General features: G+C 31.9%; 10 protein-coding genes across 14 annotated transcripts; 5 read left to right on the plus strand and 5 right to left on the minus strand.

Moving 5' to 3' along the window:
• Nucleotides 1-13472: 13472 nt before the first annotated feature.
• LOC120082623 lies at nt 13473-14470 on the minus strand. The gene is made up of 2 exons (XM_039037876.1): nt 14214-14470; nt 13473-14142 (listed from the first exon to the last, which is right to left on the minus strand). Exons 1-2 carry the CDS (start codon nt 14367-14369, stop codon nt 13711-13713), a joined length of 588 nt encoding a protein of 195 aa, XP_038893804.1. The 5' UTR covers nt 14370-14470; the 3' UTR covers nt 13473-13710.
• Nucleotides 14471-34487: 20017 nt separating this feature from the next.
• Nucleotides 34488-36927, plus strand: LOC120082802 (mitochondrial import receptor subunit TOM5 homolog). Its single transcript, XM_039038123.1, has 2 exons — nt 34488-34713; nt 36608-36927. The coding sequence occupies exons 1-2, from the start codon at nt 34582-34584 to the stop codon at nt 36683-36685; spliced, it is 210 nt and encodes a 69-aa protein (XP_038894051.1). The 5' UTR covers nt 34488-34581; the 3' UTR covers nt 36686-36927.
• Nucleotides 36928-53795: 16868 nt separating this feature from the next.
• On the plus strand, nt 53796-56443 carry LOC120083277 (ninja-family protein AFP3-like). The gene is made up of 3 exons (XM_039038951.1): nt 53796-54933; nt 55658-56057; nt 56195-56443. Exons 1-3 carry the CDS (start codon nt 54399-54401, stop codon nt 56202-56204), a joined length of 945 nt encoding a protein of 314 aa, XP_038894879.1. The 5' UTR covers nt 53796-54398; the 3' UTR covers nt 56205-56443.
• Nucleotides 56444-59146: 2703 nt separating this feature from the next.
• LOC120083809 (glycerophosphodiester phosphodiesterase GDPD6) lies at nt 59147-64296 on the plus strand. The gene is made up of 8 exons (XM_039039690.1): nt 59147-59340; nt 60382-60563; nt 60927-61110; nt 61247-61321; nt 61891-62000; nt 62315-62533; nt 63192-63347; nt 63827-64296. Exons 1-8 carry the CDS (start codon nt 59313-59315, stop codon nt 64073-64075), a joined length of 1203 nt encoding a protein of 400 aa, XP_038895618.1. The 5' UTR covers nt 59147-59312; the 3' UTR covers nt 64076-64296.
• Nucleotides 64297-68398: 4102 nt separating this feature from the next.
• LOC120082753 (presenilin-like protein At2g29900) lies at nt 68399-70152 on the plus strand. Its single transcript, XM_039038040.1, has one exon. It carries the CDS (start codon nt 68753-68755, stop codon nt 70076-70078), a length of 1326 nt encoding a protein of 441 aa, XP_038893968.1. The 5' UTR covers nt 68399-68752; the 3' UTR covers nt 70079-70152.
• A 3136-nt stretch (nt 70153-73288) lies between these two features.
• On the minus strand, nt 73289-76221 carry LOC120082752 (exocyst complex component EXO70E2). Its single transcript, XM_039038038.1, has 2 exons — nt 75838-76221; nt 73289-75423 (listed from the first exon to the last, which is right to left on the minus strand). The coding sequence occupies exon 2, from the start codon at nt 75421-75423 to the stop codon at nt 73507-73509; it is 1917 nt and encodes a 638-aa protein (XP_038893966.1). The 5' UTR covers nt 75838-76221; the 3' UTR covers nt 73289-73506.
• Nucleotides 76222-98050: 21829 nt separating this feature from the next.
• Nucleotides 98051-100709, plus strand: LOC120083577 (glycine-rich RNA-binding protein 3, mitochondrial-like). 2 transcript variants are annotated; one of them, XR_005483460.1, is made up of 6 exons: nt 98051-98204; nt 98959-99103; nt 99191-99259; nt 99475-99581; nt 99725-100029; nt 100516-100709. XR_005483460.1 is itself a non-coding variant. In XM_039039397.1 (5 exons), exons 2-5 carry the CDS (start codon nt 98968-98970, stop codon nt 99929-99931), a joined length of 519 nt encoding a protein of 172 aa, XP_038895325.1. In that variant the 5' UTR covers nt 98051-98204; nt 98959-98967; the 3' UTR covers nt 99932-100187. The 2 variants fall into 2 exon arrangements, 1 of the variants encoding a protein (XP_038895325.1); XM_039039397.1 differs by lacking the exon at nt 100516-100709 and having other exon boundaries at nt 99725-100187.
• A 63-nt stretch (nt 100710-100772) lies between these two features.
• Nucleotides 100773-103926, minus strand: LOC120083576. The gene is made up of 3 exons (XM_039039396.1): nt 102938-103926; nt 101613-102037; nt 100773-101297 (listed from the first exon to the last, which is right to left on the minus strand). Exons 1-3 carry the CDS (start codon nt 103635-103637, stop codon nt 100908-100910), a joined length of 1515 nt encoding a protein of 504 aa, XP_038895324.1. The 5' UTR covers nt 103638-103926; the 3' UTR covers nt 100773-100907.
• Nucleotides 103927-104563: 637 nt separating this feature from the next.
• On the minus strand, nt 104564-108091 carry LOC120082535 (ATP synthase subunit gamma, mitochondrial). Its single transcript, XM_039037743.1, has 9 exons — nt 107862-108091; nt 107310-107353; nt 106981-107133; nt 106582-106695; nt 106360-106487; nt 106008-106130; nt 105786-105905; nt 105032-105153; nt 104564-104912 (listed from the first exon to the last, which is right to left on the minus strand). The coding sequence occupies exons 1-9, from the start codon at nt 107954-107956 to the stop codon at nt 104843-104845; spliced, it is 969 nt and encodes a 322-aa protein (XP_038893671.1). The 5' UTR covers nt 107957-108091; the 3' UTR covers nt 104564-104842.
• A 2226-nt stretch (nt 108092-110317) lies between these two features.
• LOC120083490 lies at nt 110318-123237 on the minus strand. 4 transcript variants are annotated; one of them, XM_039039265.1, is made up of 10 exons: nt 123110-123237; nt 122828-122963; nt 121754-121839; nt 120967-121271; nt 119256-119432; nt 118926-119088; nt 112381-112611; nt 112176-112300; nt 111041-111390; nt 110318-110843 (listed from the first exon to the last, which is right to left on the minus strand). In XM_039039265.1, exons 2-10 carry the CDS (start codon nt 122831-122833, stop codon nt 110586-110588), a joined length of 1701 nt encoding a protein of 566 aa, XP_038895193.1. In that variant the 5' UTR covers nt 122834-122963; nt 123110-123237; the 3' UTR covers nt 110318-110585. The 4 variants fall into 4 exon arrangements, with proteins under 4 accessions (XP_038895193.1, XP_038895189.1, XP_038895192.1 ...); XM_039039261.1 differs by having other exon boundaries at nt 118926-119109; XM_039039264.1 differs by having other exon boundaries at nt 118926-119109; nt 122828-122887; nt 123110-123230.
• Nucleotides 123238-144179: the final 20942 nt, after the last annotated feature.

The raw sequence follows: 144179 nt of genomic DNA on the forward strand, positions 1-144179 counted from the left end.
GTTGTATTAGGGTTTTTATTGGAAGGCCATTTAAGCCTTGTTATTAAGTTGTTTTAAGAAGATCATGATGAATTAAGTTTTTAGCCTTTATGCTTGTTTTTCAAGGTTAGCCAGGGAACTTCTTGAATTTTCAATTTATTTGAGTTGCATGCCAAGGACATTCAAGTAGAATTGATCATTCTTCTTATGGAGTGTTCAAATCTTGGACAAGGAAACTTGTTCTTTGTATAAGATATTTGATCTTAAGGCATCCATGTCTAACCCAATCCTTAGGGTTGAAATCATATTGATTTAAGGGTTTTGATGATTGAGAATTAGGGGTTTTCATCCAAAAGGGTTTCTAATTCCAATTCGCTAGGGATTTCATATCATTTGGTATCAGAGCCTAGGCACTCTAAATCAGATATATCCTATGAGTATTCTCTTATTGGACTGAGTTTCAAAATCGTATTTTAGATTTGGCTTTGTCTTTTTATTTATATTGTGCTAAGAAAAAAAATAGATTGAAATCTTGGTTTAAGTGATTTCTATTAAACTTTGATTTTTTTTTATTGAGAAAAAAAAATTGAAAGATTGTATGTCGGAAGTGAATTTGGGTTGTAAAAAAAAATGAATCAGTGATTAAACCAAAGAAAAGAGAATTGAATTGTGTTGAGGGTTTGTGCTGCGGTGGAAGAAAACTATTCAAGAGAAAAAAAAAAAAAAAAAAGGAGAAATTTTGTTTGCAGCAGAAAGATTGAACTTGAAATTGAAAGAAAAAAAAAAAGAATTGAAGAATTGCAGCTGTTGCAAGATCGTGAAAGAAACCAAAAATTGAATCTTCAAATTGGGGATGTCTATTTGAAGATGTATGCGGCTGATTGATCGAAATTTAACAAGAAAAAAAAAAGATATATTGGAAAAGTGTGTTGTCGTAGGAGTGAAATGGGGGGGGAAGAAAAGATAAACAAAATTCAGGGCGACCAGCAGAACGGGAAGGAAAAAGAATTTGGAAACAGGTAGGTAAAGAAAGCACGTCAAGCAATGTTGGGTTGATGCCTTAAATCTCGTAGGGTTCTGTAGTTTGTAATTGTATTGTACAAATATTTTATTTATGTATTAAAATATAATATGCTTTATTTGACATTTAGTAGCATTAAACCCACAAACCAATAAGCTAACATCCAAAGTTATCATTTGTAGCTTAAACATGCATGCAGAGACATACAGGTAGATCATGTTTATGTGATAACTTAAATGGTTTTTAGTAGATGGATAAGGCTAGATACCTTATCTTGGTGACACTACGAATACGACCCGCTTTGTAGATGCTACAATTGTCATAAAGTGCTACAAATGATCTGATTCTAATCATTCACGTAGAGACATGTGCGCGGAGGTATTCTATACAAAGAAGTTTGTATAAGACCGCACCGCGAAATGACTAGTCTCATTATATAACGTTGTTCATAATAGAGACTTACATTTTACTAGAATAAACATAGGTGACATGACCTGAATCTGAGTGAGTTATGAACTCCTACCTATGAAGGAATTCCTTTGATTTGTATGGCTGAGAGTGGCCAGATCGTCGACTCAATAAGCCTACCATTTTGGGGATTCGTCTGATTAGGGAGCTAGGAACATAGTTACACAAACGGAATTCACTCCTTCCCCATTGTCGGGGTAGGTAGATAAATTCCTCCCTTAAGGACTGACTTTAGGGCTTGAACAATGTGGCGCCACACCCTCTCCTGGTCTGAGAGGATTTTTTGTTATAGTTGGACTATGACTTATTATTCATCAGAGAGATCAATGGAACTTAAAGAGTTAGATGTCACTATAGGGCAAAATAGTAATTTTGGCCTAGCTGTACTTACAAGCAATTTGTGAAAGGTCATCGCACAGTCGACTGGTTATATCCAATGGATAGAGAAATAAATATGTAGTGCGAAGAATGCAGCTATCGATCATAGTGAAATGCCCAACAGGTAATGGATGTTGAATAATTTAATTAAAGGAGTTTAATTAATTGTTCAAGTACCATTAGATCTTTAATCTACAGGTTCATGAGGTCCCTCTATAGCTCAACAAGGATTTAATGAAAATCAATTTTGGATTAATTTGAATTGTTCAAATTAATTGAGGGAATTAATTTTATATGATATAATTAATCTTATTTAATTATATATGGTATAATTATTATAATGTATTTGATACATTATAATATAAAATTTTTTGAGATGAAATAAATGTTTGAATATGATTCAAATATTAATTATGTGAATTAGTTTCATATAAATGAAATTTATGTGAAATACCATATAGTAATGAGAGAAATAAAACTATAGGTTATATTGTATTTGATATAATATAAATTATAGGTTATATGTTATATTAGATGTAACATATAGTAATTATATATTATATATTAAGTTAGTTAATGTAAGTTATATATATTAAATAAATTGAAATTAGTTTTAATTTATTTTATTTTAGATTTGAATTTAAAATGGAGGAAGCTATTTCTAACACCCCCATATCTCTTAACCTTCTACGTGGGTGAGTTTTATGTGTGATTGGTTGGTTTTTTCTTCTTCACATAAGAGAATACAGAAGATTCAATGAGACTCTAGAAATCCTCCCAAGAAGTCTCTTTTCTCCTCTTAATAACTCCCTCTCCAAAAATCTAAGAGTCCACAAAACTCCTTAGTGATTCTCATTCCAATAGAGGAGGTTCTATTGTGGTGGTGTCCTCATTGTTGGAGATCTTTTTGTTTGTGGTAGATCGTGATCAGAGAAAATGATTCGTTGGAGATCTTTTACTCAAAACCCTAATTTCTTTTATGTTTACTTTTGATAGCATGTTGTAAATTTACTGCTATTGCATAATTCATGATTTGTAATTTTCATTCTGTGTAAAATTGAAATTGGGACCGATCCACGTTTTCGCTCGGGACCTTCACAGGTTCCTTTAGCAAGCACATTAATTAAGTAGCTGAATTTTCATGAATCATAAGCAGCTGAAATTTGTATGTCATTATACACAAAGAAGAGCTTTGAGGAATCATTGCTTTGTTGATCGAAACAGACTTTTATTGTTTTATGGAAGTAATTTTAATCTAGATGAGTATCTTCTTTGGGTGAAGGAAATTGATGTCATATTTGATAACTACCACTATAGTGAAAAGGAAAAAGTAAAATTGATTGTTTCTACATTTGAGAATTATGCATTAACATGGTGGAATTATTGATAGTTGAAAAGGCGAAGAAGTGGAAATAATGCAATACCCTCATGGAAAGAAATCAAGCTTCTCATGAGGAAGCGTTTTGTTCCTAAGTTTTTTCACAAATTGAAAACTTTGAAGTAAGGGAGCAAAAGTGTGAACACTTACTATGAGGGGACGTTGTTATTAATTGAGGAGGTTAACATATTTGTGGATGATGAAACTACCATGGATTGGTTCTACCAAGGACTTAATAAGAAAATTGTCGATATGCTTGCCGATCGAGAAGAAATTCGACCTTGTGAGAATTTGGAAGATATGGAGCACGTTGCCATCAGGATAGAAAAAAAACTCCAAAGGAGATCTTCAAGGTACACTAACTCAAAATCTACTACTAATACCAACAAGTTAGTGGGAAAAGTTAGTTTATCTACTATATCTGAGCATTTTGATAAGGTAGGAAGTAGAAAAAAGAAACTTGATAATGTTGTGTCTGTCTGGTCTAGTAGGTCATTAGATTGCAAGGACTCACATAACTGTAAACTTGAAACTATTGTTGAACCACTTATTTCTAGAGAGGCATGTGACAGTGGTAGTGGAGTAGAGAAAGTAGATGGTAGTGAACTTGAAACTAGCATACTTTGTGCTAACATTGCTAGTTCATTAGAGTCCAAAGTAACTTTTGATCCTATTGTTGTATCATTGCTTCCAAGAGAAGTAAAACTTGATGTGTAAGTTGGAAAATGAAATGCATGAGACTAAGACAAAAACAATAGAAATGTATGTTGAAGAAAAGCATGTGAGTAATACTCAATCTATAGACAAAAATGAGAGAAGGGCCAAAAATGAGAGTTTAGAAATTTGTGAGGTTAACAAAAGTGTTTGTTTTCTGATAGGCGAACTTTCACCAAGTTTGCCTAGTTTATTCTTTGAGGTTTTGTAGGATGTTAAAGCTTTGACTATGAAGCAAAGTTCAATTATTGTGCATGATTCTTTTGATGATCACAATTGGAATGAGGGTTGGAAGGATCGATGTTCTTTCCAAAATAGACAAAATCCAAGATGGGATCAATCTTTGACATCTCATGACTACAAGGTTGCTTTACAAGGGAGACCATCCAAGAGGTGTGCTAGGAAATTGACATCATCTTCTTCCCATGACTTCAAGACTGCTTTACAAGGCTTTGACTTGCATCTGAGGACGAATCCTTCAGAAGAAGGAGAGGAAGATATGACCACTCAAACATCAAATTATTATTTATAGAGAGGAAGATATGACCACTCAAACATCAAATTATTATTTATATTTTATTTAATAATTTTGATGTAATTTTAGCATGTTTCAATTTTATCTTTTTTATGACATTTAAGTAGGGGTAATTTAGTCTTTTTATGTTGAATTAGGGTTTTTATTGGGAGGCTATTTAAGCCTTGCTATTAGGTTGTTTTAAGGAGATCATGATGAATTAAATTTTAGTCTTTGTGCTTGTTTTCAAGGTTAGCCAGAGAGCTTCTTGAATTTGCAATTCATTTGAGTTGCATGCCAAAAACATTCAAGTGGGATTAATCATCCTTCTTGAGGAGTGTTCGAATCTTGGGCTAGGCAAATTGTTCTTTGTCTAAGATATTTGATCTTAAGGCAATCCATGTCTATCCCAATCCTTCGATTTGAAATCATATTAATTTGAGGGTTTTAATGATTGAGAATTAAGAGTTCTCATCCAAAAGGGTTTCTAATTCCAATTTGCTAGGGATTCCGTATCACTTATGCTAGACGTAGGAGCCTCCATAAATGTGATGCCTTATCATGTCTACGAGGACCTTAAGCTAAATGATTTGCAAAGAATGAATGTATGCATACAGTTAGTAGATAGATTATATATCCAACCTCTAGGCATTATTGAAGATGTTTTTCTTAGAGTAAAAAACTTGATTTTTCCTGCTGACTTTTACATTCTTAAAATGGATGAAATAAATACGGCATCGTCTTCTACTATTTTGCTAGGTAGACCCTTATGAAAATTGCAAAGACTAAAATAAATGTTGATAAATGTTCTCTATCTGTAGAATTCGATGGTAAAATTTTTTCATTCAACGTTTATGATACCATGAAATTTCCAGAGGAACATTTGTCTTTGTGTTGGATTGGTACATATGATGTTGTTGATGAGCTTGTGATTTCTATGCATGATGAATTTGGTTTGGTTACTCCTTCTATTGACTATGACTTTGAAATTGCTTCAAACAACTTTTCTCATGCTTCTCTAAGTTTTTACGACAAAAATGATTCTTGTAAAAAGTTTGGTTCAAATTCTTCTCTTGATGTTTGCAATAAATAAAAATCTTCTAAATATTTGGTTTTGAAATCTTCAAATAATTTTTGCCATAATGATAATTCTTGTCAATTGGTTGATTCAAATTCTTTGAACAACTTTTGCATAAAAGAAAATTCTCCAAAGCATGTTTTTAAGAATTCAAAATATGTTTCTAATAAAAACAAACAACTTTTCTCATGCTTCTCTAAGTTTTTGCAACAAAAATGATTCTCGTAAAAATTCGGTTCAAATTCTTCTCTTGATGTTTACAATAAATAAACATCTTCTAAATATTTGGTTTTGAAATCTTCAAATAATTTTTGCCACAATGATAATTTTTTTCAGTTGGTTGATTCAAATTCTTTGAACAACTTTTGCATAAAAGAAAATTCTTCAAAGCATGATTCTAAGAATTCAAAACATGTTTCTAATAAAAACAAACTAAAATCTTCTAATTTTTGCTCTTTTGTTAATCCACATGTTAAAGGGATTGAGTTCAAGGCTCTCCCTACTCCTCTAAAGAGCAACTTCTTGGGCAAGTATTTTAAAAGACCAAAGAAGAAAGGCCCAATGAAGATTGAGAACTTTTATGTTCCTTAAGGAGAAAAAGAAATGAAGATAGGGCGAAAAGCTTCAAGATCAAAAAGATTCAAAGAAGAGAGTGTTAGTTTAGCTCACTTGAGCTTTGTTTTACTGAACCCTCTTACACTTAGTCTATGATCACCCAACGTCATAACGAACGATAAATATTTACTTCTGAAGGGAGCCAGACGTCAAATTTTTCTCTTTCTTTCTTTTGATTTTTCTTATTTCTTATTTTTCATTTTTTTAGCATTCTCAATGTTGGATTGTATGTCCTAAAACTCACAAATTGTAGAGTTAAACATTTTCTATTATCAATAAAGATGTTATTTCTCTTCAATAAAGTTGTTATTGAATTTGTAAATTGCACTTGTAAAGATTAAATCCAATAAACTAAGATCCATAGCTATTATATGAATACTTGAACTTTATATGGAGACATAAAAGTGGATCAGGTTCGAGTAAATAGTCAAAATGATCTATAGTATACGAATAAGCTTGAGTGTCTTATTCTGGTAACACTATCGGATGCGACCCACTATGTAGTTGTTACAATTTGTTGTAAGATGCTACAAACGAAGTGATCCTGATTCATTCATGTATTGACATGAGGAGTGGGAGCGTCTATGAAATGAGTTTGTGTAAGATTGAACTAAAAAATAAATCACTCTTACTTTATAATGTTGTTTACTATTTAAGACTGACTATAGATGACTTAGGTAACTCGATCTTAATCCTGAGATAACTATGAACTCCTGTTTATTCAGGATTATCCTTTGATATGCATAGGTGAGAGTAGTTCAACATCATTACTCAATAAGCCTCCCATTTTGGGGATAAGATCGAATAGATAGCTGGGGACATGGTTTTACAAGATGAAATTCACGTCTACTCGATTTAAGGGATAGGAGGAAGGTTGTTCTCTTAAATGCTTAATCCAGGTATTGAACAAGGGACTCCACTCTCTCATTGGCCTGAGAGGGATCTAGTTTAGTGATTGGATCACAAACCAATTCTTCATTAGAGGATCAATGGAACTTAAGTAGCAAGACGTAATTGCGAGGGTAAAATAGCATTTGGTCCAGTCGTTATTATGAATAACCTGTGAAGGGTCGACTTAATGATTATGGTTAAATCAAGTGGACATAAATATATTTATAGTGAGGAGAGTGCAACTTTTGAGCTATAGTGGTGTGACTCGATAACTAACGAATATTGATTAATTCGGTTCAAAGAGTTTTAGCCAATTAATCTCAATTCGTTAGAGCTCATTATCTGTAGGTCCATAAGGTCCCTCTACTAGCTCGTAAAACATGAACACCTTGAATTAGTAAATTGAATGAATTTAGAATGATATCAATTTGAAGTGTTCAAATTGAATTTCAATTTGAAATATTCAAATTGAATTTAGGGTTTGAGTTTGAATAGTCCAAATTCAAATTAAGATTTGTATAATTATATTTGATATTATTAATTAACGTTTAATTTATCAAAATTAAAAGAAATTAAAGAGTTTATAATATTTAAATATTGATTTAAATATTTATTACATGAATAGGATTCATGTTTAAATATTAGGTGTGTGATTAATTTAATATTTGGTATCAAATTTTTATTTAATTAATTAAAATCAAATTAATTTTTGTTTTTTTATTTATTTTGATAAATTGAATTTTTGAATTTTTGAATTTAATTAATTTTGAATTAATTAAATAAGTTTTAGTTATTTTGGAATTAATTAAAATAAGAATTTAAAATGAAAATTATATTGTTAGTGGAAACATCCAAAATTCATCAAAAGGGAGGTGTTTCTTCACTTTTAAACCACTTATCCCACTTCATGTTGTCCAATTGAAGTGGCATTCAAGTGCTTGCATGAAGATGATACATAAAACTGTCAAAATTTGCTAATGAAAGGAGAGAGAATTGGAAAAAGTTTTCTATGAGTTCTTCTCCTTCACCTGAAACCTATTCTATTCCCTTCACAAATTCACTCCATTTTTTAGTTACATCACTCAAATTTAAGGTTGAGAATAATAGAGAAGATCTCTTGTGGTTCACTGAAGATTTGAAGCTGAGAATTCATGAGGAGCAACTTGGATTAGAGGAATTCTTCAAAGGTATGTGTTTCTTGAAACCATCTTAATACCCTATGAATATGCTTATCTTGATGTCAAAATTAAGGAATTAGAATGTTTTATGATATTGTTTTCTTCCACTACCTATTTTTGTATTCCAACACTCAAATAATAAAAAATTGAAAGAATTTTGAAATCTCTTATTCTTTGCAGGAAATAATCACTCGAGAAAGCTCAGCATTTTGCTTAAAAGCTCAAGCACCCTTCAGAAAATCAAGGGTGCTTTCTCTTCCCCTCTTTCTATTTTGTTCTTATGCTTTCCTTTATTTTACAACATTGAGGACAATGTTATCTTTTAAAATTGGGGGTGGATGCGATGAATGTATGCTTTGAGTTGGGCTTAATATCTAGATGATAGACCATACTGAAATTTTTTTTATGCATATCTAGATAGCCCTTGAGCATCTGAGCTTAGGTTTGTGGTTTTAATACTTTGATGTTTGTAGTTTATGATTTTGCAGCTTTGAAGCTTTGATACAAATTTTAAGAAATCTGAAAAATTTTATGATTCTTTATGCTATGAATATTTGATTGTATGAACATACTAAAACAAATCAATTTATTTCATTTTATTCAATTCTTTTTTTTTACCCGATCATTTCTTTCTAATCAATGAAAAGTTAATGATGCACTCTTTCAAGTTTTTGCTTTCAAACCTTAGATTAAAAAAAAATCAAACAAAATTTTGACCTCATTTTTTTAGAAAAAAAAATCTTGTTAATCTCATAAAAAAATAAATAAATGTCTTATTTCAAGTTCATTTTAGAATCCTGGACTTTAGAAAAGTTTTGTCTTTCTTGATTTTCTTTGTCATCTTGAAAGGTCCACCTTTAGTTTTTAGAGTAACCAACTTATTTTAAAAGCAAGACTAGACAAAGTGGATAAAAAATGGCCAGGTATGGTGTGTGTGTATATATATATATATATATATAATATAAACAAATAAGCAAAATAGTTGTTAAAGAAAAGAGTTATTTAGTGCATTAAAAAAAAAAAATACTAGCTTGCTCATAAAGAAAAAGTTTGTGTGTGCATTGATAGAGGTGAAAAGAGCTAACTCCATCATGTCTAGTTAGGCCCCGCGAGAAAAGAGTTAATAGGTTTTCGGCGGTTGAGTGTGAAAGCTGACCCTCTAGGTAAAAAAGATGCATTCTATATTTCGTATGTGTGAGTTTTTAGGTACTTTTGCTTTAGTATTGCCTCTTTTTTTTTTGCAAGATGGTATGTCTTAGGTCGATAACCAAGCCAGAGTAAAGGGAAGAGGAAATGAGAGTTAAATAAAATCCTTTCCAGTGTCTTAGACTCTAAAATAACGAGAGCATTCAATTACTTCTTCCATGATTTTACTTGAAAAAAAAAGTCTTTTAAAAAATAAGTTTCAATTGATTGTTTGCAATTTTTTTACTATTTAAGTGATTGATTGAATTACTTTCTAGACTATTGAGACTCGAGATTAGGGTAAATGATTTGAATAAAATGAATAAAACTTTTTTGCTTGAATGTATACTTTTGTTTTTCCTTGCTTGGGATGATTTAGGGGTGTTTGATAGTTCTAAAAAATAGCTAGTTTTCTATCCCTAATTCTATCTATTTTGTACAAATCTTATGCATAAAATGTTTATTTTATAGGTAAAATATATCCCGAGGGCCAAAGGAGTCACTTAAAAGAAAAATACCCCAAATTGGTGTCAAAATGAAGCTTAAAAGCATAAAAAGTGAAGAAGTCACTCAAATTACCAAAATGCCACTCAATTGAAGAATCTTGCAACAGTAGCAGCATTACAACCCCAGTCCAACGCTCCAACACGACGTTTGAATGCAGTAGCATCAAATACAAGCCAACGTTGCAATGCTACCCTGTGGCGTCATAACGCTATGGAGATTTACGAAAATATCAAGTTTTCGTGCACGCACCTCACTGCAAGCCAACGTCAAAGAAATGCTGCAACGCTTATCTCAACGCTCGAGGTTTAGGTCGATAAGAGCATTACAACGCTTATAGTAGAGTTGCGACGCTGCAACCTAGATATAAAAGCAAAATTTCGATTTTTGTACTAAGGAGAGACCATTTTTTAGAGAATTTCAGAGCATCTTGAAGAAATTCTACCCAAATTTCACCATTCTTTCTGCTATTTTTATATTCTTTGGTTCAATTATTGTAATTTCTTTGGATTGATTGAAGAATTCAACATCATGCAAAGCTAGGTAAGCCTTAACTCTTGGGAAATAGTCAATTAGGTTTAGTTCTTGAGAATTTTGTAATCTTTCTTATGAATTTCATAATTCTTGGTTGATTCTTGTACAAAGTTTTAATAGAAATTAATTATGATGAATTGACAACTCATAACTTTGAATTTCTTGCTTGCAAGTTCTAATTGGCTAGCTATTTTGCGTAATAGTAGATTAAGTTGCAAAAATTAGATTTTCTTGTAATGAATAAAGACTTTTTCTGAATTCTTGCATGAGTAATCTAATTTAGAATCTTCCAATAAATCGGTCTTTAAGTATAGGCTTTCCAACTTAAAGAACGTCACAACAAAGAACCCAAGATTTTAATGCAAATTAGGATTAAAAAAAAACATGATAATTGTTGTCAATGTAGTGTTTTTTACTAATTTAGGGTTAATTAGAATGAAAATCTTGATTAACTAATTGGGCTATTGGGCACTGCTTAATAGGTTGTGGAATTGTGTAAATCTTATAATATTTTTTAATTCAATGATAGAACTATGGCTATATTTCCCAAGATTCTTTTCATTGATAATTTACAAGTTTATTTTGTACTCAATTTTTGTATGTCTCAAAATAATTATAAAAAAAAAAACCACATTTTACTTTCTTTTATTTTTATTTTTATTTTTTTACAAACTAAAGCTCCCCTTTTTTAAGGAATTCGTTATTTGATTTAGTTGGTTAATCGGTTCTATGAGGTTCAACCCCGAACTTGCCGCTTATACTATTAGTTAGTATAAGAAGTAGGTTTGGTGATTACAAATATTATTTGTTTAGGTCAAGGGTTTATTGACGATGTAAATACCTACTTAACATTTAGCGTAGTCTCCTTTGATTTGAAGATCGTAACGTTCCCATACATGTTTTTATTATGTGACTTGCTTTTCATAGTTTACTACCGACTTGTGATCGTATTGGAAAATAGTGTCCTAATATCCCTATTCTTTGTGTTCTTTGCATTGATGGTGTTGAGTCTCAAGACCATCAATTATTTGATTGCACTTTTAGCCCGATTATCTAGGGGGATGTGCCCTTGTGGGAAGATGCTCCCATAGGATTTCTTATTGGAGCAAAAAGTTTAACTGGATTTGTCGTATGGTTGCAGGTAATCGATTGTGGTACGTAATCTTTGTATTTATGAGACTGTCTTGAGCCCATTTGATAACGTTCTCATTTCTTGTTTTCTATTTCTTGTTTTATGTTTTATGTTTGATATGTTTGATAATTATTCTTTTTTTTTTTAAGAAAAAAACAGAAACAGAAAGTTGTTTGATAATCATTTCTTGTTTTTTTTATTTTTCCTTACATTTTCTTCTATTTTATAATTTAAAGATAATATAATTGTGCAAAATAAAAAATATATAGTATTATTAAAATATTGACAATAATTATAAAATATTTACATTATCAGATATACATAAGTCCTAATGCAAAACTAATAACTATATACAATTGTTTCTATCATTCATATGTTGCTAAAATTTGATTTGAAATATTATTTCTCACTCCATTCATTTTTCTTAAATGGTGTTGACTCAAATTTAACTCAATTATATTATTATGTAAATGTTGTGGTTGTAAAATATTAAAGTGAACCTAAATGAATGTCTTAATAAACAAAATTTATATAATGTGAATTTCTAACTGATTTTGAATGTACTAAATAATTTAAAATTTAAAAGAATATAAAAACATGCATATTGAAAATTTTAAATTTTGAGTTTAAAAAAATATTTAAATATACATAATAAAAATTAAAAATTAAAAATAAAAATAATATATAAATTTAACTATTAGAAAATTAAAAATTAAAATCAAATTAAACATATAAATATGGAAAAAAAATAATAAAGAAATAACGAAATATAAAAGAAATGCTAAATTAATGTAGAAAAAAATTGAAAATTTGAAAATCAAAATAATAGATAAATTTAAATATTGAAAAATTCAAAATTCAAAATTAAATTAAACATGTAAATATGAAAAAATAATAAAATAATAAAATAAAGGAAGAAATATAGCCCAATTAATATAGAAAAGAAAGAAATATTAAAAAATAAAATAAAATAAAATCTTCATGGTTGGAAATTGAAAAGTGACCACAAACCTGCTGCCATCCCGCCAAGGAATTTCTTTGATACCTTTAAAAACCAGAATTAAATAAAGTGGAAAATGGAATAGAGAGAAACTACATTTGGTAGTTCCTCAAATTTGGCTTCATTTTCATAAACGTTTCTAATTTTAGAAATAGAAAACATGAATAGTTATCAGACAAGTTAATTCTTAAAATATGAGAAACAAAAACAAGAAACCGAAACCGAAACGTTATCAAAAAGACCCTTTATGATCTCCATGTAGTTAGTCACATGGTGTAATCTCATATTTCTCTTTGGTGTTCTAAGTGACATGGGGCTTCTATTCAAAAGAGTCGTATTGACTCTTCCATTTAAGACTCTTTTTTCTTGTCGTGTAATCTTTTTTTTCCTCTTCCTTTATCCTTGTTTTCTCACCTCTCCAAATTGTGTTGGGGTTCCTTATTTTTATCGTAGTTGAGTATCTTTGAAAAATATAATTTAACAAAAAACTATATGGTCGATTTCTTAGAGGGTCAACCATAACTCCTATGATCGACCACATCGGAATATGGTGCAACCATCATTTTAGTACAATAAAGATAAGGATATTTAAACCAAAAATTTCTTGATCGCTAATATGTCGAACCTTCTATCATCAAACTATTTATTTTCCTTTTTCTTTTTGGAAAGATGTTATCAAATCATATCTATTTATGAGTAATAGAATGTGGAAAACTACATTCAAACACAATACTATTTTCTATTATCTAGTTGCTCACAAATCCGATTATATTAATCAATTTGGTAATAATAAATTTAATTTTATATTATAATCAATTTGGGTTGGAAAGTGGAACATGTTTACTACGAAAATAAATTTAATTTTGTTTCAAAAAATTAAATAAACAAAAATTCATAATGTAATTATTTGGTAATAATAAGTTTGAATATATCATGTATGCGTTAATATTTTAATTTTGCTCATCATTGATATAAAAATGAGAGCAGAAAATTTGCCGTTCACATATCGCCATTTTAATTCGCTGGAAAATGATAAATTAAATAATTGCAGCATACAAAACGACGACATGGAAGGAGAAGGAAAGCTGATGCTGATAACTACAACTCCCATGGCTGCAATTGGAAAACTCGACACTGAAATTCAATTCGATCTTTGCAAATTCGACACCAAATTCGACGCAGCAAAAGCAGCGGAACCGCCGACGACGGAGACCAAAGCCACCGACACCTGCAACGCGATCTGCCAAACACTATCCTCCGGCACCAAATACACACACGAAGGCCCTAATAACAACAGCCCTAAGCTCAGGCTCAGTAGCGCCCCGGGAGTTCCTGGATCTGTCGCCGCCGATAAAATCCCCAATTCCTCAGCCTTCGACAGAAGCCCTAATTTCTCAATCGACGACAGAGACAACCCGGCTTTCTCTGCCGCAGACAGAAGACCGGCCTTCTCCGCCTTGCTCAGTAGCTTCAATTGCTCCACTCTCGTCAGTAGCTTAATCGGCGGGGAAGTCGAGAGCGAGATGCTGGTCCTCGGTCCTTTCTCGCCGAGAGGGAACACCGTGGAGTTTATCTGCACAATGCTGGCTCTTCAGTCATTCCAGCGAAATTGATAGGAAGAAAAACGGAAATAGAGGAACTGACCTTCTTGGAGCCGACGGTTTTGGCGGCAGAAGGAGGAGGTTTCTCGGCGGCCATGGAGTGTAGATGAAGAGACCGTTTTCTTGAATTTGTTTTGGATGGATATGAGAAGACGAACGAAGCTGCTCTGCTGCTGCTACAGAAAGAAGAGACCTCCATATCCGTGAGTGTGAGTGTGAAGTGCGAAGAATGGCGATGGTTAGGGCAGAATCTGAATGAGAAAATTTGCTGAGGCCCGCACCATGGAAATGAATGATGGAGAAGGCAGATGGTTGGATTGGTTTTCAGAATTGTGATATTCGATTTTACACGTGTCCTTATTTTATTCGTGTCTCTTATTAGAATATTTCGTTATCTAATTCCATTTAGAAAAATAAATATACGTCCATAAGAAAATTAATATATTGATTTATTATTAATTAACTTTATCACTAAATTATTTATCATGGTTAGTTTTATATGACAATTTGAATTTAAAGATAAATTATTTAAATTTTGGCTCAAAAAAATTAACTAATTTTTTAGTAGAAATAAATAAATTTAAATCAAATTATTCACGTATATAATCTAAATTTAAACATTCAATTTAAATATATTCATTATTTTTTCAATAAATAATCAATTTAAAATTTAAATGTAATATTTATATAATAATAATAATAACATAACATTAGATAACTATACAAAACAAATATATAAAAACTAATCGGGGCGGGGACGGGGAACGGGGTCGGGAGCGAGGACTCCCCGTCCCCGTTTAGCTCATGAGGAATTTTTTTCCCCACTCTCTTCCTCATTGCCCGCCTAATCGGGGAATCCCCGCCCTGTCCCTTTGGAAAAAAATGGACATCTCTACTTAAGAGCCTGTGGGGGCTCAATATCCTATGTGGAAAGATGATATAGCTCCTAATCACACCATTTGGTCCACTAATATATCATTTTCCCTTTTCACTTCCTTCGATATGTGCATAGTAACCCTCATTTAGCAACTCTCTCAGCTTCTCCACCCCCATTTCATATGTCTCCTCACTTCTCCTACTCTTTCTCACTCTCTCCTCCTTTCTTATGGCCCACTTACATCTATTTCTTTATTCTTTTATTGAGTTTATTTCATTATACTTCAGGTGTAATTTTTTTTCACTATATCTATTTTATTAAGAAACCTTGGTATTTCAATATAGTTCCATGCACCCATTTTTTATCTTCAACTTACATACATCATTTTTTCCTCTAGTGTCATGTGATAGAGTATATTAATAATTTATTATCTATAAATTATGTCATTCAAATTTTCATTTTTATTTGCTTAGTATATCAATTATTTATCTGTATAATGTCCATTAAAAAAATCACAATATTTTGGTTTAAATCTTTGTACACAATTTCTCAAAAATAAAAAAAAAATCTCTTCATATACAACATCAATATTAAAAATCTACATTCAAAAGCCAATTACAAAACCTCAATAGAAAACTCATCCGTGAATATATATGAGAAAAGCCTGAAATCCCTAAAATCAAACAGAAGCAAAACTTTTTTTCTAAACGTCTCACTAAAATATTTAAATGAACATTCTTAACAATTTAGTTCTCGATAGTTTTTAAAAATTAAATTGATAAATACTACTTTCACCCGCTTATTTTTATTTTTTATTTGTCTTACTTTTGAAGACTCTTTTCAAAATTCAAGTCAGGATTGAAAGTTATATATATATATATATATATAGTATTAAAAAATTGACAAAAATTTTAGAAAAAAGTTGGTACGTCCATCCCTAGCTTAGAATTAATTTTTGTATCTTTAAATGTTGGTATTTCGTTGACTATTTACGATTAATCTTAAATTTTTATTGATTTTTTTAAACAATAGTAATAAAGAATTATTTAAAAGACAATAATTGAATACAAAAGACTGAATTGATACAATAATTGAATTATAAGATTAAAACAATAGTGTTCATACGGGCAAATTATTTTAGAGTACAAAAAAACTGAACCAGATAGCACTGACATATGAACTCAACACACCCAAACACAGATGTATGAACTTATACGTAACAACTCTGCACAACCAAACACAGACATATGAATTCAGACAACACAACTCTGCACCCCAAACACAGACATCAGAACTCCATTGTAACACCTAGGAGTTTTTTTTTCAAGAATGAACTTTCGACGAAAGTTCTTTGAGGAGGGAAGAATGTAACACCCCACACATTTTTTTAGTAATAATGTAATTTCAGTAACTTTATTATTTGGAATTTCAATAATTGTTATTAGTTGGAGGGCATTTTTGGAATTTTGGACTTCAAGTGTAAGTGCGGGAATTTAATTGTTGGCATGAAATTATTCAAATTGAAAATTAATGGCAGGAATTAATTTTCTTTTGAAACGGAAAGGAATTTAATAGTATAAAACGGAAAGAAATTAAACGTAATTATATTTATTTTCTTTTTTGTTTTATTATTATTATTATTGTTTTTTTTTTTTTATAAAAAGTCAAACCCCACCCCCTCTTTTCTTCCTCACGTTCGTGAGTCTGTCCGACGCTACCCAAAGCCACCGCGTCAGTTTCTTCTTCATGACCTCTGTCCACCACTGCTCAAGCGTCGTTCGCTTTTGCCGTCACTGGATCTATTGATTTAGGTAAGACTAAACCATGGAATAGTCACTTTTTATGTTCTAAATGCCGTTTTATGTATAAAACTAACAATTTCGTTAATTGATGACCTAGGTAACTTAATCTTAATCCTGAGCTAACTATGAACTCCTGTTCACTCGGAATTATCCTTAGATCTGCATAGGTGAGGGCAACTCATCATCGCTGGCCCAATAAGTCTCCCATTTCAGGGGTAAGATCGGGTGGATAGCTGAGAACATAGGGTGCAAGACGGAATTCACTCCTACCCGTTATAGGGATAGTAGATAGGTTGTTCCCTTTAGTACTGAATCCAAGTCTTGAACAAGAGGCCCCACCCTCTCCTTGGCCCGAGAAGGATTCGGTTTATAGGTTGGATCTTAAACCAATTGTTCATTAGAGGATCAGTGGAACTTAATAAATAAGATGTAGTCTCGGGGGTAAAACGGTTTTTATGACCCAGCCGATATTACGAACAATCTGTGAAGGATTAGCTTACTAATCATGGTTATATCAAATGGATACAAATATATCTATAGTGAGAGGAGTGCAACTACAGGATTATAGTGGAATGACCCGTTAGTTAACGAATGTTGATTAGCTCCATCTAAAGATGTTAGCTAGCTAGTCTTGAATTGTTGGAGCCCATAATCTATAGGTCCATTAGATTCCCCTACTAGCTCATATGGAATAAACTTAGAACAGTATGATAGAATAATTCGAATTGTTCGAATTAGGTGAAAAGAGAGAAACCAACAAGTATATGTGATATATAGTCGAATTTTTCAATTTAGAGATATAAGTTTAATATTTAAATGTAATTTCAATATCAAGAATATGAATACGTTCATGTTCAGAAGCTCGAAAATAATGGAAATGGTCAAAGATGGAAAAAAGTCAAAGAGTTGACTTTTGACTTTTTGACTTTGAAAAGTCAAACTTTGACTGACCTTATATTCAAATGTGATTTAAATTTCGAGAAAATGAATGTGGATTCATGCTCAGGAGGTCAAAATTAGTCAACACGGAAAAAAATCATAAAAAGTCAAAATGTTGACTTTTTGGTCAAAGTTTGACTTTGACCAAATGACTATTTTGTCCTTTGACTAAAGTTAGTGGGAAAATCCAAACTTTTATTGGATAATTCCACTAACAATATAGTGGGCTAGGTGTTGGCTTATAGTGGAGACATTAAGCCCATTAAGATAGTGGATTATAGGTGTTGGGTGTTTGTGTTTTTGGTTCATGCAATTGTTGCATGGTTTTTTCTATAAATTGGGCTTTACAATTTGGTTGAAAAAGTTTTGTCAATTTTGCCAAATTATTTTCTAAATTTGGGCTGGAAAAATCATTTTCTTGAATGAAGTCCAAAACACAAACCTAACCCAAATTTCCATCTCTTTCTCTCTCTCGGTTTTCTTCATCCACCGGGACTCACAACTCGGTTCTGAGTCCATAGGATAGTAGGTCAACTCTAGTGGTGGTCCGAAAGAATTCGGGTCGAGATTCAACGAGGAAAAGTGATTTTTGGAAGCTTCAAAGGTAAGTTAATTTACTGTTTTTCCTTCAAATTGTATGCTATTTTCCTTTAATTTAAAAGCAATTAGAGTGTAATTAGGTCCTTATTCTACTGCATATGTCTCGTGTTCCATCAAGGTTATCTGGAAATATTTTGTAATATTTGGGTGTTTGGAATTTGGCCTTAACTAGTAATTTTAAAGCTTGGTTTATGTTTAGGCTCGATTAAGGATTCAAGAATTTCACAAAGATTCAATTACTTTTCGGTTCGACCTAATATCAAGGTAAGTAATCTTACTACTGGAACTGCCCATAGGCCAGACATTAGATGTATGCTAGTATGTTAAATGAAGGTTATGGCATAATGCCAGCATGAAAGATTGATTGTATAACATGATTAAAGTATGTTCTGTTACGAGATCCGAATTATTTATTTATGCACATAGACACTTGAATGCTAGTATGAGATGGTATGTGCTTCCATGGTTGTATTTGATCTGATGATGTTGAGGTATACATGTATGTTGTAGAACCATGATGTTAAAGTATATGTGTATGTTGTAGAGCCATGATATTGAGGTTTATATGTATGTCATAGATTCGTACAGTGATGATTATGATGTTGAGACTGTGCAAATGTCCTTACTGATTGGTTAGATGCCCATTAGATTTTGTGTTTCCTTCGGGATTCACTAGTTTAGGTTTCCTTCAAGATTCACCAGTTTGTGTCTCCTTCGGGATTCACCAAAGGTAGTGGGCATAATTAACTACAGTAGGATAGGACTCAACCTTCTTCTTGTTTCATGTGTATATGTGTCCCATGAGGACTAGAGCAATTTATATGTTTCACCAGAGGTGGGTATCTAGAGGACATAGATGTCTAGCCTGACCTTAATAGTGGGGTTACTTACTGAGTATTTTATACTCATTCTTTCTCATGTTGTTGTTTCAGATTAGGGTAGAGATGCACCGACGATGGACAAGCGGAATTCATGATCGAGCCACTGGGACTAGTTTTTACGCTTCCACATCATGAAATTTAGAGTTCTTTTCATGTTTCTCTTAATTTTTAGTTTTGATGTTTAAAACTTACTTTTAAGAATAGTTTTTCAGATTTATTTATTATCCTTTATGATTTATGGGTACCCTACTATTGATTTGGTATTTGAATTTAATGAAAGTCTTTTGAACTTACCTTATTTAATTAGCATTTATTTCGCCATAAGAATTTAATGAATCGTTTTTCAGATTTATTTATTATCCTTTATGATTTATGGGTACCCTACTATTGATTTGGTATTTGAATTTAATGAAAGTCTTTTGAACTTACCTTATTTAATTAGCATTTATTTCGCCATGCATGTATTTAGTAACGGTCTAACTTAAGTCCTAGGGGGTCGGGTCGTTACAGTTGGTATCAGAGCCCATGTTTTGGGTTCTGTAGACTGACTTACTATGTAAGTCTAAATTGTCTCTGTGGCCCATGAACGGATTCCTCGTCATCGCCAGGTATGCCTTATCAATTACAAGTTTTATGATAGTTGTGCATTAAAATATTTGTTTAGTTTAAATGCACCAGTTATGTTCTAATGCTAGGTCAGTGACTCGTGAGAAGTTATTATAAGAGGATTATCAGGCACTACAAAAGGAGAAAAATAAAATAGAGTAAATTATGAGGTCACTTGGCACTAGTTAATCTCATGGAAATTATGTTAGAAACGAACCAATATATACCTCAATTCAGAAATGTTAAAGGTTGATGAAACTATGTAGAGTTATGACAATTTAGGAATGAAGGTATTTAAATGTTTAAGCCAATGAATAAAATTGTCGAGACAAGAATTGATCAAGGACTAGTGTTATGTTTTGTGTTGGATAGTGCAATCAGTGGTAGTATAAATACACAGATCAGTGCTCAAGTATAAGATTAAAAGTTGTTTTATGAATAAGGAGGAAAAGAAAAAGAGTCTATAGATTTATTAAAGGTTTTGAGATATTAAAAACCCAACATTTCGAGAAGAATTTTAGAAAGGATTCATAAGTCATAATCATTTGGATAATACTACAACTTGATGAACTAGGTAAAGTATGTGTAATGATATAAAGAATTCTTTTGGAATATCTAGCTAGGTAGATGCCATTAAAAAAAGCTAAAATAGTTGGACATGACCTTAGACTTAAAGGGGTTAAAGCAAGGTGTTATTTGTTTAGGTTGAAGGATTATTTTAGTATACCTAGACTAAACACAGAGCCTTATTGTGTTAAGGAGATCCAAGTTAGACAGATTTAAAGAAACAAAAGTCTTTTGGAGTTTAAACGTATGCAAATTGGCAAAGAGGAATTCTACAAGATGGAAATTCTTAGTGAGAGAGATAAGATTTATGGAGGAGTTAAGTGAAATATAATTTAGTAAAGAGATTATGTTCCACATGGAAAGTGGAAAAAAAAAAGGGAGGTGTCTTGAATTTAGTAATTTTATCAGAGATAAGTGTGAATGAGAGAAGAGTATCCAAGAAAGTTTACTCTTTTGGAAAAAGAAAGAAATTTAATATGTTCGAAACTCCTAGTTAAGTATGGTTTGAAAGCTTGATAAGAGGGGTTATAAGGTATTTGTTCTGGTACAAAAGAAGAATACCTCATTATCATGTGGAACTTTAGGACAATATGTATTAGATGGAAAGATAACTTATATAGATGATTTGGTATGGAACTTTGTTTTAACATAAGAATATGTTGCCGAAATAGAAGGTCGAGAAGGGATAAGCTAAAAATGGAGTTACTAGTAGCAATAGATGATCGAGAACTATTGACATGGTATGTTGAGTTTGAGTTTGTGTGCTAGTTGGAAACTATTGACATGGCATTAATAAGATTTAAGGGATTTTGAGTTTGTGTGCTAGTTGGAAACATGAACTAGAAAGACCATCAAGTTGATTGAGAAAAGAAAATAATCCAACTCAAGGTAGACAATATTGGTATATGCACAAAAGTAAGTAAGTTGAATCTTCCAATATAACCATTGGTATAAGGGATATACTTGGCAATAAAGTTGAGTTGATAGTAAAAAGTTACTAAAAGTGGGTTTGGAGCATTACTAGATAGTATGTATTCTCTTGCATAGACAATGAGTTAACTAGCTTTAGGGAGTACGAGTAATCCAAGCTAGGACTTATGAATCAATAAGGTTTTATCGTTAAAAAAATGACTTCAAGGATCAATTACGGTTATTACGAGGTTATGAAAATGTGTTATCAATTGACTTATGCTTTAGCATCCAGGGACTTCAAAACTCATTTTCGAGGGGAATTCTGGACTTGTCCACAGCGGGGTCTAAGTAATGATATGTGATTGTTTCAAGCCTAAAGAATAATATGAGGATGACTCAAGCAAGTTTTATAGCTCATGACAGCAAAGAGCCTCATGACGAGTTTCTCATGAATGTGAAACTTAATTAGAAAGAGTTATTCTCAGATATGTAGATCCTAGGAAAGACATCACAGTTGGCGCTTTTAGAGTAGAAGCAGTTTTCAGTTGACTAGATTTGTTCTCGTACGTATCTTCAGATGACGCATTATATAGTATGACCAGTTTTTTTCACTGCACATATGAAGTTTTCCCTGTGACATGGTAGGCTCAGATATATGTTTTTAGTATATAAGACTTTATTAACTTCATGCCCGTTTTCACAATTCTCAGCTCGGACGTGTAGAAGTGTTGCTGATTTTCAACATCTTAAGTTTCATAATTATTCATGGAAGGGGTTGTTACACCTCTTTTGATACTAGTTTCAGCTATGTCAAACGATGACTCTCGTTTTACATCTAGTTTTTTTTTAGAGTCTCCAGTTAGCATTGGGTACTCGATTGGATTTTGGTATAATTTTTCACCCATAGACTGATGGTCAAATAGAACGTCTGAACCAGATATTGGAAGATATGTTGAGCTCTTGTGCACTAAAGTTTTCAGGGAGTTGGGACTCTCACCTGCATTTAATGGAATTCGCATATAATAATAGCTATCAGACTACCACTGGCACATTGCCTTTTGAGGCTCTATATGGAAAGAGTTGCAAGTCTCCAGTATGTCGGGGTGAGGTTGGTGAAAGGAAGTTGTTAGGACCTAAATTGGTGCAGACCACAAATGAGGCAATACAGAAGATCAGGGCTCGTATGCAACCAGCTTAAAGCAGACAGAAAAGCTATGCCGATGTAAGACGTAAGGTCATGGAATTTGAGACTGGTGTGAAAGTATTCTTAAAAGTGGCACCCATGAAAGGTATTTTGAGGTTTGACAGAAAGAGAAAGTTGAGTCTGAGATTCATTGGACCTTTCGAGGTCTTAGAGCGAATTGGCCCTGTAGCTTACTAATTGGCATTACCTCCATCATTGTCTTCAGTTCATAATGTCTTCCACATTTCTATTTTGAGGAAGGTATGTGACAAATCCGTTCCATGTAGTTGACTTTGAGCCATTACAGTTGAATAACAACTTGAACTACGAGGAGAAGCCTATAGAGATCCTCACCATAGAGGTAAAAACGTTGCGCCATCGGGAAATTGCTTTTGTGAAAGTCTTGTGGCAGAATCACCAGTTCAAGGAGGCTACCTGGGAGCGAGAAGATAAGATGAAGGCCCAGTACCCAGAGCTTTTTCAAGAATGAACTTTCGAGGACGAAAGTTCTTTGAGGAGGGAAGAATGTAACACCCCGCACATTTTTTAGTAATAATGTAATTTTAGTAACTTTATTATTTGGAATTTCGGTAATTGTTATTAGTTGGAGGGCATTTTTGGAATTTTGGACTTCAAATGTAAGTGCGGGAATTTAATTATTTGCGTGAAATTATTCAAATTAGAAATTAATGGCAGGAATTAATTTTTTTTTTTAAACGGAAAGGAATTTAATAGTATAAAACGGAAAGGAATTAAATGTAATTATATTTATTTCCTTTTTTGTTTTATTATTATTATTGTTGTTGTTGTTGTTTTATAAAAAGTCAAACCTCACCCCCTTTTTTCTTCTTCACGTTCATGAGCCCACGTTCATGAGCCCAAAGCCGCCACGTCAGTTTCTTCTTCATGACCTTCGTCCATCACTGCTCAAGCGTCGTTCGCTTTTGCCGTCACTGGATCTATCGATTTGGGTAATATTTCTGCCGTTTGGGTTTGTTTCCGGTTGATTCTTGAATACTCATTTACTTTTGGCATCAATTGGTTCATACCCATTGTGTTTCAACTTTGGATTCAAGTTTGTGAAGGTATTGAGGTGTTGTTCGGTGAAGTTGGAGTTTGTTTTAGGGAGTTTTGGTAAGTTTTATGCTTTGATGACCCTCTTGTGGATTAATTTTGGTTGTTGAGAAATTTTGGTAAAGTCATTTGGAAGTAATTTTTTTGACGAAGCTACATATGGATAATTTATTTGAGACATTGATAGTGAAGTATGTATTTGATTCAAGCTTTAATTATGTAAGCCTAATTTCAAATTATTATTTGGGGTTTGATTTAAGAATTTCATTCAAGATGAAGAAAAATTTGGTTTGCTAATTATTTTGGCTTAAAATTGGAGGTTTGGAAGATGAATTCGAATTGGACCACACCTTAGGTAAGGTTATCTGGAAATATTTTGTAATATTTGGGTGTTTGGAATTTAGCCTTAACTATTAATTTTAAATCTTGGTTTATGTTTAGGCTTGATTAAGGATTCAAGAATTTCACAAAGATTCAATTGCTTTTTGGTTCGACATAATATCAAGGTAAGTAATCTTACTACTGGAACTGCCCACGAGCCAGACATTAGATGTATGCTAGCATGTTAAATGAAGGTTATGGCATAATGACAACATGAAAGATTGATAGTATAACATGATTAAAGTATGTTCTGTTACGAGATCTGAATTATTTATTTATGCAGATAGACACTTGAATGCTAGTATGAGATTGTATGTGCTTCCATAGTTGTATTTGATCTGATGATGTTGAGGTATATATGTATGTTGTAGAACCATGATGTTGAGGTATATGTGTATGTTGTAGAGCCATGATGTTGAGGTTTATATGTCTGTCATAGATTCGTACAATGATGATTATGATGTTGAGACTGTGCATATATCATTACTGATTAGTTAGATGCCCATTAGATTTTGTGTTTCCTTCGGGATTCACCAGTTTGTGTTTCCTTCGGGATTCACCAGTTTGGGTTTCCTTCGAGATTCATCAGTTTGTGTCTCCTTCGGATTCACCAGTTTATGTCTCCCTTGGGATTCACCAATTTGTGTCTCCTTCGGGATTCACCAGAGGTAGTGGGCGTACTTAACTACAGTAGGATAGGACTCAGTCTCCTTCTTGTTTCATGTGTATATGTGTCCCATGAGGACTATAGCAGTTTATATGTTTCACTAGAGGTGGGTATCTAGAGAACATAGATGCCCAGCCTGACCCCTGTAGTGGGGTTACTTACTGAGTATTTTATACTCATTCTTTCTCATGTTGTTGTTTCAGGTAAGGTAGAGATACACCGCCGATGGACAAGCGGAATTCGTGATCGAGCCACTGGGACTAGTTTTTACGCTATGAAATTTAGAGTTCTTTTCATGTTTCTCTTAATTTTTAGTTTTGATGTTTAAAACTTACTTTTAAGAATCGTTTTTCAGATTTATTTATTATCCTTTATGATTTATGGGTACCCTACTATTGATTTAGTATTTGAATTTAATGAAAGTCTTTTGAACTTACCTTATTTAATTAGCATTTATTTCGCCATAACCAAGTGTCGTTTTGAATTCTATGCATGCATGTATTTAGTAACGGCCTAACTTATGTCCTAGGGGGTCGAGTTGTTACATCCATACATCCTATATCATCTTAGCGCATCAAACAGCTCCGAAAAGTTATGGAAAGATAGTTACCTTAAGTTCCCAAAGTTTCAAATTAGTCATTTTATTCCAAGTTTTTAATAGGTTTGACATCGTGTTAGCGTCATTTGTAAAAAAATCTCAATCGTTTTTTATTTTTGCGAAAATTGATTTAACTTAAATATGTTAAAATCACTCTTAAAAAACACGTTATTTCCAGTATCCTACTAACTTTTAACTAATTCTCCTAATATCGAATAGATTTTTTAATTAATATTTAGTTTTCAATTTTATACTTAAAAAGAATATTTATTTTATATATTTATCTATTTCTCACTTAATCAAATGATTATTTTTAAATATAGAAAAATGAATCAAAATATTTACAAATATAACAAAATTTCACTAGACTACTATCGGTAGTCTATCGCAATAGACTATGATATTTTGCTATTATTTATAAATATGTCAACAATTTTATCGTTTAAAATAAATACTCCCAATCAAATTTATTTTCTATTTTTCATGAGTAAATGCATCATTAAAAAAAAAGTATACCATATTATTTTTTTAAAAAAATAAAGCTATTTTCTTTCCTATTTAAAAATTAATCTATAAAAAAACAAAATTTATCATACTAAACAATTATTTAAAATTTTAAATTATAAATGGATTATAATTCTATTTTAGTTATTTTCTAATATAAAATATTTTTTATTTGTTTATTAATCACTCTAACCTATTTTTTCAAATTTAAGCTGAAATTAACCAAAAAAAAATCTCAAAGGGAAAAATGTATATTATATCTTTGTGACCTCACTTATTTGTCTAATCTTTCTTCCTCCCCTCCTCGCCATCTTCATCTTCACCATTTGGATTGAAGAAGAATAAGAAAGTTGCATGTCTTCTCTCTATGCATTCTTAATTGTTTGAAGGAGTAGGCAGAATCCGTGTTGTTTAATTTTTGGTCACCGGATCGGCCAATTGGACGGGCCTTGCTAGGATCTCCTTAACAATGTCGACCTTGGCCAACATATTTGAGTTTGTGTTAGACATATTTAAATAATAATATGTTTAATTAAAGTATGGGCTATGTATGTGGGTTAATAATTTATCACATTAGGTTATTTTTATTAGATTGGGCCCTATTATGTGATCTAATTAATTAAGGCCCTAGATTCCTAATTGAGTATGGGCTTAATGGGTAGAAGCCTTAATTAGGGTTTAATAGGAACCTCTAGTATATAAAGAGACCTTAGAGCTATGGTCGCTGATATACCAAAACAATAAAGAGACCTTAGAGCTATGGTCGCTGATATACCAAAACAATAAGCACTCAGTCTTTCTAGAATCCCATCTAGAGAGAGATCCCACTGAGAGCATTCGGAGTTTTGTTTGAGGAAGACCATAGTCATCCATCATCATCTTGAAGCTATCATCAATTTTGCAATGGAATCCGATATGTTATTCTTGACAATTTGACATGAATGATCCTAGGGTTTATCTATTCAATATAGATATAAAGAATTTATGCTAACAAGTGGTATCAGAGCATGAATTTCATGTTGGACTGTTAGTTTATACATTTTCCATTGGCATTGTTGATTAAATTTTGGTTTCGATAAAGAATTTAAAGAATTTTTTTTTAAAAAAATTGCCGGCTTACTATAGTAGCGTTGTAAACTCATCGATGGTAGGATGGAAATCTCGGTGGTCATTTTTTTTCTTTGGCAATATGTGTTCTTGCAACCCGTATTCTTGTCTGTGGTATTTGGCAAATGATGTGTTAGCGGTGGATTAAAGTGAATTTTTTTTTGGTTGATTATTTTGAGTGAATGTGGTTTCCGAAAGTTTTTAAAAAAACCTTAGTTCTATTATTGTCAATATTAAGGATGTTCAGTTCAACATTCTTGACAAAAGTCCACCAATGTGATGAAATCCACGGGAAAAAAGTTAAAGACCGATCGAAAGAGTTAGGTCTTTAGTTGCTGCAAGTTTTACCCATCAAGACTTTCGGTTAATGACTGACTGGAGTTACCGTTGGGTGAAGGTATCGGTCAATTATCGATTAAAGTCTTGCCGGCGGTTCTTGGTTTTAATTATCAGTTTTTTTTTCTTTAATTCTTAATGGATGACTTTATGAGTTCGATTTTAAATTTAATGTTATCGCAGTTTTTTTTCTTTTTTTTTTTTAACTGAAAAGTTATGTTAATACTTAAGTGATGAATATGAGTTTAAAAAAAAAAACTAAATTGTTGATTGATAATTTTGGATACTGTGGTTTTTTTTTTTTAAGGTTAAAAAAAAACTGATTGAATTTAGTGAATTTATTTTTAATAGTTTGATAATATGAATTTGTCAACTATTTGGATTAATTGCTGATTGAACTTCTTGCCGCGTTTCTAAGTTTATTGATTAATAACTTGGTGAAATTCTTGAAAAGGGTTCTTAGTTCTTGATTGATAAGTTTGTGAATTAAAATCTACAATTTGATTGTTTTTGTGATATTCACATGTTTATGTTACTTTAATTGTTATTATGTGTATGCAATTATCAAGTAAATTTTGTAAAGACTATTTGGTGTTCTTCCTCCTTTATTTTTTGTACAATAATATTATTATATTACTGTATCTTATATTTTAGATTGAATTGGTAAAAAATAATATATATACCAAAGTAGCCTCTATTATCTAGATCGTTTTAATTATGAAATATAAGAGGTGCATATTCATGAATTTATGCGGATAATTATTGGCCCAAAGGAAGATAATTATTTGGCCAACTTGTGGTATGCATGTGGTATTGAGTATGTGGCAATTATAAGGATTGCTCAGTGAAAAGTAGTCGGTCCAAAGAAAGGCTATTTTTTTTTTTTTACAAAGTTAATTGTCAATACTTTGATTACTACGTTGAGAATACCATTTACAGTTAGTGTTTTTTGCCTAAAGGCTGGACATCAATGTTGTGCTAGGTATCTGTTAAAGGGGCCCACCACATATGTGAAATTATTTTGTTATATTTTAATTGTGAGCATATGTTTTGTTGTTTATTGTTTCAGTTGGTCTTACTCAAATATCTGGAAATCTAAGTTCAATCCCTAAGTTGAATGGACTTCAAGATTTGGAAAGAAAGCCTAGAGATACTTTTTGGGTGTATGGATTTAGACCTTACATTAAGGACCGATAAACCTACTTCTACTGAGGAACAGCCAAATACGGCTAATATAGAGAAGTAGGAATGGTCAAATCGCATGTATCTGATGATCATTAGGCAATAGGCTCTCGTGATAAGAAGAAAAGGAGAATTGTGGATGCTGCAGAAGGGACATCTCAGTAGAATAAAAACAAGAAATAAGCTACTGAAAATCCTTGTTTTTTTCTGCAAAAAGAAAGATCACTTCAAGAAAGATTGTCCCAAGTACGCCAAGTAGCGTGTAAAGAAGGGTAAACTTCTTACTTTGGTTTTTTCTGAAGTTAATTTAGCTTCTATACCTACAGATACTTAGTGAGTAGATTCTGGTGCTACTACTAACATAAGTATATCAATGCAGGGTTGCCTGTGAAGCCTGCCGCCAAGTGATGCTGAAAGATTCATCTATGTGGGTGATGGCAAAGCAGTTCCAGTTGAAGCTATTGGAAATTTTAGTTTACTTTTAAAAACTGGTTGTTATTTGGATCTAAATGAGACTTTTGTTGTACCGTCATTTAGACAGAATTTAGTTTCTATTTCCAGTTTGAACAAATTTAGTTTTTCTTGTTCTTTTGGAAATAATAAAGTTAGTCTTTTTCAAGATTTTAAGCTTATTGGTACCGGTTCTTTAATTGATAATCTATATATGTTTGATTCGTTTGCTTCATTTAACAAGATCATGTTATCTAATTCATGTGGTACAAAGTGTAAATTAAATGAGAATTCTGCTATGTTATGGCACAAGTGTTTAGGTCACATTTCTAAACAGAGAATTCAGAGACTTGTATCAGATGGAATTCTTGATTCCCTTGATTTAAGTAACTTCAACGTTTGTGTGGAATGTATTAAGGGAAAACAGACAAACATAAGAAAATTAGGTGCCAACAGATGCTCAGACATCTTAGAACTAATACATACAGACATTTGTGGTCCATTCCCTACGGTCTATTCGAATGGACAAAATATTTATTACGTTCATAGATGACTATTCAAGATATGGGTACCTATATTTAATTCATGAGAAGTCTCAATCCTTGGACGTTTTCAAGTCTTTCAAAGCTGAAGTTGAACTTCAACTTGGAAAGAAAATTTAAGCTGTCAAATCTGATCGTGGTGGTGAATATTACGGTATACACTATTAAGTTAGAAGATTGTTAGACATATTTAAATAATAATATGTTTAATTAAAGTATGGGCTATGTATGTAAATTAATAATTTATCACATTGGATTATTTTTATTAGATTGGGCCCTATTATGTGATCTAATTAATTAAGGCCTAGATTCCTAATTCAGTATGGACTTAATGGGTAGAAGCCCATTCCTAGTTAATTAGGTTTAATAGGAACCCTAATTGAACTAGTATATAAAGAGACCTTAGGGCTATGGTCCCGATATACCAAAACAATAAGCACAATTTATGCTAACAGTTTGTACTAATTTAATTATATTTCTCTTCATTCTTAATACTAAATCTTCTACTTTCCCATTTTCATCGCCTTTCTCTTTTCAAATCTCTCTCCCACCCCCCCCCCAAAAAAAATAAATAAAATAAAGGATCCTTCCACTCTCCCTACACCAAACAGGCCAAGATTTGGAGGGGAGTCCTACAACTTACATGAAACAAAAAGAGAGAATAAGAGGGAAGAAGAGAGAATGGGGGAAAATATGAGAGAAAGAAGAGAGAGTCACCAAGATTATATATATATATATTCCAAATCACCTTGCTAAATTTATTAGTTGAGGATCTTTTAAATGTATTATTGAAAATTCAGCCTCTAAAATGACTAATTTGAAATTTTAGAATCAAAACACGCTTTAAGACGGAGAGACCTTTGGGAACCGAGGGATCAAAAGGATATTTTTCCTACTATTATTGCAAGTAATGATATGAATGGAGTAAATGATGTTGATGCAAGTGTTGTTTTGGTGACCCCTTTCTAGTTTTTACATCAGTTTACCACAACTCTAGCATAACCACGAATAGTCTTGTTGTATACTCTTCGTAGTGGCATCCCCTTTCAATGCACTCATATAAAATCAATTCAAATGCAACCGTCTTTTATTGTTTTGTGGGGCTAGGTGTTTTTGTTTGAAAATCAATGCTCAAGAGATAATGCTTGCATTTGAACATTACCAAGATATTGCTAGTTTAGTTGAATTATCAGAAGTGTTAGCTCTTTTAATGGCATTACTATCGCTATTGAAGCTGGCTTATACTTTCTTTTATACTGAAATGGATGCTCAAATTCTATGGAAGCTTATGACAAGTCAAAAGAGCTATTTGAATGAAATACAATGTTTTGTTGATGCTTTTCGTTCAAACAACATAGTGGCTTCCTCCATATGTTCCTTTTTGTCAAGCATGAAAGAAATATCGCGGTTTACGATATCATGATTCATGCTGATCATTTCAAACACTAAAAAATTTGGATTAAAGATTACCATCTTGGGGACCTCTGCAATCTGTAGGGGACGTTTGGCGCGCAGATTTGAAATAATAAGCCTAGGAATGTTAACTTGGGGTTAGGCTGAGAGGTTTAGGTAGACTGAGTTAAAAAAAATTGTGCTTGGAGTGCAGATTTTAGAAGTCTGGGTTTAAGAAGTCTGTGTTTGGACTGCAGGTTTAGTCTGAAAATGAAGTGCATATTTATAAATCTTGAGTTTATGAAATATTTTATTGTATTTAATCTGTGGTTAAATTTTAGATTGGTTTAAATTTGTCTTTTTTAATTATTTTAACATAGTTAATTTTAAAATAAACTAAAAAAATAAGAAAAATATATATATATATTTTAATTTTGAAATAGAGATTTGATCAAAATTATAATTTTATTTAATTTATTGTTTTAATAATTTGATATTTGATTTTACTCGGTCTTGAAATAAAATTTCATTTATACTTTTGTCACCTTACCTAATTTGAATTATGGTTTTCACACAAATAGCCTAAATAAATATACTTAATTACAAGCACAGTCTAATGGGCTATTATTTTATACAAAAATCATATCTATATAATAATAATAATAACTGAAGGAACTCTTTGAAAGGTCTTTGAGTGGAACATAGAATTGTCCCAATTTCCCAAATTTCATAGAACATAGAAATTTATAGAGATGAACAGAAAAATTATGCATTTAATTTAGAAATTTACAACATGCTTAAAACAAAATACATAAATAAAATTAGGGTTCATAACCTTTACCTTTGAAGACGTTCTTCAATTGAATTCCCTCGAACAATAGGATCAACACCACGAAAGCTACTCGTGTTCTCTATATGAGACCCTAGGAGTTTGTGGGCTCTTACTATTTTGATAAGGGAATTAGAGAGAATAAAGGAGATGAGAAGGATAAGAAAAAACTATTACGTAGTGGAGAGAAAGAGTGGAAGGGAGTTACAATTCCCTCACAAAAATGATTTTAAATAAATCATTTATTTAATAAATAATTTAATATATAAATTTACATGATAACTACCTTATCATGTAATATATATATTAAACTATATGTTATATCAAATATAACATATAACCTATAGTTTCTATATTGTATCAAATACTATATAACCTATAGTTTCAATACTCTCCTACCAGTGGCTTTTAATATACATCTCATTTATATTAAATTTAATTATATTGATCCAATTCATATTTGAATCACATTCAAATATTTATTTCCTCTCTAGTAAACGTTATATTATAATGTTTCAAATACATTATAGTAATTACATCATATATAATTAGAATAAAATTAATTATATCACATATAACTAATTCCCTCAATTAATTTGAAAAAAAAAATTAATCCAGAAACTAATTCTCATTTATTCCCGTTGAGCTACCGAGGGGACCTCATGGACCTATAGCTTGAAGCTCCAACGGTACATGAATAATTAATTAAACTCTTTAATTAAATTGTTCACTATCCGTTAACTGTTAGGCACTCTACTAAAGACTAACAGTTGCACTCTTCGCACTACAGATATATTTATGTATCTATTGGATATAACCAATTAACAGTACGATGACCCTTCACAAATTGCTCGTAAGTATAGTTGGACACTTACCGTTTTGCCCCTGTAGTTACATTTAACTCTTTAAATACCACTGATCCCTCTAATGAACAATAAATTATAGTCCAACTGTGGCCAAACCCCTCTCGGACCAGGAGAGGGTGTGGCGCCACATAGTTCAAACCATGGAATCAGTTCTTAAAGAAGCAATTTATCTACTTACCCGGACGTTGGGGAAATAGTAAATTTTTTATTGTGTAGCTGTGTTTCTAGCTCCCCAATCAGACGAATCCCCAAAATGGAAGGCTTGTTGAATCGGTGATATGACCACTCTCACTCATACAAATCAAAGGGTCGCCTTTATAGGCAGGAGTTCACAACTTACTGGGGATTCAGGTCATGTTACCTATGTTCATCTTAGTGAAATATAATTCTCTATTATAAACGACGTTAAATAATGAGACTAAACATTTCGTGGTCCGGTCTTATACAAACTTCTTTGTATAGAATATCCCCGTTCACATGTCTCCACATGAATGATTAGGATCAGATCATTTTTAACATTTTACAACAATTATAACATCTATGAAGCAGGTCATACTCATAGTGTCATCAGGATAAGGTATCCAGCCTTATTCATCTACTACAAACCATTTAGGTTATCATTTAAAACACAATCCACCCATGTGTCTCTACATACATGTTTAAGGTACAAGATAACATTTTATTTTAGTTTATTTGTTTGTGGTTAATGCAACTAAAAATAAATAAAACATCATATATTTTATTAAATAAATAAGATGTTTATACAATACAATTACAAACTATAGGACCGTACGATATTTAAGGCATCAACCCCAACAACAATAATAATACGAATAGAAGCATGTAAGGAATGTTTATTATAGTAATTGATTTACAACTAGAAGAAATAAAAGAAAATAAATGAAATCTCCTAAAATAAAGTAAATATATAAACAAAGAAGGGAAGAGATAGAATTAATATATATATATATATATATTCGAATAAATAACAATAATTAAAAAGAAAAACATCAAATGAAAAAAGAATCAAAAGAAATAAAAAGTGTATTTTAAAAAATATTACTTTAATTAAACTAAGAACCTATTTTTAATGACTTAGAAAAAACTGTTTTCAAAATTTCATTTTATTTAAAACTTTTGATAATAAAAACTCCTTGAAATAAAAATATACGTGTTTGACAACTATTTCTTAGAAATATTTGTATATATAAGTATGTTTGGTTTGTTATATACTAAAAATGTTTTTTATTAATGTTTTTCAAAGTTAGTCGATGGTGGCCAAAATTTAGCCAAAGTCGATGGGACAAAAGTTCAAGGTTGCTGGAAGTGGTGACCAAAGGTGGCAGTTGGAGTTGGCCGACGGCGGGCATTGGAGATGGTGCCCGAAAGTTGGTCGTGAACTTCCTAAATTAAATTAGAAAAACAAAGTATAACCCATGTTTACTATTCAAACCCATGGTAAGAGTGTGACTTCCTAAACCTCTATCTCAAACAAGGGTTGGGTTTAGGATGTCTAATCCATCCCAAATCCAACCCTTGAAACAAACACTCTTAAGATATTCAAATTCCTCAAACTACTTTTTGTTTGTTTTAATTTTGATTACAATACCAAAAGAAGAGGGAGATAGTATGAAAAATTCTCCACAAGTGCAATAATTTTTCATTGTGTTAATTTGGTGAGGGTAAATGACATCATGTATCCTCTCTTCAACTATTTGATTGACAAAATTAGTTGCCAAAATCAAATATATACCCTTTAAAATGAGTTTATGTTGGGAGAAATTTTTTCCAAACGTTGCAATCACTTCAAATAATATTTGGGTACATCACATGTATCTGTTTTTTTAGTATTCTGTTGGAGATTAAACCTAAGAATTTTAGAAAGAATACCATGTCAATTATTATTGAACTAAGTCCATCTTTAACTCAAATGAGTGGCGTAGGCCAAATCAGGGTTTAAAAAATATTTGTAATATATATTTAAAAAAGTAAGGGTAAATTCGTAATGTTGCTGCACACAGTCTACAAGCCGATTCCTCGCGGCTTCCAACCAAACCCCAGAACCTAAAACCCTAACGCCCTTATACGACCTTCGCTCTCTGTACTCCGCGCGAAAATGGCTGACGCTTCGAGTTCGGTGAACAAGGTGAAGAATTTTCTCTTTTCCGGAACGGCAAATTCCGTGGAGACTGTGAAATCCTTTTTCAATTCTCAGGTTTATGACGAAGAAAAATGGGCCTTGAACATGGTACTCTTCCGATCCTTTAAATTTCATTTCAAAATCTGTCTTTCTTCTTAATCTGGATTTTCCGATCTCCATAATCTTATAAGTGTGATTTCTAGGATTGGGCAACATCCGTTTTATCGTTTATATTGCATTATTAAGGCCTTGCGCTCTGTTTGATAGCTGAGAAAGTTTGAGAAATCGTCAGACTTTTTTGTTTCTCATTTACGGCAACAAAAGTGTCGATCCTTCAATGGAAATGAGATTTTAGAGTCTCACACTAGTAGATTAAAGTATGGAAGCTGTTAAGTGTTATAATTGCTTTGAAATTAGAGAAATTTTGGGAGGAAATGTAGGTTTTCTCGAGTTCGGTCTTGCTAGAGAATATTTGGTCATATTAAATTCAAGAACTTGTTGGATAGGCTATTTGTGAAGTTGTATGTGTTTAGCGCAGTTAGCAGTCCCTTCACTTTATCTCATTTGTTACTGTTTCCTTCTGGTCTGGCACCTTACTTTTTGTTGTCTCAAAGTGTGATTATCATTCTTTTTTCTCACTTTTGAAATTGTGTATTGGAGAAAAAGGAAGAAAAGAAAAATGAAATTTTTGGTTTTGGGTAATTACAAACGAGTGGTAGGTTTGCCTCTGTTTATCTTTATTCTTATGTTGGAGCTGGGAAGATTAAAGGAAGAACTGAACGTAATGGATCTGGGTTGGTTCTCTATATTTTTCATCTAATTTAAATTGATGCTTCAACTCAAGCCAAGACCCTTAGTTTTTTCAGCCTTGAGATTTACACCTTATTTGGGTCATTAGAGACTTAATCCTTCGTGATAACGCACCAAGGCAAAAGTCTTTACGCATCTTGCGTAATGGTTAAAGAATTAAATTAGTTCACTCAAGTCTTAAAAAATGTAAAGGTTCCCTTGTGTATAGAATGTCAATACTTGAGTTGTGGCAAAAGATTCTAGAACGTTGAAGACAGTTTTCTAGAATAATTCAATCCTTGAAATATATCCATCTGTTTCTTATCGAAAATAGAGTAAGTCAATCCTGATAATAGCTGTGATGTTAAGGTTGACATTTTAGAACTTTAAATTAAGTGGACGGGGGTGTGCATATTATATACATTTCTATGTAAAATTATACGAATGTTGCAACACTTGATGGATCATACAATTCTAGGATTTGTATGGTTCTTTTTTTAAAAATAATATATATATATATATATTTAAATTGAAGCTTGCACCTATACCAATTACCATCTCGAGGCCTTTGCATGGCCTCTTCAAGAGTAAAGATCTCGAGACTATCTTTAGTCTTTTATTCGTTGATTCAATTTGAATAACTTGCTGGAAATTCTATGATTTGTTCTGTCTTTCTGAGTTATCGGTTACAGTTGCCAATGCATCATAACTATCTCATCTTGTGCCACACTATCTCATCTTGTGCCTGTGGCACATGCGTCATTTTTCCTATTGAATCTGAAACATAAAACTGAACATGATGGGCGTTTTTCCATTTCCAATAAGCATCATAGCTTTTCATAAAAAAAGTAAGCATCATAGCTGTCTCTGCATGTAAATTTGAACTTTGAATGCATGAAAAGAAAGAATTCTTTTGGCATTAAGAAGAGGGATGAATGTCATCGAATTGGGTTGTACCAGAGCTATTTTACTGCCTTAATTCATTCCTTGGAACTTGGGAAAATATTGTTTTAACTTAGATTTTTTAGAAGAAAGTCATGGTTATGTGAATTCCTTTTTGCCATAAAGTACTTCTAAAGAAAAGCCTCTTTGTTTTTCTGTTTTTAAAAAAAGAAAGAAAGAAAGAAAGAAATGTCTGGCACCGAAACAAAAGATTTCCTTGGTATGGCTCTATTTTATAAATAGAACTGAATTTCAACTCTCTTTGTTGCAGAAATTGCTTCGTGCTGCTGGGATGTTTGCAGGTTCCATCCTTCTGATGCGGAATTATGGTGATCTGATGACAATATGAGAGTTCGCGAGAGGGCAGCAATTTATAGTGCACAACTTTTCTCTACTTCTGAGTTTGTTACAACTCTATTCAATTTCTGAGAGCAATTTCTTTTTTTTTTCTTGTCCTCTTGATAATGTTCGAACTGATGAGAATGTGATCTTTTTCCCCTTTGTAGTTGACCGATCTTTTTAGCGCACTCGTTTTTCACCTTAAACAGATGGAAATATGAAAAACTGAAATCCAAACCCACTTTGATCAGACCTTGAAAATACCTTCTTTCCTTCCTGCACAGAAAAAGAAAATTACATTTCACTTCATCCCTCCATTTATTTGGCATTTCCCCCTCAAATATAACCTTTAAACCTTTCACAGTAAGGTTTTATAAATGTTCGTGAATTAAAAATGGTTGGAAATAATAAACTTAGAAATAATATTGATGGGAATCTAGGATGAATGTGTTTGGTTGTGTCATGTGAATCTTATTAGGATTTTATGGGAATAATATTACTTTTGTATTTAATTTGTAAAATTAATCATGAAAACTCTCTAAAATTTTAGTAGATTAATTGATAAACAATAAGTTCAATTCAAGTTCGGAGAAAAATTAATTATTTAACAATCAAATTTACAAATATTTATAAAATGAGAAGTTTATAATTAAAATTACTTAATTATGTAATTGGATGAATTTATATAATTATTATATTAATTAATAAGATAGCTAATGAATTCGAATTAATTAATGATAAGCTAATTATAATTATTAAAAAATAAATTCATATTATATTAATTATAACGATCATTAACTAACTACAAATATAATTAATTAATTAATTAATAGTTTTATTGTATCGGTTCTTTACTATTTATTGAAAAATAAGTGTGAATATATATGTGTATATATAAAGTAATTTATTAAACTAAAATAAAAATTAAGTATATATTAAATTATTTTAATATATATANACTATAATTTAAAATTTAATATAATTCTATAAAATATAAAATTTTCATATAATAAATAATTTAAATTAATTAGTTTTAATAATATAAAAAATAAAAGAATAAAGAAATGTAATATAAGAGGAGAGAGATTGGAAAGGAAGAAAACTCGTCTCTTTAGATGGGAATCATTTGTGGATATAATAGATTTTTCATGCCAAAGCTACAAAACTTGTACCAAACAAGGGGCGTTTATTCCTAAATCATTTCCAACCTTATTCTCATCTCAAATCCCTCGATCCAGATGGCCCTTTATGGACTCTTCTTACATTTAAAGATTATTATGAATGTTCAAGATATTTGCAAGCATTATTAGTTTCTTTTGTTTCAAATGAATGATGCGTTTTAAGGCCTTCTGCAAATCCATTTCCACAGCATTGGCCATTGCTTTTGCAGCCTAAAGCATGGAATGTGACATTGTCGGCCATAGTTGTGTCAATTTGTGATTTTGGAAGCCCAAAATTCTGAAACGAAAACCCATAAAGTAAAAAGAGAGAGGAAAAAGCTATGAAAGCCTGACTTCTCCAAGATGCTTAATCCATTGGAAGAGAGAAACGTGGAGAATTGGGAGACTTAAAAAGTACAGAGAGGGATTCAAACCAGTTTTTTATTCAGATGGAACAAAAAAGGAAAATATGATGAGATTGACAGTCAACTTTGTTGTGGAAATTCATTAGATATTTTCTGTGATGAAATTGAATTTGATGAGAGAGTGTAGAGAAGTGGAAGTGAAGTAATCAAAACAAAACTGTGTGCAAAGAAATTATCTAGAGTTAGTATGTTTCAAGAATAGAAGAGAAAATTTGGTGTGGAGAGATTATAGGTGTACACGGATTGGATGGAGATCTTTTGGACCAGTCCGAATTCAAGTTGGCTATCCAAAAGATTCGAATAAGTCTCTAATCCAACCGATCAGGTTGTGTTTTTCTTATTAATTTAAAATAGTTAAATTTATCTGCAACCACATAGAATTTAAACGTTACGTACCAAATATTCATGGTATCTATTATAAAATTTAAACAAAGACAAACATCTTAACAATCCTAAAAGAAAAAACATTAAGAATTCAACCTAAAGCTAAACCCTAAAGATTAAAACTTATATATTGTAAACCCCCGGACTTGTCTTATTAGTTAATTAAGTTTAAGTCCTCTTAATTATGTGTTTAATACATGTATTAGTAATAATGGAAAAGAATGCACTAAGTATGTTTAGTGAAGATTGCATTTGAAATACTAGAAGAGGAAAGATTTTCTAAATGTTGCTTGTATATGTGTCCAGATGGTGAACCTGGTCAACGTGTAGGAAGTGGAGAATAATAAAGGAAAGCCAGAGGAAGAAAAAGAAAATATGCTTAGTATAGAAGCTTAAACTCTCAGATAGAAAGGTATACAATGACGCCTAGTGGTAAGATGGAGAAATGGTTATGTGAGATAGGTGCTGAGAGCCATGGTGAGTTCAAGAAAATAAACACACAGAAGATGCGGCAGGGGAGACGTTAAGTCAATGGTTAGATGGGCCACGGAACACAAGGCATGTGTTGACTAAGAGCCAAGCCTGGGCATCGTGCTTGCGAGGCGATGACCAAACGGTTGAAGCTTATGCGGTGGGCAAGGACGTGCGTACAAGCTTAAGGGGACGTTGAAGAGTGTAGTAGAGGCTTAAAAGTGTTGATAGGTAGCATGCGTTCATGCGTGGTTTTAAGCTGTGAACGCGTGACGCAAAGGCTGAGATGCGTTGACCGAGAGAAGGGAATGTGTTGCAAATTTAGCCAATGCGATGGTTTAATAACCTGGGCGTTAGTGTGGAGACGAAAGATTTCAGCTTAATCACCAAGCTTAGTGGGACAACTGTTGTGTTTATATGCTCTAAACATGTTTAGTGGGCTAGCTGTCATGTTAAGCATACATGATAACCATGCACTCCCAAGTATATAAGGGAGGTTGAAAGAAGAGCTCGGTTTGGTTGATCCAATTGTGCTAAGGGAGAAGAGTTCAGCTGACTTAGAAAATTCATTGAGGTTGAAGAGAGCTGAAGGTGCCGGGAGGAAATTCTCTAATTTTAGGTTGAAACTTGAAGAATTTTCTAAAGGTTCAAGAGCTTGTAGACCTGATCGAGCAAAGTGAGAAGACTTATGAAATCTGGGCTCATTAGGAGGGATCGGGAGCTCAAAATTTGAGGTAAGAAAGTCTAGTACAACAAATGCTGAAACTAAAGTTATGAAATCTGCAAGTTTGATTTTGAGATGATGTTGTGGATGAATAAGCAGGCCGCTGCATACGAAGAATAAGCAAGCAGCTAACTCAGTGAGATTATGCATTTACGCATACAACATAGCAAATCCACAACGAAGGCAATTTGAGTACATCGCATAGTGGATCTTCATCACATAGGTTGAGAAGTGTTTCAACGTTTACCGAGCATCTTGAGAAGGGATTCCCAATTGTCATTTAAGTTATAAGGCAAAATGGCTAGGGAATAGTCAATGCTAAGGATGGTTTTTTATGTGTCGGAAATATGACGCGATAACCATTAGTATGCAATAAAGTTAAGTTGTGCATTAAGCTCAAAATGGAGCTAAATATATTGACCAAGGGACCCTTCCTTTTCTGGGCAAATGCAAATAGGAGAGGCATACAACCCCTCAGATAAGTAGCTTATGACAGTGAGTGACAAGTTTTAGTAAATGTTTTCTAACACAAGTTTTATGAATGATTTCCAATGCATAGGTATTTTATATTAAGTTATTATATTATGATTTTCTCCAATACATGCCTTAAAAATGAATGTTGATCGCATGATCTATTTTTTTAAATGATGAAATTATTTAAGAGTTTAGCATGTGTTTTCCAATAGCCCATGCCATGTTTTATCGATGATGAAATTGATCAAGTATACTCCATATTTTACAAGGCACTATGCATTGATATGAAACCATGAGGTATGATTATTTCAAATATTCATATTTTGTATATGTTCTTAAATGTTTAAATGTTTGGGCCTTGTAGAAACCCTACTCCAATGTTGGTACCGAAGGTATGGTAAGGTACCCAGATTTCAAGGATGTTAGGGATCCTTGACACTGAAGGTATGGTAAGGTGGTCAGGACCCAATTTAGTTGTACGTGCACGTAGGGCTATGTTATCGACGTTGCTGAAATCGAGCAAAAGGGCTCTCTCTCAACTAAGGTTATTAGGGATTGAGCAAAATGGCTCTTTCACATGTTTAGGCAACGAAGTAGTGGAATTTTCAGAAAGATGCTAAAGAGTTATTTTAGGTTTTTATGATGTATTCTTATGATTTCAATTCCATTTTCAAAACCCTAATTATGACTTGTAAATGTTTCCTTTGATAAGCATGTTTATGTTAGTTATGATTTAAAGTATGGTTTATTTAAAATAGTCACTCATTGGGCTTTCCAACTCACTCTTTAAAAAAAAAAGTTTTCCTCCCCAGATAACGATCAATGTCTCGAGGCCTAGCGGTTCTGCCAGCCAGTCACTCCCTAAACCCTCAGGAAGATTACAGTTTATGTGGCTTATAACATTCTATTTAAGTTTTATATCCATGTTAGGGAGAGAACAGAGTGGAGTTTGCATCGTATATAAGTTTGGTTTCTAAATCTGTTATGTATGTTTATGTTGATATTTCTGATTAGCAGTAAACTATATGTTAAAAGTGGTTGCTAGAATTATGTGCTAAGTTCTAGAGAATTATAAATTGATAATCCGATGTAATAAGTGCTAAGGATACAGGTTTTCATGAGTATGTTGGTGGTAGTTATCATAAGAGAGTTGACAATTGCTGTCTTCACATCTCTCTTTAGATTAAGAGGGTAATCTAGGGAAGGGTGTGACATATATCAACCCAACCCAAGAACAAAATTAACTCAATCCATCCCTTACATTTGGGTTAGGTGGTTTGGGTTATTCGGATTGTCGAGTCATTTGACACTCCTAGAGATCAATAGGTCCAAAAAAATTAAAAAGAAAGCATGTGAGGAATATGGAGTGAAGTTAGTGGGAACTAACCTATATAGATTAGCCAATCCGAGCATAATTTATTTAAAAAATCAAGAGAAGAAGATGAACTATAGATGATGCACAATAGGAATGAAGAGAATTTTCTCAACCTCACTCCACCAATTTTATTTTTTTGGATGTTAAATCAAAATTTTATTTTCTATGATCTAATTTAAGTTTCAATTTAATTTCTATCGTTTGAAGAGTCTCAGTTTTATCTCCATAATTTGGATTTAGATTTCTACTTGGTCTCTATAATTTTAAAAGTTCGAATTTTTAGTTTTTACAATTTGGTTAAATTTAAATAATTCTGTTATACCTATTAGAAAAATCTCTTTTTTTTCATCATCTTCTACTTAGCATAAACCTTCAAACAGTCAACTAACAGAGCCAACCAATTTTAAACATCAGCTCTTTATCACGTAAGAAAGATTGTGTCATATATCGTGACGACGCGGACAATTTTGTAAAGTTCGATAAATTAAAAGAACTACTTCGACATCTTAAAATTACGAGAATCAAATTAAAATTAAGCTCAAATCATAGAAATTAAAGTGAAACTAATAAAACTATACGAACCAAAATAAAATTAAATTAGATTTGTAAACAATTTGTTCCTTAAAAGCAGCGATGATTATTATCAGATCTTTTGTCCCTCGGAGCAAGCAGAGAAACATGGGATTAGTAGGAGAGACAAGAGACAAAGAAAAGAAAAATAAGAGAAGGAAAAGAAAAAGAAAAAGAAAGAGAAACAAATTTGCTGTTTGTGGGTTGCTTTTTGTTTCTATTAATATTTAGATAGAAAGTTACAAAGTTTCTTTGTAAAATCTTGTAACGGACCATTTGTTTTTAGACATTTTAGATTTTTATAGAGTAGACATCTGAATTACTGCATTTGTTTTGCAGTATTATAAGATATCCCAACATTTGAAGATTGATGCCCCGATGGAGGGCATTCGAAGAGATTTGGATGCCCCTGAATGATGGGTTTTCCATATTCTTGAGTTGAGGGCATCCCCATTTTCCATTTATGTCATTTCTTTTATATACTGTCAACCACATATATCATATATTTTTAGTTATATCATAATTCTTATTATTTTTTAGCAATAAATTTAAATTAATATTTATTTTATAAAAAAACTTAGATTATGATATATTATTCTGTTGAGAAAAATAACATATAAAAAATATATAATTGTATTGATTTTAAAAGAAATTCAAATTGATAAGAAAAAAAATATATATATATGTTATAATAAGTTCAAATTATATCAAATTAATTATAAATTAATAAATAGGGCATTCTTGGAACATTATGTAGATTTAAAACATTCTCGAGTTAAAATCCCACAAAACAAACACAATTATCAGAATATTTTCATGTATATGCAAAAAAATTCCTACAAAACAAACATGGTAATCTCAAGATATCGAACATCTATAATTCTTAATATCTATAATTACAGGCATCTATTACTCTAGTTATCTACATTCCCAAAAAACAAACTACCCATAAATGTCTATCTTGTTAGATTAATTAATCCATAGAGCAGCGATTTGATCATGCTTCCCTTTTAGAAAACAAATATAAAAAAAAAATATTTCTTTTATAAAAATAAATTACCAAATAGCAATTTTTTTTATTAAACAACTGTTTGAATTGTACAAAGGTGCAGGCAGCGCATATATCTTTTCTTCTCTTCCTAATCTAAATATCATTCTTTATCGTGATTTTTTTCCATGTACCTTTTAAAATGTAATCACAAATTTTTATTAAAGGATTTTCATTATGGGTAGAATTTTTTAAAAATTTTTACAAACACAAATAAAATATTGGAATAAAATATTGCTAATTTTTTATAGTACAATGACCAAAAAACACATTTTCAAAGTATTGAGAACAAAAAAGAAAATCAAAGTTGAGAGTAAAATATATGACTAAAATAGTATTTTTCTAAATAAAAAATAAAGTTAAATTATAAATAATTTGGCCAATTAGAAATTTGTCCCTATGTTTCTCAAATTCATAATTTAATTTTTATAGTTGGATAAAATCTCATCGATAATCTTTTATGATAGATACTAAAATCTAATTATAAACTATAGGAACTAAATTATTATTAGAACTAAATTAAAAATTTAACCCAAATAAATAAATAAATTTCATTGTTTTGTTATTCCCTCTAGTATTTATTCCAAGAAAGTAGTGGAACAAGATCAGAATGAAATAATCATAAGTTTTTTAAAATATTCCCTTTTCTCCACCATCAATCATTAATTTGAATGAAAATTATAAACTTTTTTGTTGGAAGGAAAAAAGGTATAAACATTATGAGTCATGAGAATAATTTTATAAATCACTCCACAAAAAAAAAAAAAAAAAAAAAAAAAAAAGGAAAAAAAAAAAGAGAGAGTCATAACCTAGTGTTTAATCCAATAAACATGATTCCCCTTTTGAGTAGATTGGGTCAAGATATGCTTTAATTAATGTAATTAATCAAATTGCATAATTGTTATCTTTGCTTAATCAATTTTAATTAAATTGCACTAGTCCAACTTGATATCAACTTGGTCACTTGATTTGATGCTAATTGATGAATGGCCCATCATATTTAATTTAAATCAACCTTTAAAGGGGGAAAAAAACAAATAATTTAAATCAACTTGCTTCATAGTTTAGTGTGGGAATCATATCTTATCATAGTGTATATGTTTATATTTTAATATTTATCAAGTCTTCGTGATTCCATCATATGTGACCACTTTTATATGTTTATGGATATCTTATCAAATCTTTATTTGTCTCGAAAGATTGTTTGGTTGTGTACGAAAATTCTTTAGTAAAATGGTGTCTAGTCTATTTTTTATTGTTGCAATTTGTTCTGATATTTAATATATATTAAATTGGTTAGTCAAACTACACGTTTTTATAATTTTATATTTATTATCTGACTAGACTATCTTTTCTTATATATACATTTGTTGCATACAACCAAATGATACTTGCGTCTTAGAAAATCCAATCAAATAATTATGTCTTTACAAACTCTCGTAACAAATCCATATTTAATATCCAATCAAATCAAACACATGATTAAATTCTTGAATGATCCATCGTGTCTAACTGGTTACCATATAAGTATGTGTTTCTGTTTCGTTTAAAATATTTTAAATTTCAAAATATGTGATTCTTAAATTTTAATTCTGGAATATTTCAAAAATGTTTCATTTTAATAATATAATTAATTCATTATAGTATATTAACATTAGACTATGTAATTTTTATAGAATATTTGTTTTTTAAATGTTACATAATCATAGTTGATCATTAGATATATATGGAACATAAATATATTTGGATTTTGAATTTAAATAATGAAATAAAACATTAAAAGTGAAATTATATGTGAGAGATAATTTATAGCCATAACCTATCACATGTTCTTTGTCAAATTGTTTTCCCCTATTCACTCAATTAATAACGATTTTTTGTTTAAAAGTAATTAAATAATAAATTTAAATAATGATGTAGCACAATTTTGACAAAGTAAACCAATAACGATATGGTGAAGTGACCATTTGCCACCGACCTTAATAGTTAATGAAATGTTTATTCTAAATGGAAAAAAAAAAATTAATGAAATATGACAATTGGTATCTTATACTTTGAAACAAACTTATTATATTTTATTTGATGTGCTTTCAAATGTAAAATATAACTTTTTACTCTCGATAAAACTTAAATTGAGTTATTATTGTTAGTTTATTGTTAACCTTTTTTTATTTGTATTGTCTCTAAATATTTTTAAAAATATATTTTCATATTGTGTTTTTCTTTTAATAAAAATTATAATCATTATTTTGGCATGAGACGAATTTTATTTATCATTAGTATAAAGATTAAAATTCAATATATGAAAGTATATTATATATATTTAAAGAGTATTGTATTTTATAATCTAGATTAAAAGGTATCTTTTGTCCTTAAATTTTCACAAAAGTAATAATGTAATTGGTGTACTATAATTGATAATGATTTAGTTTTTTGCACTTTTAAATTTGTAACAATTTAATATTTGAACTTTAGTAATACGTAACAATTTGTTTCATACATTTTACAATTTTGTAATGATTTAGTTTCTATAGTGAAAAGTATTACTAAAATTTAATGAAATTTATTATATCGATAGGTTCATCAATTTTTTTTTTTAAAAAAAAACAAAACAAAAATAGAGACTAAGTCATTCCATTATACAAGTTAGCAATTAATTTTTATATAAATTTTGTAATGGAGACTAAATTATTTTTCATTGAACTAAATTGTTATAAATTTGAAAATTTAATACTAAATATTGCTAACTAAAGTTTGGAGACTAGCATTGCATTTGGGATCATGTTTGCAATGGTATGAAGTGATTTTGAGAAAATCTTAACTGTATTTATTGTTTGGTAAATCAAACTATTAAATAATCTAAAACAATCGTTTTTAAAATTATAACTAACATGTGAAAACTCGTAATAGTAGTTTTTAGATTCATCTTTTTTAAAAATTTGCTAATTTCTTAACTATTTAGATTAATATATTATAATAATATTCTTCCGTATTAATATACTTTTTACCTATATATTTTCAAATTTTAATGATTCATTTTTATAACAATTATCTTTCTTAAACTTTCATTAAATAATTTAGAAACAAAATTAGTTGAAATTCAAATCGTATAAAATTTTATATAGTATAATAAATTATAAATTAATTATTAATGTAAAAATAATTAAAATAATGAATCTACTTTGGTTCTTATAATTAAATTATCAATTTAGTATTAATTTATCTAACACTATAACTAATTTTTCTAATTTAAAGATAAAATTTATGAGACACTCTTTTACTTCTTTGGACAGCTGATTTTTTAAAAAGCAAAATTAATAATTTATGGTGGAGGGTTAAGATGGTCTTTTTGATAGAAAGAAAATGGAAGTGGTCCACACTCGAGAGTAGGCGCGTGTGAGACACCAGCCTGGTATGTTGTGACAATCATGTCCGATAGGGGGGACAAATCAAGTTGATGCTTCGTCATTCCGTACGAGGCTTTTTCTGACACGTAGCATGCAACTTGCCAAGTGGCAACATGTGGTTCCCATTCTATCCCCTCCATATTATGCCACGTGTGTCTTCTATTTATTATTTTTTCTTTTTTGACCTCAACTTGCTCCCTGGGCCCCACTGCTCTTTCCCCCACGTCAAATCAAAACACCCACGTGGCGCCGCGCAATTTTTCACCCCGGTTTTTCGCAATCGTCCGTTAAATTAGAAACTAAACGACGCCAAGTTGTGACTTGCAATTTTGCTCAAAGGCCAAGCATACGTTAGAAACTAACGATAAACGTTAAAATGGATTTTTGTTATCCCTCGCAATTCTCGTTCAGAAAGAGAAAAAAAAAAAAAAAAATATATATATATATATATATATATTTATTATTATTTTTTTTTTCTCTTTTTGATGATTACTGAGCTTTCACGTCCCTTCTGAGTGAAATGTCCCATTTAAATTCTTTTTTTTTTAGTGTATAAATTTATTTCTCAAAATATATAATTTCAGAATAATTCTAAAATTGTTTAATTTTTAAAATCACTTCAAAAATATTGTTAATCATTTAAGATCTATTTAATTATATGAATAGTACTTTTAAAAGTGTAATATTAAGTATCTAATTGATTATAAAAGATTAAATATTTTGTGTTTCTGAATATTTTAAATATGATATAAATGATTTAAACTATTTCAAAATCATTTTCAATCATGCATTTGATTACTTTAATTAGTAGCTGATTTTATATGGTGGGTTCTATTCAATTTTAATCTCTTATTTCTTATAAATCTTAAATTTAGTATTTAATTTGTATAAAAATAATTAAGTAATAATAATAAGTTTTATGTAATAAAATATATTATGTGAATATATTTTTAAAATTTATTATAAAAAGACTAACAAAATAGTGTTTTTTTTTAAAAAAAAAAACCAATAATAAACTAGTTATAATGATTCAATTTATAGATTTATTGAAAATATATAGACTAAAATTAAATATTTAAAAATAAAATTAAAATTGAACAAGTGGCAAAGTTTGAGGAGCAAAATAATATTTTAACATTATTTCTCTTGTTATTTTATTATTATATTAAAAAAAATTGCATACTGGGTTACACCAAATTTATAGCAAAATCACTGAATCAGATTTATGGCCCCAAAAAGATATATTAATTCATTTATTTGAAATAGTGATTTCGCGATATTTTTTCTCCCTATTTTTTTTCTCTGTGGAAAAATAAGATGATGAGATTGTAATATGGCCATGTGAATAGATAGCTGAATGGGGCTGGCATGTCTTCGTCAACTCTTGATACGGTCTATTTTCATGGATTTGCTTTTCCCTATCAAAATTAATATATTTTTAATATTATTTTTAAATATTCGATTAAATCAATTGATAGTCTATGAAATTTCATAGACATTTCTTTGAGTTCAAGCCATATTGGAAAAGTTATATCTCTAGTTAGATAACTATTTGATTTCAATTGAAATTTTTGTAAGGAGACTCTTTTTTAGGATCTAGATAAAATTTAGTTTAAGATTCAAATTTATTTGAGAAATGACTTTTTGGTTACGTTAGTCACGTGTGAAATTACCATCTTTTCTCCAAACTGCACGCGACTGACATTCAAAACAATTCTCGTTTCTTTCCTTTGCTCCTCATTTCTTTCTCTTGCTTCTTCCTCTCATTCATTGTTAGACAACTGCAAATTTTTCCTTTATTTGAATTGTTCCTCTAGCTTATTCCTCTCGCTTTTTTCTCTCACTTCTTCCTCGTCAATCTAGTAGATTTTCCCTTTGGGGGTTTTTTTCCTTCATTCGAATTCTCGCTCTCGTTCCTTGATCCCCCTCTTACTTCTTCCTCTCATTCTAATTTACATTCCAACTTACATCTTCAATTCGAGAAAAATAAGAAGAAGTGGGTATAAATAAAAGAAGTCGTCAGAAAAGAGGGCGATTGAAGAAAAGAGAGTGAGAACGAGAATCATTGGGAAAATGAAAAAAAAAAAAGGGACAACATAAACAGAAATTGCCGAAAAATTAAAAAAATGAAAACCGTTGAAAAAACAAACTGAGACATAAAACAAAAGAAAATGTCAGAAAAGGGGAAAAGGGAAACAATAAAGGGAATAAGCATAGAAAACAGAAAAATGTTATAAAGGAGATAATGAAGAATGAGGAAGGAATAAAGGTTAAAGTGATAATTTCACGAGGTGATGATACGAGTAGAAAACTATATTTTATTATTATTATTATTATTTTATTTTTATTTTTTGCAAATGCTACAAAGATCAAATTTCTTTAGTTTTGAAATTTGGGTTACTTTTTAATAGGCCTTTATATGATTATTTCATTTTAGTTATGTTTGTTTTTTTTTTTCACAATTTCTTCATCAAATTTTAAAAATAAAAACCACTTTTTAAAAACCGTTTTTTTAGTTTTGATTTTCAAACACTTCTCAAGACACATATAAAAGATAGATGATTAGTGTCTATAAACTTGACTTAGAAGAACAAATAATTGTTAAACGAAACCTTAATGAAGGAAAAAAAAACTTGATGTCTCAATTCGAACAATAAAGATAGAATGATTATATATATATATAAAAAAAATGATCATGCCAAATTATACCTAATAGTTTTTTTTAACTTTTTAACATTTTGATAGTGAAAAAAAGAAATTTCGATTTTGAGATTGGTAGTATGTATTCTAGTTTCATTTTGATGATTTATTTTAAGAAATTACAACAATGATAGATTTATTCATATTAATTCAAACACTAAAATGCAACGTAAAATATTAAAGATCATAATTACATAAGTGTCTTATACTTATATATTTTTAAAGATATATGTTTAGTACTATTTTTTAGTATGATAAATGCAAAAAATTTAAATGATAGACTTTGTAGTCAATGACACTCTAATATGTCTATTGAATTATGTACGATTTTAGGGGTATTCAAGTATATAGCAGTAATTACACTATCATTGGGAGAAATAGCAAATCACAGGATTCTTTTGAAATATAGCAAATTGCGTAACACACACGTGGGTTGATTTTTTGTTAATCCTAAAATACTCCCAGTCTTTTTCATTCCATTGTAATTAATTTTACATATTTATTAATTAAACTGTAATTAATCTATCAAATTTATAATGCATACTCTATTGCCTCTTTCCATGCGATAAAATTAACATAAATTTCGTGATTTAGTTTGGAAATAATTGAAATTTGTATCTCAACGATCTTCTATCTTTTGAATTTTTCAAAGTCCTATCATAAACTAACTTTTTATATTTATATTATACTTTCTCTTAATTCTAATTAAATCATCTATTTTTAAAATTATTTATATGATTATCTTATTTTGAATTTTCAAATCTTATATTAATTAGTTTTTCTAACTAACATTTTTTATCTGTATGACATTTTCTGTTAATTATAACTAAACCAATTTTTAAAATTGTTTTCATTATTATTTTTATTATAATTTTTTTAAACATGAAATATTTGAAAACGTCTCATTTTTATTAATTAATCTTATTTTAAAATTTTGAATCATATTATTTTTTTTATTTTAAATATTTCATTGGGAATAATAGCAAAACAGACGTTTCATCAAATTTATAACAAATACACTCTCTGTTTCTACATGAAATATGTTGATCTGTATTTTCAATTATAGTGTAACTAGTCATGCCTTTGCAGATTTTTTAATCATGCATTTTGATTTTCACTTAGATTATCTCCCCGCACTTTCTTAATTTTAAAATCGAATGTAGTGTTTCTTTTTTCTAATATTATATTTGGTCTTATCTTCAATTTCAAATTTTATTTTATCTAATTTTTCAATTTTCATTTTTTTTACTGATTTTATTTTTTATTCTCAATCGACGACAAGCCTACTTTTGAAGCTTGATTTAATCGATCAAATCTACTAGTGAATGGATGAAAGTCTCGACTTAATTGACTATAGGCCAAGAGTTCAAATTACAAAATCTCTTATTTACAAATTGATTCGAGCCATTGTGAAAACTTTCCCTTGGGGTCATAAACCCAAACTTTGACAGATTCAATCAAGGAAGGATGTACCATCGTCGAATATTATTTGTTTCTCTCCAGTTCATGAGTTCTCCACAATTGACATCAACACCACATCGTCATTGGTTAGTAATTTCAATTGAGATTTTCATACATCAATCTAAATCAATTTCTTTCTTCATGAATGCAACTATTTAGATAAAGTCTTTATTAGTCTAACCCTCATTTTCTAAATTGATATTTTTGGTCTAGAACAAGAAAAAGTATTAAGTTTGAGAGTGATTTAGATGGTTTGGTTACTTGATTTTCAATTGCAGTGTATTTGTTTTTAAGTTTAATATATTTGTTTGGTATAGTTTGCAGTGTATTTCTATAGTGTATTTGTAGGTCACACTAAATATCACCAAAAACTTTCACAAGACCTTCTATTAGGGGTGTACATAGTCCGAGTTGGGTCGGGTTGGAAGATTTTTGTGGATCAACCCAAAAATTCAGATTGGCTAATAATGAACCCTAGTAGTTCTTTTTTGGAGGGTCAATCCAACCCAACCCAACCCAAATTTTCTGGGTTGGGGTGGGGTGGGTCATCGTTTTTTTTTATTTGACTATTTTTTTAACTTTTATATATATATATATATTTGGGTCAGGTCGGGTTGACCTGAAATGGGGTAACCTGAGACCCGACCCGAATTTAATATTTTTTTAACATTTTTAACTCAACCCAACCCTTGCGGTTTGGGTTGGGTAGTTCGGATTGGTCGAGTTACCGAGTTTTTTTAACACCCCTACCTTCTATGACTACAAAATCCTCATCCGAATTAACGTGATTAGTTTTTTTCGTTTCTTTTCTCATAGATCTTTATTTTTCCCTAAAATATCTCTCCTATTCTAGATCATAAAATTATATTGTTATTTTTTTTTTCAAATATCAAAACTAAACCAATCTTTTTTCAAATATCATTTTATTTATTTGTTTTGATTTTTTAAAATCTTTTTTCAACTTATTTTATGTTTTTGCATTTTGATTTTTTAATTGGTTTGAAAAATTTATACCATCAAATATCATATTTATATATAATGCAAGTTAATTTTTTTTTTAAAAAAAATTACTTACCCAACAGCGCTACACGCTCTCCCATATTATTCTTTACGTTGATGGCTTCCTTAAAGTAGTAGATGGAAGAGTGAAGATATATCAATCACATTTAAAGTAGCAAAGTGGAGGAATTGATGGCTGCGATGATAAATTCAAATACACGATTCTATTCACGACAACATCATTGCTAGGGATTGAGGTCGGCGACGAAGTCTATGTCGGAGGAGTTAAGATAGAAGAAGATGGAACTGAAGTGATCCCTGGTGGCTCAAAAGGAGCAATAAATGAAGTATGTGAGGAAAGAGTCGAAGTCAAAGCTAGCGGTGAAGTTTTGGTGGAAGGAGAGAGAACCACGTTTGACGGATGAGGGATGAAGACAAAATTGAAGTTGGAGGTGTCGCCACTATTGGTGGATGAGCCAATTTTGGAGAAGAAAAGGGCGGTGACTTGGTTAGAGAAGATGTTGGTGCAGAGCCTAGTCAAGAGAGACACCGATAATCACTAAATATTTTGTTTTAATTACAACATAATTACAAATATTTTTTAATAAGTCATTGCAATCTCATTTGTATGATTGGGGTAGTTTAGACATTTAAAATTTTATCTAAATCATTGTTATGAATGAAATATTGATTTGCTATTTTTACAAATGAAAAGTTAAAATTTTTTTGTCGCTTGTTAGCCCACATTTTGCTATGTCAAGCACTTGCACGAATTTTCTTGTTTTCGTCTTTTTGTAATTTTCAGAAAAATCTTATAATGAAAAAGAAAAAAAAAATCCTTTCTAGAAACTACTCTAGAAAATACATTTTAATTTAAAAATTATAAAATAAAGGAATTGTGGAAATAATTTATAATTTAAAATATAAATTTTGATGAAAGGAAGAGGCGCCGAGGACGTGAGAGAGAAAAAGAAAAAGAACAAAACAGCTCCTCGAGGGAGGGACTGTTACAAAGATCCCATAAGTTGACACGTGTCGAATAGAAAAGCGTACAGCGTGTTAGATTCCACTTCCCTAAATTGCTCCTTTCTCTCCCTTCGTAATCCCAAAAGGTAACCTCTTGGCTTTTTAGTTATTTTAATCCGGGCCCCACTAGTTTCTCAAATGAAAAAAAAAATGATAAATTAAAATAAAATAAAACCACCATTTGATACTGCCGCCCACATTTTCACACTCTTGCCACTCTCACTCTTTGTTAGCTTGCTTTTATTGAAATTGTTTCTATTCTAAATAAATAGATTATACAAGTTCTTACACAATGGATTAAAATCATCTCAACCTTACAACTTGAACATATAAACATATCTCGAGTTGTAGTTGTATAAATTAGATATTTCTTCCCCCGATTATCAAATACAAGTTTGAATTTCGTTCATTCGACGTGACATTTAAAAACTAATATTTTAATTTAAAAAAGGTCATTCACAAATGTGTTAAACTTCGACAATAATACTTGTAATTTAGACATTGTAATGAAAATTGGTATAATTGTAATAGAATTATATTAATAGATCATTCGTAATAGGTCATAAGCACACACAAACAGAATTAGATTGTATTAGATCACGTTTACTTAAAAGTGTAAATCTGCCATAATCATAAATGTGATAAGTTCACAGTTCTTATAAAGTAATAGTAACCCATAACGATTTTCGCTTAAGTTTCAAATGCAATTGGATTGAGTATCCTCTACTCATCAATTGATCTGCGTGTTTTGATTATAGGTTTGGGAGTAGGTTTTAGATGTTAGTACAAAGTACGGAAGACAAGTAAACAATATCAAATGCAATCAAATAGAGTCAATTTTTAGATTAATAGTGATTCATTATACTTCCTCGAAGGAAATTGGATATAGGTAGGCGTGTGGGAGGGGGGAGGTTGTGGCAATAGGAAAAGCAAGCAAAGAAGTTGGGGGAAGGAAAGTTGAATAAGAAATTGAGACGAAATTTAGAAGAAAATTACATAGAGAGTCCCCAAAGAAAAGAGGAACACTAACAATAACAGCAACAACAACAGCAACACCTGCCAGAAATTGGAGAAGGGGGCGAGGATTACGGCTACTTGCAGGTGGTGGGAGTGGCTGATTGGAGCCTACACCTGCAACTTGAAACCACACTCACCAGAACCTGCGTTTCTCTCTAACCGTACACGATGTGAACCCCTCACCACTGATCACCACGTGGATTCTTCCCATTTTCCTTCTCCATGAAACCTCCCCCTCTGGCCTCTTCTCTTCTTATTTACTTATTTCCCTTTTCTGGGTTTCTCTTTTCTCTCCATTTCAATCGCCTATTTCAATTCCCTCTTCTTCTCTCACCTTTTTCCTCATCTGGGTTTCTTGATTTTTGGGTCTTAGCTTCAGTTTTGTGTGGGTTTTGTGTTTAAGCTCGAAATCAGGTGTGTTTGTTGTTTGATTTTTGGTGAATTTGAGTTGGGGTTTTGGTGGTGGTGGTTGTTTTTGTTCAATGGGGGAGGCAATCGGTGTACGTGGGGATGATCTGATGTTGAGACTCTCACCGGAGATGAGTAGAGAAACGGAGATTTCTATTTCTGAACCGCCGGACCTTACTCTTAGGCTTTCTCTTGGTGGAATTTATAGTGGGAAGTCCAAGGAAAATTCGTTAGCTCGATCGTCTTCGGTTATTGGAGTGATTTCTCAGAACGCAGAGACGTGGAAATGGGATATGCAAAGGCAAACAGGGTCGTTTCTTTCATTGGCGAGATCTTGCTCTCTTCCGGCTGAGACGGACCATCTCGGTCGGACTAAACTCAAGGAGTTGCAATTGATCAGAAGGATGGAGGCTAAAAAGAGGCTGGTGGAGCAGAGGAGTGGCAGAGCACCTGCGGCGGAGGATGAGAAGTCAGCGGCAGCACCGCCATCGCCGTCTGAAGTGGCAGCTTGGGCCGCTGCTTCTGCAGCTAAAAGTCCTGCGCTATGTCGTGCGATTGATAAGATCAAATCCACCCAAGGAAGCCTTTCTCAGAGTTATACAATTGAAGGTAGCCCCCTCCTCTTCTTTTCATTTTTTAATTTCTTCTTTCAAAGCCTTTTTTAATCAGCTGATTTCAACTCAGATGATGTTCTATGTTCTTTTAAATTTATTAATCTTTACCCTCTTGTTTTGATCAAATTCATCTCTCTCTAGTTTGGGTTTTGTGGGTGAGTCATAAGCTGAAATGAAAGGAAAAGGGAAGTATACGCACTTTATTTTCCTGGTGATGACATGTTAGCAAGGAGCTGAAAAGGCATATTTCACTTTTGAGGGTGAAAAAAATGGAGCAAAATTCATCTTGAAGTGTTTGTTCATATCTGATATCACTGTAGCATTACTTAGCTTTATTCGTCCTTGTGATATTTCAGGCTACTTATCTTGCTAATAAACCTCTTGCATGTGCCCATGGAAGATTGTGATTTTGTTGATCCTTTCATAATCATTGAGTTGTTGGCTTTCAAATTGCCCATCCAATCAGTTGGCAAATCGGGTTTTGGTTATGTGTTTGGAATTGGGATTCTAGTTTCAAAACAATTGCCCATCTTTAGCAGCAGGGCTCTTATGACTAGCTCATAGGAGTAAGAGAAGATTGATCAAAATTACTTAAGTTTTACTATGTTATTGGGTTATCATTCACTGATTGTTGTCGAGGATTTAATCGAGCTAGATGCCGATTCATGTGTATGATCGAATTAGCTTCTTAACAGTTTGAGTTTGATATTCATTGACAGGACATGGAAGTGTGGGATCAAAGGGCTCATCCAGTTCTCAATCATCACTGGAGTCAAATGACAGAGAGCCAGTAGTGAACTCACAAACAATGGCATCAAGAAAAGCCGAAAAGTCATTGAGGAATGCAGCGAAAAGAGCAAGAGTTTCCAAGGGATTGATGGAAGGAGATAAAGGGATGGACGTGATGAGAACGATGCCAAGCGTGTCGACAATCGGGGACGGGCCAAACGGGAGGAAGGTAGAAGGGTTTTTGTACAAATACATGAAGGGGCAAGTTTGCATAGTGTGTGTATGCCATGGAAGCTTTCTTACTCCAGCTGAGTTTGTGAAACATGCTGGTGGGAAGGAGTTGGCTAACCCCATGAAACACATCCATGTATGCTGTACTTCATTTTCATTGTAAGTTCCATTTAGTTGCTTAAATTACTTGTACTTGTTGCCCTTTTTCTTTTAGGACATTACAATGGAAAAAAGAAACTTATTGAATTTGGAAATGTTTTTTTTCCCTTCTGATTCTCTGGCTGTTTGGTTTTTAGGGAAAAATGAAAGAAAACACCAAGAACAATGAGAGGATCCCCAACATCAACTTAATGAGATTATTGCTGTTATTTGTTACCATCATTTCCTGTTTCATCACTTTCATGATTTCATCTAGAATTCTTGAAGCAGGTGCAAATCTCAGCTAAACTAAGAATACTGACAATGTGTTCCAATGATTAGTAACCTTCCAATTTAAGTAAGTATAGCTCAATGAATAAGGCACTGTTCAAAAAATTTGACGGAAACATTAAATTGTTTTTTTTTCCTAAATGAATGTAAAACAAAGAAATATGGGGAAATAAGTTTTAGATGTTTGTCTAAAATGAAAATAAAATTAGAAAAATTTTAGCACAAGTTTTACATCCTGACTTTGGGAAATAAAATATATGATATGATAAAGTTAGGCAAAATTCATCATTTTAATCAAAATAGTTTTCTTATGTTAAATTATAGTTACATTCTATGTCATCTCATGTGGGGATGTTCACATGTTCAGGACGGATACGTATTCAAACTTTCGTTTTTGTAAATTTGGAATTTTTTTCCACTCCCTCATTACATAGAAAATTGAAATTTATTTAAAATTATAATTTATAATCAATTCAAAACAAATAGACCATTGCTTAAATTATAAGTTTAATTTCTTAAATTTTTAGGTTTGCATCTATCTGTCATTAAATTTTTAAATGTGTTTAATAGATTTTAAAAATTTTAATTTGAGCCTATGAAGTTAAAAAAATGCTTAATTAGTTTGATGTCTATTAATAATCTAAATTTTAAAACGTATTTAATAGATTCTTAGAAAAGAATTTTATGAAATGATATTTGTACAGTATTGATCAATATTATTATCTATCTTTGAACTATTTGCCATATACTTTTTTTTTTTTTTTTTTTAATTGATCTCTAAACATAAAATTGAATTTTAGAATTTTATTAACATAAAATTCATCTTTATTCAATAGATTAATTATCAACTTCTCTTTTTCTAAATTTTGAATATATAAATAGATATTTCACACAAAATTAAAAGTATAGATCTATAAGACACAAATTTAAAAATTTATATAATTATTAGACCTAAAATCTTAAGCTTAAAACATGGTAAGTGCTAGCAGCAGTTCGAATTTAAAAATTAGGACAAATACAATGTCTACTCCTAAATTTTGAGTGTTGTATCAAATTTAAATCTTAAAATAACAATTGTATCAATTAAAAATTTAAAATAATAATTGTCTCAATTATAAACCTTGAACTTTCACAATTGGATTAATTTTATACCCATTATATTTATTTGATTCATGTATGAATATTTAGAGTTTAAATTGATATATATTTATAAAAATATTTAAAGTTTAAATTGATATATTTATGAAAATTTAAAGTATAAATTGATATATTTATAAAATTTAGATTTAAATCAATATAATTATTAGTTTTCAAATTTAAATTGATATAAATCTCAAAGTTGATACAAATTTAATATTTAAATTGATATATGCTCTAAAAAATTAATTATACAAAACATAAGAAATTTAAAATAATTTTTAGAAAACAAACAACATATGACGTATTCAAAAGAAAACTAACCTTGTGTCGAAACGTGGACACCTATAAGAAAGCGTTAAATGTGAGTGTCCGTATCTTATAATAGCTCCTTGACGCCCACTTTTACCTAGCGATTGATTCATTCTCATCCAATTATTATTTTACACGTCATCAATATCCACAAGTACATGGTCCCCACTTCCTCGAGTGGCTAATTTCCAAACTAACCAAAAAGAAAAAGCAGAAAAATCCAACGGCTCCTTGTCAATATTTTCAACCATTAGTGTTTTGCCACGTAATAAGATGTGATATTTTCTTAACATTTCAATATTTAGTTTCCATGACATTATCGTATTAATAAAGTAAAATGGGAACCTAAACTATTTTACCGTAATGTTAATAATAAATGAATTTGGATTAATAGTGTTATGTTTATTTGCTTATATATTATTTATTTGTGTTTTCATAAAGTTTTATGAAACTCAGCTAACATTTTATCGATATTTTCAACTTCGATTTAAATATTTCTATCACTAAAACATGAATTCAACACAGTTGAGATAAAATAATTTAAATATCTAGTTTTTTTTTTTTTTTTTTTTTTTGGTAGAACTATGTTTAGATTTGATTGAAAATATGGTTGTTTTTTTAATTTCATGAAAATTTGAGATTTTAGGACGGTTTAAATTGATTAGAGAAAAAGTTGTTTTTCAACAAAATCATTTTTTATTTAAAAATAAAAAAATTTTAAAATACAATTGAAAGTATTTCAAAAGCCATTTTGATTTGTTGTCAAACACTTCATTTTTTTTAAAACAACTTATTTTTAAAATTAAACATTTGAAAATTAAACCAAATACAACCTTAAGAAACACGTTTCGCCCACTGGGTGGAGTTGATTAATTTAGAGTTAGTAAGTAAGTTTGTATTTAGGATGTAGAATTGTAAGACGGAGTTTCCCAATCGTAAAAAGTAGATTAAGAGAAAAATATAAATTACTCGATAAATATGAAAAGTAGAGATTGAGAGGAAGATGAAGTTTCTCCATAAATATATAAAATTCAATAGTGGTTAATATTAAAATTGAATTGATTACGCTAATTTAAGAAAGATGATGAGCTAAAGAACCCATATATTTTCTTTTAATTATGTTAATGATTATATGCATAGATCAATAATAATTAACATGGGTTTGTTTTCTTTAGACCGCAAGTTCAAATTTTTGTACCCTATATCTATATAAAAAACACCCTATATCTATATATGTTTTGTGTGTGTATATATGTATCTATGTATATAGATATAACTGCTGCTATGATAATCAAATTTTTTTTTTCTTTGAAAGAGGAGAATGTGATAAGATAATCTGGTGTTTAATTAAAATTGGAAACGAATTAAACTAAACATGATCACAAAAAAGAGAATATTCTTAAATAGCTTGTAGATCCACGGTGTATAAAACGGCTGTAAGTTGCAATGAAAAAGCCCCTCAAAAGGCATATCCAGGGAGGAGATTCCGTCTGAAAATTTGGTAAAAAAGACTAAGGACGACGGAGAAGCGGAGATATGACCAAAGCCATGGCCGCCGCAGTCTGTAAGCTCCAATTTCTCGTACAAAATTTCTTGCTTTCTTTCATTATTATTCTGTCATGAATCATGATCCATCATTCACACCATGCCTAAGCTTGTTTCTGTACCTTTCTCAGCCATTTCCATCTGTATTTTCTTTGCCCTCGATTTTTCTTTTCATTTGGAGCTGGGTTTTTTTAGGAATCGAATTGTTTTCTATTTGTGGGTTTTTTTCTTGTTTGATTTGGAACTGAGAGATTTGGTTAGCGAGTCGAAATTTGAACCGTTTCTGGTGAAGTTGATTTGTTTTCTTTTGTTTCTTTTGCCTCACGGGTTTGCTCTCTGATCAGCCATAATGAGTAATCTACTTACTGTTTTTCATGCATTTGCATCATGAGGCTCCTTGTTTTTATATGCTAACATGGCATTCTCTTAATCAGAATAAAGTTTGCATGGTTGGAAATGTAAAAAATGGCAATTTCCCAAGGCATTCTTGTGATATTGCTCTCTGGAAAAGCCAGGCTTCTTAGTTTTTGCAAAATTATTACATAACTACCTCTGCATTGAGGTTTTTTAGGTGGTGGTAATGTTACATTTACAGTGTGGCTGATGCAAGTGCTTATGGTCGTATGCACTGAAGAGTCTACATCTTTGAATATTAGATCACAAGCAGTCTTGGGTTGCTCCATCTATGGGAAGGCTAATCCTAACTTGAGCAGATAAACATCAAAATTCCATAACTGACCTCTTTGTGTGTATTATCAATTTAACTTCAATGAATTACAGTCTTGACGTGTTGCCAGACATAATTTAGAGGAATTCTGTTCCGGAATAATGAGCCTATGGAGAAAGTAGCATTTAAATTGGAATGTTGTTACATAAAAGGCACTTTAAATGCCTATCAATGAGCATTTATTGGGCTGGAAATTTGACCCCATGGAACACCACAGCACGAAGTACTTATGTCCTACCAATATTATAGGATGGTCAATTGTTCACTGATTTATACTGCATGCCAAACTTTTGACCAAAGGATTATTGAATTTTAGTTTCTTTCTTGCGGCAGGCTTCGCTACTCCCGTGTTGGTTCTATTTCTTATTGTTGGGTGTGCTGCAAGGCCTTTCTATCCACTTCCTAGCAGGTTCCTTGGAGGAATTAGACAACCTCTTCAAACCACTCGCCCATATAATATTGCTCATCGAGGTTCAAATGGAGAATTTCCTGAAGAAACTCTTCCTGCATATAAGGTAGGCATATCTATTTATATCTCTATTCTTTCTAACATCTTGTTCACTTAACTTTTGAAATTATTTTGTACATGATGAGGGTACCAAAACATTACCTACTCATAATAGACAGCTCAAAGTTCAATAATGAGTCCTCCATTTAGTCAACCATAAATATATATGTACAAAAATACCGGATTAGAGCTATTTATGTCTTCCTCTTCCTAAAAATCTGAATACGTAGGACTTTAGGCACTGATCTCCTATGCTCTATGCCCTGTTTTATCATATGATCTTGTGTAGAGTAGTTGAAATTTGTGCTTCTTATACTCAATTTTCTTCTATGCTCTAATAATTTCCCTTGTTCAATGAGTTCTCTTTCAGAGAGCTATAGAAGAGGGTGCAGACTTCATTGAGACCGATATCTTATCTTCCAAAGATGGAGCTCTTATATGCTTCCATGATGTAACCCTTGATGAGACTACTGATGTTGGGAAATATAAAAAGTTTGCTAAACGTAAAAGAACATATGAAGTCCAAGGAGTTAACATCACTGGTTTTTTTACTGGTACGGTGGCCGTATGTTCAATTTTATGCATTGTATTTACAGCTCTCTCTTTTACTTATATTGCTTTAAGTCTCTTATATGGTCCTTATACTATAACCTCATTTCATGGTGTTTCTAAGGTTTTGATTATATGCAGTTGATTTCACACTAAAAGAATTACAGTCATTGAGGGTGAAGCAGAGGTTTCCTTATAGAGATCAACAATATAATGGTATGAGATCTCTTTTTTAAGCGGTCTTTTCGTTGTTTGAGTGTATCAGTTTCCAAGCTCCATCAATTTTTATCTGAATATTATTACTGCCCTAATGTACAACAGAAGAATATTTCGGTTAGGTTTGCACTAGACAACATACCAACTCTACTAGATCAAAAAATACACTGGTTTTCATGCAGTTCATTCCTAGGTTTGATTGATTCTCGCCAAAACTGAAGTGTATGGCATATGAAAAAGAACTCTCAGTGGAGTTGAACTGGAAGGGGTTAGAATTAGCCATAATCCTCATAGATATTTACTCCCATACTTCACCTACTTTTGATTGAATAGAATGTACAGTAGTCGCTTGTTTTTGGATAGTGTATCTGTCTTGAATTTCTACTAGTTCATTCTAAGTGATTAGATGGTTATCTCCCGTCACAATATTATATAGATTCTAAAATTGAACTCCTATGACATAACTCATGTGCCCCTTACAGCAAAAATATTTTACTTGATTTCTTTTCTGGTGCCTCCTCTTTTTGCATGATACTAATCAAAATATGTTCTCTAAATGATGAAATCAGGTAAATTTTCTATTATAACTTTTGAGGACTTCATTGCAATTGCATTGGATGCCCCCAGAGTTGTTGGAATATACCCAGAGATTAAAAATCCAGTATTTATTAACCAGCGTGTAAGTTTCCTTATACAAAAGCGAACACTTATAAACAGTTTGTGAAGCCTATCATCTGATCACCGTTCTACTGTTTTCTGCATTTTGGTTTCCTGCTATGGGTTTGACATTTTGAAGATTGTGGCCTTTTCTTGTTGATTATGATGTTGTAGTCAAATATTGATTTGTTTGTAAGAATGGGAATATATTGCTTGTTGGTCTACTTCCCATATATTCTCCCTACTATGCAGTGTGTTAATTAATATAATGGTTGCTTGATGATTTCTTTTTACCAAGACTTTTGAACCCTAATACTTGAGTGGTAATGCGCACAGGTCAAATGGCCAGATGGCAAGAGATTCGAGGACAAGTTTGTTGAGATTCTAAAAAAATATGGATACCAAGGTTCATATTTGTCAAAAAACTGGTTGAATCAACCTGCATTCATTCAGTCATTTGCTCCAACTTCCATTATACACATATCAAACCTTACAGATCTGCCTAAGATCTTATTGATCGATGATACTATGATTCCGACACAGGACACAAATCAGGTACTTCAAACCTTTCCTAAGAGCATTTTTCTTGAGTTTGTGGATGAATCTGGATTTTGGTGCTACAAATGTTATGTTGTCTTGGCAAAATATTAAGTGAAAGTTCTGCTGAAAACAGCTAACATCTCATTTGATGATAACGACAGAGACGAATTAGCATTTGGATGCATTGATCAACTTTATGTAAATGTCACAAATAAGTATATACAATATTCTCGTTGAGCAGTCTCTCATGATGACTCTGTTAGCTCCGTGTTAAATTCACTACCCTTTTCTCCTTTGAAGACATTGTGTACTTGGTCGTATCCGAATCTGCTTTAACACTGCTTTTTGACAGATCTTCTCTGCTAATTTCATATCAGCTTCCTGTCTTGTTTTTCTTTCTTTTTTTTTTTTTTTTTAATAATCCCAATAAGCTTTTTCTTAGAAACAGTTTTGGATCATGACTCTGTTAGCTCCGTGTTAAATTCACTACCCTTTTCTCCTTTGAAGACATTGTGTACTTGGTCGTATCCGAATCTGCTTTAACACTGCTTTTTGACAGATCTTCTCTGCTAATTTCATATCAGCTTCCTGTCTTGTTTTTCTTTCTTTTTTTTTTTTTTTTTTAATAATCCCAATAAGCTTTTTCTTAGAAACAGTTTTGGATCATGTGCAGTCATATTGGGAAATTACTTCGGATAGCTACTTAAATTACATAAAGAAGTATGTGGTGGGAATTGGACCTTGGAAGGATACCGTGGTTCCTGCAGTTAACAACTACATCCTAACACCAACGGATCTTGTTACCCGAGCACACGCCCATAACCTACAGGTAAACGTACTTTCCTGTCAAGTCTCTTACACCTGATACTAATAGATGGAATGTGGTTATGTTGGAAGCGTGAAATCCTGTCTGTTAAATAAGATCTCTTGTTGGATTCGAATGGTAGTGGAATCTTATAAACTGATTAAAGCCTGATACAGTTCACTTATGTACCAGCCATCGATATACATGGTGTGTACATACTTGATTTATTTGTAAACATTGAGGTCCTGTTTGATAATGATTTTGTTTTTGAAATTTATGCTTATGGTTCTTATTTTTCTTAAAGAAACCTAAATTCCAAAAACATAAGTTTTTAAAAGCTGATTTTTTTTCTCTTTCAAAACTTGACTTAGATTTTGATAAAAACGTTTAGAATGTAGATTACAAAACAAAGAGAAACTCATAGGTAAACGTAGTATTTAAGCTTAATTTTAAAAAACCAAATGGTTATCCAGCTAAATGGTTTTATGACGCGGTCATTGTAGGTGCATCCATATACTTTTCGAAATGAGTATAAATTTGTCCATTTCAACTTTCATCAAGATCCATACGAGGAATTTGATTACTGGATCAACACGATAGGCGTCGATGGGCTTTTCACCGACTTTACGGGTAGTCTCCATCATTTTAAGAAATGGACCTCTAATCTCCCTCCCAATGATGCGGACGAACAGAAGGCATCTGATTTGTTGCATAAAATTTCATTGATGATAAATTCATATGGAAGTCGTTAGGACAGAAAATGTATATGCTTCATTTGGGCAACAACATTGTTGAAATTTGTTTATAGATAAGGCAAACTGTGGCATGGCATTTAAACCAGGATAGGATAGAATTGTCAATGAATAAAAGAAAAAAGAAAAACTGTTGGCCCTCTGTTCTCAGCTCTTTTATGTTGCTTGATGGTGACACTTTCTTTATTCTGAAAATGATAAGTTTGCCATTATTATGTAAATGGAAAGTTCGAGAATTCTTCATTTCTGCTTCAATTTTCATGGCACCAATCTAATAAATGCCAGAGTTTGGATTATTAAAAGGGACCGTTGCAAATGTAGCAATCAAGCTCAAAGTATTGGCAGATATAGCACGATAGCATAAAAAAATTATAGATATAGCAAAATTTAGATTATGCTTTTGAAGTCTATTAATGATAGGGCATATCATTGGTAGGGGTTTGCGATAGACCATATCACTGGTAGGAGTCTATCAATGATAGAGTTTATCATGAACACATTTACATTATTTGTAATTCTTTGAAAATGTTGTTACACACTTAATTATTATCTTTAAAAGTACTACCAAATGTGATCACCCTTATTATAAATATTATAGATCATAAAAATTTGATTATTTTGTGTAGATATATAAACAAGAACTTTTTAACTTCTTTCTTTTGAAGTTTTATGATCGAGTCAATTTTGTCCCAAAAAATTTCAGTTTTCTTAGTATGAGGATGAAATTGACAATTACATAGAAAAGTTAGGTAGATTTTAACATACATAAACGAATAACATTTATATTTAATAAATATATTTTTATTATTGCTTATAAATATCGTCAATCAAATATTACTTCGAATTACATATATAACTTCAAATTTGTTATGTTTTTTTAACACAAAAAATATTTTAAATCTTGTTTTTTTTTAATAAGAATTTTGTATGAGTTGCCGAATGGACAAGACTTACTATATATGGTTTTAAATTTTGTTTCAAAATTTCCAAGGAAAATATTATTTTCCTTTACTAGGCTGTACCATATAATTTCATTTGATGACAATAGAGAGTGAGTATAGTTGAATAGTAATTGACATGATTTTTTTTCTAAACATTGAAGGTTTAAACTTTCATCACCACCAAAATAGTATAAACTTTGAAAAAGGAAAGAAAAGATACCACTCCTTTTAAATTTGTGATAATAACAATTTAATTCATGTCACAATTTCTCTCTCTTATTCTTATTATTATTATTATTTTTTAATATCAAAATTAAATATCAATTTTTATTATTTAATAACGATAATCTTTGTAGTACATAATTATTGAGCTCCAAGGTAGGAACTACAAATATTACAAAATTGTCTAAGTATTAAAGTCGTATTTACAAATCCACAATAAAAATCGGTACAATTGTAATGGGTTCCACTAATAGATAAGTCGTAAAGCGTCTAAATCACAAACATATTTCGATTGATTTTATTTAAAATTACGAATTTGTCACATTTATTGTTACAGTTTGACCCTAACGGTAATGGTAATAATAAAAATAACAATAAATATGACATATCCATTATTCTCATACGTAATACTTTTTATCGATAATGCTAATAATAGTGGGTCCTATCATTTTCAAACACAATCAAGTTGACCACTCTTTATTCCTCAAACAGATTGTACTATCTGTTTGGGACCCACTTTTTGGATAATGGATTGCGTTTAAGTTAACATAAACATGCCCTAAATCGTTACATTTATTTTCTTCCCAAAAAATGGAAAATTGGAGGAAACAACAAAATCAAAGGTGCCTTTTGATTTGGTCAAAAAAGGGGAAAAAAATGAGATTTTTGGCAAAAGCATACAACACACATGACATATATTTTTTAATCTCCAAATTGCCCTTGGTATGGTCAATTAATAGTTTTTTCGAGTACTGTGTAATTGTTATACTGTTTATAAATTCTCCATAGAAATACAATGTAAATGGAATAATCTATTATGAGAACGTATATCAATTATCAATAGAGATACAGTGAAATGGAATTGTCGCTATGAGACTTTAACATAATGAATTCAAGAGATAAATGTGCCAAATATTTCTCCAATTGTAAAATTTGAATTATCGGTTTCATATCTGTTTTAATTTGATTTAACCACTTTTTGAAAATATCCCGAATTAATCAATCTTTAATTTGTCTCACCATTTTGATTTTATTTTATAATATATCTTACATTATTTTATTGGGTTTTTTTATCAGGATATTTGTAATAGATAGTAAAATAAGAAGAAAAATCTAAAAATATATCACCTTTTAAAAGTATTTGTAAATATGGAAGTATTGACTAGTCAACTTTTGATTTTTCTAATTTTCAATTTCGCCCTCCCTTTGTCTTGTCTTGTTGCACACTTTTTCTTCCATTTCTTTTTATTTCTTATATCTTTATTTTCTTCCGTTTTTACTTTTTTCCTTTACTTTTTTCCTTTTATTTTTTTCTCCGATTTTTGCTTCAATAGATTCCCCTTTTTTATAGGACTTTAAGAGTATGATGTCTATAAAAAATAAGCTTAAAAAATGGCATAGATGACCCAAAATGAAGAGTATAAATTAAAATATTTGTGTATTTGTGTACCATAATATTTGTTTACAAAATCAAATGAAGAAGAAAGGTTTGGTTTAACTGTTCCCTATTTTTACGGAAGTGTCCTTGAGAGGTATCAAAATGAAAAGGGATTGTACGAATGTTTGTAAAGGACCAGGAAATCGATAATAAAGTGATCAATAGCTATCATCGATAGAAGCTATCACTAATAGTATGATAGGAAGAAGCGAATAAAATGGTGGCTAGGCATGGGCTTTTTAGTCTTTTACCATTTTTTATTCTATATATGCAATTATTTTATCATTGTACTACATATTTTTATTATTTTGAACTTGAATTCCATTTATGCAACGACACTTTTTTCATTATTTTAAATCCGGATTAAATTTTTTTTATCCTGATTAGGATTTTACTTAATATTTTATACATATTATCATATAACAAATTGTATATTTCATTTAAATTTTATTTTTTTGTATTTTTTAATCACAATTTATTCATTATCGTCTTATTATATTATTATAGCATTAATTTGTCTTTGATAAACAAATAAGTATTAACTTTTGCAACCTTGTTGTTTTTGTTATGCCTCTACAATGAATTCGACTTCTTCCATAGGTTTTGTGGTTGATGGAGTTATAAATATAGTGTAATTGTTGAAACTTAAATGAAAATGAAATTATGAATATAGTATAATTGTAAATAAACAAGTTCTCTTTCTGATTTTTCTCCACAAAATTATATTTGAATTATATTTTATTATCAAATTAGATTATGAGAATTTAACTTTAAAGGTTTGAAACATGTGCATATATATATAGTTCAATTTATTATTAATATTAATATTATTATTATTATTATCATTGTGATTAATGTTATTATTGTTATTATTATTAAGATAAGATTAAAAAAAATCCTAAATTTCATCTTCTTCATTTAGCCGTCCCTCACAATCTATTTTTTTACATTATCAATCTCATGTTTGTGATCGTTTGTTCAACAACCATTTCTTGAATTCTATCGCCTTGGCTAACTTTTGACGACCACCATTGTCGACCTTCTTCGCTCGCACACGTGTTTCCTGCTTTTGTTTCTACCTTGAACATATTTTCAACATTTGACGTTTTGGGATTGATAGTGTTTAAAGTTGGCTATCTTATGAGCAAAATGGTCACATGGAATGAAGACGATGAAACTCCCTATAACAAGTTTGGTGTCAAATGCAATCATATTTTCAATAGTCACATCGTTCTAAAATTGCAATTTCTTCAAATATTAACCTGCCAACAACAACTTCACCGGTAGAATCAATTTTTCTTTTTCTCACCTTAAAGGAAGTCCATCGTTGTAGACATTATGACTCCCACCACCTGGTCGTCACCTTCCCTCTCATATACGCATTCTGTAGGCCGTCGGAAGCGTTAAGAATCATATTGAGTGATTTTTAATTTTTTCTTCTAGAATGTTTAGATAACGTGTATTTGTGGTTTTAGAATATCTAAGTAGAGTGTATTTATGATACTTGAGTAGTTTTTAAAGTAGTATATTTTTGTATTCTCGTTTATGTTTAATTTTATTATTTTAAGGTGATTTTGTCATCTACTAATTAGTATTTTCTATTATCTAAATTTGTTGGACTATTTTATAATTTTGAAATATTTTTACCATTTTTTCAAATCAAATATTTCTTCGGTCAGCCCAAAAAAAAAAAAAAAAAAAAAATTCATTACATTCTTAGATATTCGAGGATGGAAATGGATTTTCTTAACCCAATAATATTCGAGGCAAATATGCCCTGGAATTAGGTCGAAGCAGGGTAATTGGATTCAGAAGACAGTGAAGAAAGGCAGGCAAAGGCAGAATATTGGCGAGGGAGGGAAGATGGCTTCGCTCTAATTGAACCTATGGAGGGTTCAGATTGGTAATCAACAAAGCAATATTTGTCAGTTCGAAGTTTGTTTGTGCAAAGATGAAACCTTTGTTTGTTCTTATGGCTGCCTTTCCGCTTCGATGAAACACCATTTTTCCCTTCAGATTGTTGCGAGAGCCTCAGCCTTGAGAATTGAAGTTTGATCTATAACTAGAAAGACCCAGATGGCCGAAAATCAAAGGCCCACCAGCATTCTTGAATCCCTAGGGGAAGAGATCGTTAGAATTGTTACTCCAGTTTCAATCTGCATGTTCATGGTGGTTATTCTAGTCTCTATCCTTAATTCCAGCTCTTCATCTTCTTATCCAACAGTTGGTTCAATCGCGACCATTGCTTATAATGAGAGCAGCTCCGATTCCTCGTGGGACAAATTTATAGGTGCTCTTCTAAACTCCCTTGTTTTTGTGGCTGTTATAACTCTGGCTACATTCCTCATGGTATTGCTTTTCTACCTTAGATGTGTCAAGTTCTTGAAGTATTACATGGGTTTCTCTGCTTTTGTTGTGTTGGGTTTTCTTGGAGGTGAAATTGCATTGTTCTTGATCGAGGATTTCAGTATTCCTATTGATTGTTTCACTTTTTTGGTTGCTCTGTTCAATTTTGCTGCTGTGGGTGTCTTAGCTGTGTTCATGTCCAAAATGGCTATCCTTGTAACACAAGGGTACTTGGTTTTAATTGGGATGTTGGTGGCTTATTGGTTTACTTTGTTACCTGAATGGACTACTTGGGCTCTTTTAGTTGCATTGGCTCTATATGATCTTGCAGCAGTTTTGCTGCCTGTTGGACCATTGAGGCTGTTGGTTGAGCTTGCAATATCTAGGGATGAAGACATCCCAGCTTTAGTTTACGAGGCTCGGCCGGTGGTTAATCATGATTCAAATCCTAGGGATTTAGTGCACAGAAGAATGAGGGTGTGGAGGGAGAGAAATGAACATTCGGATAATCGCCCCGTCGTGGTTCTTGATTCTGTTTCTGAGGGGAATGTGGTTTCTGAATCAAATGTAGATGAGATTGAAACATCCAATTCAAATCCTGGTTTTTCTCATGGTGTCAATAGTGAATCAACTGATGTTAGAGCTGAAGAGGGGGAGGCTCATCCCATGAGGAACACTGAGCTTCTTGTTCCATTAATTGATCATGTAGTGAATGTTCAGCCACATGGAGTAGAAGCTTCTGTATCAAATGAAAATTTGATGTTAGAGGGAATAGGATTGGGATCCTCTGGTGCCATCAAGTTGGGGCTAGGGGACTTCATTTTCTATAGTGTATTGGTTGGTAGAGCAGCAATGTACGACTACATGACGGTTTATGCATGTTATCTTGCAATTGTAGCTGGTCTTGGAATCACTTTGATGCTATTGGCAATATATCAGAAAGCTTTGCCTGCTCTCCCAGTGTCGATAGCGCTAGGTATCATGTTTTACTTCCTAACACGACTCTTCCTTGAGGTGTTTGTTGTACAATGTTCTTTGAACCTTTTGATGTTCTAGATTAGATATCTCTATTATGTTTGAGGCTGATGCTTCTCCAACGGTATATATATCATAAGAACTGTTGATTGTTAGATGGTTGAGGATTGGATATTGAGAAGTTCAATGGCTGGAAATTTGGAAATTGATTGTTGATTATCTACAAATCAAACGAAAGATTTGGTTATTGGTTGTTGAAACAAATAAAATCCAGGTTAAATTATAAATTTATCTTCTAAGGTTTGAAAAAAAAAAAAAGCCAGAAGGACTCCTTATGGTTTGACAAAAGATCACAAATAATTTCTATGGTTTGATAAGGGACTATTTACGAATGTTTTATCAAAACCATAGGAACTAAATTCTAACTTTCTTCAAATCATAGGGACCAAATTTGTAATTCAACCTCAAATCCGAAATTTGAAGGCTAAGGTAAATCATAGAAGCTTGAAAATAAAGTCAATGAACCTTGTAGCATACGGTTTGTCAAAAGGGGAGTCCGAAGTTAAACGTTAATTTATTAGTCGTACTGAGCATTGACCTGCTATTCAGTTTCTGGTTGAGGACTCGTAAAAATTTTCAAGACACCTTAGAACTTGACCTTAAATCAGTTCCTGCAGGTTTGATAACATCTATGAATCTTGTCAATTTAAGCATAAACTTTTGAATAACACGTTTACTATTGTAATACTCAAGTCTTATCTCTTTTTTAATTAACTTTCAAATTCATTATATGGTATCTCGAATGTAGAGAAGTATAGTAATTTTAACCTTAAACGTTAAAATGTGTTTCATTTTTAATCCTTTGATAAATTTTTGTTTGAAATATCGCTAAAAAGTATTCTCACATATGTTCAAGTATATCTTTGATTAGTGGGAAGACCCCCTCTATGATCCGGAGAATCGGCATACCGACTCTATCAATCACCGCTCGGATCCCATGAGTGAATAGAAAGTTGGATCTACATTGGATCTCACCTGAATCGTCTCGTCTATCCTCTTGAAGAGAAGTTTGGTTTCAAACTCCGGTTCAAACAGGAGAAGTATGCCATGCTAATGTGCCTTGGATGATTCACATCTTAGGATCAGGCACTAATGAGCACATTGAACTATCCATGTGGCCGAGAGCCCTTTTAGCCCAGACACAACGACGCAATTATCAGGACATGCTCTACCATGGGTCTCCCGCTGGGGGCCTGCTATGCCAAAAGCGAGAGAAACCTCATCCCTCCCTTTTCTCTTTCGCTCACATGTCACCACACAGGAGGGATACAGGGTCGTAAAAAAGGGGATCCTATCAACTTGTTTCGACCTAGGATATAATAAGCTGATGAGCTTAGTCTTACGTCACTATCAAAAAACGAAAGAAGACTTCCATCTCTAAGTTTAACTCAGATGTAGCTCGCTTCTTTTTGGGTGTGAAGCAGTGTCGAACAAAAATACCCAACCAGCATTAGCTCTCTCTGAAAAAGAGGTGACCCAGCCGAACCTCCCAGTACGACTACCCTGTTACGACTTCACTCCAGTCACTAGTCCTGCCTTCGACATCCCCCTCCTTGTGGTTAAGGTAACGACTTTGGGCATGGCTAACTCCCATAGTGTGACAGGCAGTGTATACAAGGCTCGAGAACAAATTCACCAGCGTATGGCTGACTGGCGATTACTAACGATTCTGGCTTCATGCAGGCGAGTTGCAACCTACAATCCGAACTGAGGACGGGTTTTTGGAGTTAGCTCACCCTTGTGGGATCACGACCCTTTGTCCTGACCATTGTAGCACGTGTATCTCCATTAGTTTGACGACTTGTCGTGACATATCCCTCGATAAAGTGGAATCTCATCGTTTGGGTATTGACGTCCTATTAAAGAGATCGGGGAAACATCCACAGGGACTTGAGGAACAGAAAAGTTGATGTTGTTGGTGTAATTGTTTATAGAACGAGACGAATCGTCACAAAACGTCACCTCCACATGGTTTCGAGTTCTTGCTTTAATAAGTTCAATCTGATTGTGCCATTTTATTTTCCTTCGAATGAAAAAAAACCAGAGTCAGATCCCCTTGCTTTTCTGATCTCACTGTCAGTAGTGATCATCTAGACATGACATTCAAACTATATTTATGAAATATTGACATTGCCTGGACATACATCCAATGCATTTTGATCACGTGAACACTACGAACCCAATAGAGAGGGTATACTCCAGTCTCAACTGACAACATGAATTCAAAACATTTCACAAGTTGAACCAAGAAAAATAGATAGATGAAAATGGATTCATTGAACTGATGGCAATGAGTCAATTCCTTGTCTGTTCACCTCTTCTAAACGGACCCGAGCATATCAATGGAATAGGTCTACAAGCTAAGAGTACCCTACAGGCGCTATAAGGGTATGGGGAACTAAGAATAAAAAAAAGGGTTTCAGAGCTCTAGTCTTGGAAGTCTTACAGCTAATGTTCTAAGCCATTAAGGCCTAGTAGTGCTCTATTTAATGTATTATAGATATCTATGTGGTACAGAGTTGAAAGGATTTCAAGAAAAAGACGTTAAAGCTAACTTTTTGTTGAAATTTGTAAGTTTTGACAAAGTTATTTAATAGGTAACTTTTCAATATGTGTACTGATCAAATTTAATTTTGGGCATAAGTTGATTTTAATGAACTAGCAAGTCTGGAGAATTTTTACTTGAGTGAATTGTCATAAATTGGATAGAGGGTAATGATTGCAACTTTTGTTTAAGTTTAGGGTTCAGTTTTAAACGTCTGATAAAATTTAATCAATTAATGCTTTGAATTCGAACTTTACTATTGGAACCTAGGTATCTACATCAATTTAGAAGTCGAGCAATAGCACGATACAATAATTATTCCAACTTCCAAAGCATATCTTCTTAGAAATCAAATATTTGACTCACATGTATATTGGTCTGCAATTGAATCTATACACATTAAGATGTTAAAATGATGGAAAGAAACACTTTGTTGACTACTGCCAGTCAAATCACATATTGACTTTATTAAGGATCTATTAGGATAACTTTCAAGTGTTTAAAAATACAATTTTTTTTTTACCTAAGACTTTTTTAAACGCTTGGAAAGTCAATCCAAATATATTCCAAGTGGATCATCTTAAGAATGATGGAATAGGGTAGAAAGCGGTTTCTCCCTCAAGACTGCAAATGATAATCAAAATTTGTGAACTTTCAATTGCAAGATGAATTTCTAGATGAAAGAATACAAGAAGTTAGGAGTGTTATAAGGTTACTTGATATTCAGTATAATAAATGAATAGGTTCTGTAGGTATTGGAATATATATACTACAGTCTTAACCATGAATGACTATCAAACAATATAATTAACAAGTGCCTAGAAACTAGAAAGACAACGAAAAGGGGAAGACATGAACGTGGAAAGGGGCAAATGAATGCTAAAACCATTACCAGCAGCAGTTCTCATCTCCTGCGTGAACTTTGCAACGAACGCGGTGAGCCTTGAAAGAGATCCAACATATGCTTGCTTAGATCATCGGTCGTATATTTGATATACTTTTCACGGTTATATTGAGACCTTGACTCGCAGAGGATTCGATATGCTTGAATTACACAATTTGAGGTTTGTATAAGCAAGTCATCACATAGTCGAGGATCTGGGACAATCCAACCAGTTTGGTTCTTATATATCTCCTCGAAGGCTGCATTGAAGGCCCTGTACTTTTCTTTGAAGACTGCCTTCGGAGTGTTCAATCCATCACCATCAAGCCTGAGCAGAGAAAGAACCGAGTGCCAGGTGACTCTCACATAGATAGTTCCGTGGTTTTGAAACATTCTTGTATGTTCTCGCATCCACCCACTTCCAAGAAAGGCTTTGAGTTCAGAGTCTTCAACCTTTTGAACCATATAATGAATGTTATTCATTAAGAAAATATGTCGTAGAGCATCATCCTTGTACAACTTGGATTTGTTATTCAGATTGGATATCAAATGTGAAGTGATTGACTGAAAGTGGTAAGCCATTGGGCAAGGCATGCTATTAATTTCGTTCTGCAGCTCAGAAGCTGGACTTAAGCCATCTGTTGCGTTATCTTGGAGAAGGAAAACAAGCGAGTCTCTGTAAACAGTAAGGGTCTTAATGAAGTTCATTACATACCTCGTCAGATGATGAACACCACCGCCCGGAAAAGGGTTTGTTGATATGGAACATGCAATGAAACTTCCAAAATCCACAAACGTAGCCCTTGCAGAATCACCTAATTTCTTGAAAAGATTATGGAACTCAACTTTAAGAAAAGAACCCTTTTCTGTTTCTTCTGAAAATAATGCATCTATATACCCAAGAAGATTTTTTAGGACCTCGTACATGTCTAGCAAGTGAAACAGCTTTTCTGGTCGATGGGGTTCCATAGCTATGGCCTCGCCGAAATTCAACAGGTGGAGCATAGAAGTTGCTGAAATCTCAGTAAAGCAGACTGCACTATAAGATTCGATGCCTTCAAATATATTGTTACAGAGTCTTTGCTCACTAGTAAGGTAGACTCTAATAACAATTTTAATAAGCCAAACCCATTTCTTGATCTTCACGTTTAAGACACCCCATTCCATGGTCAGCAAATCTGCAATGCTATACTTCTCCATTTCGAGAATGAACAGATACTCATTCAACGCATCTTTCCGCATTTTAACAAAAGCCAGGCAGAATTCCTGAATATAATTTGAAGTAAACATAACATTTGCAATGGATTTAAGATGAGGGATCACATGTGGATGGACCAAGTTCACAACATATACAGCAGGAATACTCTCTCTGTGGGAAGTTTCCTCCTCCATACTGTCCTCAGTTGAAACAAAGGACTCGTTATAGACAACATCATAGCCACCAGACTGGAAGGGGACGTAGTCAGGTTCAAAATATAGTTTGTGTTGAGCAAGAATGTGGACTAGCTCCTGCTCTAGCCTTGCCATTGCGATCTGTACGACGGAGTCGGCTTGGAAAAGAAGTTCATTCTGCTTTTGACTGTCATTTGCAGACAAACTTCTTAGACCTTCCTGAACCATATGAATTTCATCAACAGCCTTCATATATTCACAAGCCTCCTTGGAACAGGAATCCCATATCATGGATTTGTTAGATTCCCATCTCCTAATCTTCTCCTCAGCAGATTTCAACCTTGTCTCTAACTCACTCAACTTCCCAACCTCTAAATGAGTATACAAAGTCATGGTATTCAAATGAGAATCGAGATCGGCTAGGAGCCTTTTCAACTCATCATTCACGTTCTGACTTGTCCTTAAGAACTTGACTAGGTGTTGAAATGAAGCTAGGACATGTTGCTCTCCTTCAGAGGTTGGTATAATCGATTCACAATCCCCCATCTGACAAAGAAGAAAGACAGAAATCATAAAGCGCTTTCCAACCAAAGGTTCACTCTCTTAATTTCCTCTTCATTTCTAATTTTCCCCAACTCTTCACCATACCTAATTCCCAAGTATAACAAGTCGGTACTAAAAACAAAACAAATTTCATGTATATTGGCTTCTTAAACTAAACCGAGGTCTTACAGAAAACTACAAAGAATAAAAAATCAAAATGATGACCTAAAATGAGAACTGATTCCAGTGGACATACCGAATACAACAGTCTACAGCCTGCTTCTCTAGAATTGACATATAAACAAGACAATGAACGACTAATGACCAAACACTTAAAATTCATCAAGCTAAAAAAAACCTAATACAATCAAAAGAGAAGAAACCGAAAGCACAATTTGCTAAGAGTTAAAGAATGACCTGATTTTATGCTGCGTAGGGCAGGGAAAGCTTCAACAATCCGCACAAAGCAAGATTAAAGTAATTGGCCGTTAATCGCGCCGTTCTTCAGCAAAAAAGACAGGAAAATTCAGAAGAAACGACGGAAAACAGCCGATCAGCATCAGAAAAGGAACGTCGGAAGCATTACTTCATGAATTGTGGAGAAATGTGAAGGAAATTGAAAGACGATGAACATAGTTTGATTAAAGGCGATGAAGAAGAATCATAGACAGAAATTGAGTTTGAAATTTCGTAAGCTTTTAAAGTCTAAAAACAAGAATTCTTTTTTTCTTTGTAGCTTCTATGATCATCTCTTCTTTTTTTCCTCTCTTGCTTTATGTCTCGTCGGTTTGACTTGTTGACCTTCTCCATTTGTTTACATGAGACACGTGTCCAATTTGAAGATTTTTGGAGAGATATTTTACTATCAATTCTATTTGAATTTTGACCCATTTCCTTTTGTGCCCTCACAATATTGGCATAATAGTTGGAAAAAAAATGCATGATTTGGTAATTATTTGATAATTTTTTTAAAAAAATTAAGTTTATATAATTCATACGTTTGTTTATATGTTTTGTTGTCTACATTCCTAAATATTTTAAAATTAAAGTCAAATAAAGCTTAAAGGAAATAGTTTTCATTTTTTTAAAAAAAAAAATTGGTTAAAAATTTAAATGTGCACATAAAAATATGAGAACTATGACTAAGAAATTATGAGAAACAAGTACAATTAAAAAAAAAAAAAAAACCCAAATGGTTATCAAATAGGATCTAAAAATCAAATTGTACCAAGTCTATTGGTTTAGTTTAGTCTTTTAATATAGAATTGGATATAACTATTTGTATTTGGAGAAAATCAATAATTATTTGCATGTTTAATTTTTGAATAACGGTTTTAAATGGAAAAACTGTTAAAAATATTTTCAAATATCAAGTATCATTGTTTATCAGATAGAGAGTGATAGAGAGTGATATTTTGCTATTGTAAATAAGTTGACTCATTTTCTTATATTTAAAGAATAGTCTATTAATAATTTTTTTTTAAAAAAAAAAAGTCAAAATCCAAAATTGATTTTATATTAAATTATATGAAACACTTTTAAACTTTGAGATATTTCAATTACGTCTCTAAAATTTGAAAGTGTACCTTTTTCACCTTTAAACTTGGAAGGAAAAAAACCCCTTATACATCATTTCATTAAATAGTGATTGAAATTTTGCACGACAATTGATGAGTTAAAATTGGCATGCATACATGGCATTGTATTTACAATACAATATATGTAAATTGATGCGAAGTTGAAGTATAAAAAATGATTTGGTGAATGATATTGTAAATGATAATGATAGAGTTAAAAAAATTAGTGGCAATAATGTTTTTAATTTAATTATTTTTAGTTAGAGTTGAAACAGAGCCATAAATGTTATTATGCATGCTTTCAAGTTTTTAATACTAGTTGTCGCTTTGATTCTCTCTAATGGTATTTTTTTGAAATAATTTCAAAGTACAAGTATTTATAAAAAAAAATAAATTATAATTTGGTTATAATTTTTTTAAATGAATATATTAATCGAATCTCCAACCTCAAAATTAAAACCACACCAAAAAAAAAACTTTATACTGTTAAAGAACTTAATCCAGAAGTTAGGGATATTTTTTATGATTTAATTTAATTTTATTTACGTTCTTATATCTCTTAAATAATCTGCCAAAATATTTTTGTCATTACTTGAAAATATTGAGATTTTTCTTGGGCAGAACTAGTTATGAATTTTCGACCAAGCCACGTAAAGTCGTAGACTTCACCAAAACCCACTTTCAATGACAGTTGTCTTGTAGTTGTAGCTGGCTTCCTATATAAGTTATTAATTTATGCAACTTAGCTTACTGTTTTTTTTTTTTAGTGACATTATGATGAATATTCTTTGGGAAAGTAATATTTTGATGTCGACCACAATCTATTCGTTTAAATCTAGCAACCCAATTTTTCAAAAGATAAAAAGAGGAAAAAAAGAAAGAAAGCAAGAAAGAAAAATGGTACGAATAGTCCTTTCAAGTGTCGAACTAAAATTTAGTCCAATGTTCAAAAAACGAATGAAAAATGATTTCTATTGACATCAGTTATATATATAAGTATCCACTAGAATCCAAAATGGGCACGAGAGCCTAATGCTCTCATGAAATCACGTTCTTCATTAGACTCAACTACAAATTTTTTCTTTGCATCTTTTCCTTTGTTTGGATTCTTCCTCTCGTTCCTTGGTTTCACTCTCGTTTCTTTTTTTTTGCTCTTTGGTCTTGCTCTTGCTTCTTCCTCTTTCTCCTTGATTCCATAGAGAGAAAGAGAAGGAAAAAATTGTTGAACGAAGAAGGAAGGAAAAAATTGCAGATTTAGTCTCACTCCTTGATGACAACAACTTGCGTGCAGTGCAAGAAAAGCTTTAAAAAAATTATAGTTTTGGTCATTTTAGTAATTTCACCTTGTGTTGATGTAAAAAAAAAGACGAAAAAACACTAGTTTTCAAAATCTAGGTCAAAGCTCATTTGAATCTCTTAAAATAGCTCATTAGTATCAATTTTCTAAAAAAAAAAAATCTAGCAACTAAAATGCTTCATTTGGTCAACGTGTCTAATTAATTTCATGGGAAAGATATCATTTTCATCTCTAGATTTTGAGTTTAATTATTATTTGGACCTCTAGGTTTCAAAATGTTACACACTTAGTCCTTAGTCTTGAGTTTGATTTCAATTTAATCCATAGATTTCAAAATGCTACAATTTTACCATTGTGATTTGAGTTTTGTTTCAAATTTGGTCCATAGTTTCAACATTTATACTTTTAATCTTGATTTTGCACTAATTATTCGTTTTCTATCATTAGTGTCAATGTCTATTTATTAATTTAAAAGAAGTATAATTAATTCACTATTTTTTATCATGATTGAAATCAAATTTAGATTTCACTACATAATTGTTTTAAATTAATTAACAAATGAAAATTGAGGTTAAAAGTGTAAGATTTGAAATCTATAGACTAAAATAAAATAAAACTTCTGGTATCAATTTTAAAATGAAGGATTAACTGCAGATGTAGTGTCGTTTTGAAGAAAAAATTGCAAAAATAAGAGACTTTTAAAATTATTTGTAAAAATAGGGTAAAATTTTTGTCCTCATACAATTCAGTCGAGACTGAATCTTCATAAAGTTTATTATTTTTATTATTTTTAGTTTTGACTTAGTCAAATTACTTTTTTTTACTTTTTTTTACGATTTTTTTTTCAATTTATACAAAATGCTCACCGTCTTTCTCTATTATTATTATTATTATTATTATTATTATTATTATTTACTTTGTTTTAGTTTTTCAAAATTTGCAAACTCCATTTTTTTCTTCTCTCTTTTTTAATGATTTTATTTTTATGTGAAAGGTTTAATCTCTTTTTTCTAGTCTTTTTAGATAATCACATAAACTTAATCCACCACTTTTTCTACATAAAAATTGAGATAGAATTAATGAACTTCACATTTTTTTGTGGAAAAAAAAAAAGCTTGTTGTCGAAGGGAGAAATTTTGGACCAATCACAAATTGCCACATCATTTACCAAATTAATGACGAAATTACAAATAATTGGATTTGAGATGAATTAAAAGTTGAAGTGTATCCCAAATTAAAATTGAAGACATAAACTGACAAATTCTGATGATGCCACGTGTTTTCATCATGACCGTTGGATTTAATAAAATTAATTCAGTCCAATTTGATACTATTATTTGAGCTAAAATCAAATTGGGCTAAGAATAAGCTTAATTTGATCCAAATGTTAAATAAGGTCTAAGTCCAATTAGTTGGGCCTAGGGGCCAGGTCCATGGACCATTCGAACCTTATCCCATAAAGCTCACCTAAGAACTCTATAAATAGAAGAGTTCTCTTCATTTGTGGAGGTCAGGAATTCTATACTCTAGAGAGCCTAGAGAGAATTCTCTACGATTAGAAGACTCCTTAACTTCTGAAAACTGAACATTGAAGCTTGAGTTCTTCAACTTCAAGAACATCATGCACTCTACTTCCCCAAGTCAAGCGTATACATTCAATTAAGAGAGAATCAGATGATCAAGTACTATAGATCAAATTATGTCCGTATCAAATCAACATTAATACAAGTTCAAGTCCACGAAACAAGTTTATCTGAAAATATTCGTGCGAACAAATTGGCATGCCCAATGAGACCTCTTTACCTCTCATCTCTCCCTCATCCAAATCATCAGATCAACAAACGGCACTAAAGAAAGCTGAATCCAGAAAATCTTCTAGCGACTCCTACACGAGACCTGTTACCCGCAGTCATTCGAAAGAGACCATGTAAGAACAAAAGCAAGGTTCCATCATCACACATAGAATTTTGAAACAATTAACTGAATCTCCAAGAGGAAGGATCGTCATAAAGGAAAATCCCTTGTTTAACAACTTTGCTTCCAAGTGTGACCGAGCAAAGAAAGAATCACATCCAGATGTAATGTCTGTCATGATGGTAGATGTAACAGCCGATGTGGCCATGGCAAAGATGGAGAGGAAAATAAATTTCCTGATGAAAACTGTTGAGAAGCAAGATCATGAAATCACTACCTTAAGAGATCAAATACAGGCTCGTGAAACTGCTGAGTTAAGCTAAGCTCTTGCTGTCAAAACCAATGACAAAGGAAAAACCGTGTTCCAAGAAAACCAATGATCATTAACACGACCCTGTTGAAGTTTTCCTTCAAAAGGAAAGAAGTAAAAGCATAAAATAAAAATGATGGAGGTGAAAGAGATCGCCTAACTTTGAAAGAGAAATAGGAAAAAGTTTACTGATTCCCTGACTCTGATGTTGCAGACATGCTGGAGTAACTACTAAAGAAGCAACTTATTGAGATGCCTGAATGTAAACGATCAGAACAAGTTGAAAAAGTAGATAATCCTAATCGTTGCAAGTATCACAGTGTTGTTAGCCACCCAATCAAAAAATGTTTTGTGCTGAAGGAGCTAATTCTGAGGTTGGCTCGTGAGAAGAAGATTGAGCTGGATCTGGATGAAGTAGCTCAGACTAACTATGCTGTAGTCGCAGTGACTTCAAGTGTTCCAACATCAACTATGGTTTATGATGAAAGAGAAAGCTTAATCCAGTTTACGACCCTCAAACCTATAGTTGTTCGATTTCAGCAAGCGATCCCAATGACAGATTCTCGCAACAAAGATAAGCATGTCATAATGATGGCGACAAAGGATGGATCCTTGTGACTCGTTGAAAGAAAATAAAGTTGAGTTCCCAAAAAGAGTTGTGCTCCTATTGAAGTTATAAAAGAGGGAACAAGACTCAGAAAAAGAAAGGAAAAAAGAAAACTTGAAAGCCTAATGTCACGCAGTTAGAGTTTTTATGGGGTGTGACTCCAAGCTCATGTAGGAGGAAAATGAGGATGTTCCCTGACCTTGACGTTTAGTAACTTTGGTGGACTTTCTCCCGAGAATCTTCTACGACAATTGTTCAAATGAAATACTGGAAGTCATTGCACATCATGCTGTCAACATAATAGAAAACAAGGATACTTCTTTATGTGAAGGGGGATCGAATCCTGCAGCGGAAGCATTTTGTTAGAATGCCTTGCATCTCGTAAATCAATTTTTCATTAAACAAAATTATTATACTAAATAGAATGTATAAACATGTAAATTAGCATGCATCAGGGAAAATATTAGATCGATTCTTACCTTTCTAGATTCCCTAATGTCACAAACAAGCATCTCCAAGGTTCTAACAAACAAATCTCCAAGCAGTCTTGATCACGAACAACTCCTTGAGTGATCTCGAACATCTTAGGGTTGATGCGTTAAATCTCGTAGGGTCCTACAGTTTGTAATTATATTGTACAAACATTTTATTTATGTAATAAAATATGTAATGTTTTATTTCAAAATTAGTTGCATTAACTACAAACCAATAAACTAATATCCAAGGTTATCGTGTAGCTTAAACATGTATATAGAGACATATAGATGGATCATGTTTAAGTGATAACCTAAAGGGTTTATAGTAGATGGATAAGGCTGGATACCTTATCCTGGTGAAACTACGAATATGGTCCGCTTTGTAGATGTTACAATTGTTATAAAGTGCTATAAATGATATAATCCTAATAATTCATGTGGAGACATGTGAGCAGAGATATTCTATACAAAGGAGTTTGTATAAGACCGGACCATGAAACGACTAGACTCATTATATAACGCCGTTCATAATAAAGACTTACATTTCACCAAGATGACCATAGGTAACATGATCTAAATCCTGAGTGAGTTGTGAACTTCTACCTATGAAGGCGGTCCTTTAATTTGTATGAGTGAGAGTGGCCAGATCGTTGGGTCAACAAGCCTACCATTTTGGGGATTTGTCTGATTGGGAAGCTAGGAACACAACTACACAAGAAAGAATTCACTCATTCCCCAACGTCGAGGTAAGTAGATAAATTGCTCCCTTAAGGGCTGATTTTGAGACTTGAACAATGTGTGCCACGCTCTCTCTTGGTCCGAGAAGGGTTTGGTCATAGTTGGACTATGATTTAGTGTTCATTAGAGGGATTAATTGTTCTTAAGGAGTTAGATGTAACTACAGGGGCAAAACGGTAATTTTGGCCCAACTATACTTACGAACAATTTGTGAAGGGTCATTGTAATGTTGACTGGTTATATCCAATGGATATAGAAATATATCTGTAGTGCGAAGAGTGCAACTGTCGGTCTTTAGTGGAGTGCCCGACAGTTTACAGATGGTGAATAATTAATTAAACTAATTTAATTAAAGAAGTTTAATTAATTATTTACGTACCATTGGAGCTTTAAGCTACAGGTCCATGAGGTCCCCTCTGTAGCTCAACGAGAATTAATGAGAATCAATTTTTGGATTAATTTGAATGGTTCAAATTAATTGAGGGAATTAACTATATGTGATATAATTAATTTAATCTAATTATATATGATATAATTACTATAATGTATTTGATACTGTATAATATAAAGTTTATTTAAGGGAAAATAAATATTTGAATATGATTCAAACATTGATTATAGGAATTTGATTCATATAATTAAATTTAATATAAATGAGATTTATATTAAATGTCATTAGTGAGATAATAGAAACTATAGGTTATGTGTTATATTTGATATAACATATAGTTTAATAAATATTATTATTTGATAAGGTAGTTATCATATAAATATATATTAAATTTATTTATGGAAATAAATAATTTTATTTTAATCATTTTTCCCTCTTTTCTCTCTAATTACATGCTAGTGGGGTAGGGGAGAGGTCTTCTTCTTCCTGGTGTGATTTCACAAAAGATGAGAGATCCATAGAAAAGTTCTGAGACAATCTGAATCCCATCACTTCCTCTCATCTCTCTCAAAATCCTTCTCTTCCAAAATAGCCAGAGCCCACAAAACTTCTAGATTCTCACCCAGAGAATACAGAGGTAACATTCGTGATGGTGTCCTTATTGACGGTAAGAGAGTTCGCGATTGTACGTGATGAGATTCGGAGAAGGAATCTTGTGAAGAAAGATTCTTCAAAGATAAGGTTTCTTAAACCCATCTTCTATTATGTAATCTTTGTTTTAAAGCATGTTACAATTATCTTTTAAATGCATAATCTTTATGTATTTGCTGTAAAATTTATGTTCGTAAATTTTGGGTTTGGGTCAGATCCCATGTTTTGCTCAAGGACCTTCATAGGATCCTTTAGAATACTACCACGAGAGTAACCTCATTGTTCTCTTAGGATTCCAATAGAGGATATGTGGTATCTAACTATTGGGAGAGAGAAAGGGAGAGGAGAATAGGATTTTGGAAAGTGGAGAGGCTCAGAGAAAATTCTGCACACCCATTGTGTATTGTCAGAGTTTTTTTGCAATGAAACTGTATGAGAATGTGTGTTTGCAAAGGGTCAAAGGGTCAAAGGGAAGTCTTTATATAAAGAAGGGCCAAACCCCTTTCCTAATATATTTCTCTTTTCTATAATTAGCCAATTTAATTAAGTAATGCTTATTTAATCAATTAACCCAATGAAATAATATTTATTTAATTTGTACAATTAAATAACACTTATTTTAATTTGCACAATATTTAATTAACCATTTATACATTAAATCCAATTTAATGTACATATTTAATTATCATAAACACCGCATGTATATGTGCAAAACCTCTCTATTAATTAATTCTTTGTGAATCTAATTCACTTGAATTAATTATTTTGAATCTTATTCAAATATTACTTTCCAATTTAATTATATATCATATCCATAATTAATTATATATCAATCACATTAATATATAGTTTTCTCAAATTAACTTGAACAATTTAAATGATCTCTCTTAAGTATCCACAGTGAGCTAACGAGAGGACCTGGTGGACCTGTAGATCAGAAGATCCAACGATATGTGATTAATGGGCTACACTCATTAACAAAATTAATCAATATTTGTTAACTGTGGGTACACTCTACTAAAGACCCACAACTGCACGCTTCTCACTATAAATATATTTATGTGTCCACGAATATAAACCAATACCAGCAAATTAGTCATTCACAAGGGTTTGTAACTCTAATTGGGTCAAATTACCGTTTTACCCTTGGGTTACCTCTGACTTCTTAAGTACCAATGCTTCTCTAATAAACAACATGTTTATGGTCTAATCAATAAACAGAAACCCCTCTCACCAACGAGAGGGTAGGGCTCTTTGTTCAAGTCCCGGAAGACACCACTTAAGGAAACACTCATCTATTTACCCTTAAGGTGGAAAGGAGTGAATTCCATCTTGTATTATTATATTCCCAACTCGTGTCCCTAAAATGATAGGCTTATTGGTTGGCGAACTGGCCACCCTCACCAATACAAATCAAAGGACAATTCTTCGTGAACAGGAATTCATAATATACTCAGGATTAAGACTAAGTCGCCTAGGTTATCCTATTGAAATAGGAACCTGACTAGCTAACGATATTACATCTAGTGGTTACTATTTTGTGGTCTAGTCTTATGTAAAATCATTGAATATGATACCCCTACTCGCATGCCATCTACATGAATATGTTGGATCATTACATTTATATCAAATACAAAGTGGATCGTATCCATAGTGTTATTAGGATAAGGTGCCCAGCCTTTAAGCTGTATTTTGAACATTGATCCCTGTATGTCTCTACATACAGTTCAAGACTCATAAGACAACCTTGGATGCTAGTTTATTGGATTTAGAGTTATAAAGACAAAATAGAAAACAATGCAAACAATAACATTTATTGATTTAACATCCACAACCCTTTATGGATGACGATTAATAACATTTACTATCTATGAGTTTTAGGGCATAAAACCCAATACTATGTTCATTGGAAATGGTGGAAGAATAAAAAAACTTACCATCATTCAACATAGATGACTGTTTGTTACTCCCTCAGGCAACTAAGTTGGTTCTCATCGACACATTGCTAGACTCAAATGCATCTAGTGCTCCGACCTTTATGACCCGCATACGTGCCTTTTGCTATACATCCATAGATTTCTCAGATCAAGTTATACTATTGGGATCAAAGCTTCATTATAGGCCTATTACGTCTTAGGATACATTCGAGAACAGAAGGTTAGTCAAATTCTTATTGATAATGGATCAGTTGACAATATAATGCTTAAGTCAACTATGAAGCAGTTAGGCATCCTGATGGAAGAACTGTCAAACAACAAAATAGTAATTCAATGCTTTAACCAAGGCAACCAAAGAGTGATAGACATGATACATTTAAAGCTCATCATTGGTGACCTGAAGGCCACACATTGTTCCATATCATAGATTCGAAAACCACATATAAGTTATTGTTAGGTTGTCCTTGGATTCATGGAAATGGAGTGATATCTTCAACACTACACCAATATTTCAATTTTTATCAAGATGACATTAAGAAAGTTGAAACATACTCAAATCCACTCTCAGAAGCTGAGTCTCACTTCACAGACGTGAAGTTTTACTTGAAGAGTGATGGTGTTGGTGAAGCAATGCCAATGGAGATCCCTTTAATAAAGGATGAAGGTGAACCCAAGTCAAAATTACAAGCAGATGCAAGGAAAGAAACAAGCGACAAGGCACATGTCTCAGGCTCAAAAGAGAGTGAGGTGTCCATCAGCACTAGCTGCACTACAAAGGCTACAATTTTAAAAGACGAAAAAGCTTCGAGCCCTCCAATACTGTGTTATGTTCCTTTTTCGAGACATAAGAAGGGCGAGTCACCATTTGTGGAATGCTTAAAAGTGTTGAAAGTCAGTGATATCGAAATCTTAAAAGAGAATTGATGGAGTTAGCATCCAATTAGTGGAAGCAAACTGAATCATTAAGCACTCTAATTCCTTCATAAAAACTAAGCAAGCATATTCACAAACTAAAATAGGCTTTTTTGAAGATATACCTTTGAAGAATACTTTCGATTCCTCTGTCACAGTGTTCGTCGCCTTGAAATATTGCTCAAGGTTGGAAATAAAGTTCTCTAAGGCCTTCGCATCCCGCATCCTACATAAGGGTTTTGGTTCCGGGATCTTTATCATGCTCACTTGAATTGCTCCCCCAAGTGGGGCTTGGTTTCCTGCAACTCGGATAGTGAGATTCACCCTCACACTCACATCTGCAATCTCGGCTCTAACGATGTTAAGGGTCGATCGAAAATCTTCTGACAGATCAGTTACCATATGAATTATTACTTTCTAGGAGTCGTCCAACTCTTCGACGGGCTCCTCTATGTGGGCAACAGAGCCTGTTAAGCTATCCTTACGCTCAAAATTGTTGGATCGTATAGTTTTTGTCTTTAGGGTCTCCACCCTCATCATCAATTCTCTGACGGGTAACCCGTCTAGGCGGCCAACTACCACATCAATTCTGTCGGCTTTCTCGGCAACTTCTTGCAATCGAGTTTCCAAGAAACGAATACTATCAAGGACTTCCCTCAAATAGAGCATTTGCTTCTCCATCTCTACCAACCTATCCACATGGGACTTGTTTAAGTTGTTTGTCGCCAACATGTTTACTGATTTTTTCTTTTGTGAGCCTATTAGACTTTAATACCAACTGTCACAATCACACTTTCAGAAGTTTCCCTTAGCGATTGTGCGGCATTTGTTTCTGCTCACAAACAAGTCAGCCAATTCGAATACGGAATGCCGATGACACATCGGGTGCTTCTCGCAACCTCCACCCCCATTTTAGAGAAAACGAGTTTAGAGAAAAAGATTTTCGCAAGCATTTTGAATGTATGAATAGAGAAGAGAAAGATTGTAATAGGTTAGAAAGCAATGAGCAACAACAACGACTTTATAACATACTACTCCGAGTATGGGGAAATGATGGTTAGTCTTATCCTTATATAGTGCATTCTGGACAAAAAGTCAATTGGCACATTTGCATATGCAAAAGGGCAAGCGGTCACTTACAACAAAAAAGTACAAGGAAAGCAAACTAACTTAACTAATGAAATACATTAAATGAAAGCATGATAAAAGGGGGTTGGATTGGGCATGCGGTCATGGGCAATAGGCCCTGGACAAACATGACCGTGACATTTAGGGTTATTGTGGCGTAGGACTTTTGGTTAACCCTTTAGATTGGATTCTGTGAGGTATTTTTTTTAAGGAAAATAAAATGGGAAAGAGATCATAGAAGAGAAGGAAAGAAATTACGGTTGAAGAGCAGGGGCAAGTGATTTTCAATTATGTTTTCTCACCCGTATGGTCTTCCAATTGGGGAAGTGTTTGTTCCGATTTATAGCATGAATTTAATCTTAATTGATTTGGATCTTGAGTAAAATCTCTTCAATTTAGGAAATCTAATTAAATTTAAATTCATTTAAAAAAAAAGTCAAGATAAATTTAGCTTGGATCAAAGGCTAATTCGTTTAAACCTTAAACTAAACAAAAAAAAAAAAAAATGTCCATATTCCATATTTCGTACTAAATTCAGATTATTTAGCTTTTATCTCCAAATTAAATTAAATTAGGGATAAAATAAGTCGTAAATTAAATTTCGTACTAAATTCAAATTCTTAAACTTTTATCTCCAAATCAAATTAAATTGGGGATAGAACTTGAAATTTCTTTTCAATAAAAAAAAGTTGGTCATATTCCAAATTTTGTATTAGATTCAAATTCTTAAAGCTTTTATCTCAAAATCAAATTGAGAATAAAACTTGAAATTTCTCTTAAATTAAAAGTTTGGTCATATTTTAAATTTGGTATTAAATTCAAATTCTTAAGCTTTCATCTCCAAATCAAATTAAATTAGGGATTAATCTTGAGAGTTCTCTTAAATTAAAAATTTGGGTCATATTCCAAACTTTATTCCAAATTCAAATCCCAAAATTTTGACTCTTTATCTCCAAGACAAATTAAATTATGGAAGGACCTTAAATTTATCTTGAATTAAAGTTTGGCCATGTTCCAAACTTTATCCCAAATAGTTAAACTTATATACTAAATTTATAGTTTGATTAATTTGACATGTTAAATGAAACCAAAATCAAGAACAAATTACTTGTATTTTGATTTCAGCTTTATCTTTTTTTCGAGATCCACCCACCTATACATGTGCGTAAATCTTGAAAAGGGGTATTTTTTTAAGGACAAATTTTGGACCAATCACAAATTGTCACGTCGTTTACAAAATTAATGACGAAATTACAAATAATTGGATTTTGGACAAATTAAAAGTTGATGTGCATCCTAAATTGAAAATGAAGACATAAATTGGCAAAATTCGATGATGCCACATGTTTTCATCATAACCTTTGGATTGAATAAAATTAATTTTGTCTATTTTGATACTATTATTTGGGCTAAAGTCAAATTGAGGTAAAAAAAAGTTTTATTTGACCAAATGTTAAATAAGATCTAAGTTCAGTTAGTTGGGCAAGGGTCAGGTCCATGGACGAACCGAGCCCAAGCCTATAAAACCCACCTAAGAACTCTATAAATAGAGGAGTTCTCTTCATTTGTAGGGGTCAACATTTTTACACTCCAGAAAGTCTAGACTCAAGATCGAGTAATAGAGATGGAACCACGTCTGCATCAAATCAACATCAACACAAGTTCAACTCTATGAAACAAGTTTTTTCATAAAACTTTGTGGGAGCACTTGTATCTCAAGATGTGAAGTCCTAACCATCGTTTGTTTTTTTTCAATTTTGTTTTTATATTTTAAAACTTACAAAACTCTCTAATTATTTTGCTCATCTTTCTTTTTCAAATTTCTTGTTGTTTTATTCTATTTAAATATTAGAAACAATATAATGCAAAATACAATTTTGGTCCAAGTGTCTATTTGGCCTCTAAAGTTTTAAAATGGTCTAATTAGAATTTTCTTTTTCAAAATTCAAGGACTAAAAGTGATCATTTTAAAGCTCTAAGGACCAAATAGACACTTATCTCAAACCTCAATGACCAAAAATGTATTTTGTCCTATATTATTTTGGAGACTGTGCATTTCAACCCCTTTTCTTTTCTTTTTTTCTTTTTTTTCTTTTTCTTTTTCATTTTTTTCGTTTTACCTTAAAAAAAAAAAGAAAAAAGAAAAAAAACTATGTAAACTTTTTATTTTCTCTCTCTTTCGTTCTTTAATTGTTTTGTTTTTATTTGAGAGGGTCGATGCTTTTTTCATTTGGGAGGATGGATGTTTTTTTTTACATAATCCCACAAACTTAATCCACCAATTTTTTTGGCATAAAAATTGAGATAGAATTAGTAGACTTCACCTATTGTTTTTATGTGAAGAGAAAAATAAAAAAAGAAATATGAAGTCCTATCTATCAGTATATATTTTATCGTCTTAAATAAAAAATAAGAAGTTGAATTAACTTTCTAATATCCTTGTACAGGAAAATAAATTAATTTCATTTTAATCATTAATTTAGAAACTTAATCTGTTTACAAATTTAATTTAATTTTTTTCATTTTAATCCAAACAAAGGTATGTTTTGAGTTTTTAATATTTAAAAGTTATCTACAATATCTTTTACGAGATTTAAGAACCTTAGAAAACCATACATCGAGTCCATTATCCACACGAACAAATATAGAAAACCTTCCAATAAAAAAAAGCTGTAATATATATATATATATATATATATATATATATATATAATATATAAGATGGAGAAAAATGTTAGAGCGTCGGTAAACTTTAAAAGATAAAAACAAAATTGAAAAAACAAAAAACAAAAAAACAAAAACTACTTCACATCTTAATATGCAAGCTTTTCTTTTTTGGGTTATTTTTCACACAAAAATTGTGAAGTTCTTTGATTCCATTTCAATTTTAACTAGAAAAAGTAGTGGATTAAGTTTGTGTGATTGTGTAAAAAAAAAACTAGAGAAGAAAATATTAACTATTCCACATAAAAATAAAAATAATTAAAAAGAGAGAGAAGAGAAAAAATTGGAGTTTGCAAATCTTGATAGAATAAAACAATGTAAAATAAATAAATAAATAAGGTATTATGTATAAATTGAAAAATGTTGTAAATTTGAGGAGCGCACAAGACGAGAATGTGGATATAGAGAAAATATAATATAATAATAATAAAATAAGTAAAATATAATATATAAATAAATAAATTAAATCAAATTAACATAATATGAAATAAGAAATTGATCTAAAGTCTCTCGTTTCTCCAATTTTCATGGATTTTCCCCAATGTGTTTTACAAAACCCATCGAATACCACCAATTATAGGCTAAGAATGAGTATTTACAAGACATATGTCTATATACATAGAGTGTAAAGGGAGTGACATTTGGCTTTTTAACACTAAGAATGGGTATCTATTTATTTGTGATATTTGTAATACTCCCCTTTAGATACCCGTTATATATATATATGAAATATGTCTAGTTAAAACCTTACTATAAAAAAATCTATTGGAAAAAAAAATCCTAGGGAAGGAAAAAGAGTACATATTTCATGCAATCTAATACTCTTAAAAAGAATACAGTATATTTACTCCCCTCATGGAAACATCACTTAAGATCTCTAAGACGCCACATTCCAATATTGTATACCAATTTCTCAAATGTTGCAGTTAGTAATGATTTTGTAAATAAGTCTTCTAGGTTATCCTTCGAACAAATTTATTGTACAATGATGTTACCATTTTTTTCAAGATCATGAGTATAGAAAAACTTTGATGAAATATGTTTTGTTCTATCTCCTCTAATATATCCTCATTTGATTTGAGATATGCATGTTGTGTTGTCTTCGTATAATATCATTAGAATATTTTTATTAAAAGGCAAACCACATGTTCCACAAATTTGCTGAGTAATTGATCTTAGCTACACACATTCTTGACTAAGCTTGTGGATTCCAAGGATTTTAGCATGATTTGAAGAAATTGTTGTTATGGTTTGTTTCACTAATCGCCATGATATAGCAACTTCTCTACATGTGAACAAATAAACTATTTGACATCTATCTTTGTGTGAATCAAATAAATATCTAGAATATGCATGACCAACTAGATCAAAATTTGGTTTATTTGAATAAAACAAACTCATATCAATCGTTCCTTAAAGATAACGGAGTATATGCTTAATTTCATTCCAAAGTCTTTTTGTTAGAGAAGAACTATATATTGCTAATAAATTTTCTGAAAATGCAATATATAATATTGTATTATTAGCAAGATATATAAGTGCACTAATTACACTAAGACATGGTACTTCAAGACCAAGAAGTTCTTCATTATCATCTCGAGGTCGAAATATATCTTTCTTCATATCTAGTGAACGAACTTCCACTAGAATGTTCAATGGATATGCTTTGTCCATATAAAATCTTTTCAAAATTTTTCCTGTATAAGTTGACTAATGAACAAATATCCCATATGCTAAATGCTCGTTTGCCAAGCTAAGACAATATTTTGTTTTTCCGAGATCTTTAATCTCAATTTTTTTTCTTAAGATATTCTATTGTCTTTGAGTTTTTCGATGGAACATTTGAAGTTGGTATATGTGACTTAGTTACTTTCTTTGCATCTATAAATGCATCTAGTTACTGATTTGCTATCTTTTGCATATGAATTAACTTTTGAACTTCAAATTCACATTGATCTGTACAATGATCTAAATGAGACAATAACGACGTATTCCATGTAATTTTTTTTTCAACTTATTAATTCCCCCTCTAAATGTTGAAAATTTTGTCTCATTAAAATAACAATAAGTAAATTGTGCGTAAATGCATCACCCATCAGAGGTTCAAGAAATTTAATAATTGATGGGGAATCATATCCAACATATATTCCTAACCTCCTTTGAAGACCCATCTTAGTACATTGTGGTGGAGCAAGTGGAACATATACTGCACATCTAAAAATTCTCATGTGGTGAATATTTGGCTCATGACCATAAGCTAATGATAACGATGAGTACTTATGATAAGATTATGGCCTAATGCATACAAGTACATTGCATGCAAAATAGCATGTCCCCACACGAAGGAAGATTAGCTCCCATGAATAATGGTATGGCAATTAATAGCAAGCGTTTTATAAATGATTCTGCTAAATCATTTTGTATATGAACATGAGCTGCATGATATTCAACACTTATCCCAATTGACATACAATAATTATCAAAAGCTTGGGATGTAAAATTCACCAACATTATCAAGACGAATTGTCTTAATTGTAAAATCAGAAAATTGTGCTCTTAACTTAATTATTTGATCAAGTAATCTTGCAAATGCAAGATTTCGACTTGATAATAAGCATGCTTGTGACCATCTACTGGATGCGTCTATTAATATCATAAAATATCTAAATGGTCCACTTTATGGGTTAATAGATTCACATATATTACCATGAATTCGTTATAAAAATGTAGGTGATTCAGTCCCCACTTTAACTGGTGATGGTCTAATAATTAATTTTCCTTGAGAGCAAGCAATTGGATTTGGTAGAGGGATGGAGGAAAGCAACGATCAAACTATACGATCAAGCAAGTGGGAGAATTTTCTGTCTATCGCATAGACTTTGTATGCTTGATCGTTTAGTAAATCTCGCTAGGTGCATAATCGTTTAGAAAAACACACTTGATTGTTTATACGATTGTTTAGTAAAAGGCACTTTACACGATCGTTTAGGCCCTCGCTCACATGATGATTCATTAGATTGAAGAATCTTCTGGCTCTTCAATGGATATCCACTTGAATTCTCAATAATTATTCTCATTATTATAGACCATGGATGACCTAACCTGTCATGTCAAATTGTAAATATGTCTGGATTCATGAACTTCAGGTTCATTGTTACATATGTTTCAATTACTCATATATGAGTATAATATAATCAAAAAGATAAAGCAAACAACTCTTTCGGTATACGTTTTTCATATGAGATAATAAATATGATATAAAGATGCCCCATATTATTCTTTCTATGAGTCTCAATAATATAATCATTGCAACTTATATCTTTGAAACTAAGTAGATTTCCTCTAGAGAACAATGTGTTGTCAATTGTAAATTTTGTTCCTCTAGACAAAATAATATTTGTTTTTCAAAACACTTCAAATAGGTTTGCAGAACCTGATATTGTATTGACTTTTTCTTCGAGCATTGTTAGTTTGGAAAAATATTTTCTACTTGTAAGTATTGTATATATATTTGCACTGTCTGCCAGACATTGATCTTCTTTACTTATTTTTTAGTCACCTAACATATGAAAATGATCCAGGTTTCTTCATTAAAAGAAAATGATTACAATAAGAAAAACAACATTTGGAATATACAAAGGTGTTAATCTAGTAAGAAGAAAAAAATATGGAGATCTATAAAAAAAACAACATTAAGTCTAGATATTTTAAAAGTCAAAGGAAAAATGTTTCATCAATCATGTGGGTTTTCTCTTCAGGAGATTCAAAGAAGTCCGCTACATCCAAATTTGTCATATAGGATGAATCATATATGTCATTATCCTGTTATGCAAAATTTGCTTCCACATTTTTCTCTTTTTCCTTCATGTAAGCTTGATAGAGATCAACTAAATGTTTTAAGGAACGACAAGTACGTAACCCATGTTCAATCATTTTGCACTGAAAGCATTTATTTTCAACACTTTTTGAACTCTTATCATGTAGAGCTATTCCTTTATGATTATCATTTTGTGTGATTCTTTTGAAATTTAAATGATTAGAACAACCATTACGAAAATAATAATTATTTCTTTCTCTGCCATGGCCTCGACCACGACCACGACCTCCACCATGATTATTATTAAAATTGAAAGCATTCACTTCAAGGAATAGTGTTGTTCCAGTTGGTTGAGATTCATGATTTTTATTTTATTAATAACTCGTTATTTTGTTCGGCCATGAGAAGACGTAAAATTAGTTCAGAATATTGTTTAAAACCTTTCTCTCGATCTTGCTACAGAAGCATATTCGAGACACAAAATGTAGAAAATGTATTCTCTAACATATTAGCATCAATAATTTTCTCTCCGTATAACAACAATTTCGAACTGATTTTAAATAATGCGAAGTTGTAATCACTTACTGATTTGAGATCTTGTAGCCTCGAGTGCATCCACTCATACGAACTTTAAGAAGAGTAATTATTTTTTTATGATCATATCTCTTTTTTAAATTTTTTCACTAGGGGAACTTCTATTGTAAAATAATCCATTTTCAATCCCTCGTGAAGATGATGATGAAGGAAAATCATAGTTTTTGCTTTGTTCTGTATTTCCCTCTTTAATAGTCTCTCCAAGATTCATAACATCTAGGTGGATTTTCGCATCAAGTACCCATGACAAATATTTACTGCGTTAATATCAAAGGTGACAAATTCTAATTTTGTGAGATTTGTCATGGCAACACTATCATAGAATATTATATTTACATTAGAAATCTAATAACTATTAAATATGCAAAATAATATTAATTTTATTAATTATAACGAAGAGGAAAAAATCCGACATACTTTTATGAGCTACCTTTAGCGGGGAAAACGTTAGGAACTCGTACTAATAACGTGGTATAAATTTGAGGCGTACAACGACGCACAACGAGAATATAGATATGGAGAAAATATATAATATGATAATAATATATAATTAAATAAATAGATATTAAAATAAATAAAACACAATACATAAATACATAAAATAAAATAAAATAATAAAATATGAAATAAGAATTTCTCTAAAATCTCCACTTTCTCCAATTTTTATGCCAATGTGTGTCTTATAAAACCCATCAAATATCACTATAGACACATGACTATATATATAGAGAGTGTAGAGAGAGTGACATTTGACTTTTTTTTACACTAAGAATGAATATCTATTTTATAGATAATTTGTGATATTTATAATAAAAACAATTATAAAAAACAATATATAAAAAAAAGGTAATTTGACTAAGTCAAAACTAAAAAATTGAATTAAGGACAAAAATTATGCCCTATTTTTACAAAAAGTTTCTAAAGTCTCTTATTTTTGCAATTCTTTTTCAAAGTAGCACTACATCTACACTTAATCTTGAAGACAAAAAAATATATTTTTTCCTTAATTTTACTATGGAGGTCCAATTTCATATTAATTTTGTCATGAAATTAATCTCATGATCACATTATCGTTCCTCCTTGAAATATTAATATGGTTATTTATCTCTAATCTTACTATGAATGGTATTAGAGAGTTGATCAAAACTTAACATTGGTTCAATAAAGAGAAGTACATAGTACTTAGTAGACAATGTTGATTTTCTTATAGACATACATTAACGTTAATAATAATAAAAAAAAATCGACTAAGTCTTAGAGTTATAATAATATATCATATATGATTGTTACAACAAGTGCTCATATTAGCTATGTAAAGTGAAGACTTGTGGCAAATCCTTGTTGGGCTATCTACCTTTAATGTGCGTCTTTTACATTCATCCATGATTTTACTTGTACTAGTTTCATAACATGTGCTTTTGCACGTGGTTAGTAACTTTAAAAATAATTGCCTTGAGAACATATAAACAAACAACTTGTAAGTTACTTATAAAAAAGAACGTTTAAATTATTAAAATTAAAATGTTGTGTGATATTTTTAAATTTTGAATTATGTGCTTTTTGGTTTTTATTCTTCTAAATATTTAGGTTTTTTTTTCTATGCATATCTAAATTAATATATGATCATATTATGTTTTTAGAACTCTTAATGCGTAAATTAAACTATAATTTTTAAAACAACTCATATTAAAAATTATAAAATGGTGACATCTTCGGCATAATTTGATTGGTCAAATATTATATATCCATCTTTTTAATTTTTCACTTTATTTATATATTTTTTCTTTTAAGAGAAAATTTTTATATGGTCGTAGCTAATGATTAATCTTAAACTACTATTTCAACTATATACTTCGCAAATATCAAGTTACAATAATAAAAATGTTCAAATATTATGTTATTTATGCAAGTAATCATCTTTTTATGATCCACTATATTGCGCTAATTATTTTAACTTCCAATCCTTTAAACTTATAGAATTATCCAATTAAATATTTTTCTTCAACTAATTTTTAGTAGATAATTGGCCTAATTAATGGTTATTAATAAAAATGAAGGATTGAATTTTCGTGGGGCATATATTAGTAATTAATATAAGAGAAGATATTGGATAGAAACTAAATCTAAAAGATCTTCAAGATTCTTTTTCCTTTTCAAGGATCTTTTAATATAATTTTTTAAATTTATATAAAAAAAATTATTTGAAACCATATATTTATGCTACAATCTATCTCATATTGATTACAAATAAGCCAACAATTTCCCTTAAAAATAAAATTCAAAATTGTTGTTATTGGAATGATTTTTTATATTTAAATACAATGGAATAAAATAAAATAAATTTTAAAAAATAAAATGGAGTAAACAAATTGGTAAAAAATTATGTATTCTATGAAATGAAATTTATTTAGGTGAGTTGAAACAAGCAGATAAAATATTTATATGAATTCTAAAATCAATGAAACATATTACCTTGATCACTCCATGTAAATAAATTCTTAAACTCTTAAATCAAATTCCTAAAAAGGCACACATTTATAAAAAAAGAAAAAAAACAAAAACAAATAAATAAAATTTTTTGATACAACACCCAAAAGTATTGCTAAAAAACCGTTTAAAAACTTTCAGGGCGAAGATCCATGCTCCGACAAGACAATTTGTTCCAACGGCCTCTCATAAAATTAGGATTTCTTTTGGGAATGAAATGAGATATTAGAGAGAATTTCTCCATGACCGAATCTTGTTATCTCAATAGAAATTATATATATGCACCTTTATATATTTTTTTTTTGTTGAAAATATTTCATTTGAATTGATGTATCTTTTCATAAATGAAATGACGTAGAAGTTTTAAATGACAAAAATTTGAGGGTAAAGTCGACATTTTTAAAAAATTGAAAGGAAGAGAGGAAAGTTAAAAATTCTTCATTTTTTGTCCAATTTTAATATAGTATAGATACAATATAGATATGGGAACATTATATGAGAGCTTTGATATCAAGTAACTATTTGAATATTTAGGTTAAATCTATGACCAAATAAATGAAATAAAGAGAACTCTAATAATCTATTTCAAATGTAATAAAAATTCTAAATATAACCTCAAATAAGAAAATAAGATAATTAACTAGTTATGGTAAAATCATTAACTAAGCAAATATTAACTCAATTACAAACTTTTTAACCTTCATCCTGCATCAAATGAGAGTGAAAATTTGTTGAATGGAATAAAAAAAAATTGTTTTCCCCCTAATTGTTTTAGCTATCATTTATCAACAACGACGCAGAGTTTGTACCAAAAATAAAATAACAATTTAAAAAAGAAAGAGAAAAAAAAAAAATCCAAGGCGGAGTTCTGTGTGGGGCCCAGAGGAAGGGGCAAATATAAAGGGGAAGAGTTTCCAAGGGTACGTTAGCAATTTTATATAATTTTATTATTATTTTGAGATTTTAGGGTTAATGGGGAAAACTAAACCAGCATGCCTGTCAAACAAAAAGTTACTATCCAATAGAAGCAATGCACGTCAACCCCAACCAATATTTTTCTCATCCTACGGTCTTGATTCTCCCACTTATAATCCAACGGTCTACATGAAGCTTTAGTGTGTATTTATATTCCTTCCCAATGCGGCCATCATAAAACCCTGCTTGAATCGAAGGCCTAGGGTTTAAGGTCGTCTGGGAAAGAAAGGAAGAAGAGAACGAACAGAGGTTCTATTCTCGTTTCCTGTTCCTTTTCCTTTCATTTATTTATCTTGTAATGATGTTAATCCTCATTTTTATGTTGTTGTATCTTTTTATTATTCGTTGTACATTTTGATTGCTTGTGTTCTGTGTTTAGATCTTTCGTCTTTCTGTAAAGATATTTTATTTGTCCATTTGAAGAAAATACAAAGATTATTCTCCTGAATGAACTTAGATATGTTCTGATTTGAAGGTTTTCTTTCATTCTTCTTTTGTGTATACTCGTCTTTTCGATTTCGAAAGTTTACTTCCACTTTAACGTTCTGGGTATATATGTTCTGCTTGAGAATGATTTCGTTCGTTATCGAGTCTTCTGCTGTGGTTAGGACGGATTGAATTTGATACGTCTCTCTAGACTGTCTATTTAAAACGTGCACGTTTTTCTTTTATGAGAAACAGTCGATGAAATTATTATTGTATGAAATTACATAAGGAGCAACAAGTGCCATGGAAGATTACACATACATGTGAACATAAATTAATTTTGGAAGTGCTAAAGAGTAATGACTAACTATTTTGGGTATTAACTTTAAGCTTTTTCACTTTCGAGATAACTTCGATCGTATATTCTCATAGATTTTGTTTGTTTATCTGATTATTATGGATTATAATTTATACAGTAGTATCCAACACTTTCTTTTCGATTATGGGGTTAATGTACATTGGAAATTAAAAATATTTTGTCCCTATGTAGTTTAATTTGTTTATGGAAATGTTGCAGGACGTAAACATGGCTTTTCTTAGTAAAGTTGGAAAAATATTTAGTCGGAATTCTGCATCAAGGATCGGTTCAGATTTGCAAGCTTCCAATCTGTCTATCTTTCAAACTTTTAGATTCATGTCAGGTTCGAGAGTTTTTGTTGGAGGTTAGTTGGATTCCAGTTCTTCTACTCTTTCTTATCCCTTGGTGGTTCTCTAGAACTTTCCCTGAAATCCGTTGCTTTGTACTGCAGGCCTTTCATACGGTACTGATGACCAGGGTCTGAGGGAAGAATTCGCCAAGTATGGGGAAGTAGTTGAAGGTGTGCAGGGAACTTATCTAACTAAGCATTATTGAGTAGGAAAGCTAAATTTTTTATTCTAGTGTATATACGTACTGTTACTCATCATCCGTTTTGGAAAAATTGATTAACATTTAAATTTTCTGTAAGAACAGTAACATTCGTGGGGGCACTCCTTTAGTTGGTGTTGATAAGTGAAAGAATCTGATTCTTGTCTATGCTTACCTTTGTCTTAGCGAAAGTGGTGATGGACCGTGATAGTGGTAGATCCAGAGGGTTTGGGTTTGTCACTTTCGCTGCCAATGAAGAAGCTTCTAGTGCTATTCAAGCTTTGGATGGACAGGTAAACACCAGGATGACTTTGCTATGAGTTTGTTTGGTGACCTGATGAAGGCCATTGAACCACCAGTTAAAAGTAATTCAGTTATGGATTGATATTATCACTGCTTTCTTCACCCTTGCGTTCATTTTTTTTAAAAAAAACAGGAACTCCATGGTCGTCGCATTAGGTGTAACCATGCAACTGAAAGGCCTCGGGGTGGTGGTGGCGGTTATGGTGGTGGCGGTTATGGTGGTGGCTATGGTGGTGGTGGTGGCAGCTATGGTGGTGGTGGCAACTTTGGTAGCGGTGGTGGTTATGGTGGTGGAAAGTATGGAGAGGAGGATGACAATGACTATGCCAAAAGGGCTTGAGGGAACTGCTTGATTTAATTTGAAAACAAATTGCTAAGTGTAATAATGTCTTTTGTGCCTACTTGTATCGCCAAAAACCCTAGGACTTGCACTGGTTTTTGTTTTTTATAGACATGTCATTTGTCAATTTTTACGTCTTAAATGAGATTCGTTTGGATTCAGAATCATCCCCCGAAATCTCAAAACCCTAGTTTTGTTTTGATGAATTTGAATGCCCCTCCACCAGTATACAAGTAATCTATTAATTTTTCTTCAATATTTTGTTGCTTATATTTTAGTAGTCATTACAAATTATGAAAGTTGATGAAAAGGTCTATGCTATAAAAGTTTCAATTTACACCCGATTCAGCTTATATTGAAGTTTCCTTCGTATGTTGCATTATCGAGCTTTTGCCCACTATTTCTCAACATCGAGCATCCTCACCCCTTATTTGCCCTGAATTTTTGCCCTGCGCTTGGAGAACTTGCTATTCAAAGTCGACTGGGCCTCTAATTTTTCATGTTAAAATAACATCCCCATTTTAATCCTTCAAATCAGTTTTGTAGTAAAGAAATCACTTAAAAAATGTAAAACCAAATATTGATTGGTTTTGAATGACTGGAAGTGATTTTAATCATATACCTTTGGAGTTCAATCAATGAGCTGTCATTCAATCTTTCAAAAACTAAGAATATGTTTGATGCTATAGGAGAGTTTGCTCATTGTGTGAATGTCCTTTCTTTTGTTAAGTGTAATGGGTCGTGTAATTTTGTTTCATTCACTTGTTCAAGTTATATATGATTGTTTTGGTGCTCTACCTTCTCATATTTAAGAAGTTCATGAGGCTGATCAGAACTCTACTTTTTTACGGTTAGCGTGTTGACTTAATGAATTCTTTTTTTAAGAAAAAAAAAATCATATACCCTTGGGATGATGTGAGAGTTACATTATAAAATCAACATTAGAAATCAGGTAAAAACCACCCTTCTTCCAAACTCAACAGAGCTTATCAATGGCTTCCTTCGAGAAATTCATGTTCAGAGATTGGGTAGCAATTTTGGTTTCATTTTCTCTATTTGTAAACTCCAATTCACCATCTGCTAATTCAAGCCAAGAACAACTCCTATATTCTGCATCAATTTGCTGCAGTTTCTGGTGGTTATTCAGAAGGGCATTCTCAAGCTCCTTAATACGTGCTTCAAGTCTTGACTGAATAACATCATGCAAACGCAAGCGCAGTTCCCTCGGTGACACACTATAATTTCCAGACTGAACTGTTGAGTTGCTTCCCTCTTCATTATGCTTGGTCCAACCAGAACTTTGTTCACTAATCATCTCATTCCTCAACTCACCTTCAGCAAAATCTTCTTCGAATTCTGGGTCAAGCTGCACATAATGATTTGCTTTTTAAGCTTAAGGGTGATTGCAGACCATACTACTTTTAAAACTAAAAGCGCACACAACATTTTTAAAGAATTGCAAATATAGTAAAATCTATCACTCTATTGTTGATAGACTCCTATCAGATATGGTCTAACTTATAGTCTCCAAGAATTGGATCTAAATTTTTTGCTATATTCTTTTGCATTGTGCATACATGATTGTTATATTTGCAATTGTCCCTTAACTTAAACCATCCATAATGAAACCATTGTACTTGTGTTTCTAACATGACTCTACTTAACAAATCTACATCATTACCTCTTCGTTGTCGGAAAATCTCCCCGTGCCTTCGGTGCTTATATTTAATCCTAACCTCTCGAGTTCCGCTTCCAGTTCGGCTTCGATTCTGCTCATTGATTCAGAACTCTCCCCTGCCTTATGTTCATATAGTTCTTCAGCATTGAAGTTTAATGTGTAATCCATGACATGTTTTGGAGAAGATTCATCTCCTGTTTTCTCAGAGAAGGCATTGCTATAAGTGTATGATTCACAATTATCATTACTGAGTTCCTTCAGCTTCAATGAGTCCTTCATTTCAAGTTCCTCTTGAAGATCTTGAACCAAATACTCACTCTGCTTTAACAATTCTTTCAACTTGTGAACTTCCCTGTTATTTGATATGAAAGAATACATCATACCAATGAAGAATCCAAGATATAATACAAAGGATTGATCAGGAGCACCTGAAAGGTATAAGCAATAAGTATAAGTTAGTAATCCGAGGTATGGATCAATCATCAATCTGTAGAACGAAGAATGATTCTCAAAAGCTTCTCAACTTTCTTGAAACTTTCATATTGCAATAGATTTTTCTCTTCCTCAGTTGATTATTTCCTTTTCCCAATACTACAGTCCTAATTATAAAGAATGATTAGAAAGTGTACTTCAAAGAAATAGTGGCATAGTACATGAACAACACAAGAGTCTGTTTGGTAAGGAATCTTAAAAACGTCCCTCAAACATAAATTTGAAAATAAAGGATTCAATAAAAACAAAATTATATTTTATATTTTTAGATGTGTTTGATAGTAGATTTAGAAATTGGTTTCTAATTTAAACAATTATTTAAAATGTGTTTTTATATTATATTTATAAATCACGAAACTAGACGTAGTTAACCACAAAATATTAGTCGAAAACAAACTATTGTTAATGTATTTATGAACATGTTTTAGGTTAAAAAATTTGTATAACTATTATTTTGTAATATTATATAATCTATAATACATTACATAACATGTACTTTAATTTAAAAAAAAAAAAAAAAAACAGAATTGAGCTCCTAACATAAAAATGGTATATTTCTAAACGTTTTTACCATTATTTTATATAATCCTTCCTTTTAAAATTTAAAATTAAAAAATTAGATAAAATGAAAACATAAAAATATTGTTTTCAGAATATTTAGATCACCTAATCCGAGAAAAGCTTTCAGTAACAATATCTAAATTATCTACCAAACTGATATTTACTGAACTCAGTGAATCAAAAAACATAAAACAGAGATGGCGGACAAAACAAATAATCCTAAATTACTCACATAAGCTAAAAACAAAAGGCCAGAACAAAGATGAGTACTACACCTTTAGAAGCAAAGTGTTCCATGTTAGCCATTTTGCTACAACTTCTTGACTTTCTTTCCCATTCCTTTCCTGTCTTATTACTAACTACATCAGTGATCTTTAAAGACTCAAATGGCAGTAAAGAAACCCCATATACACTTTCACTAGCATCTAAATGGGATCCCTTGGACAGCTTATTTTCCTCCATTTCCACAGCAATACATGAATCTAAAGAACTCTCATAGGTTAGAAGATAATCTTCTACAGAACTCAGAGGTTTAATAAGAACCCCACGTGAGAATCTAGCTTTAGCTGTGCTTCTGTTTCTTGCAGAGACAGAAGAACTACAAACTAAGGTTCCAATGTTATTGCTTTTGCTGCTTTCTCCAATGTGTTCTTTAGAGTTCTCATTAATCCATGATTTCAAAGTCATATTTGGTGTAGACTGCTCATTTGAATCTTGGTGACTCCCAAAAACAAAAAGTCCAAAATCTGCAACTGAAGATGTTTCTTCCATTCTTCCATGACCAAAAACATCTTCATATAGTTTCTTCTTTTGTGAAAATTTGTTGACAAAATGATTTGAATATTGAGGACTCACCAAATTGGATTCCCCAAAGTATAACTGTGATGAAGAATAATCCCCATCCTTTGACTGATTCTTCCAGTACTTAGCTGCATATCCAGCACCAGTAGCTGCTGCAACAATCCACAAATCCATTTCTACTCTCCCTTTGCTGAGAAAAATGCTAGGAAAAAATTTCAATTGAAGTTTTCATTTTTTTCATTTTTTCTTTTTCTTTTTCCCTCCAACCCCAGATGGTAAACTCTCAGCCAGAATGACACTTGAAGAATCGACTCTATTTGAGAGAAAATAACTTAGCAATCTAATGGAAAAACCAGTTCCTCTATGAAGAACTATGCTCAAACATCAATGATAGTTGGCAAAAATAAGACACTCAAATCCAGAAGTAACAAGCAAGAACGACATAGCCGTATAATAAAATCTACTATTATCATATATGGTTGTATTTATTCTGGTTGAGTTTATTAGCAGCTCCACCACAAAATGTTAAAGAGTTTTGAGGTTTTCTTTTTTGCTGTCCACTATTTTTCTTCATTTGTCTTTTTTTGATCGAAGTCCAAGTTTTTTTATTGAGGTGTTGTGAAATTTGTTTGAACATGCTAAGGCGCTAACATTTCGCACGTGTTAACATTTTAGCAGTTTGCAGTAATATATCTTTTTTGTTCTTTTGGAAACCTGACTTTTGAGTTTTGATATATTACACTGAAATTACTGTTGCCTCCTGATATAGGACAAATGATATTCAAAATGTTCTTAATCGAGTCTATTCAAACGTAGATTAATAGATTAACAGGAATAATTTCAGTCATATTGCCAATGAAATAAATGTCAAAGGCCGCGATGGATTTAATCTTCATCAAGCATCCAAATTTAATTTATTGTTTTCAATATCACTGAATGAAAAGAATTCAAGGAAATTTCTGAATAATACATTTATTTCCAAACCCATTCTTCTCTAGACAAACGCTAGAAATTCTACCAAAAGATCTGTCAAAAGAACATTACGAATCAATTTCTGTTCCTCCAAATCGGGCAAGGGGGAGCGCTACCATTATCCCATGTGTAAGCATGGTAATCTCAATATCATATTAATTGAAAAGCAAGAGGTTTCTCCCAAAAAAAAAAGGTTCAATTCAACCAATTGGGGCATTCTGGTGGAAAAAGGATGAAGCAATCTGAAAATTAATTGATAAAACAAACATAGTTCCCAGGATAGAATTGAAACTGGGTGTATTATTACAAAAAAGCTCAAAAGGCAACATCATGATAATCAAATATAGCCTCGAGATCCTAGTTCACCAATCACCAACCATTGGGTGCACTAGCAGAAGATCTAGCAACTAGCCCTCCAATGCTGAAGCTCCGGATATAATTTCAATCAACTCGGTGGTGATAGACGCTTGCCGGGTTCTATGACAAAAATTAACAAGTTCAGTTTTCTAGAAAATAAAATAAATAACACGTTTTTAAAATTGATGCAAGTTAAGGATAGAGGAGAAGGAGAAGGATCGCCAGAAAAGTTAAGAGACCTGTTATAAGTTAATGTGAGGCGATCAAGCATTTCCCCAGCGTTTCTGCTTGAGCTGTCCATCGCAGACATCCTTGCACCTTGCTCACTGCAAGCATTTTCCAATACCGCGTTGAACAGTACCTGGTAAGCATGAATAGCTTTCAGTAATCACATAAATGGCCAATGAAATGGGAAATGGCAGCACTGAGATGTTCCCGCTACAAGTCGATATTAGAAATACAGAAGAAAGAACTTATCAAATAATCGACATTATTGCATATAACATATCATAGTTCTCTTCTTTGAGTTGGTTCAACTGCAATTTTGCAGCATCCTCATCCAACAAACATATGTGCGACACGACAACCATAGACCAAAAAGTTACTTCATCACTTATTCATCCCCAAAAACTACTAGTAACCCATGGCGATCCGGTTAATGCCAGTATCTAGAAGGAAAACTTTTGTCTAAGCATTTGCTCACCTAAAATTATCAAGAACCAGTAAATTGCAATGATCACTAAGAGACCTAAGAAAAATGGAGAGCTAAGAAAAGCAAACGGGTGATAAAAGTCAACTGATTCGTATCTTCAAAATTACTCGGTGTTTTTAATGTATTAATTAAACCAGAATTTAAACTCCATGAAATTTCATATGAATTAAAAACCTCAAGTCTCTAACCTGCACGTTTCATTTGGCACATAACCATGACGATTTCAACAGTAAACTAACGCCTCACTACAAAAATAAAAGAGGCTGCAAGGATCAACTTACACAAGAAAACTGGAACTCTGCTAGATTTTGGAGAATCTCAGCCTTTGTCTCCCCGCCTTCAATCTCATATGCGTCCAGGTCACCAAGCCTACCCCCAGATTCTGCTTCTCTTTCAACAATCTAAAATACAGAATGCACAATACTCACAAAAGTAAGGGCAAGAATTTAAGAAGGGGAGAAGAAAAGGTCATTATGTAAAAAAAAATAAAGCAATCATATTACCTCAGGAGACAGAACGGTAGATGTTGTAGGCAGAAATGAGACAACTGAATGGAACTTGTTGAAAACAATCCTCAGAGCATCATATTCCACGTTCTTTAGAATATCATCAGCTAAGACAGAGACCTAAAAGTGCAAAAAGGACAGTAAGAAATGGGCATTCATAATGTCAAGGCATCCTGTCACACAAAGTTTGAAGATTTTGCTCAGTCAGTAAACCAATAGAAATTCACTCAAAACATCGGAAACATCATTTGCTGCCAGAATGGATCATAGTAGAGGCATTATTTAATAGAAAGAAACATAAACTCGTTAACAACCAATGAAGACATTCTCTGCAATGTGGTTAACTAACCTGAGTATAATTCAAAGGATTCTTCTGCAGCTCAGTGAAGATGATTTCTATGTCCTTCTTGGAGTCACGAATTAATTGAGCCTTTGCCTTCTCTCCCAATACAACATATTTTGTTTCCTTTTCAGGACCTATGGGCAGAGTAATTACGAAATTACTATCTTACTTACTGTTGTTTAACACTGCTATGGAGGATAGGATAAACAAACATTTTGCAAGTAATACCAGAATTTATCTTGTGCAGAGCCTTGCTTATCTTGACTGAGGTAGAATTAATTCCACCACAAAGACCCTTGTCAGAAGAAATGGTAACAATAACATTCTTCTTTACATCAACACCTATGTTTCCAACAAAAATAACATAGTCAAACTTCTAAATCTACGATAGAAGGGATAGAAGGGAAAACGTACGTATGGGTGTGTGTGTGTGTTATGTCTGTTGACAGAACAGTTCGATTTTTCATTCAAACAAAAGAAAAATAATGAACATATGATACATTAACTAGTAAATAACCCATGAGTATGATGTGCACTTTGACATAATACACATGGAAATTACAAAAGAAGTAAAAGGAAGCAACTCGCGTGTCAACAGAAAGTAGAAAACATATGACATAAGCATACTTGGGGTATCCCTGAGAAGTGCGGTAAATGGTTGCCAGAGGCCACGAGAATTTTCAGCACGCACTTGAATAGCCCGCAGCTTTGAGGCTGCAACCATCTTCATTGCCTTTGTAATTTTCTGAATATTTTTCACACTCTTCATTCGGTTTCTAACTGCAATCACATATATAGAAAAATGATAGTAAATCATCAGTAAGTAAAAAATTAAAAGTAATAAAACAACTCAAACAATATCAAAGAAATGCCAGTTAATTAAAAGGAAGCAATAAACCACCACAAAAGAATTTATATAAAAGGAAATAGCAGGATCCGATGTAAATAGCACCTACCCACTTGAGTGGAGATGGAGCGTACACCAAGAGGAGCTTGTTCCCTGCACAAGAAACACACATTTAGTGATTTATGTGCATAGAGAACTTAGGCAGATATGCATGATTAATGATAAGTTAAATGAAAAAAAAACCTAATGGAGTATGGCTCTCTAAAATCTTCAAATTACCATACATTTTCGAAGTCCAACATTTTTTTTTTTTTTTTTTTTGAAAAAAAAGAACGGTAATACTTTCACGTATCTCATAAATGGAAGATCGTTGTATTTTTTTTTTCAAGAAAAAGAAAATGCTGCATATTTCAGAATAATTAGTCCAGCAGTAGACCCCAACCAATCTTAACATATAGGGTTCAGACAAATACGTACAAAAAAAAATTAACAAAAGGGAGGGAACCCTTAATTTATGAAAATAACAAGGAATTACTTCAGAATTTTATCAATCAAATGAAACAAGTTTTGAGTCTTTAACAAAAACATCATAATCGCTAAGAATCACGCGCACAGATAACGCGTATTAGGGCAAGATAGAATAAAGGGTAAAAATGAATACTCGTAAACGAGGGAAGACCGGAGAGCGGTGATTGGTTGAGGAGAGATCACAGTAGCGAGGCGCCTCCCTTCACGTCTCAGAGCTGCCATGGCCATTGCTTCCTAAAGCGAGATCGGAACTGGAAGTTGCAGATCAAAAGAAGAAAATAAGGCGGACGAATGGGGTTTTTCTCTCTTTTCAATAGCAGCGAGCTCAAACGCTTCTCACTCGTTTTTGAGAGTTTTTCGCATCTCGCTGATGCAAGGCCTATATTTACAAATATTTTGTTTATGTACCAAATCCCTTCTTCCTTTCCCCAAAATACCCCCATTTAAATTTCATAAAATGACTCAAATCATTAATAAAATTATACAGTTGGCCTTCTTTTCTTGAATTTTGGAGAATTGTGCTCTATTGGACCATTTTTCATTTTCCCATTTTTGTTAAACATTTTTAATCCAAGGCTTGGAAATCGCTTTTAAGTTGGAAGCGCCAGCACTTTGCTATCCTACTTTTTTTTTCTTCCTCGTCTGGTGAGTTCGGAATTTTCACTAACTTAAAAAAAAAAAAAAAAAAAAAAGAGAGATCGGTCCATATTGTTTTTTTTGGGTTAAATTATACGAAATATCCGTAAACTTCCTATGTTGTGTATCAAAAATATATTTCAATTTTCAAACGTTTTAAAAATATCTTTGAATTTTTAAAATAGTAAAAAAATAAGTTATCATTAGTTTCTTATGGACATCATTAAGATTTTTTGTTTTAAAAAAAAATACAGTCAACTTTTAAAAGTTTCAAAAATATTCTTAAACCATTTTTTTATAAAAAATACTTTAGTGCTATATGAATAGAAATCATTAACATAGTCTTACTTCTTTATTTTCCTTCATTTTTCTCCTCTCTCTTCTTCAATATCCTATTACTTCCTTTTTTTTTTTAATTACTTGACATTTGTTTATCTAGAATGAATAAATAAAATTGTACACTAAGTCAATAGAAAAAAATCAAGGGATTTTAGGACTTAAATGTTTTAATAAAGTTGTGTGTTAATAGCCAAATACATTTTTTTTTATTTGAGTTTTATCGTTTTGATATATTTTTAGGATATTTTTTTATTTTAGAATTTTATGAGGTTTTGTAGAATTTTATGTTCTAACTTAAAATTTTCAATTTTTAATTGAGATTATAGCTCGGTTTTGTACTAGTGTGTAAGAATTGGAAAAATAAGAGAAAAATGAGAATATCTATATGAGAAAAAAATGAGGATATCTATACATTTTTCTTAATTGGTTATTTTTTAATTCAACAAAACTTCAAATAAATTGATTATCATATTAACAATATGAGTTTTTTTTAATTTTTATCCTGAAATTTTAGAGTTATTTTTTGCAATAAGGTATTAACATTATTTTGTTCATACACTAAAACTAAGGGTATTTTTAACTTTTCATATAACTTATGTATTTTTGAAACTTTTTATAATGTTTTTATTAACTCAAATAGTTCTAAATTTTGACCCTAAACACCATACCACGTATATTATAAACGAATACATCTTACATTTTCAAATAAAGAAAACTTTTATTTAAAAAACAAGTAACATTTAAGAAAAGTATATATTATTATATGAACTTAATTAGATATATGAATTCCTATTTTAAAAGGAATGAAATGTGTGATTTGTTTCGTTATTTTATAAAACTTGTGGTTCTCAATTAAATGATTGAGACCTTATCTACCTTCTTAAAGATTAAAGGTTTAAATCTTCTCACAACATTTTATATATACTCAGGCATGTAGTATATAATACTTAATAAAGTTTAAGATAACCAAAACTTGGTTAACCTTCTAATTTGAATAATGTATAAGAATAATAATATTAATACAATACAAATTTAGTTAATTTTGTTAAAGAATTCAGGTTGAAAAAATATAAATGACTCACAATTTTATAAGTTATACAAGATACTTCTCTCATAACCAATTGATTTTGAGATAAATTCTAATGTTTGTCAAATATAGTACTAGAGCTATGAATCTAGATGGATAATTGCTCGACTCCAGTATGGTAAACTCAAGAAACCATCTTGAAGAGATATGTTAAACATACCACATTAAAAAGGAAAAACTTTTCACAATTTTTATAAGATATATGAATTACTCCTTATTGTGAATTGATTTTGAAAAACGCATGTTTGTCTAATAAATTAAATTTGTATAGATAGATCATTAATTTTTAGATTAAATTGTAAATTTGGACTCTATAATTTGGAAAAAGTTAGAATTTAATTTTTGTAATTTATAATTAAAACTTAGACCCCATGGTTTGAAAATCTTATCAAATAATAGAGACTATTTATCAGATCTTATCGAATCATGTAAACCAAAATTCTAAGTTTTTAAAACTATAGACAAAATTCTAACTAGACTAAAATTTCCCATATAACCTAAAAGAGAAAATCAAACATGTAATTTAACCTAATAATAATCATAACCTCGAAGCAGTGATAAAACTGTACACAAGCAAAGCAACAACGTTAAATTCGGAGTAAAACCTTTACAAAGTTGTTTTCACTGCACATACAGATATGCCACAAAACCTCCATTTTCGGTGGACGGTAAAAATGAGTACCACCAGATTTGTTGAATGCGTTTTTCAACACAAGAACCAACACAGGGTAAGTTCAATTCGAAAAGCTAACCTTGAATGGCTTAAACAGCCAAGTTGCTTCACTCACATCAGAACTACCAACGTTCCTTTTTAATCCCTGCATTAAAGATTTGGAGATACTTCTCTGCAACTCTCTTGGGAGCATCTTGTTCAGTTAAACCACTCATGTTTTGAGAGCCATCAATGCTAAATGTTGGCGCCACTCTCAAGCAATGCTCCGTTTGCAAACATTTTTTTCCATCATTTCCTTCCCCTTTAATAACTGAAGGTTCAGTCTTTACTTTTGACAGGGAACGAGAATAGGAGCTAGTCGTTGCGATCGAAGAAGGTTCCTGTCATATCATTTGCAAAATAACATAAAGAGAGGGATCAGATACTGAATGATTCTTGTATCATCAAACACAAAATAAAGAATACATGGTTTGCTCATCTTTTGTTTGTTTTTTTTTTTTTCTTTCAGAACCGTGATGAGCAAATGGAAACCAATAGGAAATGGGATGGTTCGGCAGCGAGGACGAGAGTTTCCTACCTGATCTTTTATTTGAGCATTCATATTTAATGCATTGACATCGGACTCCTTGGATTTCTGTGACCCAAATTCTAATAGTAATCGCTGAATGGTAGAGTCTACATCGTTTGCAGTAGGAGACTTTTCAGCTGTGTTTCCACCCTTGATGTCAATTTCCCTTTTAACAGCATTGTCTTCATCGTGCTTTCCATCTCTGTTGGGCGTGAATTCCAGCAGGGGAACTCTGGAATCACATTCAACTGGAGAAACTGCAGGACCATATTCTATTATAGGAAAAGGAGACTGGTCGTCTTCTATTTCACGGAAGACTCCGAAAAGGAGATATTCAGCATTTAACATGTTAACAACATCTGCAGACAGATTTGCACACAAGTTATTTGGCTAGCACAAGTAAACCTGATGGTATTAATAAAAAATCAGGGAACCAACTTTAGTATATCAAATTCACTGGAACTGTATGACAAGCTCAAATATTCAGAAGGAAGTGCTAGTATCAGCATTAGTAAATGTAACATTGTGAAAAATAGGAAATTGGCTTTACTAAATCAATGTTCCATTCTTCTGATTCAGTAAGAACGAACAAAGTACGATTCCTTTTCTTAAGTTCATTTAAAGATTAAAACAATTGTGGTTAAAGTTTATATCTGTTAAGAAATCGACAATCAAAGATAAATAGAAAGCATAAATAGTGGAAAATCGACACAGAGATTTACAAGGTTCACTAACAATGTGTTAGCTACATCCATGAGTAGAGGGAGAAAGCAGTTCATTATTAGAGAGAAAATATCAGAATACAACTTCAGAGGTGTTAGTAGAGTTAGAAAGATTATATAGCACACTCTTCTAAACCTTAAGTCAAAATTGTAAATAGCATAGATAGGAATACATATTAGGTTTCTCGAATGTGACTTAATTTGGACTTCATCAACAGTCAACAGAACAGATATCCATAAGTTATTAAAGCTTAACGTAAATGTATCAGTATATCTACTACGAGGAAGAGCCCACTATGGAAAGTACAATTATGACCTCTAACACATGAATAGGAAGAACATAACAGTATCTAAATTCAAACCAATGTGAGACGAAGTATCACACTAAAGAATGCCCGAATAATGAATGTAAAAGCATTTACACTGTGAGAGGAGATCCAGCTGTCTACATGTAAATAGAATCAACTCTCCACCGTCAATAAGACTTCTTATCAATAAATCTTCTCTCTCCATAAGTTCAAACAGGCAAGAGTTATTCGTCCTGGACCTACACTTAAATCAACACTTGTGTTACACGGCTAAACAACAACAAGAATTGTACCCATTAAATCCAAAATCATAACAGACCTTTCATTATTGCCCAGAAAGAAGTACAAGGCAACATCAGCAAGATCCGGACATTCATCGTGAAATAGATCACCCCAAATATCAGAACGACTAAGCAGCTTCACTTGAAGAATTGGAGGAATCTTCCGCGTCAATTCATAAACTCTACCACATACCACACATGGAGGCTTTGCCAGGAAACCATCATAAAATTCACCCGCCATATGTGTATCGACAAATTGGAAGCCTCCCCTAAATAATAGAAATTTCTGAAAGTAGTAAATAATTTTAATTTTTCAGTGAATCAAATATATAATATTGATATTTCATTTATCAATGAAACTGTTGTTTTCTTCGATATTATATGTATACATTATCAGTAATGTTGGAACAACGGATATGAAGTACTCAACCATCAACAATCACTGCAGAAGTACCACGTCCTACACTTTTAAAACAACTTAAAAAGGACAACTTTGAAAAACTGGAACAAGGATCCGCTAAATACACACGCAGGAACAGGAAACATTGATAAATAGAAAACAGAATCGGTCAAGGCTTCACTTTTCATGAACACTAGATTTTAGATCATAGAAAACCATTTTACATTTTACAAAACTTGAAAATGCTTTCGATCAATATCAAAGAACAGTTTAAAGGGCCAGGGAACAAAGAGTCCCCTCCCGAAACACAGATTATAAGAAGACCTTCCAATCCAGGTTGATAGAGTGAGTGGTGTAATTACAAAATAAATAAATAAAATAAAATTGTACTGGCTACTCCAGTGAGTGGCACGTGATATTTAACAAATAAGAGGCTTGAATGACCAACTTATTCAAGTCGAGCAGGTAAAACACCACCATAAATCATCCTATAAACCATCCCTAAATTCGGCAAGGAATTGAACTATATATATCTGTCGAAAAAGGGTTGGTTTGCCCTAGGGGCTTATTTGTAATTATCTTATGGGCCTAGGGCTTTCTATCTGTCCATTTACTTTAGCAGTCTTTCTGTATTTCTGTATTACTTGAATAATAAAAACTAGATCGTGGTTTTTTCTCCCTGACCTAGAGTTTTCTACGTAAATTATTCGTGTTTTTTTCTTCTTTTTTTATTTTCATCATGGTATTAGAGCAAGGCAATGAAACGCTAGCCACCATTGATGAGTCTCCTTCGACGACCAATTTTGAGATAGCTGACACAATTAATGAGGCTGTCCAACAATACCTAGAGACTGCCTTACCTCGCCTTCTTCAACAAATGAGTGCCGCCGGAACGACAACCCAATCCATCGAAGGATAGATCGGACCGCACCCAACCAAGGAGAATCGGCGTCCAGATCTGAACGACGTCCAGAGCCGCGGATCCGTCGATCTCCCAAGTGCAGACGACATTCGGCGAGTAGATCCGATCACAGCCCAACCTTCCACGCACACCAGATCGGTTGACGACGTCCAAACGACGAGACTTCACCACAAATCACCAGATCGGTCGACAGCCATAGGGTTCGAAGCCGCGGCGACTTCTTTGAGTCAGTGGGTTCTCTGACCAGCAACCTTCGGTGGTAGATCGGTCGGTCCTCTCTGACTACAGTGACACCGGTCTGGTTGCGTTTTCGACGAACTCTCTAGCAGGTATGAATGGGGTGTGTTCTGATGAGATTAAAAGCATATTTCTTTTCCTTCAGCAATAACTCGCAGATTTTGGGTCAGTTCTCGGTACAAATTCGCAAAGTGCTCAACCAGAGTCATCCAATTTACAGCTATGCCCCGAGAACCTGGTGAACTCTTTCCATTCTTTACCTGCTGCAAATTTATTATCTGGATCAATGGGACACTCTACAGGAACTACTATTGGAGAAAAGCTGAATGGCGAAAATTATATCTCCTGGTCGCAATCCATCAGAATGACTCTGGAAGGAAGACAAAAATTTGGCTATCTAACTGGGGAGATACCCAAACCTGAACCCGGTAGCCCCCACGAACGTATCTGGAGAGCAGAAGATTCATTGCTACGATTAGTTCTAGTGAGTAGCATAGAACCTCAAATTGGCAGACCGTTACTTTATATGGCAACTGCCAAGGACATTTGAGATGCAGTACAGCAATTGTATTCAAAGAAGCAGAATGCATCTCGCCTTTATACCTTACGCAAACAAGTCCATGAATGTAAACAAGGGGCTATGGACGTAACGTCATACTTCAACAAATTATCCTTGTTATGGCAAGAAATGGACTTATGCCGTGAGATTATCTGGAAATGTACACATGATGGGATGCAGTATTTCAAAATTGAGGAAGCTGATCGAGTGTATGATTTTCTGGCTGAGTTAAATCCGAAGTTTGACGGTGTTCGCAGCAAGATCTTGGGCCAACATCCTACGCCGTCACTGATGGAGGTGTGCTCTGAAATATGCCTCGAAGAAGACAGGTCTAGGGTCATGAATATTTCAGTAGTTACATCTACTGAGGCTGCTGCTGCTTTTGCCACCAAGTCCTCCGGATCTGACAGTGACAAGAAACCTCCACCTATCTGTGAGCATTACAAAAAACCATGGCACACGAAAGACTAGTACTGGAAGTTACATGGAAAACCTCCAAATTACAAACGACGTCAGTCACAGGACAAGACTGGTCCTAGACGGGCTCTGGTTAGCGACTCGGTGAATGAAAAGACCTCGACTCCGCTTCAAGCTAACGGTCAGAGTAACTTAAGTGTTGTTGGGGTCAGTGCAATTGCACACTCAGGTACGACTCAGTCATTTGGTTTTATTAGCATTAACAGAAAACGACCCTAGATTGTAGACTCTGGAACAACATACCACCTGACCGGGTCTTTTGATCATTTTATATCATATCACCCGAGTGCCGGAAATGAAAAGATTAGAATCGCAGATGGGTCCTTTGCCCCTGTCGCAGGGAAAGGACATCTTTCTCCGATTAAGGGTCTAATATTGCGTGATGTGTTACATTTTCCTAAAATTTCGTATTACTATCTATCAGTAAAATTACAAGGGACTTGAACTGTCAGACTGTTTTCTCACCCGACATTGTTTTGTTTCAGGATCTAAGCTTGGAGACGACGATTGACACTGCCCAGCACGATAGGGGGCTCTATTTCCTAACTGATGAAACTTCCTTTAAGGATGGTTATAGGACTAGTTTTATTTCTTTGAATTTCTCTACTGTTGAGACCGATTTTATGTTATGGCACTACCGTCTGGGACATCCCAATTTTCAATATATGAAGTACCTTTTTCCGCATTTATTTCATAATAGTAATATATCATCCTTACAGTGTGATGTGTGTATCCGGGCTAAACAAAGTCGTGTTTCGTTTCACTCTCAGCCTTACAAACCGTCCAAACCGTTCAATCTTATCCACAGTGATGTCTGGGGTCCCTCACCAACCACTACCTCTACAGACAAACGGTGGTTCATCATCTTTACTGATGATCACACCAGACTGACCTGGGTCTTTCTCTTGACCAATAAGTCTGAGGTGTCCTCTGTTTTCCAACAATTCTATGCGACCATAGAAACTTAGTTCAACACAAAAATTGCTATTTTACAGAGTGACTACGGACGTGAATTCGTTAATAACTCTTTAGGGACTTCCTGGTCTCTAAAGGAATTATCCATCAAAGCTCGTGTGCCTATACTCCCTAGCAAAACGGAGTAGCCGAGAGGAAAAATAGGCACCTAGTAGAGGTCGCCCGTTCCCTTATGATATCTACCTCTCTTCTTTCCTATCTGTGGGGCGATGCTATCCTCACTGCAGCCCACCTTATCAACCGCATGCCTTCCCGTGTCTTAACCTTTCATACTCCCCTTGACTGTTTCAAAGAATCGTATCCCAACACCCGGTTAATTCCTGACGTACCTCTACAGGTGTTTGGATGTGTTGTCTTTGTCCATACCCACAGTGTCCCAATCGTACAAAATTCACTTCTCGTGCCCAAAAATGTGTCTTCGTTGGGTATCCTCTCCATCAACATGGGTACAAGTGTTATCATCCCTCGTCTCGGAAGTACTTTGTGTCTATGGATGTCACCTTTCTCGAGGATCAGCCTTTCTTTCCCATTAGTCCTCTTCAGGGGAGAGTCCCAGTGAAGAGGCTAATTGGTCCACGTATTCCATTCTCCTAAAGGTGACGGCTGAACTTGAACATCCTAGCCCTGTTCTCCCTAATCCTGTTCTTCCCACGAATCAAGTCCCTTGGATAACTTACTACAGGAAGAATCTCAGGAAGGAAACAGTACCGTCTATCGCTTCTCCAACTCTAGTTCATGAGTCTGACTCGATCTCAGTTCCAGGTATGAATATCCCTGTTTGTGATACTGATGATTGTGTTGAGACTAATAATTGTAGAGTGGACAGAGATATAGAGATTGGTGAAAATGATGAGAAAATAGAAGGAATTGAGGAGGATGGAGAAACTGATGGAAAAGACAACACTGAGGAAATAAATCCAGCAAACGAGAACAGTGGAAGGGAAGTTGATTGTGTGGGAAGTCCTTCTAAAGAAAGATCCATAGATCAGACGGCTAGCTGCAGTAAGAAACTTGGAGAAGAGGAAAACCGTGATGCGTCTCTCGATCTTCCAATTGCCTTGAGAAAAAGGACTAGGTCATGTACAAAGTTCCCTATGCATAGTTACATGACATATAGTAACCTATCTCCTGAGTTCAAGGCTCTTACTACCAGTCAGTCTAGATACAGTAATGCTTCCAAGTAATATCAAGTTGCCATGGACTCTCTCAAATGGAAGGCTGCAGTTATGGAAGAAATGAGAGTTCTAGAGAAAAATGAGACATGGGAACAGGTTGCTCTTCCTGAGGGGCACAAGACGGTTGGATGTAAATGGGTTTTTATTGTCAAGTACAAATCCGATGGCTCGATTGACAGATACAAGGCGAGACTGGTAGCCAAAGGCTTTACCCAGACCTTTGGTATTGATTACTCTGAGACATTCTCTCCTATGGCCAAACTCAATACAATCCGGGTGTTGTTATCTATTGCTATTAATAAAGATTGGCCTTTGCACCAATTGGATGTGAAGAATGTGTTTCTTAATGGAGAACTCGAAGAAGAAGTCTACATGAGCCCTCCACCCGACTTCGAAAACCAGTTTAATCATCGGATTTGTAGATTGAAGAAGTCACTGTATGGGTTGAAACATTCTCTAAGAGCCTGATTTGACAGATTCACCACATTTGTTAAAGCACAAGGGTATGGTCAAGGGCACTCAGACCACACATTGTTTACAAAAAAGTCTGGTTCAGGAAAGATCTCAGTACTTATTGTGTATGTAGATGACATTGTCCTGACCGGTGATGATACTGATGAAATTATGAGACTTAAACAAAGATGGCTGAAGAATTTGAAATTAAAGATCTGGGAAACTTGCGATACTTCCTTGGGATGGAGGTGGCTCGGTCGAAAGAGGGTATCTCTGTCTCAAACGAAAGTATACTCTAGATCTCCTCAAAGAAACAGGAATGACTAGGTGTAAACCTCCTGCGGAGTATAATGCCAAACTGAGTAATGTTAATAATGGAGCCCCTGTTAGTAAAGAGAGATATCGACGATTAGTCGGGAAATTGATATATTTATCTCACACGAGACCTGATATATCGTATGCCGTGAGTGTTGTTAGTCAATTCATGCAAGCTCCTTATGAGGAACATATGACTCGTCGAACACATTCTACGGTATCTAAAGGGCACTCCTGGTAAAGGTCTTCTGTTCAGGAAGTCTAGTAAACGTGGTATAGAAGCATATATTGATTCGGACTGGGTTGGGTCTGCTGTTGATAAAAAGTCTATGTCTGGGTATTGCATTTTTGTCTAGGGCAATCTGGTCACTTGAAGAAATAAAAAACAGAGAGTGGTTGCCAGAAGTAGTGCAGAAGCCGAGTACAAGGCCATGAGTTTGGAGATATGTGAAGAAATCTGGTTGAAGAAAGTATTGACAGATCTTCGACAAGACAGTGAGCTTCCAATGAAATTGTTCTGTGACAATAAAGCAGCAATAAGTATTGCCAACAATCCGGTCGATAGGATCAAACATGTCAATCAAGAAAGACTGGACAATGGGAGCATATGTATTCCCTACATCCCTTCTAATCAGCAGATTGCAAATGTCCTTACAAAGGGGTTGTTAAGACAGAGTTTTGATTACTGTATCAGCAAGTTGGGTCTGATTGATATTTACGCCCCAACTTGAGGGGGAGTGTCGAAAAAGGGTTGGTTTGCCTTAGGGGCTTATTTGTAATTCTCTTATGGGCCTAGGGCTTTCTGTCTGTCTATTTATTTGAGCAGTCTTTCTGTATTTCTATATTACTTGAATAATAAAAACTAGATCGTGGTTTTTTCTCCCTGGCCTAGGGTTTTCCACATAAATTATTCGTGTGATCTTTTCTTCTTCTTCTTTTATTTTCATCAATATCATTAATTAGTGTACATCATTAATTAATTAACTAATTAACATAAAATGACTACATATTTAATTATATCCATTCTAACAATGGAATCGAAGAAGCAAACTGTAGAGGAAGAGACTCACTTCCAAGAGGCATGTAATGATGGGAGATAATCACGATATGAAAGAATTTCTTGTATTATCAAAGCATCCATCTTTTGTTTTCCCATATCCACCAAATTAGTGGAAGGTGAAGGAACTTCTTTTCCTCTGTTGAACTTAGTGGAAGGTGAAGGAACTTCTTTTCCTGTGTTGTCGTTAATATTGGCTATAAAACAAATAAATGGATATGATACCACTAGAAATGGAAACTAAAACTAAGCAAGGGGCTATACTGATTAGCTTGGGAGTGGATCCCACCATAATAACCAAATTTAGGAGTTTCATAAAGATTACAAAGCTCTTCTTTCTTACCTGTATCTGTGATAGGTAAACCATGCCTTGACACAGAAGAAGTGCAAGCAGGTGTATCTGTAACCTTCACCTTTTTAGAAGTTTGTACTGGGCCTACTAGCATTGGAGGTAAACAAGGAGCTAATGCTTGTTTCTTCACACCACATATCCTTGGAGGCATCACAGCAGAAGTTCGTTCTGCAAGAAAAGAACATAAATACAAATTGAACATTCAACTAAACATAAGTCAGAAAATGAAGAAAAAAAAGGAAACGCATCTGTCTAAAAGGACATGACAGACTGATGATTTTTGGCATTATATATTTTTATTTTCCCCCTCAAAGGTTGTTAGCTTTGGATCACAAAAATAGCTTCACAGATCCTGAGATTCACACTTACAAAATACTATGTGACCACGGCATTATCACTAAATAATTTGGCTTTTATCATGAGATATTGAGCTTTCATAACACAAATTATTGGACCTTGCATGATATAAACAAAAAACCTAGATCAATTTGGTTAAAAAGTATACATGCCTAAGTGAGGATACTTCGTTAGGCTAATTTTGACACATGTCATACTTCGACAATTTGATACTTGTTGGGTATGTTATTTTTTGACAAATTTGTTGGGTATGTTATTTGTTGGGTAGGATCTGGCTTTTACAGATGCGACTTTGACAACTCTATGTGGAGTTATTTTTTTGGAGACATTTGACTTTCAGTTAGCCCACCACAGAGACCTAAATGAGATGATCAGGGAGTTTTCTCTCCATCTACCTTTTAGAGATAAGGGTTTGTTTCTTATGGCTTTTTGAGGTGTGTGCTTTATTGTGGGATTTTTGGGGAGAGAGGAACAATTGAGTGTTTAGAGGTTTGGAAAGGGATCCAAATGACGTTTGGTCCCTTGTTAGATTCCGTGTTTCTCTTTTAGCTTCGGTGACAGATTTTCTCATTCCTTGATAGCTAATTTTTCACAGAACTGGAGGGTCTTTCCTTCAGCAACCTCCCCTTATGTGAGCTTGCTTTTCTGGATGCATCTGCATTGTTTCGTCGAGAAAGGTTGTTTCTCATAATATATATATTCTCATTACTTGATAGCTAATTTTTCACAAAACTGGAGGGTCTTCCTTTAGCAACCTACCCTTGTGTGAGCTTGCTTTTCTGGATGTATCTGCATTGTTTCATCGAGAAAGGTTGTTTCTCATAATATATATATATATATAAATATATAACTTGTTGCGCACATGTGGAACAATTATTAACAATAAATCTGTATTAAACACTAGTTGTACAAAATAAATATGAGCGCAACATTTATCGGGCATGTATCTTTAGAACTCAAGGACACAGTTGTACAACCTATGGAACAGATCCTGTTCAAGTAAGGTCGTATTTGTCGGGCATGTATCAAATACTTGTTTAAGCATAATAAATAGACACGAATAATAATCTAGAAATGTAATAAAGTTTGGGAGCAAAATATATCAAATCTCATTTAAGCATGTAAATGTATAAACTTATTGACCTCGAATTTCCTTCTTGTTTAAAACCATATATGTATTTTACATTTTAACAGAGATGTCAAAGTCATATTCATGTCCTAGATTTTTTATAAGATGATCTGTCCTTTCATATTCATGTCTTGTGTCCATATACATGCTTCATAGATGGATACACACACAAAGTAACAGATGCAAAAAAGAATAAGGACATGCTCGAGAACCTACCTTGAGATTCTTTTGATGCTTGGAAAAGTGGCCGGGGCATAGAGCTATCAAAAACTTTCCTGGATTTGGATGCTCTACGCAGTACAAAAGCTGTGTTCAACTTTGAAGGTTCCTTCATCCCTCCCGATGATAGCTTTATTACTTCTTCGGTGGGTAAGAACTTCACTTTACTAGTTTTTGCATGTCTTAGCATTTTAGGTTGAACCTGCAACCCTGAATCATCAGAACTTTTGGCCTCCTCTAACGTACAATTACCACAAAGCCAGTATTTGGGGACATCATGACTTTTATTGGGCATGCAATAACTGAAAACAAAGAGATGGCAGCGTATGAGAAGGGTCACAAATATGGAACTCTTATTAGGACATTGAATGGATAAAACTATAAGGGACGTTTTAACCAATCATATCAAATCAAATGATTAAAGCACTAAATGGAATTAAAGGGATTAATGTCACCTCGTTACAATTTATTAACAAATTTCATAATCTCAAGCTAAATTTTAAAGCAGTCAATTTTTCTTCAGCTTTCTTAATCAGTTCAACTAGCTAGATTCTTAATCAGTTCAACTAGCTAAAGTTTAAAGATACACGACAAGAAGATAATGCACATAATCTCCATCGAGTAGATATACTACAAGTTGGTTTCTCCTCGGAATATCCCCAACTGAAGAATATGCAATGCCATCTATGATTCAACTGACAAGAAACTAAAATACCGAAATCAAACAAGAAAAGTCAACTTGAACAGCGTCGAAGAAAAGGAACTGAAGCACAGGTAAACATACAGATGTTCGTGAACTACTTTGCACTTGGTGCAGGTTACAATCAGCTCAGCATAACCAACATCACCACAGACGTAACAGAACTGATCCTGAAAATTAAAGTAGAAACGCAAGGATCAACATAAAAGTGACTGAGAGAAAATCTAGAATGCAGGTAGCGAGTGCTAGAGAAGTAGAAGCACTAAACACGTGTTTGAATTGTTCTTAATATGGAAATGATTCTTTACTAAAACAAATCTGAAAGGAAAACTGTCGAGTAGCCAACTAACCTGCCATTCTCACGAAATGGGAAGATGAGTATAATGTAAAATAATATATACGCGTGTGGCATACAGAAAATTAAAAAGATGGAAAACAAAGATCTTCTGTTTTCTATTTTATCTACCACGTTGATATATGACAAAATGGAAACTAAAATTTGGATTCTTGGATTAAGGATTGTTACAAGCAACTAAGGACATGTTTGAGATTGATTTTGAATTGGTTAAAATGATTTTTCTCAAGTTCAAAATCATTCCAATACAAGCCTTAATCATTCAAAATTAATTTAATGCTTCATTTTACACTTTTAAATACAATTTTCATAAATCAAAACTTATTTTTAAAAATTAGAAGCATATTTTGTAGAGATTTTGAACCAGATAAAAGTGATTTTAACTATTATTTCACTCCCAAACAAGCCCTAACTCCAAAATTTGTAATACTACATTAAAATATACAAACATATATGAAGCATCATTCAATCTCCACGTAGTTTATTAACTCATGCAAACCATAAGGAAGAAAGTTAAAACCCAAAACAAAGTGGTTTCAATATTCCACCCCAAAACACACTGCACTGAACACAAATAGTCCAAACAGCAGCGCAATCCAAACATTATAATATTCACGCAAACTCAAATTCTAACCAAGCTGGTAAACTCCTGGTCTAAGAACATTATTTTAATCCAACTAAGTTTTGTCTTCTCAGAGATGGCATTCAAATAGTCTACGTCCATTTTAGCAAAAAGAGAAAGCAAAAAACAAATACACAGGTCCATGCGCAGAAGGCCAAAACAACGCAAAATAACAACGTACCGCCATTAACCGATACAGAAACCCACATTCAGCACCGCAATAAGTTATCACCCGTCTTCACTGCACATTCAATGCTGGTCTGCTAAGGGCCAGAGAACAAAACAGAAGGAACAATAAAAGAACCAACTGGTTGTACCTACAAGGCCATTAAAGATGGCAATCTTACGTAGGAAAACCAAACAATCATACAAACTAATAGCTTGAGAAGAAACGCCGTAGTGAAGCGGAAACAGAGGCATGAGAAGAAGAAGAACAACAGAAAAGGAAAAGCAAAGGAAATACGTTACTGTCTGTGGAGATTGATGGGCAGAGTTGAAGCATTAATGACCCGCTGGCGGCTTTGATGGTTTGTTGGAGAATGAGCAGTGGGAGGAAGTAGAAGAAAAGCCTTTGAAAAACAAACAACTGACCGAAAATGAAAACTTAAGGAGGGGGAAACGATATAAATAATGCAATTCGTCGGGCGCAATTTTTTCGTGAAGGGGCTGTCGCACTCGAGACGTGCCCACTCCATATGGGTCCACCGATAATAAAGCCCAAAATGGTCATTTTGAAGTTTTTTCAATTTTAATTTCGTTTGATTTCAACCATTAATTTCTACTCGCATGTGAGTTATGATTGATTTTGTTTATCTAATTTTGATTTAAAAAATAATATTTTTTAAAAAGTCATTTTCATTTAAATGTTTATGATAAAAATATTTACGTACTTTCAAAAGTATACAAGTCTCTTTGGTTTATTATATACTAAAGTATTTTTATTGATGTCAAATTACTACTATAAATAACAACTATAAAATATTATGAACCAATGAAAGACGGTAGCAGCCACCCAACATAATAAAAGTGGGATAAGTGAATTTTGAGAATATTTAAATTACAAAGAGCTTAACTATTAAACACTCAAAAACCACTTTTCTAAAGGTTTATTTTGGGTGTTTGTCATAAACCAATTTATTTCACAATCATTTTCTTTCCAAAAGAAAAAAGATTTTTTTCTTTAAATTAAATAGTTAAAGTTAAACCAAATATGCCTTTAATTCTTATATTAGTTTGTTGTTTGTTTGTTTTTCCAAAAAAGGATATCTATTAACATTTTTTCTATAAATGTTTAAAACATATTCATATATCATATTTTATTCATGAAATTTACTATTACGGTTTAATCCATTTCAAGCCAAATTAATTTTTAGAACATATATTTAAGATTCAAGTACAAGTAAATAATACAACGAATAATGTATATATATTTTTTTAAAAAAAATAAAAATAAACTAAGTTGTGGAGATTTAAACTTACACCCTCAGCCAAGAGAGTTATGTCAACCCTTAAATGTTTGTGCTACTTTGAGTATAATTTTTATTGTCAAAGTACGGCATACAGATTTTATGATCAAATTAGATATGTCAAACTAAAATGACCATCATTCAACCGATATAATATTTGTACTCAATGTTAGATGTTTGATACTCTCACCCTCTCTATTTAATATAAAACCTTTACAATGGGATGTACATTTTTTTTAAGGTTATTTTCATATTCCCAAATTAAAAAGAATTAGAAGATACTGTTTTTTACCTCAGACAGAAAAAATGAATATATTTCTGCTAACATGCCTCTGACAGAGGTTGAAGGTGAAAATTAGTTGTATACAAGATGGAGTATTTTACATAAATATCGATATTAATAGAAATTTCAAGAAGCATGAAGATAGTTTAGTTGATAAAACTTAGATTGTAGCTTAATTAGATTATAGTAGACCATTTTTAATCACAATTTCTATAAAGTAAGTAAGACAACATTTAGAGGCATATTGTAAATGTTTGTGTAAATATTGATACAAGAGCATAAATTAAAAAATAATATAGAGTTTAGAAATATTTTGAAGTAAAATGATGTGAAAATTTAATGAAAAAAATTTGAAGGCCATTAAAAATAAAAATATGTTATTTTTATGGGTTTTTCAAATTCAATTTATTTAAAAATGAAAGTTTTTGTCGAAAATAAAGCTAAAAATTGAGAAAAAATGAAAATTAGAAAAAACAACACTTAAAAAAAGGCTTAATTATTTGTCAAAGATGACATTAGTGTTAAACTATAAAATTGTGTGTAATTAGGACCATAAAATAAAAAAAAATTTAACTAAGTTAAATTAATAAATAAATAAATCAATTTTTCCTAAAAAGGTCGAAATTTTCTCGAAATCTTAAAGTTTCGTCGGAATGGGGAGGGGGACTGGAATATTCTCAAAATTTTGTCGAAATTAGGGAAAAATCAATCAATATTTTGAGGTCATCGAAATCAATTTCGATGAAAATTTTAAACTATGATTGTACGTAGCTTTATACTCGCAAGCAATTAGGATGATGTTTGCATGAAGCATGGAAGAAATGGACATGTGATGTGTGTGGCATGAAGAATATGGAGTAAATGGTGTTGATGGAAGGAAGCATGAAGCATGGAAGAAATGGCACGAAGAATATGGAGTAAATGGTGTTGGTGGAAGGATGCATGAAGAACACGTGGCAAAGAGAGAGGAAATGGAAAATGAAACGAAAAATGAAAAATTATGATTATGGAATGGAAATTTATGATATTTTATTAAATGAAAAATTATGGTTATGGAATGGAAAATTATGATATTTTATGGAATGGAATGAGTATGTTGGTATGGAATGAGGCAAAGGTTTAATATAATTTGTGATTGAAATGATGATAAAAAGTTTGTGTAAATTGACAGTTAATAAAATAAGACTAAATTAATTGCTAAAATGATAAAGAAAGATTGATGTAGGAAATATGAACTTACTTGAATTGTTTGGGAGAAATGAAGAACTTCTTTATTTTCAACACAAGATACAAAGTTCTCTAGAATTTCTCTCTGAAGGCAAAAACTAAAGATACGGAAGAAAAAACTTTTGAAGGTAAAACTTGAAGGAAAAAACTTGTTGAGGAAAAAACTTGAAGGAAAAAACTTTGCCCCTAGATTCATACTAAACTTCCTTTATAGAGATAGGAAACTTACCATGCATTACATTGGGTGGACACCTTATAACACATATGCCACCTAAAATCTAAAAACTAAACATTTGTACAATACATTGAGACTTAAGTTTAACACATTTTGTCTTCAATTGGAGTTTGTCGTCTACTTATTTGATTGAGTTGGCGTGTGGATGTGACACATTAAATTTGCAAATTCGTTGTCATCCTCGTTGAATGTTTGATGTATTTTCTTCTTGGTTGGTAGTGGATGGAGACAAAATTTGTTGAAGAATAATATTAGCTCTTCTTCATTTGATACTTGTACCATTGCAGCCATCAGTCTTGATTTTTGAGTAAAAAATTATTGATTCTTTTATAGGTTTGGCTTCATGTTGTGGGGATAGATGGAAATCCAATTTTTCACCATATTTTTTAAAGCAACAGTTGTGTTGAATTTGTCCCACCACTTGATTCGATATGATCGAGATAGGCGGGAGATGCCATTTGATTCTTAACCAAATAATTCCAGCAAAAGATCCATGCTAGATGAAAGTAATTTGAAAAACGTAAAGTTAAGTCAAAAGAATTTGAGAAAACATTATTTGAAAAATATTTAAAACTTTCAAGAATTGGGTATGGTAGGATAACCTCATTAAAGACCAAATATATCCCACCAATCATTAAACCATAATGAAAAATTTTGAATACATGTTTTGTCAAACATTATGAACCATGAATGATTAAAATTGTTTAGCTAAAATATATATTGTACCAAGCATTTTGATAATCGATGTGTGAATAGGTTTGTGGAGAAAATTGATGAGAAAATCTTTTTTCGTTATAAATACTTTGATTCCGTTTTGTTGGAGTTAGAACACGAACAATTCTAACTTTTTGAAAAGGCAATTCTATTGGGGTCATCTTTATTCTTGTTATGGGTGATTTCAATTGAGTTGGTATCAACAAGAATAAATTCATAGAATAAACGAGTTTTTTTAGGATGGTTTGGAATATAATCGAAATTTGACGGAAATGTTTTTTGAATTGTTTCAAGCATAGATTTACCTATAAATTTTGGTTCAAGAGTGGTAATATATGAGGTCTGGGTTTTATTATGGTAAGAATAGATGAAGATGATTGATAATTAAAAGTTTTGTTTAAGGGTATAATTTCTAAATTTTGAGAGTTTGAATTTGTAATGGCTTGGACGTAAGTGGTTAGAGGAGTGGATGACTCCTCAATTTTGATACAGAAGGCCTTCAAGAGATGGAAGATCCCAAAATTTGAAATTTATTTGATAACGGCAATGCTTTTGGAGTTTTCCCTTTTCGATCCTCCATTACCGGTGATGATTCTCCTTTGATAAATTGATATGCTTGAGAGTATGATGCTTTGGTTTGTGGAGGTGTTGATCGTTGTTGTTGTTCTTGATCACGATCATGTTTTTCTTCTTTCTTGCAAGTGGACTTCATTCGTTCTTTTCTTTCTCTCTTTCACTCTCTTCTTTAGTCTTACCTTGAAGAAATTCTCGAGTGAGGTAATCAGGAAGGGAGTTTGCACTTCCTTTTATAGCTTCAATTTTGAAATCAAAACAAGAAAGTATTGTTTGCCATCTGGCAAAAATTTGTCGAGAAACCAGGTTTTTAACATCCTTTTGTAAAATATATGTAGCTGCTTTGCAATCCACACGTATTAAAAAATTTTGTTGATTAAATCACTTTGGAATTTGTTGGTACATTGATAAAATCTCTTTTTGGATGGTTGAATAATTTTTTTGAGATCTTAGCCAGATACCCGAATGATATCTAACTAGTTGCTCGTTACCATTGATGGACTGTTTGAGAATGCCTCCATATCCTATATCTGATGCATGTGGATTAATGATGGATAGACATGGAAGACTTTTGACTAGATCTGGTTTTAATGATGCATGTATGTTGTTGATTCCATGGAGGGGGATTTTTTCTGAGTCTTTGGTATAGAGGTTTACATGTTTGTCTTAGAATAAAGTCTCCACGGGGCCCAATTTTTGTGCGTGAACATTCCGACACGAAAAAATGCGAAAATGGACCCAGGGGGTTAAGAACTATGAAAAAAGCCGTGTGGCAGACGGTTTTGAGGACGGAGCTCATTTGGTGCCCCAAACGGCTCCATATATAATTTAAGCAATCTAAGAATCATTGTAATTGATTTTTATTTGATGATTTCATTTAGAATTTTGTTAGCAAATTATATTTGAATATAAGGATCATCTAATTGTTTTTTGATTCCTTTATAACATTTTTTTAGAAATTATATTTGTTGTGTCTTTCTTTTAATGGAATTAATAGTTTTAAATATTGAGAAATTTTGAATTGAATTTATTAATTCAGTGAATATTGGATTTACAAATTTGAAAGTAATGTTTTAATTTAAGATTTTTTTAATTTATTCTTTTCTCATTCACTAAGAATGGATAATGTTGAGATAGGAATGAGGTTCTAATATTATTTCTTCATCTAAATCTTTAACTAATATGAAATTATTTTTGAAACAATATCCTTGATTGCATATATGTGCATTTGAAAGTTTGTAACGAATTTTTAATCGTTGACCATTAGCACCATGTAATTTTTTGGAGGTTTTTCAAAGTATTTGGTAGGTATTAAGCCTTCTCGTATACAGTTTTGATTGGCTCCTGAGTCAATTAAAACCTTAGAGGTTAAATGGTATTCCTTATTGATGACAAGATCAATAATAGACTATCATTTTTGTATTTGAACTTTATTAATAAGATTGATAAACGATTCATGTGGAATTTTATCGGTTTCGTTATCAATTTCTATGTTTTCAGGTTTTTCAGAAGTGGAAGGTTGATCAATTATTAGTTGAGTTTGAAGTGATAAGAATTCGAATTTTATTTGAGATTTTTCTTTTTTAATGGTAGAAATTTCTTCCTTTATTGTATTTATTTTTCTTTAAAGGTTGGGAATGGTTACTAGTTTTGTTTTTGGTTCGAGGCGAGAAACTATCTCTTTAAGATTGTAATGTTGGAAACTTTTTGTTGAGGTTCTTCTATAATAAGATCTTTAAGTTTTTCGAAATATTCTCTTTTGATTTCGGGGTCTTCAATTTGGCGAATGACTTCATAAAGAATCCCTTGGTCTCTTGAAATAACATTTATAGTTTATAGTTTGCTTGCATGCACATGTCTCAATTTGATTATCACTAGAGGATATTGATATTTCAGAATCAAAATTTGTTCATAGAAAGGATTCTTCATTGTCATCAAATGAGGAAGAGGAGTCTGAATGTGTAAACAAATTTAATAATTGAATCTTTAAATCTTCATCTATTTCTAAACTATTAATTTTTCCTTTTATATGACAATTTGGAGCTATGTGTTCCTTTTGTCTACATTTATAACAAGTAATTTCTTTTCTTTTAGTAGTTTTGTAATTTTTAAATCTCTTTTTGGTTTATAAGTTTGTTTGTTTTGGTTATTTTGAAAACCCTTGGGTTCTATAAAATTTTTTGTAAAATTTTCTTTTAAATTGCTTGGGTTGTTTTCTTACTGAGGGGCTTGTATTTTCTCATAACCATATTGAGCACAAAAAGATCCAACTTCTGTTTACTTATGAAATTCATTTTTCATTTTTGCTCTCAATTTAAGGTATGTGCATAAAGCTAAACCTTCATTATTGATAAAGTTAATTAATTCACCATAGGTTAGATTATCAAAAGGAATTATACAGTGATAAGTTTGTCTTATTGTTTGGCGTACTTTTTCAGCAAATAATTTTGGCAATCCTGAGAGGAATCTTTCTTTCCAAAATTTATTATTACAATCTGTGCGGGTGTAGACTTTGCTCAAGAAAACATCTTTATACTATCTGAAATCTTCAAGTTTTGGACAGGTAAAGTTGGAAAGAATTTCAGAACTTCGTTCTTGGAATTGAACGAGTTCTCCTATAAAGTTTTTGGTAATAGTGTAAATCAAAGTTGCAACGGCGTCTTGTGTTTGACTTATTTCTGAACCATTTGGTTCAACTTTAATGGTAGTTAGTATTCTTGTTTTGTCATTTGAAGATACACAATTATCCCACCATCCTTTTAAATTGTAGTGAAACCGAAAATTAGCATTTGAGCAATTTGGTGGTCTGTATTTTGGTGTATTTTGTAAGCAGTGGCTGCTAAGGTCATTTCATGCATTAAATTTAGAATTTGATGTTCTGTCATGCCATCTATGTTCCATTCATAGATGCCATTTCCAGTATATTGAGCTTGGGTTAATTGATGTCTCTTCTCGTATTGCATGTTAGGGAGAGATGGTCTGGAATAATAGTTTCTAAATTTTGGATACATAGAATTTGTTATCTTTTGAAGAGTGGGGTTATGCAATTGTTATTTTGTAAGTTATCGGGATTATTTTGTATGTCAGAATGATTTTGACCAGAAGTTTTATTTATAGTATTAATTTTTTATGTTGATGTATTAAATTCTTTTGTGGAATTTAAATTCATGTTTTGTAATTGAATGTTAATTTTGTCTAAAATATTATTAGATTCTTTACTTGAAAAATTAATTAATTTTAAATCTTTATCTGATATTTCAAAAGGTTTAAACAATAGTTTCATTTTATCGATTAGTTGAGGTTGTGATTTTATAGAGTGATGTTGAGATTCAAGTTTGGATTCTATTCTTTCTTTGGATATTGTAGGTAAAATTTTATTACAATAATTATTTGTAATTGTATATTTTTAATATCTTTTAATGTTGGTACTTTTGTTCCAATTACATGTACATTTATCATCTTGAAAGGTGAAGCTATTACTTCTTGATCATTATTATTTTGAAATTTAATTTCTTCTAAGGGAGGATATGGGGAAGTTATATATCTTTTAGGATTTGTAGTTTTCCATATGGGAAAAGATGTATTAGTATTAATAGTTTGATATGAGGGAGATGTAAGGTTTTGATAATAGGTTCTGTATTTCATCTTTGGAAGAAATATATATTTAATTTAAGTTTTCCTTTGTTTCGTAATATTTATCACGAATCTCACTTTGTTCAGTTTTGGTAAAGGATTCAAAAAAATTATTCCTTTAAGAGTTTATTTTTGTCATACCAAAACTCTTTATCTAATTCTATTTTGTTAATTGTAAAGGGTTTGGAAATAACATTTAACTGGTTAATATTTTGCATATTGGGAATAAGGTTGATTCCTTATCTTTTGTATAAAAAGGTTGTGGTATTGTATTATCAAACCGTACTCTTTGAAGATTTGAAAATCTAGGAGGTTCATATCTTGAAGATTGAAACTGTATTTCTACACTTCCGGTTAATTTTGGATCTTCAATTGAAGGTTTAAAAGTGTCTTCTAAATTCCATCTAGGATTATGAGTAATTTAATTCCAAGATAGCATTTTTGGAGTAAAAGTAATTGAGTATTCGTATTGGCTTCAGGGTTTGGTCTTTGGGAGAAGTCTTAAGAGCTTTGGGGGATAAATTTGTATGCATTAGTTTATAATGTATCCGAAATATTCCTACAATAGATTCAATTTGTGGTTCCCAATCCATGTTTAGAATTTTAATATCAAGCATTAAAGATCTAAGTATATTTGGATCACTTAAAGAAATTGAAAAGTTTGGATAACTATTGAAATAGACGGGTTCTCGTTCTAAATTTGATTTGACTATAGAAAGTATTGAGTTTGAAAAGTTTCTCTGTCTTTTATCACATAACAAGAATAGAATTGGATCTAATCCTATTCTATAAAGTGGTTTTATGGCAATTTGAACTAGTCCTATATGAAGAAATTTATATTTTTCTTGGTGTTGAATAATTGATTGTCTTGAAAATAAAAAAAGAGTTTCTGAGAGTTTATTAATTGGGACTAATTGTTCTGTGGTTTTGTTTCTAATTTTCCTATTTGATAGATTGTTTTAATTTCTACTTTTGGTATATTCCAATTATGGAGGTTCATATCTTGAAGATTGAAACTGTATTTCTACACTTCCTCCCTGGGAAGAAATTAAATTTCAGAATAATAATGATCAAGAAGTAATAGCTTCACCTTTCAAGATGATAAATATACCTGAAATTGGAACAAAAGTATCAACATTAAAAGATATTAAAAATATACAATTACAGAATAATTATTCTAATAAAATTTTACATACAATATCCAACCAAGTAGAAAGAATAGAATCCAAACTTGAATCTCAACATCACCCTATAAAATCACAACCTCAACTAATCGATAAAGCGAAACCATTGTTTAAATCTTTTGAAATATCAGATAAAGATTTAAAATTAATTAATTTTTCAAGTAAAGAATCTAATAATATTTTAGACAAAATTAACCTTCAATTACAAAGCATGAATTTAAATTCCACAAAAGAATTTAATACATTAACATAAAAAATTAATACTATAAATGAATCGGGTCAAAATCATTCTGACATACATGAAATAAAAGATAATCCTGATGACTTACAAAATAATCTGGAAGAACAATTTCATAACCTCACTCTTCAAAAGACACAAATTCTAGGTATCCAAAATTTAGAAACTTTTATTCTAGACCATCTATTCCATGCAATACTAAGAGAGACATCAATTAACCCAGGCTCAATATACAAGAAATGGAATCTACGAATGGAATATAGATGGCATGGCTGAACATCATATTCTAAATTTAATGCATGAAATGGCCTTAGCAGCCATTGCTTACAAAATACAGATTGTAATAATCAATTTTGGAAAGAAAAATTCCTCTCAGGATTGCCAAATTTTTGCTGAAAAAGTACGCCAAACAATAAGATAAACTTGTCACGGTATAATACCTTTTGATAATCTAACCTCCCATGAATTAATTAACTTTATCAACAGTGAAGGTTTAGCTTTATGCATATACCTTAAATTGGGAGCATAAATGAAAAATAAATTTCATAAGCAAAAACAGAAACTTGGATCTTTTTGTGCTCAATATGATTACAAGAAAATACAAGCTTCTTGCACGAAAACAACCCAAGCAATTTAAAAAGAAATTTTACAGAAAACCTTATAGAACCCAAGGGTATTTTCAAAATAACCAAAACAAACAAACTTATAAACCAAAAAGAAGATTTAAAAATTACAAAACTACTAAAAGAAAAGAAATTACTTGTTATAAATGTAGACAAAAAGGACACATAGCTCCAAATTGTCTTATGAAAGGAAAAATTAATAGTTTAGAAATAGATGAAAATTTAAAAATTCAATTATTAAATTTGTTAACACATTTAGACTCCTCCTCATCATATGAAGACCCCAAAATCAAAAGAGAATATTTTGAAAAACTTATCTTATTATATAAAAAACCTCAACAACAAAGTTTCCATCATTACAATCTTAAAGAGACAATTTCTCGCTTCGAACCAAAAACAAAACCAGTAATCATTCCCGACCTTCAAGGAGAAATAAATACAATAAAGGAAAAAATTTCTACCATTAAAAAAGAAAATTCTCAAATAAAATTTGAACTCTTATCACTTCAAACTCAACAAATAATTGATCAACCTTCCACTTCTGAAAAGGAATACCATTTAACCTCTAAGGTTTTAATTGACTCAGGAGCTGGTCAAAACTGTATACGAGAAGGCTTAATACCTACCAAATACTTTGAAAAAACCTTCGAAAAATTACATGGTGCTAATGGTCAATGATTAAAAATTTGTTACAAACTTTCAAATGCACATATATGCAATCAAGGATATTGTTTAAAAAATACCTTCATATTAGTTAAAACTTAGATGAAGAAATAATATTAGGAACCCCATTCCCATCTCAAATTTATCCATTCTCAAATAAATTCAAGAATCTTAAATCAAAACATTACTTTCAAATTTGTAATTCCAATATCTACTAAAGTAATAAATTCCATTCAAAATTCCTCAATATTTAAAACTATTAACTCCATTAAAAGAAAGACCCAATAAATCCAATTTCTAAAAGAAGAAATAGGTCATAAAAGAATCGAAAATTAGATGACCCTTATATTCAAAATCAAATTAATCGCTTTAAAGAATTAATTGAAAAAGATATATGTACTACGATTCACTTTTTGAGAAAGAAAGCAACACATCGTTAGCTTACCATATATTAAAAATTTTCATGAACAAAAAATTCCTACAAAAGCAAGACCTATACAAATAAATGCTGAATTATTAAAATATTGCCATAAAGAAATTCAAGAACTTCTAGAAAAGAGACTCATACGATCTAACAAATCACCTTGGAGTCGTGCTGCTTTTTATGTAAATAATCAAGTAGAAATAGAACGAGGAGTACCTCGTCTTGTCATCAATTACAAACCCTTAAACTCTGTTCTAGAATAGATACGTTACCCCATACCAAACAAAAAAGATCTAATTAACCAAATACAAAATGCCTTAATCTTCTAAAAAATTGATATGAAATCTGGATTTTGGCAAATACAAATTACTGAGATAAATATAAAACGACATTCAATGTTCCACTTGGACAATTAGAATGGAATGTAATGCCATTTGGACTAAAAAATGCCCTTCTGAATTCAAAATATTATGAATGACATTTTTAACTCATATCAAGAATTCACAATTGTCTATATTGATGATGTTTTAATCTTTTCACAATCCATAGAACAACACTTTAAACATTTAAAAATATTTCACAAAATAATTAAACAAAATGGTTTAGTTGTTTCTTTACCCAAAATAAAATTATTTCAACAAAACATAAGGTTCTTAGGATACGATATTGAAAAATAAAACCAATTCAAAGATCAATAGAATTTGCTAACAACTTTTCGGATGAAATCACTAATAAAAATCAATTACAAAGATTCTTAGGTTGCTTAAATTATATAGCAGACTTTATTCCAAATTTAAGACAAACGTGAACCTCTATACCAAAGACTCAGAAAAAATTCCTCTCCATGGAATCATCAACATACATGCATCATTAAAACCATCTAAGGTCTAGTCAAAAGTCTTTCATGTTTATCCATCATCAATCCACATGCATCACTTATTGTAGAAACAGATGCATCAGATATAGACATTCTCAAATAGTCTATCAATGGTAACGAACAACTAGTTAGATATCATTTGGGTATTTGGCTTGGATCTCAAAAAAATTATTCAACCATAAAAAAAAAGAGATTTATCAATCCTTTTATGTACCAACAAATTCCAAAGTGATTTAATCAACAAAAGTTTTTTAATACGCGTGGATTGCAAAGCAACTATAGATGTTTTAAGATGTTAAAAACCTGGTTTCTCGACAAATTTTTGCCAGATGACAAGCAATACTTTCTTGTTTTGCTTTCAAAATTGAAGCTATAAAAGGAAGTGCAAACTCCCTTCCTGATTACCTCACTCGAGAATTTTTTAAAGCAAGACTAAAGAAGAGAGTGAAAGAGAAAGAAAAGAACGAATGAAGTCCACTTGCAAGAAAGAAAAAAAAAACATGATTGTGATCAAGAACAACAATAATGATCAACACCTCCACAAACCAAAGCAGCATACTTTCAAGTGTATCAATTTATCAAAGGAGAATCATCACGGGTAATGGAGGATCGAAAAGGGAAAACTCCACAAGCATTGCCGTTATCATAAATTTCAAATTTTGGGATCTTCCATCCGTTGAAGACATTCTGCCTTAACAATCAACTCTTTCGCTATCAAAATTGAGGAGTCATCCACTCCTCCAACCACTTACATCCAAGCCATTACAAATTCAAACTCTGAAATTATACCCTCAAACAAAACTTTTAATTATCGATCATCTTCATCTACTTCTTACCATAATAAAACCCATACCTCATATAATACAACTCTTGAACCAGAACTCATAGGTAAATCTATGCTTGAAACAATTTAAAAAACATTTCCGTCAAATTTCGATTATATTTCAAACCATCCTAAAAAAACTCGTTTAATCTATGAATTTATTCTTGTTGATACCGACTCAATTGAAATCACCAATAACAGGAATAAAGATGACCCCAATAGAATTGTCTTTTCAAAAGTTAGAATTCTTCGTGTTCTAACTCCAACAAAATGGAATCAAAGTATTTATACTGAAAAAGATTTTCTCATCAATTTTCTCCACAAACCTATTCATACATCGATTATCAAAATGCTTGGTACAATATGTTTTGGTTAAACAATTTTAATCATTCTTGATTCATAATATTTGACAAAACATGTATTCAAAATTTTCCATTATGGTTTAATGATTGGTGGGATTTATTTGGCCTTAATGAAGTTATCCTACCATATCCAATTCTTGAAAGTTTTAGATATTTTTCAAATAATATTTTCTCAAATTCTTTTGACTTAACTCTACATTTTTCAAATTACTTTCATCTAGCATAGATTTTTTGCTAGAATTATTCTGTTACAGAATCAAATGGCATCTCCCGCCTATCTCGATCATATCGAATCAAGTGGTGAGACAAATTCAACACAGTTGTTACTTCAAAAAATGTGGTGGAAAAATGGTTTTCCATCTATCCCCACAATATGAAGCCAAACCTACAAAAGAATCAACAATTTTTTACTCAAAAATCAAGACTGATGGCTGCAATGGCACAAGTATCAAATGAAGAAGAGCTCAATATTATTCTTCAACAATTTTCGTCTCCATCCACTACCAGCCAAGAAGAAAATACATCAAACATTTAAGAAGAAGAGGATGACAACGAATTTGCAAATTTAATGCATCACATCCACACGCCAACTCAATCAAATAAGTAGACGATAAACTCCAATTGAAGACAAAACATGTCAAACTTAAGTCTCAATGTATTGTACAAATGTTTGGTTTTTAGATTTTAGGTGTCATGTGTCTTATAATGTGTCCACCCAATGTAATGCATGGTAAGCTTCCTATCTCTATAAAGGAAGTTTAGTATGAATCTAGGGACACAAGTTTTTTCCTTCAAGTTTTACCTTCACAAATTTTTTCTTCCGTATCTTTAGTTTTTGCCTTGAGATAAATTCTAGAGAACTTTGTATCTTGTGTTGAAAAATAAAGAAGTTCTTCATTTCTCCCAAACAATTCAAGTAAGTTCATATTTCCTACATCAATCTTTCTTTATCAATTTCAACAATTAATTTAGTATTGTTTTATTAACTTCCAATTTACACAAACTTTTCATCATCATTTCAATCACATATTATATTAAACATTTGCCTCATTCCATACCAACATACTCATTCTATTCCATCATAATAATTTTCCATTCATTAAAATATAATAATTTTCCATTCCATAATCATAATTTACCATTCCATAAAATATCATAATCTTCCATTCCATAAAATATCATAATCTTCCATTCCATAATCATATAATTCTCCATTCCATTTTCCATTTCATCTCCCTTTGCCACGTGTCATCCATGCATCCTTCTACCAACACCATTTACTCCATATTCTTCATGCCACACACACATCACATGTCCATATCTTCCATTTCTTCCATGCTTCATGCATGCAATGGTATATATATATATATATAATAAGTTTAAATTAATAAATAAATATTTTACGACTTTTAAACAATTACATTTATATTAATGACATTTTGTTATTTGTTTTGTTTATGTTTTTGTAGGTTTCAACCGTATAATTCAAATGTTGATTCACCCATTGTGTTGATGTCAAACTCATGAAAACCTGAAAATATCAGTAAAAAAATTAACCTTTTGTTGAAAATTTAATACTATGATTTGCATTCTTTAGAAATAAAATGTTAAATTATATATTAAAAAGATATGTGTGAACTATAAACTGAAATGCCGTAAATTCCTTTTTTTATTAGAATTTTAAATTGTTTCAATTTTTTTTTCAATTGTTTCATTCAAATTAAGATGAGAAAGTAACGTGACAATAACTATACCACTTGGCATAAATACAAGTTTCATTTTGTCCCTAAAATTCGATGGTAGATTTTATTTATGCTCATATCATTTTGAATTTGGAGATTTTAGATTTGAAGTACATCAAAAGGGAGATTAATAGAATTGAGGGTATTCATCTTGTGATCAATTGATAAAAAATAATATAAGGGCATAAATGAAGATCTATAACATATTATTATTGCATATATTTATGAATGTTTTAACATAAATCTAATGAAGAATCTAAGCATAACTCGATCAATTGAGGAAGACATTGATTATATTGGATCAAAAAGGTCATAGATTTTATGGTGTACACCTATCATTTTTGTTAAAGTAAGAAAAGAATGTAAATGTGAGTATAACTCAACCCTCAGTTATAAGGTTAGAAATTCAAATTTCCCACCATACATACTGTCAAACTAAAAAAGTGATTAAAAAAATATCGTATTAAATAAATTTGGGTTAAATTACAAATTTGGTCCTTATGATTTGTAGAAAATTAGAATTTGGTCAATGTAATTTATAATTATAATTTAGTTTCTATAGTTTGACAAGACTCTCATAAATAGTCTATACATAAAGGAGTTTTTATCAAACTATGTAGACTAATTTCTATTTTTTAAAAGGGTTGTTTTGAATACGAACCAAAATATTTATAAATGATAGTAAAATACCACAGTTTATTTGTGATAGACCGCGATAGACAACGATAGACTATTATTTGTATATTATTATTTGTATATCACATCGCTGTCTATCATGATCTATCACAGATAGACGGTTATATTTTGCTATTAGGTGTGAATATTTTTAGCATTTTTGTCATTTAAAATTATTTTTCTTTTTAAGACCATATTAATTAATTTTTTTTCCAAAGAATTGAGACCAAATTACTATTTAACCATAAACTTTAACCTCTCATAGGCATGGTATAAAAGAGAGACTTCAAAGTTCAAACAGTTTTATACTTTTAAATCACCATGGTCGGTGCCTTAATATGATTGTTAACGAGCGTAATTTCCTAATTTCCAAAACGTTTTCTAGGACCTTATTCCTACTAAACTGAAGCGCCCTTTTGGATTATTTTTTGAATCCTAGAAAACTATTTTAGGAGAATCTCAACCGTTTAAACTGTTTCGAAAAACAACTTATTTAACGTGAAAAAGTCATTTGATGAAACTTTTAGATCTTAATTTTTCTAAAAATTTGATATCTTTCCTTACCCATCTCAAATTTTCATTTCATTAATTTATTTTCTCACATTTATTCCAAAATTTACTTGGTTCAAATTCTTATAACAATTATTTAAAAAGATTAATAATTTTTTTTGTTTAAACAAAAATGGTTGCAATTCAAATCATATTTATTTTTAAATAATTATATAACTAAATTACACTAATTTAATATTAATTTATCAAACACCTTGACTAGTTTTTTTTTTCTAATTTAAAATTAGAATTTTCCAAACACTCTTTCACTTCTATCACAGCTGATTTCTCTAGGAACATGCTACCGACAATTATTTTAAAAGCTACACAATCGCAAACGAAGATTAAATATAGATCGAAAAGAAATACAAATTAATCTCTTTTTTTTTAGGAAGCACTATCAAGGTAGACGGAAGGGAGTAGCCCAACGGTTAACTACCAGTCCGTTTTATTTTATTTATCTTTTGCCCATTCTCATTGTGCCATATGGCCTCTTATAAATGATTCATTACTTACTGTTTATTGTCCACTCTACTAAGGTTTTCTCAATGCGCAGGAATTAAGGATGTCTGGTAATTATATGTGCATGGGAAAACAATGTATGGGAATAGTACGTGGGAATTAAAAAAAATGAGATTTTGAAAACAAGTCCATGAGGCTTTATGCCCAAAGTGGACAATATCATACCATTGTGGAGATAGTTTGAGGGTCTTCTCCCTATCAAACATTTGGTGAAATGTTTGTTGGCGCTTCGAACAATCAAGTACGGAGTCTCACTAGGGTTTAGAGTAGTGCGCTATATAAACTCTCTAACCCTAGAGGCGCCGTTATGATATAATTTTCTGAAAAAATTTTCTCTAATAATACTGTTTTCCTTTTGCCCGTGGACGTAGCTAACACACGGTTAGTAAATCACGTATATCTGTGTGTCGATCTTCTCTATCTCTATGTTTTTTTTTTTTTTTGTTCTTTAATTGCAATTTCGTAACCAATACGATCGCTTAAATTATCTACACGATCGTTGAGTTCCGCTAACCGATCGTCTACAAAATACTATACGATTGCTTAAATTATCTACATGATCGTTGAGTAATAAAACGCTATACGATTGCCTATCCAATGCTATACGATCGCTTACCAAATGCTAACATGATCGCTGAGTAACAAAATGCTTATATATCGCCTACCCAATGCTATACGATCGCTTACCAAATGCTACACGATTGCTGAGCTCGGCTACACGATCGCTTAGCTTTGCTACACGATCGCTGAGCTCTGCTAGACCATCGTTGAGTAACAAAATGCTATACGATTGCCTACCCAATGCTATACGATCACCTACCAATGCTACCGATCGCTGAGTAAAAAAATGCTATACTATCGTCTACCCAATGCTATACGATCGCCTACCAAATGCTATACTATCGTCTACCCAATGCTATACGATCGCCTACCAAATGCTATATGATTGCTTACCAAATGCCTACACGATCGCTGAGTAACAAAATGCTATACGATTGCCTATCAAATGCTACACGATCGCCTACCAAATGCTACACGATCGCTGAGTAACAAAATGTTATACGATTTCATGGCTGGAAGGAAGGAAAATCATGGTAGGAAGCAGAAGAAGAAATGAAAACCCACACTTCTCAATGGGTATGCAATTCCTTTATTTGTGTGGGTAAAAGATACCTAGGAATTATCTTTTCCAAGATAAATAAACAAATCCCACAAACCAAACATCGGCTTTATAAACCCATTCCTATTCTCACTCTCTTTTCCCTCCAACCGTCAACCACTCAGTGTTTTCCACTATCCCTTGTATAAAAAGGATAAGTCTCCTCAGTTGTTATGTATGTTAAACATATCGAAAAATAAACAAAAAGGCTTCCTTTGGATCCTCCTGGCTTTCTTCTTTCCTTCTTCACTATTCTGCTCGACCTTTCCTTTGAAACTTCGACTGATACAACTGCCCATCTACTTCGAAGTGCTAGGTTTCTATGAATTAACCATATTAAGAACAAAAAATCAACAACTAAAAAGGTTAAAACACTAGTCAGACAAAGATGTCTAAAAAAAATTCCAACTTGAGTAATTAACAACCTAGCCATGGAGTAGAAATTAATCATCACTTCAATATATGTTTCAAGATCAACATCCGTAACATCACATATATATATATATAACGAAACTTCAATGCAACCCATCGTCTCGATATAATTTATATATATAATGTATGTGGTGGAAAATGAAAATTCAAAACCTTATAAGAAGGCAACTTAAATGATAATTAATCAAACTACTAACCACAATAGAAACGGAGAAACCATAAATTTTAGAACTCCGATCTTTTACAAACTAGCTTATTAAGTACTTTTATTGTTATTAATTCAGTTCCAAAAATATGACGATTGAGAGGGAGAAAAATCCGATGGAATCGAAATCCGTCATGGCTCTCATCGGTGGTGGTGCCAACTCTACTGGGGTTGACGCCAGTGCCGGCGCCGCCCAAAAGTCCGATGGGAGATGCAGTGTTAGGAAGGGGATTGTTTGTAGTTGTGAGGGTCGTTGATAGTGGTCTGGTGATAGGTGACGTTTGAAAGAACCGTGAAGTTCAAATATGGAAGTGGGATTGTTCCCAATTTCGATTTTCACATGATAAAATTTATCGAACAAAATTATGCATATATTGATAATTTACAGCATGCTAAGGAAGGAAAGGGAGAAGCATTAAAATTCAACTTATCCTTGAAAAACAAGATCTTCATGAAATCCTTCCTCGATCTGTCACGAATAACTCAACATCCAATGAGGACACTGCCAAACGGAGCCTTTTGTATTCTCTTTTGGTAGAGAATTGATGGGAGATGTGAGCTCTAATTCTTTTGGAAGAGGAAGAGAATAAATTGAAAGGAAAAATTTTAGGGGAGATTTTCTGAAAAATTTACAAAAGGTTATGTTCTCTCTTGGGAAGAAGAAGAAAACGTCAAAACCCAATCTATCCCTTGGGGAGAAAATTAAGGGGAGGGAAGTTATTTCCTTCACTTTAATTTTAAAACTTAAAATTAATTTAAGTTAAATAATAATTATCGTGTATATACATATAATAACTAACTTATCATATGTATATATAACTATAAGTTCTATTATATATAATATATAACCTATAGTTTTTATATTGTTCTCTCGAACCACATTTATACTAAACATGATTATATGAATCTAATTCATATAATTAGTATTTGAATTATATTCAAATAATTGATTCATCTCTTAATCAACTTTATTTTATAATGTATAAAATACATTATATTAATTATATCACATATAATTAATTTAATATAATCATATCATATATAATTAATTCTCTCCATTAATTTGAACAATTCAAATTAAACTAAAATTAATTCTCAATAATCCCAGTTGAGTTATAGAGAAGACCTTATGGACCTGTAGATTGAAGTTTCAACGGTACTTGAATAATTAATTAAACTTCTTTAATTAAATTACTCAACATCCATTAACTATCGGTCACTCCACTAAAGACCGACGACTGCCCTATTTACACTACAAATATATTTATGTGTCTGTTGGATATAACAGTCAACAATGCGATGACCATTCACAAATTACTCGTAAGTACACTTGGGCCAAAATTATCGTTTTGCCCCTGTAGTTACATCGAACTCCTTAAGTACCACTGATCCCTCTAATTAACGATAAGTCATAGTCTAATTATGACCAAATCTCTCGAACTCCTTAAGTACCACTGTTCCCTTTAATTAACGATAAGTCATAGTCTAATTATGACCAAATCTCTCTGGGCGAAGAGAGGGCGTGACATCACATTCTTCAAGCTCCAGAATCAACCCTTAAGGGGAAACTTATCTACTTATCTCGACATTAGGGAATGAATGAATTTCGTCTTGTATAGCTGTGTTACCAGCTCCCCAATTAGACGAACCCTAAAATGGTAGACTTATTGAGTCGACAATTTGGCCACTCCCACCCATACAAATCAAGAGACCACATTCATAGACAAAAATTCATAATTCACTCAAGATTCAGGTCATGTCACCTATGGTCATCCTGGTGAAATGTAAGTCTTTATTATTAACGGCGTATATAATGAGATTATATATTTTGTGGTCCGATCTTATACAAACCCTTTTATATAGAACACCCCCGTCACATGTCTCCACATGAATGATCAAGATTAGATCATTTGTATCACTTTATAACAATTGTATCATCTACAAAATAGGTCGTATTCGTAGTGTTACTAAAATAAGATATCCAGCCTTATCCATCTACTACAGACCATTTAAGTTATCACTTAAACATGATCCATCTGTATGTCTTTACGTACATGTTTAAACTACAAAAGATAACCTTGGATGCTATTTGTTGGTTTTGTGAGTTAATGCTACTAAACATCGAATAAAAACATCTCATATTTTATTAAATAAATAAATCGTTTGTACGTTACAATTACAAACTATAGGACTCACGAGATTTAGGGCATCAATCCCAACAACTATCATTTCAGAGACTGATGTCGTTCCAGGTGATATTGGAGTCGTCGTCACCGGAGTTACTCCACCTCCGTTGGTGCTGCCACCACTGGAATAATATTTAATAGTCAGCATTAATTTGTGTTATGTTCATCATATATTGTCAACTTACTAATGAAGTTAATTATATCTAGAACAGAAAAATAAATAAAACGATGATTTATCGAGAAAAATTAATAATTTAAATATTTTTTAAAATTATTTATTTTTAAGAATGAACTGCATTTTCTCTCAAAATAGTAATAATGATTATTTGTTAATAGTAGATGAGAGATCAAACATCCGATATTAAGAGATATAACGTTTTGCTTACGAACTAATGTCCGTTAGCACCAAACTGATTATGATTTTTCTTTATTCTAATTTTAACATTGTTTTTTTTTTTTTTTTTTTAATTTTTAGAAACGAAGTTTCAAAATAAAAAACAGAATTCTTTTTCCTTCAAAACAACACCCCAAGTTTTGTATGTGTGCTTTTTTAGAAGACATCTTTAGATAATTATTTTTAAATGTATTTATACTCTTTCTAGTGCTTTTTAAAATTTTACGGGAATACATCTTGATCTCTTCAATAACATGTTTTGAAGAAAAACCTAGTAGTTTTTGTTTTCTCCAAACAATGAACCTAATGTTAGACATATTTAAATAATAATATATTTAATTAAA

Source organism: Benincasa hispida, chromosome 8 (assembly GCF_009727055.1).
Source record: "Benincasa hispida cultivar B227 chromosome 8, ASM972705v1, whole genome shotgun sequence".
Lineage (NCBI taxonomy): Eukaryota > Viridiplantae > Streptophyta > Magnoliopsida > Cucurbitales > Cucurbitaceae > Benincasa > Benincasa hispida.

Bases quoted from the DNA above. Each gene is read 5' to 3' on its own strand.
- LOC120082802 (XM_039038123.1), top strand. From the start codon at position 34,582: ATGGCTGACGCTTCGAGTTCGGTGAACAAGGTGAAGAATTTTCTCTTT. The intron at 34,714-36,607 runs GTACTCTTCCGA...TCTTTGTTGCAG, and splicing joins AAAAATGGGCCTTGAACATG to AAATTGCTTCGTGCTGCTGG.
- LOC120082623 (XM_039037876.1), bottom strand. From the start codon at position 14,369: ATGGAGGTCTCTTCTTTCTGTAGCAGCAGCAGAGCAGCTTCGTTCGTC. The intron at 14,143-14,213 runs GTCAGTTCCTCT...AGCATTGTGCAG, and splicing joins AAACCGTCGGCTCCAAGAAG to ATAAACTCCACGGTGTTCCC.
- LOC120082535 (XM_039037743.1), bottom strand. From the start codon at position 107,956: ATGGCCATGGCAGCTCTGAGACGTGAAGGGAGGCGCCTCGCTACTGTG. The intron at 107,354-107,861 runs GTATTCATTTTT...TTTCTTGTGCAG, and splicing joins CGGTCTTCCCTCGTTTACGA to GGAACAAGCTCCTCTTGGTG. The intron at 105,906-106,007 runs GTAATATGATTG...TCTGTATTTTAG, and splicing joins CTACCGTTCTGTCTCCTGAG to ATTGTTGAAAGAGAAGCAGA.
- LOC120083809 (XM_039039690.1), top strand. From the start codon at position 59,313: ATGACCAAAGCCATGGCCGCCGCAGTCT. The intron at 61,111-61,246 runs GTACGGTGGCCG...GATTATATGCAG, and splicing joins CATCACTGGTTTTTTTACTG to TTGATTTCACACTAAAAGAA. The intron at 62,001-62,314 runs GTAAGTTTCCTT...TAATGCGCACAG, and splicing joins CAGTATTTATTAACCAGCGT to GTCAAATGGCCAGATGGCAA.
- LOC120083490 (XM_039039261.1), bottom strand. The intron at 119,110-119,255 runs GTAAGAAAGAAG...TTTGTTTTATAG, and splicing joins TTTACCTATCACAGATACAG to CCAATATTAACGACAACACA. The intron at 112,301-112,380 runs GTCTGTTATGAT...ATTTAAGTGTAG, and splicing joins TTTCTGGGCAATAATGAAAG to GTCCAGGACGAATAACTCTT.
- LOC120083576 (XM_039039396.1), bottom strand. From the start codon at position 103,637: ATGGATTTGTGGATTGTTGCAGCAGCTACTGGTGCTGGATATGCAGCT. The intron at 102,038-102,937 runs GTGTAGTACTCA...TATACCTTTCAG, and splicing joins GGAACACTTTGCTTCTAAAG to GTGCTCCTGATCAATCCTTT. The intron at 101,298-101,612 runs GTAATGATGTAG...CATTATGTGCAG, and splicing joins GATTTTCCGACAACGAAGAG to CTTGACCCAGAATTCGAAGA.
- LOC120082753 (XM_039038040.1), top strand. From the start codon at position 68,753: ATGGCCGAAAATCAAAGGCCCACCAGCATTCTTGAATCCCTAGGGGAA.
- LOC120082752 (XM_039038038.1), bottom strand. From the start codon at position 75,423: ATGGGGGATTGTGAATCGATTATACCAACCTCTGAAGGAGAGCAACAT.
- LOC120083277 (XM_039038951.1), top strand. From the start codon at position 54,399: ATGGGGGAGGCAATCGGTGTACGTGGGGATGATCTGATGTTGAGACTC. The intron at 54,934-55,657 runs GTAGCCCCCTCC...ATTCATTGACAG, and splicing joins TCAGAGTTATACAATTGAAG to GACATGGAAGTGTGGGATCA.
- LOC120083577 (XM_039039397.1), top strand. From the start codon at position 98,968: ATGGCTTTTCTTAGTAAAGTTGGAAAAATATTTAGTCGGAATTCTGCA. The intron at 99,104-99,190 runs GTTAGTTGGATT...TTTGTACTGCAG, and splicing joins TTCGAGAGTTTTTGTTGGAG to GCCTTTCATACGGTACTGAT. The intron at 99,582-99,724 runs GTAAACACCAGG...TAAAAAAAACAG, and splicing joins TTCAAGCTTTGGATGGACAG to GAACTCCATGGTCGTCGCAT.